The sequence below is a fragment of the Lepisma saccharinum genome, chromosome 30 (genome assembly GCF_977018435.1).
Source record: "Lepisma saccharinum chromosome 30, izLepSacc3.1, whole genome shotgun sequence".
Lineage (NCBI taxonomy): Eukaryota > Metazoa > Arthropoda > Insecta > Zygentoma > Lepismatidae > Lepisma > Lepisma saccharinum.
The window spans coordinates 22,044,410-22,163,326 of NC_139258.1; the positions used below are offsets into that span (position 1 = coordinate 22,044,410).

Here is a 118,917-nt window from a genome sequence, read left to right on the forward strand (position 1 = left end):
ATATGTTTTGAACATTTTGGTTTTTCCTCTGACAGGTGAGGAAGTTAAGCCCATGTTACTAAACATGTATGAAAACCAATGCCAGTACAGTGATGCAGTCATTTATGGATTTCTGTCAAAAACTGTGGCCCGGTGGAATTCAGTTCGAAAAAGTTGTTGTAGTTACTGACCAGGCTCCCTACATGCTTTCGGCATTTAACCAATTGAAGTCGTTGTTTCCTAAGTTAAAGCATGTAACCTGTTTGGCTCATGCTCTTCACAGGGTTTCTGAATCTATTAGGAACGAATACAACATTGTAAATGAGTTCATATCTGATCTGAAGAAAATACTCCTTAGGGACCCGAGTCACATTCTTGCCTACAGAGAAACTACCTGCCTGCCCCTGCCACATTTCCCCATCATTACTCGCTGGGGATCATGGATTGAGTGTGCTGCATTTCTGTTTGAAAATTTTGAAAAAATTAGAGAGTTTGTGCTTTCCCTGGATTCAACCGACGCAGGTGCAATTTCCAAGGCACAGCAACTTCTCCTCCCAGACAAGATAGATGATTTGCAAAAAGAACTATTTTGCGTACATTCCTACAAGTACCTGTCGACAGCCATCAAAAGCTTAGAAGAGCAAGGCGTCGAAAAGGGAAAACAATGGGATATCTTTACTACTGTGAGGGGGCAGTTAGATGGTTTTGCCAGAGACAACCTTGAGGCTAGTCTTGACAAGACTCCGCATGTTGTGGAATTTGCCACTCCACAGAGTTGCCATACGGAGTGAATACTAAGTTTGCCCCACTTGTTTCTGTGGATGTAGAGAGAAGCTTCAGCTTATATAAAGATATTTTATCTCCGAAAAGAAACAAACTCACTTTTAAAAATTTAGAAATGCTTAATGTTGTAAGGTCCAACAACTTTGTGTTTTTACCCGACTCTGGTGAATAACTGTAACACAACTTATGTGTGTGATGTGTACACAGCTTTGAGTGAATAGCTTAGACTAATAAAATAGGAGGGAAAGTTTTAATAAGTAGTATAATTATCAGCACCCTTTTTTGCCCCAATCAGCACCTTTTTTTGTCCCTTTTTGGGTCTTATTTTAGCACCTTTTCCCTTCCTTTTTCCCAATGAAATTTTCCCCTAAAAATCCTAACTCTGGCTATAACTATTTAAAAAGCGGGACTTGCAACTGAAGCACCCAGTAGTTAGTCATTGATTCTTGAATGCAGATCTCTAGGGCCTTATTTAATATTCTTATTATTACTCAACATTTAAAAAATAATGAAGAAACATAATGAAATTGTTACGTTAGGACAAAAATGATACAACATAAAGAAGAAAATAAAATATACATTGTTTTTGACCGCCTCTTCACTTTATTCCAGTATCGATTGTGTTCTGTTCGTATGTGGGCATCCACTTGAACATTAGAACATAAACACAATTGTTTTGGCCTTCTTCTTTTAGTAAACTTAACTCTGAGCGCAAAACTTGATCGATTTTCCTCAGAACCAAGTCTGTTCAGTTATCGAACGGACGTTGCTTTCCAAAGTTGCCCAGCGTTCTTGCAAGAGTGCAACAAGTTTCTACCATCCCTTGTCCCTCTCTTTCCCTGCGCCGGCTCTTCACAACCGATCAAAAGATTACGGTGTCTGTTGCTTAGAGGTGAGTACAATAATGCTCTTGCCTGCTTCCTAGAGCACTTGTTGATTTCTTTGTACGGAACTTTCGCGAAAACCTGTTGCGTCCTACAGAGTTACTTTTTTTTTAAACGTAAGAAGACTTGTAGTAACTTTGTCCAGAAACAGGTACGCATCTAGTAATATATTTCGCGGGGTGTCCGAAGCAAGTCTTAGAAATAATAATATAAATGTTACAAGTAATAATATGCGCGCGCGTTAATATAATTTATAGGTCTATTCATAATATTATGTGGGCCTCCCCGATGGCGCAGTGATAGCGTCGTCGCCTTACAATCAAGGGGTCCCGGGTTCGATACCCGGTGGAGGCACAAGTTGTTCGGGTCCCATTTTTAGGTCCAGTCCCGATTAGCCTTACTGTGGACTTAAAACACCAAATCAAATCAAAATCATAATAATGTATGAGTTAATTATTATTGTATTATTACATGAATATTTATTTGAGAAAATTCCAGGTACAGCACAAATGGCCATTTTACACTGAAATTGTCAACAATGAAATTCAGCAAAAACAAAATTAACAAAACAATTAACAAGTTAACAAAAAATAAAGAAAATATGTCACTGTTTGATATTATTATAATAAATTGATCACTATATTGTGTGGGAAGTCTGTAGAAAATATATATTTTTTAATTTCTAGTCTAGTTTTTTTGTGTGTAAAATAGGTTTGTAGGTGCTCAAAAGTGGAGTTCCTGAAGGAATATGTTGTAGCAGATTTTGCCATTAACATTTTTTTTAGATTAAATAGAGATTCTGCAAACGGCGCTGATATGCAGTCTGTAAGATGCGGAGATGAAAAGTTGAGTAATGAAAGAACCCTAACGAACTAGGTATAGCTAGGAAAAATTGAAAGATTGAATCGATTCTAGGGAGCTGAGTGGAACACGCCATGGACCACGGTGGGGAGCAAAATACGATATAAGAATAATGGAGAACAGAACGTATTCATTATCTAGCTTACGTGTAGTTAAGATCGCGAAAATTTGTATAAAAACAACTGTCATGGCAAGAAAATTAATATCAAAACGATATAGAATTGGATATTTATTGAATAGCATAAAAAAGGATGTTAATCCAGTTGACGAAAAGTAAAGGTCCTGATTAATATTTTATGCATATTTTTGTAAGTAATAGTGTGTATAAATCTTCTTAGGTACTGTCATTCAAAGCCGTATGATCCCAATTTAATCCTTGCCTACCAGCAAGTTTGTCGGAAATAAGTAATCCTCATTATACATCTTTGTTTCTTAGTTTGAAGCACAGGTGTCCTATATAATCATACAAAACATTAGTATAATTAACGTATTGAAGGTTAAAACCAAGAATTTGGGGACCTAATGAAAGTTTCTAAATTAGCTATTCTTTTCATTTCAAATGTGCCACTGATGCGACATTCATTATATTGAATTACAAAACTTGATGTGTTCAACATGAAATTATTATTTTTGTTACCAATGTGGGGAATTGTAATCATATCGAATAACATTTTTCAACATAATTCCCTTTTGTATAATTTTCATTGAATTTTGACGCTGTATGGAATTTACATTTTTTCATATAAAAATACGTGTTTTTTTCTGTCCCTTGTGCGCCTGTCGGCGGCCCTCTTGGCGCCCGGCCAGACAGCAACTCCCGTCAAATCGCGTGTGATATCTCCGCTATCGAAATGACTTCAAAGTCTCAGAATTACAGTTACAATTACATTCAAAATAAGCACGTACCTTGTCACAGGGGATGTTGGAAATGTTGTCCTCGTGCATCTACACATTTCTGGCTTTTTTTTTTAAATTTCGCGTGGCTTTGGTAACAAGACACGCTAAAAGAGCACCTAAGTTTCCTAACAGCGCGCGGCGCCAGACCGGCAACTGAAATACGTGGCTTTGCGCATAACTTGTGAATTTCTTAACCCCATTCCATTTCAGTAACTTCGCGATTTCATTCCAGTTATTTTTTAAAAGTGTTTACGTGTTACAAGTGTTCTTGTGATTTTCTATTGTTTTATAAAGCGTTTCGTGTTCCAAGAGTTTTGTGTGTTCTACTATAGTTTTAATAATGGCACATACGTACACATTACAACAACATACAGTCTATGCAACAAGCCCCCACACCTTAGAAGAACTGAAGAAGAATTTCAGGAGAGAAACTGAAGCCATTTCAGAATCTGGACTGTTGCGTGTAAACGGAAATTTCCTAAAAACGTGCCAGAAATGTGTGGAAGCACGAGGACATCCCCTGTGACAAGGTACGTGCTTTTTTAAAATGTGATTGTAACTATAATTCTGAGAACTTGAAGTCATTTCGAAGCCAACTGTTTCCATAACGGAGATATCACACGCGATTTGACGAGAGTTGCCGGGCGCCAAGCGTGATTTCATTCTATAATTAAACAAGTAGTGTATATTAACTATCATCAATGGTCAAATCTCTCATAACAAATAAAAATTCTAAGATCATTTGAGAGTTAGGCATAAAAAACTATATTTTCTTCCGAGAATCGCTGAGGTAAGCGAACAAAAACAAGTCCTTCGGTATAGGCCCATTGACATCCCAAAAGATCGTTAGCACCACTTTCCCAGCGGATGCCTGTGTCTTGATTTTTTCTTGACCGGAGACGAAGCACTGTTTTGTGCCCCCCCCCCCATTTTTTTTGTTATTACAGGGTGAAAGGGGAAGGACCCGGGAAGATAACCTGACGGTAACGTAACCTGGTTGGAGAATTCCCCCTGAATGAATGCAGCGTTGGTTTCCGAAGTTGTTTTCCAGTTCATGGAGACCTCCTTGAAGAACTCTCATGCTCTACATGAGCGTCGCCCCCTCCCCCCTTTTCGATATTGGGATCCAGAAAGGAAAAACCCCGCCCATTTCGACAATAGGATCAAAACTTCATTTTTCGAGAGACAATTAATTAAATATGGCTGCCGAGCATTCTCAGGACGTTATGTAAATGATAACGTACAGTCCCGCGGAATTAACTTGAGACATATGGCTGCTGGCGCCGCTGCAGGAGTACCAACCTACAGCGAACGCTTGACACTCACGCGAATCACGGGCAATCAGCTGACAACGGGAGATTTGAAAAATAATTACATCATGTAACGGAAATATCACTGTATTAAGAGGACATGCTAAGAAAATTATAAGCATTATATCTTACACAATAAATGGATAAACAGTTTATTCTTTACCTTCAATCCGTAATTTGAAAATACCCAAGGTTCACCAGTCACTGCACGTGAGTCCTTTCAACAGTTGGCAACATTTCGCGCGCCCGAGCATTAGAGTTTCCATTGGCCCGTTACAGCGGGAAGTCCCCCGCTCTAGCCAATCCGAGCGCAGTTGCATCACTCACAGAGCGGCCATTTCTTTCAAGTTAATTCAGCAGGACTGTAAATGTCTTATCTTCAACTTATATTGAAACCTTATTCACACACAGTTTTACAACAATCTCAATATAATGGTGTTTAACATCACTTCATTTCTTAAGGCACCTTTGGCCGTCACCAGCGAAGCCTTTGAGGGGGGGGGGGGAAGTTGCTATTTCAAAATCTAATAAAATACATCTGCTTAGAATTTCTAATAGAGCTTCACTTGAATCTTCTTGTGGTCTGCTATTGCTGTTGTTAGGATATTCGCAATAGTTTAATAGATTTACGTAACCACAAAACTATTGCAATTGTCTAGACAATGCGAAAGCGAATATCACAGCGGTTTTTGGAAGGGAGAGGAAACTTCTAAAGGACTTCGCTACCATCGGCCAAACATCCAGCGGACCTATCTGAAAATTGTCGCGACATTTCATTCCTGATTTTGTCATGTTGTTAAGTGATTTTGGTCTAATATTCAATGGATTTTAATACGGTTTTATCTAATGATGCTAATAATTTATGTCTAACCCGTACAGGCAAGAACCCTGAATCGAATCTCCGAGTGAATACAGTATATATGCGTTTTCATCCATTCAACTTGACATTCAAGTTTTAACCTAGAAGCGTAGAACGCGGCATAAAACAAAATACCAGAAAATCAATAAAATAAATAATTCAAAATGTTTCTATGTGTAAGCTTTGTATGTAGGTACACAAACATTCTGGTGAAATGCTCAATTATAAGAAAGAAAAAAATCACCATTTTACGATGACAAATTACGGTTGCAAGATAGCGAACCTATCAACAGGGAAGTGTGTTAGCGATAGATGTCAGGTCGCGATGACGTCAGTGACTCGCTTGCTGATTGGACGCTTCGGGAGTGGTTGACTCGTTTCCAAGCTGCAAGTGAAAAACAGTCACAAATGTTACGAAAATATCACTCTGCCTCTAAATACTAGATTTTCTTCCCACGTGGCCTAATCTTAATTTTGTCCTATGTAATGGTATTTTATTAAAAATGAAGCTTCCATGTTGTCCTTGAGTTAGTTATACCTGTAAGCAGGCATGTATCTAGAATATATTTCGTGGGGGAGGGTCCAACCAATAATAACATAATTAAAATTAAATAATATTAATTATATATGTAAATTAATATTGTTGTTATTACATGAATATGTAGAAATATGGTAAAAGAATAGATATAATACACGTATTCATTATTAGCTTATCAAAATTTCAATAAAAACAACTGCCCTGGCAAGGAAATTAATGTCAAATAGATAAAAAATTGAAAAATTATTGAATAATAAAAAAGGAGTTAGATCCAATTGACGAAAAGTATAGTTCCTGATTAATATGTTATTCATATTATTATAAGTAGTAGTGTGTATAAATCTTCGGAACTATCCATCAAAGTCGTGTGATCCCAATGCAATCCTTGCCTTCCAATAAGTTCGGCGAATATAAATAACCATCGATTATACAACAGGACCCCCTGGATCCCTCTCTAAATACGTCTCAGAAGTGTGGTTGGCGAACCACCACGGATGCTTAGGCGCAGTCAGAACGGAAATTCTGGAGGATGCGCGCAGCACAAATTCACTAACATCCGAATACGCACAACCGCGACCGAGGCCATACGAAACGTTCTGAACCGTTCGGCCCACACAAAACTAATCAGTTTTTAGCCAGTTGAATGCGTTGTCTGAGATTTTTGGGTTTATAAGTCCACTCCATGCACAGAAAGGCTAATCGGGACTGGACCTACAGTTTGAAGTGGGATCCAAGATTCTGTATTCCTCTACATGATATCGACTACAAAGCGACGACATTGAATGCATTGTCGAGGATACTTGTTCGGTATACTCCGTGTATATGACGGAACATTTCTGGTTGAGAATGCTCGGTATGTCTGTGTATTAGCGGCGGCCCTGGGTTAATTTGGGCCGATAACATGTATAGGTGCGTTTCACCTGCGTCACAAACTGTTGCATTGTGGCTTCGAGCAGCCATAATTGAGGCCAATTCTTGTAAGCATACGCGGACAGGCGGGAGATACTAACACAAACATTGGTGATTAAAACAAGGTGCAGATGTAACGAACGCAGCGTGGTGGATATTTCCTTGCAAGACAAATAAATCTGGTCGCAAACATAGCTGCTGTGCGCATCCTGACGTCACATGAAACCCACTTATACAAAAATGCGAATTTGCTGTGTATTCTGCCTATCCTGCAAGGGGTTTGGTGTGTTTCCTAACACTATGAGTACGTCTTTCCCCAAATGGACGATATTGAGGCGGAAAAGGTGCTTGTGTTTTTCCAACAAGATGGCGCCCCACCTCATTACAGTAAACAGGTGTGTGCGGTTCTTAACACTCGCTTTCCAGGAAGGTGGATAGGCAGGGCTGCCCAATACCTTGGCCACCACGAAGCCCAGACTTAACCCCACTGGACTTTTTCTTTTGGGGCCACATAAAAAATGTTGCGTACAGTGCTAGGATCAGAGACATCAATCATTTACGGGAAAGAATCGTCGCTGCGGTTGGGACAGTTACACCTGAAATGTTGGTGAATACGTGGCGAGAAGTGGAATATCGTCTCGACGTGTGCAGGGCAACAAATGGATCCCACGTTGAGGTGTACTAACATTGAACAAAACTTGAAGGAATCCTCTTTCATGATATGTACTCATTGATGTAAGTTTTCATTACTTTCCCTATTAAATGTATACTTAAAACTAGGGAGTTCTTTTTCAAACACCCTGTATATATGTGTGTGTGTGTGTGTGTGTAAGAACTACGAAGTATGAATGCAAATTATCTGATGCTAATGTAGGAACGTTGAGGATTTTTTCCTCAAAATTCCTCTCGGACACCGACGATTAAAACGGACAGTGAAAAGTGGACGTCGGGCAATCATAGTCACGTGACGTAAGTATTCCTCAAGGACTCTTCCTTCAACGGGCGCTGATTTCCTAAATGTTAGAAGAGCGCTCGGTAACATGTTTACCAAAGGGCACCAAATTGCCACGTTGACCTGATTGGATGTATAAATCATGCTTCTTGGTTTCAACCCACTCCGTGAATAATTCACCGAGATCGTTTATCGTCATTTTTCGCTACACAAATGGTCGCGTCCATTTTCAGGTCATGCGTTGTAGGAAATAGCATTCAGAAACCGGAAGGGGGCGGGGAGAGAGTCAGAGAGTCAGGTCTGCTTTAGACGGAAGCATGCTTTCAAAAGCTTATAGCCAGTGCTCGAAAAAATTTCTTCAAAGCTAGGCGCCAGCTCTGAAAATCAGGAGCCAGGAAACCAGTATGTTTCAAAAGTCGCGCAATCCATACTTTGAAAATGTATATCATGAAAATTGTAAGAGATATTTACACCGGGTTTTATGCACTAAACTAATCCTGTAGGCTATCACTGAGTTCCTAAATTTATGTTAGCATCTATCTAAGTAAAAGCAATTACAAGGGTTGGATAAAAAGTAATGGCAACACTGCTGTCCCGTGAAAGGGGTGAGTCACAGCGCCACAAGCGTTTCGTGGCTGATAAAGGAATGTCAGACGAGGAAGTATAGTGAGTGGGAGCGATTGTATGTTTTTCAGTCAAAAACAGCAGTGCTCTGAAGCAGAGGACGAGAGTGCAAGCGCCCTAACAATATGTTTAGGCAAGAAGAACAACGTCTCTCAGGCAGACGGTCAACGCAGCCTACTTCTGCACCTTCTTGCAACACCACCTTCGTCTCGCATTAAGAAGGAAGCGACGGCACGGTGTCCCATCATCCTGCTTGACAATGCAAGGTGTCACACTGCGAACAATGTAACGGCGCTCCTGCATAACTGGTAGTGGGAGGTACCGGAACATCCGCCGTATTCACCGATATGAGACCGTGTGATTACGACCGTTTTGTCAAAATGAAGGAACCACTGGGCGGGAAGCACTACGACACGCGCGAAGCCATCATACGTGCTATAGGGCGGTCACTGCGGGACATCGACAGAGATGGACGCGCTGACGGTGTACGACGCCTTCCATACGTGTGACAGAAGGTCGTAGAGATGAGGGGCGATTACTTTGAAGGAATGTAACACGTGCTCCTCTGCCAATACAGTCAGGTACCAATTATACCAGTGTTGCCATTACTTTTTATCCAACCCTTGTACATTATTTTCAAATACATTGTTATTTTGCTGAAAACACCTGCGAACTGATTTTCAACAATAAATACTACCACTTAAACAACTTGTGTGATCATTTGTTGGTGTTTGACTGGTTGTAAAACAGTTGCTTTGTGAGGCACAGCAGAAGCAGGGCATTTTTATTGGAACACCTCTTGCACATGAGTGTAAGAATGAGTAGTAATATACTCTTCAGCAATGCACACGCATTGCTCCAATGGATACACCATGCTGAATCAATTAAAAAAAACAGGCACAGTAGCGGCGAAAGTGAACGAAGAGAATTCAATGTAAGCAGGGGCTGCCTAGGATTCTCTCAAAGAATTCAATTTCTGCACAAAATCTTGATTTTTCAATTAAATGTATAGCCAATACTTAGGCACATGTGGCTTGCGTCTGTTGACAATATTTCGACCTGCTAGTGTTGCCATATACGGAGATATGTCCCAAAAATGACACTTTTCACTCAACCCATAAAATCGCCACTTAAAAATTCATGAAATGTTGCACATGACCAATATTGGTCGCAAAATACAGACTGACATGGCATCAGTCATCAAATGTCTAAGTATGACCCTTCGATAATTTCTTACATATTTTTCTTACTCAGAAGTTCATTTCTGGAAAAAATTGAATGCTGTGTTCCGTCAGTTATTAATTTATATAATTCTCTGTACGGAGTGAACTGATAACTTTAAGCATTGAAAAATGGATGAGGCTTTATAATGCAGAAAACCCGGTGTAAATATCTCTTACGGTTTTCATTATATACATTTCCAAAGTTTGTGTTGTGCGACTTTTGAAACACTGTATAAGATGCTGAGCATCACGGAATTCAAAACATCGCTAAATTATTTGAGAAAGCAGGAAATGGGGTGTTGGGGGACAAAGGGTAAGAAATTGTTACTGACTCTATGGAATGTTCGCAACGGTGATTAAAAAAAAAAGCTAACTTACGCTGTACTGCAATTTCAACTTAGAATCATCAAAATTTCGCTACAGCATAAGATCACAGTCGCCAGGCTTAAATTTTTAGTCGCCATGGCGACCTGTCGACCGGGATTTTTCGAGCCCTGCTTATAGCATTTTAAAACCGGCAGTATTTTACACGGAAACATTTCATATAACATTCTGGTTAGCATTTGCGTTTGCGATGCGAAGCGTGCAGAAGAGGCTCGTATCCAAGGGGGGCATGGGGACCATGGCCCCTCCTTCGAACTTAAAAATAACTAAGAAAATATTTTTTCAGATTTTACAAGAATTTTCGTTTTCTCCTTGCATATACGTTGTTTTTGCATATAAGGTTGTTTTTGGAAAGAGGTAGACTTCAGAAGTCTGCAATATTTAGTGAATTTAGATCTACAACCGTTGATGTAAGGCTATCAGACTTCCGATGTAGTCGGGATAGTTCATTCTTCTTGATCCCTGTCCCATCATTTTCCCGTTAACTCACATTCAGACATGTTCTTCATTATAAGAATCGTTGCTAATACGTATAATTTAATCTTCTGAACACAGAATTGCCATGGCTGTTCAATGGTGCCGGTATAATACAATTGAAGGAAATTTGGAAACATTGGTAATTTGCGGAACACACTACTATTCGAATCAGTGGCGACGATTAGGGAGCCCCCCCCCCCCACTTTTTGCCACTTTTGTCCTCGCAGTATGCTAAGCCTTGGGCCCGTTCCGAAAGTCGCACGAGTTTAACGCGTTAAACGAGTTATGGTAACTGGCTGATCCCTTAAGTGCTTCCGTGCGTTTCGTGAGTTTCATTATGCTGTCCCAAAAGTCGCATTCCGTGAGTTTCGTGCAAGAACGAGATTCACCAAACCAGGAGGCTGGTTTGTTCGGTGAGAATCGTCTGCTGCCTGCAGACAACGCGCGCGCTGATGGATTCAAACTGCACTAGTTCGGAATATGTATTATAATTTTAACAGAGACCGATATGAAGCAACGTGCACAAGATGAGTATGCCTTAACTGTTCTTAGAATGTGATTAAAATGAGTAACAGTGTCCACAGTAGAGTTTATTTTTGCCATAAGGACATTCCTTCCGCTGACGCCATGCGGAAACTTTCTCAAAACAAAACGCTGCGCCTGCGCTTTCGCCTACAGTGTCCCATAAGCCTGTAAAATAACTGGTTTCACCAGATTCACGAGCCCAGTTATTTGCGTTGAATGCGTTCGTTTCGTTAAGACTTTCGGACGCACCTTATCTACCAAGAGAAAGTAAACTATCTTTCCCCCTCCTTCCCCAGTTTTGGCATCCATTCGCCGCTACTGATTTGATCATTGAGATCAGTCAACCCATGTTCCCCATATCCAGTGTTACTAATCATTGGCCATCCTCCGAGTCTGCCAATAATAATAATAGAAATGTCTATAATATTTCCATTAAAACCATGATATCTTCCCGACTTCTTGTCGTCCATAAGTAATGTTTTCTGAGAAGCACAGTCCTTTCTTTTGTACTGTGTTCGAGGTAAAATTGTAACGTTTCCTTACCTTTTTAATATGTTGGGTATGTCCTTTACAACCTTTAACCTTTTTTTCGAGGGGCTTTTTACACCCTTTTTCTAACTTTCAGGTAGGAATTTTATATAAGGGAATTTTTCTTGTGTAATCTGAAGGGTAGAAAATGGCCACATGTGCCTAAGGACCCCAAAATTGTAATTAATTCATTCATATTAATATTTCAAGTACACATGTTTTTGAGTTTTCTTTTCTTTTAAGTCCACTTTATGCACAGATAGGCTAATCGGAACTGGTCTTATAGTTTTAAAGTTGAATCAGAATCACCATGTGACTCCACCGAGTATCGAACCGGGACCCCTTGATTACAAGGCGACGACGTTAACACTACGCCATCGGAGAGGTCCCAGAATGTGTTTTTTGGAATCTCACAAATTGTTCAAGTAACTGTCGTTTGTGATGTACAGTCAGTGGCGGCGATGAGGGGGGGGTTAGTTTTCGCCATTTTTGCCCTCGCACTGTGCTAAACCTTATCTACAAAGGGAAATAAACTGTCCTCCCCCCTCCTTCCCCAGTTTTGGCACGTTGCCTCCCCGGTTTGGAACCCAATCGCCGCCACTGTGTACAATCAATACAGGTTGCCTTCGAAACAAAGAAATACAATAAATAACACTTCAGATGTTCTCATATCAACTTGCTTTTAAGGATTAAAATTGTTGTTTACTGCTGAGTTTTACGCGTGAGCAGTGCCATTTTAGAAGTGGGAAAAGAAACAAAAGGAAGAATATCTGGACTGGGTCGATAGCATAATGTATGCAAGCTCCAATAACATGGTCTGCGAGTGATTGCTCGCTGCGTATGTGTGTGTGCGTGGGACTGCGTACCTGGGTGAACATTAACTTGTGTTCAAGGACTCAAAACAATGCTCGAGACTTCGGATTGATCTTTTCTTCTGTTACCAACTCCAAAGAAGGCGGCATTGCTAAAGAAAATACTTAGTTGTGCAGTGGGATCCAAGAGTATTACCGTGCAAATTGTCCATCACTATTTCCATTAAATTTTTTCTTATATCCTATGTGTTTTAAAGCAATGGATTTTTATGTATGCTGGTTCAGAAGTTGTCAACAGCTTGTTTTGAGTTTTATTTTAATTCTTGAAGCTCTTATTGGGTCAAATAACGTGCACGAACATGGTGATGGACAATTTGCACGATAATACCCATGGATCCCACTGTACAGGGTTTCCCGAAATGATTGCTCTTATTCAAGTGGCCACAACTTTGTACTGAACATGGGCCAGAGTTCAGGGGCGGTTCCAGGGTCGAGTTTCGATGTAGTCCTATTTGCGAACACTTCTACCTGAACAGGAATATCACTGCTTTATTTGGAAGCGCTGTGTTCTAATTGCGAGCGATTTTTTTTTTTACCTTGGGACCTACAACTCCCTCTCACACAAAATTTTAAGTGGACTCAGTTCTAGCCTTCAGACTGGTCAGTCCCTTATGGGTCAGCGATGGTTTAAAAGTTGCAGTTTAAATTGGAGCATGTGCGTTAGAACATAAAGAAAATTCGGCACGATTAAAGTCGTTGAATAATAAAAGTATGGCCTGTTTTTTATACTACTACATACTGAATAATTCTTAATTGTGTAATGATCGGATTGACAATTGCTGGTTTTTGTATATTGTAATAATTAATTGCTGGCCAGCTACAAGGTGTAGGGTTAAGTAATATGTTTCCATGAGTGTACTTTTATGTTATTATTGCATGTAAGTGCATGTGATTTACTGGATATTAGATTCCCCTGTTTTTTATCTCCCCGGTTGGGGGAGCTAGCTGTCTTACAAAAGACCGTTGGCAGTGGAATTTTTTTAACGCTACGGGGTACACGTCCACGGACGGTTTTTTTAACGAAATTTTAAATGGACGTTTAGCCCGACTATAAAAAAGGCCAGTCAGTGGGCTTTAGCAAAAAAACAGTGTTTCCCCATTGTTCGACGGCGAGGAACGTCTCCTCAAGTTTAGTCCACTTTTGGTGGCTAGACTGGATATAATAATGTAGCATTTGGTGTAAGCCAACCCCTGTTGCTGTCCCAAGTCCCCTTTTAGGAAAAGCTTTGAATATGTGGATATTTCCGTATTGAATAATTGATGCCCATAAGAAAGAGTAAAGGCGTAAGGAAACGCATTTGTAATGAACGGAATATCATTTAAGCTGAGGGTAATTACGCTAACTCTGCGGTAAAGGAAGTGCCGATGGTGTAAGCCATAGGTGCGTAATTATGTTGATTTACAGATTTGTTAATTTGGTCTATGCAAGACACACATGGAAACGCTATGTAAATATGTATATATATAACAACGTATAATAAACCAATATATCCTACTAGAAATGTTATGATTCCAAGAACTACGGTACTATCCATTTTAAACCAGTTGTATATTCACTTGCTGTCCATGTGTAAACGAACCAGGGACTAAAAAAATATAAATTGTTATGTGAAACCCCCTTTTGTAATTCCGGTGCAAATATAATCTGCTCGCTTGGCACCCAGGGTGAGGTGAAAGGAGAGATTTCAAGGATTAAGGCAGGAAGTAATCCAGAGGGCCGGATTAAAACGAGGGACTGGGGGGGGGGGGCGACACTTTCACATATGGGGATATATCTTGTTGTATAAATTGTCGTCAGGTCTATAGGTTTGAAAGATAGACGGACTGACGGACGGATAGATTTTTTAATTTTTACAACGAAGATCGTACAGAAGTGAATGTTATTACGAAGTGGAAAAAGTAAAGCCGAAAAAATGGCAGTACAAATTGATAGAGATTTGCTTGGATAGCTATTGGGTAATCAGGATATAAGCGATAAATCTCAGGAGGAAATTATTAGGGAGTTAAATAATCTTGCTTTATCGCGCATTAAACAGCAGTGTGCTAAGGAAGAAGGAAAAAAGTTCCGAATATTCTCGATAAGTCAAATTTACCGATTCCAGTCTTCACAGGGAGCGACGATAAGATTTCGCCGCATGATTATTTGCAGGAGTTGCGGAATTATAAAGATGTCATGGAAATTTCGGAGAAGTCATTGTTTAACAAGATTCTTCCGTTTTCGCTAAGGAGGGCTGCAGGGGATTGGTTTAGATTTTCACGCCTGTTTGAAGATTTCAAGAGCTTTGAAAATGCGTTTTTAGAAGAATATTATTCTGCAGATTATAAGAATGAAATTGAGAGATTGATCCAGAATCGATTCCAGATGATGGAGGGGCCTCTAGTATTGTATATTCGTAGAATGAGAAAGCTGTTTTCTATGAAAAGAGACAGACGAAGGTGAAGTCATCGAACATATTCTATCTCATGCACACCCTAGTTTCCGAAGGCATTTGTATGGAATGCAATTTCATACTTTGAAGGAATTCGAATCTGAAGCAGCCATTGTTCAGGGGAGGTTGTATTCAGAAAGGCTTTATTTTTCACCGGTCGCCGGTGAGACGGAATTATCATTTTCGGAAGTTTGCAACACTAAAGAGGACACCTCACAAAGAACAGGGGTAAAACATTTGGCCTTGTCCAGGGAAAATGACCAGCTACCGTTAACTTCCCTGAATCCAGGTTTACTAAGAAGGGTCATTGGCTGTGATGCGACCGTAGGGCAAAAAAGACCCCCTTTTGACGCAACCTTTTTACAAGCAAGGAGCAATAAAAATTCGGCAAAAGTAATTTGTTGGGGATGTCATTCTCAGGGGCACAAGTTAGAAGAATGTAAACAGAGCAATAAAACAAGCCAATCCCCTGGAAAGGGAGGTCAGCAGCGCCCCCAAATAAACCTTCTGTCGCCCGCCGGGAAAAAACGCAGAAACAAAGGCCGTTTTTTTGAATGAAGAAGGCTGTTTGCAGCAAAACCTAGAACCTCTCATTCAATGTAGGATTAACAACAAACGCTTTGTATTATTTGCAGATACGGGAGCTTCAGCCTCTACGCTAAGTTTGGAAACTGCCAAGTTATTAGAGAGGGATGGAAATAAATTCATGAAGAGGAGGAAATGGAACATTTCATTAGCTGTGGGCAGCGTTACATCAGTTGGCGAGATGTATGCTACTGTTTGTATTAATAACATGAAATTTAATCATAAATTTATCACCCTTGAAAATTGTTTCCGTGACATAATCGTTGGAAGGGACATTTTAAGGCAGAGTGGGATTATTTTGCATATTGAAGAGAACGGTTGGTCGTTCAAAGATAGCGACGTGATTTACACGTTCTCGAAGCGTGCATATAAACGAGAATTCACTGTTACTGTTATGCAGAGAAATAACGAGGTACAGGAAAGGAATAACTCGTCAGATCACTCGCGCCTGGAAGAATGCAACACGCATGCAAAAGAGAATAGCGGGAAGTCTATGATGGATTCCAAAAGACTCGAAGTTCAGGAGACTGCAAACGCTGGTGCATTATGCTCTTTGAAAATCTCGAATGAGGTAAAGTGGAAACGGAGGAAGGGAATAGTAAGGGAAAACAAATTTCCTCGAAAAAATTCCATTTCTACGGAAGAGAAGAACCATTCATTATCATTGTTGCCTTTTGCTTTATGGGACAATGAAAAGGATGAATTACTGGATTCTGAGAGGCTACAAAAAACTTCATGGCTTGTTTCAGAGCAAATGAGAGACAGTTTGTTATCTCATATAATGAAGCAACTGAAGGGAAAGCATTTCTCTGGGAGTAGGAAATATAAGGAGAAAGTTGCTTTTGGATGATGAGGGAGTTTTGTGCAGGAGGATAGACTGCAAGCAAGATTCTAAGGGAACAGCCAAGATATGGGTCCCGTTGAGTTTGAAATCTCAAATATTGATGTCACATCACGATTCTGAATTTGCAGGACACAATGGGAAGCAGAAAACTTTGTCGAAAGTCAGGGAGAAATATTCGTGGCTTGGAATAACACGAGATATCGCTCGCTACGTCAGAAGTTGCGTTCCCTCTACAGTTTCCAGCGAAATGAAGAAAGAAGTGAGACTGAAATATAAGAAAACGAGCCCAGCCTTACTTCAGGTGTTCCAGGATGAAGAGAACGAGATCAAACGTAAGCCATGTAAATTTCGCATTGGAGACAAGGTGTGGCTGAAAGATCACACTATATCTGGCAGCTTGCATGGCGTTTATGGTGGACTTGCAACGAAATATTCAGATCCTTATTTAGCGTCTGAAAGGTTTGGGAAAAATACCTATGGAACAAATAATGGGAAGGATTGTCCGATTGTGGAATGTGAACCAGGCCAGTTGTCCAGCCATGAACCACCAGCTTTTGCTGTGAGGTGGAGGGGCAGCAAACGGTTGAGGGGAGCCACGCGACAAGCTCCTAAATGAGGGTTAGGAAGACTACTGTTTGGCCGCCTAGCCAGCTATCCCAGAGATCATAATAGGCACCGACCGCCGATCTTCTTTTTATTTGTTATTTTTTAAAATTTAGTTTTCATTTGTATATAACTTACCCCCATTTTCTTCATTCACACAACACAGTTTATTTATTTGCGTGTCTCCAAGTTGTAAACAGAAAGACAGATTGCGGATTTAGGTTCGAGAGTCGAACCAGGACTCGGTTGAGAGTCGAAGCCAAGAACTCGGTGAAGAGTCGAACCATGAACTCAGTCGGGAGTCAAACCAGGGACTCAGTTGGGAGTCAAACCAAGGACTCAGTCGGGAGTCAAACCAAGGACTCGGTGGAGAGTCAAACCAGGAATCAGATGACACCTACTTCTGGGAAGATCCTAGAGAGGATACTTCAGTGGCGGACTTCACAAGGAAGAGGAAGCTTGGTGAATCTGTGAACATTGTGGACAATGTGATAAAGTGAATGAACTAGTGACTATTTCATTTTTTAGATACTCTGAGAACAGTTGAATATCTTTAGTGTGTGTTGTGTAATTGTGTTGGATAATTTTGTAAATATGGTGATCTTGTTTTTGAGTGTATTGTTTTTTCTTGTTCCTCTTGAAGGGGGGAACTATGTAATGGTCGGATTGACCATTACTGGTTTTTGTATATTGTAATAATTAATTACTGGCCAGCTACAAGGTGTAGGGTTAAGTAATATGTTTCCATGAGTGTACTTTTATGTTATTATTGCATGTAAGTGTATGTGCTTATTGGATTGTGCTTTGCTGGATATTTGATTCCCCTGTTTTTTATCTCCCCGGTTGGGGGAGCTAGCTGTCTTACAAAAGACCGTTGGCATTGGAATTTTTCCAACGTTACGGGGTCCACGTCCACGGACGTTTACCCCGACTATAAAAAAGGCCAGTGGGCTTTAGCAAAAAAACAGCGTTTCCCCATTGATCGACGGCTAGGAACGTCTCCTCAAGTTTAGTCCACTTTTGGTTGCTAGACTGGATATAATGATGTACCATTTGGTGTAAGCCAACCCCTGTTGCTGTCCCAAGTCCCCTTTTAGAAAAAACTTTGAATATGTGGATATTTCCGTATTGAATAATTGTTGCCCATAAGAAAGAGTAAAGGCGTAAGGAAACGCGTTTGTAGTGAACGGAATATCATTTAAGCTGAGGGTAGGCCCGCAGAGATAGTTATGCTAACTCAGCAGCAAAGGAAGTGCCGATGGTGTAAGCCATAGGTGCACAATTATGTTGAATTAAGGACATTTGTTGATTATGTAAATACACACATGGAAGCAGTATGTAAATATGTATATATATACAACAACGTATAATAAACCAATATATCCTACTAGAAATGTTATGACTCCAAGAAATACGGTACTGTCCATTTTAAACCAGTTGTATATTCAATTGCTGTACATGTGTAAATGAACCATGGACTAAAAAAATATAAATTGTTATGTGAAACCCCCTTTTGTAATTCCGGTGCAAATATAATCTGCTCGCTTGGCACCCAGGGTGAAGTGAAGGGAGAGATTTGAAGGATTAAGGCAGGAAGTAATCCAGAGGGTCGGATTAAAACGAGGGACTGGGTGGCCGACTCTTTCACAACTGAAAAGAGCTTCGTCAATAAATAACACAAGTTACTTATTGATTGATTTGTTTAATTTTACTTCGCATTTCTGCCACTTTTGGCTAATCACGAAGATGAGGATGAGTGATGATATGATGAAGGTGCATGCATGGAACACCCATGCGCAGGCCGCGATTTGAACCTGGGACCCCTAGCGTCGTAGCGCTGAAATTAGAAAAACTTACAATTTTACTCTTTGGAATGATGTACTTTGTCACTTTATAATGATACTTGTTTGGCTACAATAATTTTTTTAAAGTGTTCCCGGAGTTTTGTTACACGCTGTATAACATGCTATGGAAACGATATCATGAAAACAGTCAGTGTTAAAACTTAACTTTCTCTTTATAAAATGGATATCATAACACACACCTATGTTGCTTACATGGGCATCCGGAAGGGGGGGCCGTACCCCCCTGGAAAATGAAAGTCAACAAAAAATTATATATTTTTCACATATAATTTCATTCCAGCCACAATAATATGTGTTAATTATTGCATGAATTGCAATTTTTGAGGCTACAACACTATTACTGGGCAAAATGTGGCTTGTTTGCCCCCCTGAAAAAAAGATACCTTCCTTGCCCCTCCCTGGAAAAAATCCCGCGGACGTCCATGGTTGCTTATCATATTTGATGCGTTTGCATAGACAAATGATTCATAAGATTTGAAATTGATATTTACACTCCATAAGATGCTTAGTGTAACCCGTATCAAACTACAAATTTTATCGCTTTCTAACCGAAATAATAAATGTGAAACACTATCACATTTTCATTGTGTTTTTGAAAATAATTTGAGCCAGTAAGCTGTCCTACATCTTTCACTAGCCGACCTCCATGGTGGGATGGTTACATAACACACTATGAAGCCAGGGGTTCCAGGTTCGAGCCTGGGCATGAGTGTTCTTTGTGAGCAGAGGCGAAACCACAAATTTTTATCTCGAGAGGGGGGGTCAAGTACCAGGACAAACGTGCCAAAAATAATAATAGTAATATAGTGGTGGTAGTGGTAGTAGAATAATAGTAGCATTAAAGGACGCTACTATCGTCGTAAATCATACAAAACGGGACAGAAGTTGGTGCTAAAGCATTTGTGTTTGAACAAATGATTTGAAATATATTTTAAACACGTTCAATTTCATATTAGCTAATAATGGAAAACAAGCACACAAACTGTATTTTTGAAAGACAGAATATGCATGACGAACATTATTCTTTTTGTACATATGATACGTATCATGTATCATATATTTTACACATATGCAACATGGAGCGACGTAAAATAAGAAAATACATATGCAACATGTTAACACTAAATTGTGTTTGTGTACGTATTCAAAGTTTCTTTAAAAAATATATATTATTTAAATACATTACATGATCACTTCATCCGCCAAATTGTCTCTCAAATGTTCATGCATTTAAGCAGCAACAATCTGAAGTATACATCTGGCCTTACTTCTCTCTCGGGTAATTTAAAATGCATCACAGAAAAGAATCATATAGAAGGGAGCAGGAAAATCTTTAGATCCAAATATTTGCAAACTGAAAACAATATTGATTTAATAGAGTGCAAATAATTCCAGGGTGCCATGGCATTTTCTTTAACATTATTTTTTTCATTTAGATCGTTTTGGTTCCCAGTGCTGACTCCTGTCCCCTAGCTATGGCTCTGAACTTGGACTATAAGAATAGCAAATATTGAGGTAGCGAGCGAAGCGAGCAAGAAAATTTTACGAAATGTACTTTTATTTGTATAAAATTTGAGTGTGTCTTCAACAATTTCACGTCATAACTCATTGTCACGATTAGCTAGATGTGGCAGAAAAGCAAAGCTAAGTAACAAAAATCAAATATCCACTCCCCCTCTGTCACATGAATTGCTATTACCAAAAGGTAGACTTGGGAAACAAAAATTTATGCAGTTCAAACTTCATAGCTACACATCCAAGAAAAACATCCAAATATATTAGGCACCTTTAATACAAGACTACTCAAAATGTCACAACTGTTCTAGATACTGAAAATTGTGAAAACATTTCCCGAAGTCTGAATCTGGAAGGGAATTTTTTCCCCCATCCTGATACGACATTATACGGAATCCCACACACATTCATAAATCACAAAATCAATAAATGTCTTTGTTATGTTACTAGAGTAATACAGGATATAATTGTAAAGATTAGTGAGAATTCCAGGTAGGAATGTGTTCTGAATTTTTCACAGGGGGGGCAAAGCAGGCCTGCCCCCCTGCCCCCTATACCTATGGGCCTGTCACAGAGAAACAAACTACAGAGACAAGAGACATTTCACGGCACACAACTGACAATTGCAAACTGTCAGCAATAGGAAAGAATTTTCCTCCTAGAGGCTTATCTTCCCGCTTCTGGGAAATCCACCACTCTTCGGAGGTGTGTTTATTGCTTTGGATTTCAGGTCTAACTAACGAAAGATGAAACGTACGATAAACCTTGAAATTCCTGGCACCTGGCTGGAGCCTACCGACTGACCACCGCCAGGAGACAAATTTACTACAACCACTTTCTCTTTTCCTCTTCATCTATTGTTTGCAAGAATTAATGTATCAAAGATGGGCTTTTATATCACAGCAGAAACTAAATTCCGGCTCACTTCGAGTCCTAAATCGCCAATAATTTATGACACTTACATAGCAATTTAAGTGTCGCAAAGTAACTGTGGAAGTAACTGTTAAAATCTTACTTTTATCGTAAAAAAGTAACTCAGTTACAGTTACTCACTTTTAAAAGTAACTTGTTACAGTTACAATTCCTAAAAGAAGTAACTGTTACTTGTAACTAGTTACTTCCGAACACTGTTTTTATCAAATTATTTAACTACTCTCTTGCAATTTAAGAAAAAATCAAGCTTTCATTTTCAAAGTGAAAACTAATTTTAGGTAATTTTTAAATAATTTTTGGTCATATACTTCCAAACCCTATTCATAAATGATTCATGCATTCATATAGTTACATTTCCTTTGTTAAAATAAAACATTATTAGTTTTTATTGTCACCTATAAGGTGCCTGTACGGCTTAATTTTGTGCACTGACATTTTGCGAGAGCTCCACCAATGAACTTGTGAGAGTCAAAGAGCCTCCTGGATGGCACAGTGCATCGTCACCTTCTAATCAAGGGATCCCGGGTTCGATACCCGGTGGAGGCACATATAGTGGTTCGCATCCCACTTTAAACTGTAGGTCCAGTCCCGATTAGCCTTACTGTGCAACAAAAGACAGCTATAGAAGAGCAGAAAGTGATATCATCACCTGGTCCTGAGAAACTTACAATTATATCCTAGAGTGAGTGCCACGCTCACACGTATACCAACTGTGAGCAATAAAAACAAGTCACTGTGGTATCAGCCGATACCATCACATGAAAGACTTGCACAAAAGGGAAGAAATTGAATCGACAACCCTCCCTTCCAAAAAACGATTTCAACATTCGCAACCTTCTTCTGTTTGAATAACTCTGTCATCATCTGGTCTGATAATCCTGGTTTTTATAAACGTACACCTTTCTTACCTCACGAGTTTGCGAGCAGGAATTGAAAATGGCTGATTTCTTTTATGTCTACAGGGGGAGGCTCATGAGTTATCAGAGGGCTATGTAGATCAAGTCCATTTTCGAAAGTTTAACAGTGTGTGTGTGGGGGGGAGGGGTTGTCATCAAGTTAATGTAAAACATAAAATTTAGAAATATAATGCAAATACTACAGTTTTTTCTATATCTTCTAAAACATCCCTTGAAGTGTTAATTGACTTCTACTGGCATCATCCCTTACTACACACTCCATACTACTTTTGATGATACAGATATTTATATCATACAAGAAAAATACACAATATTCAATCATAGTGCCTGCAGTCCATTCCACCCCTGCCCGAAGCAATAAAACTCTTCGTTCCCAAAAAATTGGGAGCTGTTGACGTTTGACGAAGATGTGGAAGGGGCAGCGTAGTCTAGAGAATCTTCTAGCTAGACTTCAGCTCATAAACAAGATGAATAGATGTGATAGCTGCTGTCTGCATTTTCACTGCAAACAAATTATACAAAAAAAAAAGTTTGATCTAATGTCAGAGCCCCCCCCTGACCCCTACCTGGCTATGGGCCTGCTTTATCCATGCCTTCAATCTTGTCGATCATCTGCTTCCCAGGAGGGTGTAGTTTGTCCAGCATTTTTTGGATAATCTATATGCATAACTGTGCTGGCCTTTCAACCTGGTGAAGGGTGAAGGAATCTTTGAAAAGGAACAAATGTTGCCCTTGGTCGCACATCAATAACTCAACTCAATAACAAAGATATCAGATGGTATCGGTGCAAAAAATTTAACCGATACATCGGTATCGGTATTGGCTCAGCCCTACCTATTAGCTCTATTTTCCTATCCATAATGGCATTCAAAATGCTTTTTCAGCAGTTGAATGCATGATTCAATTTTACATGTTCATTTGATAAAGAAGTTTCTGTGTTTTTTTTGCTAATGCATGTTACATCTTTTACAGGACTTTGGAATTTAGGGAGTGAACATGGCCTTGTATTCATCACGTGTGCGTCTACCATCACTCCCAGGACAGCCACCACGCCCTATAACAGCTGAGCCACCCTACACTCCAGATGACGACATCATAGTTCAGCAACCAATGCCTACCAATGGTATCTTTTAACATTTCAGAATTTATTTATGTTTTAAATAAAATGTTGCACATGATATAAAGCAATAAATTTAAGATTGAGGGGTACTTTCGAGTGGGTGAAACAAAGCAGTGCACACTGTTGGATATGGTTGCTAGCTGCACCCCCTCCATGCAACATACTTTTCCTTGCAAGTGTTTAATTGGTCGAGCCCTCTCGAGTCAGCACTTGGACAGAGGTCTTTTTTCCGTACCTTTGCTATACAGACTCCTGGGATGTAGTATGATGACAAGTATCGCATATTCTGTTTATTTATTAGCTTCCCCGTGAACATAAACAATACCTTCGTCACTGTGAACGACTTTTCATTCCAATGGAAGCGCCACGCTGTAATTGTTCAAGACAACCATTCATAATGCTCAACTCTTTGTGGATGTATCCAATTAAAATCATGTGCAATGGCTCATGAACTTCTCACCCTAGATGTCAGTGTGATTTTGATGTGATACTGATGAAAGAAGCATTTTAATAAAAATGAAGAAAAGGTACAAGCATTCATTAATAACTTTTTACTGGTTAAAGATGCATCAAAAAACCTTCACAACTGTATTTACTCATGAAATTCTAACCTGATTTGATACATCACATCACCCCCTTCTGATTTAAAAATTTTGAATTGAATTCAATATGGTGGATTGAAACACACCAGTGGCATATGCTGGGTTCATAACCTCTTCATATCATAATGTTCAAATGGGAGGCTCTTTTTTGTTAAATTTCTTGGATTTTAAGGTGATGTGACATTCCGATTAAAAATACATACATTACAATTTACTAATAATTATAAAAATATCACTGTTTCATTAATATAGAAACAGTAAGGAAAACATCTAAAATATTTCATGGTTACTTATAAAATATACGCGTATAATAAACTTCTTACCTTGAATATTTAATTTGAACAGGAACTCCATTCTTCTCTTGGCGACCTCTGTGGTAAAATGGTTATTACCACAGCACACTATGATGCCAGGGGTCCCGGGCTCAAATCCAGGGATGGACATGGGTATTCTTTATGAATGTCCCTTCATGAATTTCATCGTATGGTCACTCATCCTCATCGTCGCGATTAGCTAAAGTGGCAGAAAAGCAACGCAAAATAAGAAATCAAATCAATTCTTCTCTTCTTTGCGATGCCAGGTGCCTGCATATCTTCACAATTTGAAGCTTATCCTCATGCAAAAGCAGAGTAAATTGTTTCTTCAATAGTTTGTTAATTATGTCACTCATTTTCGTTCACTACACAACGCAGCACAGATCATTCAGAACATATATACGTAATTCACTCACTCAATATTCTTAAGAAAATCCATGCAGTAAGAAACCTAATTTTCTCCCTTCAATGTGATTTCCACTCGCAAAATGCATTTTGTCATCTCCGGCCAGTCAGTCTACCCCAGCCAGTCATAAACAAAGCAGCAGAGGTGTTGAAAACATCGTAAAGCGTGGTTGGTTGAAGGTCAGCGGCCTGTGAGTTCTGCATGTGTTCAATGGGATACTGTTGTTTTTACCTAGAGGACAAATTCCCTATCGCATGCCAGCCACTCTTTTCGCATTCCTGTAATAGTAGTTTCGTTTCAAAATTTCTCTTACCTGGGAAAAATCCCATGCTGGTTAGCGAATTGGAATCACTGTAAGGTTTTACCGCACTTCCCTGTCCACGCTTGGGTTTGGAAGCTACTACAAATACATCACCGATCGCCTCCAGGCACTGGCAGGGAAAGAATTTAATCGATGAAGCCTGGTGGTAGCTTTAAAGGAAAGGAGTCCATCCCCATGTACTTCCGTTTTCTCCTGCAGTCGTTATTTGAGAGTGAAGCATCAGTCACATTTGCTAGTCAATTATTTCCTGTATTTAATCTGGGCTTCGGAGATAGCCAAGCCAACCTACTATATACGCACCTGGAACACACCAATATGGTTCCCCCTAGGCCTCACCTGTTTCTTGACCATTTGTACCCAACCAAACTCCTTACATTTTATATGGGGTGTTAAGGGACTCTTGAATCACCCTCCATATTATATGATTTCATTATCATGCCGTTTTACATATTTCTAACATGCTACCAAATACATTCAAAGACAAATTCATTAACAAGTGCTGTGTGGCTTTTATGCACACAGCTGCAAAAAGGGAAATATTTATGTAAAAGTGTATTTTGGTGTACATGCTCTGTCTAGGTTGCTTTTTGCTCGTTAGTCCAGGAAGCCACGGTTGGGTTTTCTAAATGGCTTCTCCGTTTTGAAAGGTAACAATAGGACCTTGCGTAAGTGGTTGGGGGTGGGTCATTTGTCGGAGGTATAAATACCGGTTCCGACTTGTTACGGTCTCTCATATCTCAGAATCCCAGGCTCGCAGAGACTTCGATACAAGACCCGATGGGTCTCTCCGATGGTGCAGTGGTAGCATCGCTGGCTTGCAATCAAGGGGTCCCAGGTTCAATACCCGGTAGAGGCACATAGTGGTTCTGATCCCACTTTAAAACTGTAGGTCCAGTCTCGATTAGCCTTACTGTGCATAAAGTGGACTTAAAACATCAAATCAATCAATCAATCAACAAGGCCCGATGGAGTGAGGCTGTTTTTATGGATGCATAGAAATACACACAGAGTGACCACCGTAGTTTAGGGACCTCTGTGTGATAAACTGCGGGGGCAGGTTAGTGCTATGGTAAATAGTGCACTTGTAGCTCTAATAAGTTGTACTGCACTTAATACGAGGACGGCGTAGGGACCTCTGTGTGATAAACTGCGGGGGTGGGTTAGCGCTATAAATAGTGCGCTTGTAGAGTGAAGTCCTGAGAAGTGCAATCCTCTCTGTTATGGGGCAAAAGGCAACCGGGAGCTGTTGATAATGGATTTGTTATGAAAATATGTATATACGGCGAAGGGTAGAAGTGTAAATAAATGTTGTACATAAAGAGATAAATATGTGAGACACCATTTCTTTACAACACAAGTTACATCTAAAAAGATTCCTAAGGGAACATTGTTTTTACACAGTACAAGAGTACATCGACACTGTAAGTGGCAGAAATAACAATAATGTAACATAATGAAACTCTTACTAGGTATTTATTTTCCTTCGTATATTTGATTGAAGTTTGATTACGCTTATCTAAACATAAATACACTTGACTCCACATATTAATTTAATATCATAGCACTGTGGTTCCCAAAGTGTGCACCGCAGCACCCTTGGGCACCATTGTTCCAATATTTTCACTGAAATGAAATGGTTGTTCGAAATATGTGGTTATTTAGTACTTTTTACATATAAAATGTTTCTGAATTTCAAATATGTATTTTTTTTAATTTAAAGCAAGTAACCTAACCACACTGAATGAGAATTGCACAAGTGTTAGATAGGCCTACATTCTGACCTGGGCACTGCAGAAAAATTTTGAAACACTAAGGGCACCATGAAACAAAAACGTTTGGGAACCCCTGTCATAGCAGATGACGCACATACTGTCTATAGAATCTAATTTTTTTTTAGCCAAATTGTCTCTCAAAGTAAATAACATTGAGCATACATTTATGTTATGTCTTGTATATACGAGGCGTATTCGTAAAGTAAGTACCGTTCGCAAATATTGCCGCTGTAGAGATGCAGTCGCGACCGTGTGAGTTCTCGCTGACGTCCTTCATTCGTTAGTTAGCCACAGGCACGCGTGGGAGCAGGTCATGTTTTTTCTTCGTAGTTTTCTGAAGGTTTGAAATGTTCAAGAAAATCAATCGGCCCGCCGACTGTGAAGTCCGGTTTGTGATTTCTTTTCTCAATGCAAGAATGGTAGAATTCTTGCCTAGAGGACAGACCACCAACAAAGATGCCTGCTGTGACACATTAATCCGGTTGCGTCGTGCAATTCAAAACAAACGACGTGGAATGCTTAGCGAAGGCATTGTGTTGCTTCACGACAATGCTCGTCCGCATACGGCCCAACAAACTCAAAATGTCATCACGTCATTCAGCTGGGAACAATTTGTGCATCTGCCAACAGCCCTGACTTGGCACCAAGTGACTACCAACTCTTCCTTCATCTGAAGAAGAAGTTTCTTGCTGGTCAGCGTTTCGACGAGGATGACGACATCGAAGCAGCAGTGCATGGATGGCTTTCGTCACAGGCGGGAACATTCTATGATGATGGGATACAAAAACTAGTGCCACGCTACGACAAATGCTTGAACAATGGTGGAAACTACGTAGAAAAGTAGTTTAAGGTCTGTAGAATGCAATGCAAATGAAATAAGGTACGAAACTATTTTACTTTATTTTTTACACCCTTTCGGTACTTACTTTCTGAATATGCCTCACATATTATGCCTGTAGTTTTATATACTTATTCTACTTGTGCATGTAGTGACAATTTCAAACTTTTGTAAAAGTTGAACAATGCCAATAAACCAATCAAAATTTTAACACTTACATGTATCTGAATCACATTACATGTTAATCCTGTACTGAATTATTTTTATAATTTTCATTTAAGGTTCATTATGGATGGAAAAGCCTCAAATCCATGTTCATAATTGCCCACCTGGTTTGGAGTATCTAGCTCACATTGATCAACTTCTAATGCACCATAAGTACCAGCTTGTGGAAGGTAAGCTTTGCAATACACAGTCTGTCAAAAATCAAAACAAACTTTTTCAAAATTATTTTATTTACTTGTTGTACAGCTTAATCTCTTTCCCAGTGGTGTTTTCTGAAATTTTGACCTGGTGCGTCGCAACAATTCTTATTTATTCTATAATTTATTATACACTCCCATCTAGAATAATCAAATATAATAGAAATATAACCTATGCATGCATGCAAGTAAAAGCAAATTAGAGGTCTGAAAACTTCATAGTTTCCGTCAGTTTTGATATTGTCCCCCCATGTTGCAACACTGCCTCTGTACAGAAACAGGAAAGAACAAGTAGTGATCTCACACGAACATTGTTTGTACTGTTGGAACTGAGCACGTAGGTCGCATGTTTTTAAATAGCCGCTTGCCGAATTTATCTTTGGCTCCCTCACTTTCCACATGTACAACCAGGGAGGAAACCGAGTCAGAAGCAGTCTGTGTTGGACAATGGATCAGTGGTGTACATAACCAGTCTTTTAGTTCTTAAAATAGCTTACTTAAATTCTGGGTTAACCCTGCACATGGTCGGGTGTGTGGTTTTAACGTCGTTATTTATCAATGATTGTTTTGTCAACCACCTTCCTCTGTCTAGCTGAGCTTCTAACCTTCCTCTTTTACACCACATTTCTGTTTTCAGTGTTGGTAAGATATTTAAGCCATTAGGGGGTCGTTGAAGTCCCTTGCTGTCTGAGTCCATGCGCAACTAGTTTTTAATGAAAATCCGGTATGTCGTTCCGTGGCTGATTAACGAATTATAATATTACAGAATTTCAATTTTTATAATTTGATACAGAGCATTCCCTGACATTCGCTACGAGACTCGGCGGTCAAGCGGCCCGGCATCAGTGCTTGTATTTCACGGTGAACGGGGTCCACGACAGTCGAAAGAGTCAGCTATTAAAATTACAGTTTATATATTGTGTACTAACCTTGACTACAGAAGGTGTTGAAAATAATGTCCCTCTGCTGCAACACATTCCTGGCATCTCCGAAGGAAATTGGCATTTACACATGCAAGTTCATCTACTGTAATTCTCCCGATTTCTTGTACAATACTCTCTTTTAACTCACGGCTGGTGTGCGGATTGTTTTTGTATCCTTTATTTTTTAGATTTCCCCATTTTTCTTTCCACTTTTATTCAGAACTGACCCTGTTACTCTAAACTTTTTTACGACATTTAATATAGTGGTCCTATGTGGAACAGAACACCATGAAATTTCATTGCAAAACGTCGTCACACTTCTCCACAATTCCTCTTTCCAAAGTAACACTCGACAAGATAAGTTCTTTGTTGTAATGTAAACTTTTGTGGTGCCATATTAAGCCTCAATCTACAACACACGGACACAACACAACATCCGAGGGAGGATTATACTGGCGTCAGTCTGCAACGTCAACAGAAAGGGAAAGAGAGTGAAGGCAGGGAGAGCGAAAAACACAACAGACTGTAGCATGCGACTGTCGCAGACCCGTTCACCGGGAAAGACAAGTGCTGACGCCAGGCCACTTGCCGCCGAGTCTCGTAGCGAATGTCAGGGAATGCTCTGTAGAATCTCAATTGTTGAAAGAAAACAATAATAACAATAATAATAATTGAATATTTGGCGTTTTTAGACCATTAATTGAGCATAAAAATTTAAAAACTCAGTCTCTGGCACCGTGCATGATCATTGACGTAATGTTTCTCATCCAACTCACTAAGGGTTAAAAGCTGGTTTTAATAATTTGCATAATACATAATGAGCAATTTTGCATACATTAAAGCTGATTGATTGAGTTGGTGTTTTAAGTCCACTTTATGCACAGTAAAGCTAGTCAGGACTGGACCTACAGTTTAAAGTGGGATCCGAACCACTATGTGCCTCCACCAGGTATCGAACCCGGGACCCCTTGATTACAAGGCAATGATGCTACCACTGCGCCATTGGGGGGGGGGGGCACATATAATAAAGCTAAATGCACAAAAAATATTATAAAAAGTTGGTTTACTGCCGGTAAGCATGATAACATGGAGACTCTGCCTCTGGCTGTTGTAATGCAAATTTATTTAGCGAAACGGAAAACTTCCTTAAACCCATTGTCTACATTTCCATCTATCAAAAATGCCACCGGGATTTTTTCCACCTGTTCAAGCGGCTCTGCTGTTCACATCACCCCACCTTCGTCCGTGATCAAGAAAGTGTGGGGTCCTAATTCCACACACCCCTATATGCCTTCATGGAATGGTTCAAAGCACAGGGGAGCACTTTACTTTACTTTACTTGTACTTGGGACATGCAAATTACTAATTTAACTCAAAAGTTAAGCAGGCTCTGCTACATGATGAGAATTTTGAGAAATGTTTTAACTTTGAATGATTTAAGGACAGTATATTTTGGACAGATTCAACCTGTACTTACATATGGTATCTCTTTCTGGGGCAGCTCACCCAAAATGCAGAAAATTTTTATTTGGCAAAAACGCATATTAAAAATTATGAAGAATGTATCCCTCTCAAACCCAACAAAACAAATTTTCAATGAATTTCAAATATTACCTCTTCCATGTTTGTACATATTAGAAACATTGTGCTTTATTCATACAAATTCTAAAATCTTCTCAAAAAATCTGGACATACACAAGTACAGCACTCGTATGCATAACTCCCTCCATCTTTCTACTGTCCGCACATCCAAAACACATAGTGGTCTAGGATTTCAAGGTGTAAAACTCTATAACAAGCTGCCAGAGGAATTCAAGAATCATAATCCAACCAAATTTAAAATAACAGTAAAAAGCTTGCTTATGAAGTATTTGTTTTATAGCACAGAGGAGTACTTAAATCATATTTTCATTAATAGACATAACCTTTGATTTTCTTCCATTTTTATGTTCACTAATAGCCATAACCTTTGATTTTTCTTCTATTTTTTAAGTTATTCTATACTCTTTTATACTTTTTTATATGCATAAGTATGTGTTAATTCCTTTGTACTCAAAATCATACATGTAATTAACCTATCCCATATCATAGTGCTATTTGTACTTATAAGATCAAGTGGACGGAAATAAATCATATCATATCATATCATATCAGACTGTCTCGTGACTGTTAAACTAATGTAGTAGCAGTGTCATATTGTTTAATTGATTGAAATGAAAATTTTGTACATTTTGGGGAAGGGGACCAACATACATTCGAGGGTATGTGTTAATTCCTTTGTACTCAAAATTATACATGTAATTTTATGTAATTTTATGTAATTTTATTTTATTTTTATTTTATACTATACTCTTTATACTTTTGATATGCTTAAGTATGTGTTAATTCCTTTGTACTCAAAATTACACATGTAATTGACCTATCTCATATCATAGTGCTATTTGTACTCATATGATCAAGTGGATGGAAATAAATCTTATCTTATCTTATCTTGCATCCATGTAACTGACCCAGCATGTGATGACACAAGAAAGAGCGTTTCCTATCATAGTGGTTTTGGAAAAGGTTTTATTGGGGATATGTACTTCCTATTTTGTATCATATTGGCGTAGATATGCAAGGCATGTCATCATCTCAAAATCAAATTGAAACTTGTGGATGTGCTGATCTCCATGGTGGAGTGGTTCATAACATGCTACAATGCCAAGAGTCGTCTTCGAATCCCATCCTGGATATGGGAGTTCTTCGTCAGTGTCCCTTCATCAATTTCACATCATCACTCATCATCATCGCCATTAACCAAAAGTGGCAGAAAATAATTCAAACAAACAAACTTTTGACGACTCCCTTCTCCTCCTCCCACACACTTGGAAGAAAGAAAAGTAATGCAATTTTTAAATGTTTTAATCCATTAATGCATAAAGTTTACAAACCCCTTTCATGAATTTTTTTTCATGGTTTTGGTATCAGTACAATTCAAATAAGACACTATATACGATACATTTTTATTTTTACAATGTATGTTAGAGATACAGTGCGTCCGATAAATCAGACACTGTGCACTATGATCACTTCCGTGTGTCCATTAAATCAGACACTGTGCACAATGACCACTTTCATGTTTTGTCTATTAATAGCTGTCCCAAGGAAAAAGTATTGCTGTGGAAAATATGTAACCAAAAGCAGTCATGTGCAGTGGCAGATATTGGGTTCCAAAATGGGGGGGGGGGGGGCAAGGTGCCAATGCCAAATGTAGGGGGCAAAGACAGTATATTTCCCTTCGTAGATAAGGTCTATAATAGTGCGGGTGCAAAAGTGACGAAAAATGGGGATGGCAACTGACCCCCTAATCGCTGCCACTGGTCATGTGTATGTTTACATACATACATAAATACATACACATATTTTAGAAGAAACAATACGAAAGGAAACATTTGGAATAGAAATCAACTAATATACACAAAATTATTATTATTACAGTACAGAACACAGTCATCCGTTATCAGTTTGTATCTGTGAGCAACTGGAAATCTATCATGTAACCACTGCTAGAGCTTTTTTGCCCAGTTCTTGAACCCAAAACGGATCAGATTTACTCTAATGAACTGTTTTGCGTAGTGCCTCGTGTAGTAAGGAATCGTACTCTTGTCGATGGAAAGCATTTCGCTCACACCCCCATGCTGTTTGAAAGATGAGGAAAGTTTCTCCAAATATGGCCGTATCCTGTACAGACTATCGGACTCATATGAATATTAGGCAGACCACAACGAATGCTTTCAGAAAGTATCGAAGTAGTATCTTTTTCTTTTGACCAAAACATACGTTTGTTTGAATATTTTGCATAACCTGACAACAAGAGACCTCCAAGAACAACAAGAAGTTCTTCTTTCGTCAAATCAAGATTTTTTTGCGAAGCATACAATTTGGATTCATTTGGTATAACATTTAGCATGTCCTCATCAAAAAATAATTTATAAAAGTCTAATTGCGATTCACAGTTTCGTGCTTCTTCAGATGGTTCAATACGGCAGCACTCAGTTTGTAATTAGAATGAAGGTAGACTTTTCTTCCACAAGGGTCTTGATTTTGTCTGAAGACGTATTCTTCTTTTTTGAAGCACCAGTGTCATGTGTAGTGGTAGATGTAGACTCTACATTACTGGATGAACCTTCACAATCAATACAACTTCGTATCTTAGTTTGCACCTCACAAACGCTCATTAGCGTATTTTGCCAAAAATTGTTTAGATTGGCCGCATGCTCATCGTCAGATTTATCACTGTCTTCGTCTGTATCCTTGCCATCCACTGGTGGTGTAACATAAATGAGTTGTTCCTCCTTCTCCTCCACATCTTCATTCTCCAAAATAGTCAAAATTTGATCACACACATACACGCACGCACAGATACACACACATATGCACACATACAAACACTAATGCATAAACACACACACATTCACACACTAATGCATAAACATGCACACATTTGCACACTAATGCATAAACATTTACACATTCACACACTATTGCATAAACACTCACACATTCACACACTATTGCATAAAGATGCACACATACACGCATATATGCATACACACGCACACATACATACACTAATGCACACACACATAGGCACGCACACATACAAACATATATGCACACATACATACACATATATACATTGACAATGTCTAAACATCAAAGGTATCGAAAATTTTACAGGAAATGGAAAATCTGCATAAAGTGCTCAATGTGCATAGTGTTCGATATATCGGACACTATATTTTCTCTCGCAATAGCAGCTCAGGGATGAAACTAATGCACAAATTATTGTTACATATTTGATTACTAATGTTTCTTACACATATTTGTCAAAACACATCTCGGATAAATGTCAACTACTATATATGAATTGAAATTAGCTTTCCCGTTACGCAGAAACGCAGTACAGCTCCCTCTCCATGTTTCACTCCCTTACAATTTGGCGGGAAATTTACAATGTTGCCAAGCCTGTGGGGTGACCTATGCATCACAGAGGTACCAAAGAACTAGATTTGATAAATATAACCAATTAAAGTAAAACAGTGTTACAGAAAGTGCAATTATGTCAATGTCCGATTAATCGGACACCATGCATTAATGGGTTAAAATTACAAAACTTTCAACAATATTATTATTAAGATCAAAATGAGAAAAAACATTTCAAAGAGTACATTTATTATTATTATGAAATGACGATGCTTGGATGCAGTTTATTCCTCCTTCACTCTCAGTTATTTATTATTTATGATTAGACCAGATTTTAAAGGGAAAAATTTTACTCTAAAAAGGACTAAAGAATGGGAAATTATTGCCAAAAAAAGGACATGAAAAAGGACTATGGTTTATTATTTTAAATGAAAACACAATATATATCATTCATATATATAAAAAGGATACATTGAATTTAATGCATTTTTACTTTACTTCATAAGGTAAAGTAAAAAAAAATGCAAGGTATTTAATGTATCCCTTTCTTATGTGTGTTCATTTCGATCTTCAGCCGAAAGATCGGGAGAAGCGTGGCACGCGGCGCTGACGGAGTAGCCGACATTTGCGGCCTGTAATGCCCGCATATTTTTATGGACGTATGCAGACATTTATATAAATATTGCAAAACGAGCACTAACCTGTGTTATAAGAGTACAGTTTTAATTTTAGTAGCTTAGTGGCTGTATGTGCTGGTGTTTTTGACACGCCCATCTCCTGTGAAACATGGCATAGAGGTTTGTTTGGAGAACATTCTAACGTGGCACCAATTTCATCGATTTTTTCTTCGCTTAGAATCCGTCATTTTTGCTTAGGTGTTTTAAAATTTAACGATCCAGTTTCTCGTAATTTAAGGACAAGATGTCTAACCGTATCTTTATGTGGAGGTGAAACGCCTGGGAATTTCTGTACAAATTGCGTACACACGTCTCGACACGAGTCTATTTTCACGTAAGTGTCATACATAAAAGTTCTTTGTTCTAACGTGAACCTTGCGGCTGGCATTCCAATCGTCTCTCTGACACAACACACATACACAATGCAATAACACAAAAAAGTAACGGCAAGTAACCAAGAATAACACTCTTGCGCACAGTATGAAATTAACACGCTCTTGGTTTACATCTGCTCGCCACTATATTCACAGCTCTGTCTTCATCTGTCGCAAAGGAACAAAAAAGTTGAGCTAGGAGATTTCGGATTACAAGGAAGCTCACGAAAACCATTGACTTTTAACGGTTTCGTCTGCAGCGTAATCTTGATACAGTGTTGCACATTCGAAACCTCCAAACGATCCCCATCGACACAAAACTCTTTCAAGGATATAAACTTAAGCAGGACATTACTGGTCAAAACTAAGATTAAAATGTTTTATTATATGTGGCTCTTAACATCGTTTCTAAAGCGTATTTATTTGTGTATATAAGGGCAGAACTTGGATGAATTACAGAAGAACTTTTGTGTGTTATAACACAGGTTAGTGCTCGTTTTGCAATATTTATATAAATGTCTGCATATGTTCATAAAAATAAGCGGGCATTACAGGCTGCAAATGTCGGCATCTCTGTCAGTGCCGCCCACCATTCTTCTCCCGATCTCTCGGCTGAAATGAACGCACGGTATATATGAATGGTATATATTGTGTTTTCATTTAAAATACTACTTTTAGTGGAGTGGAAATCTTCCTTGAAACAGCTTACTGCATTTACTGTCACACAGTAAAGTTAACACTATTCTAAAAAACTTCACAATAAAAGTCTAAATCTAGCGAAAGTACACTATCAATTCAACAGGCGTACCACTTACAACACATTTGTTACTGCTTAAGCACAGATTGCATTGTTGCAACAATCGCTGCAAATGTAATCTCAACACTCTTGGAGGGAAGGTATGGTAGAAGGTGCTTGTTCTTTCCATTCTCTAAGCTGTACGAAATAGACAATTGTTCAATGTTTTGTTTCTGGAAAATACAGCCGTACAAAGTTTTTGATATCTTGTCAGTAAAGGGACCAATGAAATGTTTCTAAAAAAAGGGGAAAAAGTAAATATGGCCTGATAAAATTGTCAATAAAGGGACAGGAAAGGAAAACGTTTCATAAAAAGGGAAAAAATGGGAATGTGGGCTGAAAGAAGGAAAAATACGGGAAGTCAAAACTATGTAATTTTGTTGGTTGAAGATAATTTTCAACACTGTTGTTACTTATCCCATGATCCATGTTGAACAATAAAAAAGGACTTCCCTTTAAAATCCGGTGTCAATTTATAATTATTCTCATCATCACCATCATGAGAATGCAGCATTAATCTTAATATGACAGAAGCATCCAAATGTACAATAGGCAATAAAATGCATAAGTAAAAAATATTGCAGAATAACCGGTATTCAATGAAGTATTTATAATTCATGTAATTTCTTTACCAGTGTTTGGCGGATGTCAAACGAAATCCATGTTCTATATAAAAAATATCCATGGTGAGAAAGTTTTCCAAACGGAAGAAGACACCGACTGCTGGACTCGGAATTGTTGTGGCAAGACACGACCGTATGAGATGAAGATACTTGACAGCAAAGAGAACGAGGTGATGCGCTTTCACAGACCTCTAGCTGGACAATTGTGCTGCTGTCTTTGCTGTATGCAGGTATGAACTCTTGTTTCCTATTGGAAATAGTGAATAAATATGTCTTGAAGCTTTCTCGTTGATGAAAATATTCGCTTGGAATATTGACAATCTTTGGAAAGTTTTTTCATAGGCATAACTTGGCAGGGGCAATTTTCAAGTTGTTGGTACTTTTGTTAAACCTCCTGGGACCTGAGAAGCAAATTGATGAGTACTTTTTATGATTTCGCAAATGTAACGGTTATTTATCAAAGTAGATCTGGACACTATTTTTATGGGATGGAAAACTTTTTGATTCTGGTGCCTAAAAGTTAGGTTGCAAGTTACGCCCATGAGTTACTTTGTGTCGGTCCCCATGGTGAAGTGGTTAGCGCATCGTGCTACGATGCCAAGGGTCTCAGGTTTGAATTCTGACCTGGGCATGGATATTTGTGAGGGTCCATTCATCAATTTTATCATGTCATCACTCATCCCCATTTTCACAAATTAGACAAAAAGTGGCACAAAAAGCGAAGTAAAATAAAGCAGATCATTCAATTAAATCAATCAATGAGTTACTTTATAAAAGTTACTCATTTCGATAGCGCAGTTACAAAACCATTTACTTAAATAAAAATAACTGTAAGTTACTTTCTAGAGAAGAGATTCAGAGTGTGGTGCAGTACACATGGTGAATATATTGCATGGTAAAGTTCCATATTTGCACACTGCTTTTTTTGTTGTATAATTAATGTTGAGGAATATCTGCCTCCTTTTACACAGCCTGTGGTAGACGTTCTGGTAGATGGTGATGCAGAGCATCTACCAGAGGAAATCCAGCATCTTCGCATGGTTATTATACAGAACGGGAACTCAGAACACAAAATCAACAGAACTTTAAACTGAGTATTGTCTAAGAAGACCACCACAGCAGAAAACCCGGACACATAAAATTCAGACACACCAGGGAATCCGGACAAAACAGAAGGGCCAGAAGATAGCTATCCTGCATTAACTGAAAGCAACTAAGACTGAGTTCTTTCACAACTACTGACCGATGGAAAATGCGAAACAACTAAGAATGAGATTTTCTCATGCGACCTATTTACGTGAAATTCGAACTATCGGCCGTTACGACGGTTGCTTCGATCGCGTCCTTTGGCAACGACAATTCTAAGGAAAAACGCTGATTCCTGATTTCATTTTCTAATGCAATGTCAGCGGAATTTTCCCAACTCCGCTGAAGGTCGCTGTCGCGATGACCTTTTGAGAAGCTCTTTTTCAATGCTTCAGCGGGACCCTTTTTATAATGTGATTAGCTTATTTATTTATGATGCCCGGGTCCTAGGTTCGATTCACGTCTGCGGCGTGATACGATACATCAGAAACCTCTCCGGAATTATAAGCTGTATTCATATCAAAACCATACACAAACCATCGTCGAAAATCAGGAGCCTGCTGTGCAACCCAAAGGACAATTTAGGACTCAAAACACATGGAGTTTACTGGATTGCTTTCAACTGTGGGAAAGCATACGTTGGGGAAACAGGCAGAACAATTGAACAACGCTGCACAGAACATCAGAGTTACATCAAGAATTTCCATCCGGAGAAGTCAGGACTAGCCGAACATTCGATCAACGAAGGCCATAGAATGGATTTTAACATCACACTATTGGGACAGAATTATCAAAGAAGCCGGTGGAGGCACACAGTGGTTCGGATTCCACTTTAAACTGTAGGTCCAGTTCCGATTAGCTTTACTGTGCACAAAGTTGACTTAAAACACCAATTCAATCAATTATCAAAGAAGCAATAGCCATCCATGGGGAAAAGCAGAATCTGAATCGCGACACAGGGCTCGAACTGGATCCAGCCTGTCTAGCGATAGTCAGCAGGTAGCGGGAGCGCAGCAGACATGGCTCCCGATTGGTCATTGACACTGGAAACAGTCACATGCAGATACATATAAACCGTGTTGACGCTCATCACTGCACTTCTATCCTGAAGATGAGAGTGACATTAGGTCTCAAAAGCTTGGATAGTTATCCAGAATTGACCTGGTCAATAGCCCGAGAGAATTTATTATTCAAAAAAATATACACTTAACTCCCCTCCCTTTTGAAAATCTGAGATTAAACATAATTTTTAAATTATGTCAGCCTTGGCTAACTCTATATGGTGGATCCTTGGCCACTGCAAAACAAAATCCTCCCTAGCACTCTGTTTTCTCCAGTAATTTCAGTGGTAACACTATGAAGCTTTGTTTAAATGTTTCCATTTATGTAAAAGTGAGTTACACTTTTATATCAATGAAAATAATGACAAAATGTCACAATTTTACATAGGCTATTTATTGAAATACAGAATTGGTGAAATTATTAAAAATTTTATCAATAAATTGATACTTATGATACCAGGTGGTTATAATTAAAGTGACGGTGTTCAGAGTGGTACAGCACGGGCTGTAATGAGAGTAGCAGTTACGATATGCTAATGAAGCAATGCGCTCGCGAATTATGCAAAAAAAAAAAAGTTCCAATTCTCGCCACCGGAGTAAAAAATGGCACTGTAAGCAGTCAAAACGTGGAAGTTTCCGTAACTCTGACGTCAAAGTCGGTGACATTGCCTAACCATTGTGTGAGCTCCCTGGTTGTTGTTGGTGACGCTTGTTGTTTTTTTCTTCTTTAGTGATGTGAATGTTCGCCGAACATTAAAAGTTTGAATTTTTCCGTGTAAAAAGCAATGGCTATTGCGAAGAAAGACCGTGCACTGCTAGTGAAGTTGTTTTACCAGAATGGGAGTAATAGCAACGCTGCACTGCAGAAATATTGCCAACAGAAAGGGCTGAGAAGAGAGTTCAGTTCGCTGCTTGCAATAAGCTATTTGATATCGGGATGGGGAGCATCTAAAGCTTAGAGCATTCAGATATTGGATCCTGATGGATTTGGATTATGGATTCAGATCTAGGATCTGGGATTCAGTATTCAGATATAAAATCCAGTATTATATATTTGGATATCAGATACAAGATTCAGGCCATGGATCTAGGATCCAGGATTAAGATATTGGATCAAAGATTCAGGATTTAGATATCGGATCTAGGATTTGGGCATCAGAATCTGGAATGCAGGATTTAAGATTCAGGTATCAGATCCAGGATTCGGAATTCAGATATAAGATCTAGGATCTGTAATTCAGATAGGAGCTTTTGGATTCAAATTCTGCAGTATTCGTACTCCCGTTCCTAATTTCATATAGCAATTGAAGATAATAATGTATTAATTTTGTTATTATTTTCCATCAACCTTCCCTTACACATACACAAAGTAATTAATATCTTTCAAAAATTTAGTAAGTACATGCATTTATTGTTTTACAAGAGGACATGTATACATGTTTATTATATATTTTTTACATCTCTGACATTTTCTTTTCACAGAACATGGAAATATCTGCTCCACCCGGCCGAGTAATAGGATCAGTGAAACAGGAATGGGGCATTCTCCACACACAGTACAAGGTGCGGGATGCATCAGGCAACATTGTTTACAGAGTCCGAGGACCTTTTGCCACTGCTGGCTGCTTTGGAGAACATGATTTTAAGGTAAGCCCTCACGTAGCTTTTCTTACAATTGCATAAAACCCAAGCAATTATAATAAAAATGAATAATGCTTAGATGAAGGAACATTCACTAAGGAACACTCATGCCCAGGTCAGGACTCAAATCTAGGACCTTCATTTAATCATCATTGTTGTAGTTAGCTTAAAGAGGCAGAAAAGCAACATAAGATAAGAAAAGTGCAAACAAGAAAAAATATTGTGACCAATGAAAGTGAGTTTGAGAAGTAGCTTGTGAGCTTATGTATGACTCATTAGTAGACAAACCACAGTGGTGGATCCAGAATTAATCACCTAGGGGTGTTGAGGGGGTACAGAATGGAGGGTGCAATGTTGAAAATAAAGAAAAACCACATGTTTTGTAATTTGAAATTCACAAAACTTGTTCAAGGCAGGCCAATGACATAGACTCCAACATATTAACACAAATTATAATTGTATTGAGCTACCTATGTAGTGAAATGCAAAAATTAAGATCATCATCTTTGCTTTTATCAATAATGCTCAAGAAAGAAATCATAAAACAACTCACACTAAACTGTAGGTAATTATCGAAAATCACAAACTGAGAATATAAAAAAGAAGACAATTCTTAACAACAGTGCTTACAAAATAAAGACAATGGCCGCTGATCTTTGTAGACTACCTCCAGTACAGGAAAGTAAATGCAGCTTCTTTTTCAAGTTAGGTTCAGTGGCTTGTTTGTTGCATACAATAATAGATGTGTCACTTCAGGTTTTCGTGGTTAGCTCATCGCGCTGCAACGCTAGGGGTCTCGGGTTCGAATCCCGCTCGGGCTTGGTTGTTTGTGAATGTCCATTCATCAATTTCATCATTTCATAACTCATCCCCATCTTCGCAAATTAGCCAAGAGGCACAAAACGTGAAGTAAAATAAACTAAATCAATCAATCAATCACTTCAGGTTTTAATAACTCATCAGGTATTATGGCACTGCAAGGATTAATAGTGGTTTTGGTTGAAACTAGGTTTTGTAGAATAAAATTAAGAGGTGCACAAGCAAGCCTTTACATTGTCCTGGTGCTGCCTGTGACAAACCAGGACATATTTGTTATTGTAGGTGCACCATAGTGGCATATCCAGAAGTTACAGTTGGGGGGATTTCGTCTGGGTACCTCACTTCACTGACAATCCATTCTAAGCTACACGTGCACTGTTTTATGTAAACAGATATGGTACTGTAAGCAGGAACCAAGCTGACTTCCATGTTTTAGAGATTAGAGCAGGGTGTGAAATCATTTACGACTGGTGGGGGAGAAAGATCTTAATCTACAACCCCCCTCCCTACAAACATACATATAAATTATACAATATACATATTTATAATGTTATTAAAAGTAAAAATTAATTACTAAATTAAAAATATATTATTATTATTAATTACCCAAAAATAAATAAATTTGTTACTTTTATATATATTAGATATTACAAAGTAGCAAACTACGTCCTTTACTAACAGGTTAAAGATGTTAATAAATTATGAAATAGTTGAAGTGGTTTTATTATGTGTAAGTTTTTGCTTTATGTTAATATAAATCAATTAGATTTCATAGTAATTATTGTTTTGCATTCTTGTTTTACTTTTATTGTGCATATTGATGTAGATTTGTTAATGATCTTTTGAGAGAGAAAAAGCATTGAACACTACCAACTACACTAATTTGTGTATGTCATCGATATTATTCTTACAGTCCCGTGCGAATTAATCAATTAATTAACTGTAGACCTCATTTCTGATTGGCCTACTTTTTTTAAAAAAATATTTTCTCAACATCCATACATTTATTAGTTGGCGAATTCACACACATGTACAGTCCCGTGCAAATTAATTGATATACGACAATAACTACACACTTTATGTATTGTTTTGTACTTATGCCCTAATTCATCAATTACACTATTCAGAAACAATAAACTACATATTCGTAATATTTCTTAATAGCTAATATGTTCTTCTTTCTGTATATAATTTGTATTACACGATTTGTCATAGATTCATCATCATGAAACCATAGTCAAGTTTGAGACTCTATCATGCATAAAAATATCTTGTTCCGATTAATTTGCATGGGACTGTAGTACAGTATATTTGAAATTAAAAGTAATTGTTTATCTTTTGTTTGTTGTAACAAAAACTCTCCCCCTCGAATTTTTTTGATGGGGGCATTTTTGAGGCCAAGATTGTTGGGTGGAATCCCCCCCCCCCCCCCAGGATTCTGCACCTGGATTAGAATTGGAGTCCAGGGCTGGAATAAATGGTTATCATTGTATGGCGTTATCATAATTCCTCCCATTGCCACAATAAACTGAACGATCAATCAAGGAGTCTTGGGTTCAATGTCTTTGGAGGCATATTGCACAGTGGTTCGAATTCAAATTTAAACTGTACTCTAGTTTCAATTAGCCTACCATCAGCATCAAACTTCCAATCAAAAGTATTCTCAAGGCTGTTAACCTAGTTGATAAAAGGCAGAACATTTGAGTATTCAAAAATATTAGCCATATTCAAAACATGGCCGTTGGAAGGGGGGATCACCCCCTATTGCCCTCCCCATGAATCCACACCTGATGCACCAAGAAAGTTTTTAAAGAGGAGTCATCTGCTTAAAAACATTTTGACTGTCATTATGGGTAGGTTGAGTTTGTTTTGATGTCTATGTGCAGAAAGGCTAATCGGGACCAGACCTATAGTTTAAAGTGGGATTCGAACCACTATGTGCCTCCAACAGGTATCGTAACTGGGACCCCTTGATTTCGAGGCAACAATGTTACCGCTACACCATTAGGATGGCCCAGTGGCGGCAAGGTGCCAAAACTGGGGGGCAAAGACAGTATATTTCCCCCCTTTGTAGATAAGGTTTAGCATAGTGCGGGTGCAAAGTGGTGAAAAGTGGGGGGGAGGTAGGCTTACCATACTTTTTTGGGTCCAACGACATATTCGCGATCAACTCGTTACTGCTGAATTTCAGTTTTTTTACAAAAATAAATTGAAATTACTTAAAAGCCTTACTATTTTATTGGAATATTAAACTATAAATTGTACAAGAAAAAAATATTAACATTATTTCTTAAAATCAATGAATTAATTTTCAAATCTTTAATTGAATAATACATTTTCTGATATTTAGGAAACCTCTCTGTTAGTTGACTCACTTGTACTTTTCACTAGATATGACTAGTTTCAGAAATGGCTTGTTTGTTTTAATAACATCATAAAATTCACATGAAAGTTCTGAATTCATTTTGACATTCAACAGATGTTTAACAGTGGATAACAGAAGTCTACCTCTTTCTGCAGACCAAATATTCCCTATAATTGAAAATAATCTCTCAAATGGAGCAGATGTTACTTGTATCAAAAACGTGTGGACGAGTTACTTCACATGCTTGCAAGACCACCAAGGTGCTCACGGAAGTACGGAAACGGAACCGCTCGGAAGTCGATATCTCGAAGAAAGAAAAGGTATAATCGATCCCTATAATCCATCGATCCTTGCCGGTCATGAATATTCAATACTGGTAGCTATTTTCACGTTCAGATTCTCAAAACCCCGGACATTTTGCAATCCCGGACATCACCCCGGACAGTACTAAAAAAACAATACTGTCCAGGCTAAACCCGGACGTATGGTAAGTCTAGGGAGAGGGCAACCGCCCCCTATTTGCCGCCACTCGGAAGGCCCCATGTCACATGTCCACAGTCAGAATACTGGCATCTCAGTGTTGTTTCTGGGCTTGAATGTCAGCTCAACTATGATAATATATATGTGTGTGTGTGTGTGTTTGTTTGTTTGTTTTGCTTTGTTTGTTTTCATTAATTTCATATAATTATTTTCCTCTAATCTCTCCACCATCTACATTTTGTTCATTTCTAGTGTTGGGCGATATATCATCCAGATGATATATTGTGATATTAAAAAAAATATTGTCCAGCTGATATCAACTAGATGATATATCGTCATGATATTTTGGTGATATAAATTATGTTGGTGGAACATCGTCACAATATTTTAGCATTATACCATGGAGACGATATATCGCTGATATCACGAAGTGGAAAAAATATTGTATCGTATGTGGCGATATTTTCTTGACGATATATCACGATATCGAATTTCGGATATCGTTCATCCCTATTCATTTCAAATACAGATGAGTCTCGCAATTGCTTCATGAAAAATATTTTTTAAATATTGTTTCAGAATGTATTGTGCAGTCCTGATTATTGTGTTGGTTGTTATGTTGCAGATTCTGACACCTGATAAGGAAACTGAGATTGGGAGAATATCGCGAGAATATGCAGAATTCATGAAGGAGGCATTCTCAGATGAAGATAGCTTTGGAATGTGTTTCCCAAAGGACCTGGATGTAACCTCAAAGGCGCTCTTGATAGGAGCATGTTTTTTAATTGTAAGTACCCAAATATATGGCAGTTTATTCCTTTGTATAATAGGGATAAAGTTAAATTAATAGTATATACCATATGTGACGGCTCTTGTACACATTTTTGAGGAAAAATCTTTATCACCGAGTTCATAATTAATTTACAGTATTTCAAATATAAAGTAAGAATCAGGGCTACTTTCAATCCGTGCTCCAGCTACGGGTCACGTGAAGGTAACAACCTTTCTCCTGAGATTTCGGACTGTGTATGGGACTGGTGGCCAACCTACCATCATGAGGAAATTGCTGAGCTACGAGTGAGTACCGTAACCCAGTCATAGAAAACCTTCAATAACTGGGGGATCGTTGTGCTGACCACACATCACCCTGTAACTGGTAGGATGATCTCCCATCTGGGCAGGTGGGAGTAAGGCCCTCACTGGCTGTGGTTATTTTTTAATCTAACTAGGAAAGAATATATTTAATCTTCTTCGTCACACATCGCAAGGAAGCAAGAAAGAAATCGTAAAACTCAGAACACCAGAGAACATTTCCAGAAATGAAGGTAATAAAGAACTGAGTATCTGCATATTTAAGATGCTCCCTGTTTTTTAGATCTATTTTAAAGTAAAAAAGTGGATCTTATACACCGGCAAATACGGTCATTTACTGAAATCAACTAATAATGAACTGGTTAGACATTAAATTGCAAATAGCCAACTTCTGTGGTGAAGTGGTTAGCACGACATGCTATGATGCCAGGGGTCCTGGGTTAAAATTCCAGCTTGTGCAGGTTTTCTTTGTGAGCATCCATCATCATATCATTACCAGTGCTCGAAAAATTTTCTTCAGAGCTAGGCGCCAGGTCTAAAAATCAGGTGCTAGGAAACCACCTACTAGTAATTGTGGAGTCTATAAGAAGCTGAGCCAGCCTCTGTGACAGAGTGGTTAGCACATTGCGCTACGATGCCAGGGGTCCCGGTTTCGAATCCCGGACTGGGCTTGGATGTTTGTACGTGTCCATTCATCAATTTCATCATATCATCATTCATCACCATCTTTGCAAATTAGCCAGAAGTGACACAAAGAGCGAAGTAAAATAAAGCAAATCAATCAGTCTATAAGCTGAGCATCACCGTATTCAAAACATCGCTAAATTATGTGAGAAAGCTGGAAATGGGGGGTTGGGGGACAAAGAGTAAGAAATTGTTACTGATTCTATAGAATGTTCACAACGTTGATAAAAAAATAATTTGCTAACTTACGCTGTACTGCAATTTGAACTTAGAATCTTGAAAGTTTCGTACACTAAAACTTAAAAAAACTGCATTATTACAGCAAAAGATCACACTCGCCAAGCTGAAACTTTTAGTCACCATGGCGACTTGGCGACCGGGATTTTTCGAGCCCTGATCATTACTCTTTCTCATTGTCGTGATTAGTCAAAACTGGCAGAAAAGCAACAAAAATAACAAAAAAAATCAAATCAAATGGCAAGTATTTAGTTCAAAACCTGTATGATGCAGTTAACCTAGAAGACACCAGACCACTCCATAATTTTCCGTATACATGCGAAGTGTGGCTAGAAAAAACGGGATTGATAATGCTGTTGTGAACAGCAAGCGCATGAAGGTCGAGTGGTGCATGAGTGTATACCGTGATATCCTGCCTATTGACTGTGTGATTGCCCAGGGTGCATAGCACTCAGTTCTGCTGTAGCTTGTGGATGAAGTGAACCATACATTTGTGCTCTGTCAGAAAAATGTTAAGTGTGAAAGTGGAACAACGTATCAATGTGAAGTTTCTTATGAAAATCCACCACAGAAACTTATGGTTTGTTGAAGGAAGTGTACAAGATGAGTTTTTATCACAAACGCAGGTGTTTGAGAGGTTACGAAGGTTTAAGGAGGGATGAGAAATGATCGTGGACAACTCACGTCCTGAACGGCCTTGCACGTCAAAAACGGAATCAAACATTGCAAATGTTGGTAAATTGATTCGAAAAGATCGTCGCTTCAGTATTCGAGCTATTGCTGAATTCACAGGAATTGACAAAGAAAGTTTCAACATGAACAAAGTGTGTTTGAAATTGGTGCCACAAAACTTGACAGTGGAACAAAAGGTCACTCGAGTGATCATTTCTGGTGACATTTTAACAAACATTGAATCAGATCTTACATTCTTAGAGAGAGTGATAACCTGTGACGAATCGTGGTTTTTCACCTGAAACCAAGTGCCAATCAATGCATTGGAAGAGAGAGAGCCCAAGTTCGCCATGACAAAAGACCGTGGGATTGTGTACGTTAATTGGGTACCCGAAGGTGAAACTGTCAACCAACATTATTACATTACGGTGCTGACGACCCTTCATGAGCGAGTAAGAAGACAACGACCTGATTTGTGGAAAAGCAAATCATGGATTCACCTCACAGCATTGTCAGTCAAGGCTTTTTATGGCCAAGCATGGGCTCCCAGTGTTAGAACATCCACTCTATTTGCCAGATCTTGCTCTGTGCGACTTCCCCCCCCCCCCCCAAAGGTCAAATCAGCACTGAAAGAGCATGCTTCTCCTGGGTATACCACTGGTATGACACATTTTATATATGTACCATTGATTTTCTGCCACTTTTAGTGAATTTTAATGATGAGTATGAATGATGAAGGAACATTCACAAAGAATACTCATGCCCAGAAAAGGACTCGAATCTGGGAACTTTGGTGGTGAGATCGAAAACATACACTATATCAAGCTGGTGTTATGATGTATGAGTAACAAGACATAGAGAGCCATTGTAATGTACAAGCAAAGTTTTCTAAATGTATACAGTATTTGCTGTGCCGGTGTTTGTTTTCCTTTGAAAATAGGTCTGAAAAACAGGGTGCATTTTGTATGCCAATATTCAGGTTACACCAATAGGAAGAAGGGACAGGGATAGCATTTCACAACTTTGTGAACGGGTCAAAGCTTCATGGGATGCTGTGTAAAGTAAAACAGTGGTTAAATCATTTAAGAAGTGTGGCATTAGCAATGCACTGGATAATACAGAGGACAGTTTGTTGTATGACTCAGATTCTGATTAAGAAGAGGTTTGAAGTGATTCTTCATTTAGCTCTGGAGACGAATGTGTGAGTTTTGACGAAGATGATAAAATGTATTCTTTCCTAGTTAGTTTAGGTAACTTATTTGTTGAAAGTAGACCTACATTTTACTTTATACTTGAAATACTGTCAATTATTTAAAATATTCCATGATAAAGCTCCTTCCTCAAAAATGATGCCGGTCCATACATACCGGTAAATATAGTAATTTGTAGTTGTAAAATTTTCTCAAATGCATGGAAAGTTTGGTGGTGCTACCCATCAGCCTAGACATATCCGTTAAAATCCATGAAAAGCTTTTCACCAACTACAATAATTTCCATAACCATGCTTGCCCACCATACAAGCATCTCCCCACCTAATGCCAAACTGGAAAAGGCATCTCCCACCTAAAAATTTCCACTTCAAGCACTGCTTACTAAATAAGAAAATAACACCAATAATAATTGATTGATTAAATTGGTGTTTTAAGTCCACTTTATGCACAGTAAGGCTAATTGGGACTGGACGTACAGTTTAAAGTGGGATACAAACCACTATGTGCCTCCTGCAGGTATCGGACCTGGGATCCCTTGATTACAAGGTGACGATGTTACCACTGCACCAACGGGAAGGCCCTACACCAATATTGAGGAAAGTCATCAACATGGACATAGAAACATCAGTGCTGGAGTGGTTAGCACATCACGCTATGACGCCAGAGATACGTTTGAATTCCAACCTGGGCATTGATGTTTGTGAGTGTCCATTCATCAATTTCATCACTCATCCCCATTTTCGCAAATTAGCCAAAAGTGGCACAAATAGCAAAATAAAATAAATAAAAGTAAATTATTTACAGTTTTTTGCATTTTATATGTCTCGCCCATAGCATATGTGATAAATGTAATACATATGTCTGTTTTGTAGCTTATTACAAACTTGTAGATTACATAAATTACTTGTAATAATTATTTCAATATACATATTTATTTTACATAGGACACTATGTATTTTGAACCTGTTCAGAAGTGGAAGTAATTACCTATTCATTGTGAGATCCATGTAGGAAAAAGGTAAGTTCATATCTTCTTTCACATAAAGTAATAACTAAGACACACATGACTAAATCAATCAATCAAATATGCATTCTAAATATACATACAACATGCACAACATTGTACATTTTGAACACATAATAATAATGTCAAAATATGAATAATATATAATTATATATTATTATATAATTATAACATAATAATTTTTCTTTGAATATCTCCCTCCTCCCCCAAATAAAAGCTTTATGCTAAATAAATGTCCAAAACCCTTTCTGTGTCTCATGTTAGATTATGAACCCTAACCCTCTGTAACCCACGTGGTAAAAATTTTGAATTTTTTCGTTACCAGCGCAATAATGGTCGGGAAAGCACTAGGTAACCTATCCTCACTATTCCTACAAAAACATAGAGGCGTTCGCTCATTTTTTCTAGCTTTCTTTCAGTTTCTTACATGGTTCTGAAGTGACAGGTTCCCTTTTGGCAGCACTCAGTACCGTGCACAGAAACGTTCCCTATGTTAAACCATAGCATGCCAGCCAGTAGCGAAGCGTAGTCTTACGAAGGAGGCAAGCAATGTTTCAGTACAACAAAACATGTAGTACAACGACATGCCGAGGGGAAAGATTCAAGGTTTATAGCCTCATTTACCCAGTCGCTGGATTTGTCAAAATATCGTAATAAAGTGACTGTACTAAAAATAAACCATATGATCCGCAAACGTCACATTTACTTTTTTAAAAAAATCCAGGTAACGTTATTCATATGATATTAAACGTTTTGCATATGCGAACTTTCCGCATACGACTAAAGGGAGACGGAATTTCTTACTTACTTATTAGTACCTTTATTTGTTCATTATTATTTAATATGGTCAAACGGTGACCAAACCGATTTAGATAAAAAAAAATGGGAATCATTTGTTTATTTTACGCTGCATGATGTAATTTAGTATTTTTGGGCACCCTAAAACCGCATTGGAGTAACTTAAACACTAAATAAAAAGTTAAACACAAACAATAAAAAATTCATTTCAAAGCAAAGAAACACATGCATAGACGATGTACTCACCACAATAAATTTCAAACTCTTGGTGTTGGTCGACACCCTTCCACGATTTTCATTTTAACACTTATCTCTCTCGAGCTAAATGAAGCAATTTTCAATTGCTCAATAATACACCCGCACTTCACATCAACCGTTCCTAAATACGCGTTCATTCCGATAAATTCACAGCACAAAACACGAAGCAACAAACACTCACACTATCCCACGCGCTTTCCACAACTGCAAATACAAGCATCCACACAAGATCAAATTGAAAATCTCTGAAACAACAGAAAGTGATACCAACCTATTTCCTTAATTTTATCCGTCACAAAGGAAAGATATATCAGTTTGGAGATAAAAATTACGCGGAGGAATCAGAATCATTTCAGCAGAACGAGTATGTACATTAATATTTAAGTAATAAAGTGTCATTCAATGGCGTGCCCGGGGTGAAGGGGGGGGGGTGGATGGTAGACATAACCCCCTTTTGGCCCAGTATATCTAAGAAAAAACGTCAAAGGAAGGAAAAGATGACAAAATGTGGACCGTAAAAAGACCCTGGGAACACCACTTGCGTCATAATAATAGAACTTAAAACATATTCGGGCCTCCCCGATGGCGCAGTGGTAGTGTCGTCGCCTTGTAATCAAGGGGTTCTGGGTTCGATACCCGGTGGAGGCACAAGTGTTTCAGATCCCATTTTAAACTGTAGGTCCAGTCCCGATTAGCCTTACTGTGCATAAAGTGGACTTAAAACAACAAATCAATCAATCAATCATTAAAATATATTCTTGTGCTCATAAAATGCAGAATGTATACGATTTACTTCTATGCCATGTACAAATATCAGTAGATAGTTCTTTCTCAGATAGCTTTATTTTCACCCCAAGTTTTATTCAAAAACAGTCAATTTATTGATTGTAAAATTTGTGAAAGAGCTCACTTGAATTACTGCGTAAATAATTTGGCAGTTGCAAACACTGGTAGTGGTCATCACTTCTGGCGTAATTTGAGCTGGACCGACCAGGAAGCAGGGTGCGGGACCAAGGTCCGTCCAATCTTCCCTCCCTCCCTGAGAAAACTCTTCACGGGGGTGCAGAAATTCCACTGCCCCAACTCCCAATGTCAACTTTTTTTACGCGTTTTATATTTCGCGAAATCTAAAATAATTTGTAATATAATATGATATATATGGAATTTAGAACAGTGATAATAACTTCTTTTAGTTATTTTATGACTAACAATTATTATTATATTTGCGATCTTGTTTACGTGTTCATGAAGACAAATATTCGTTACTAGTTTTTTGCTGGCAACGTACCCATAGATGAATCCTTCTGCTTTCGGTTGAACTCGGCTATTTTCGGGAATCACGCAAGCTCGGAAAGCACAGCTTTTTGTAGAAGCTTTGTGGACGGGTTCCACCAAAATTTCACGCTTCGCCATGTGACTCCTTCGGAGGCCTTATTTTCCCGCAGAACGGCTGCAAGCATTGAGGCTGGTGCTTGCTACAGAGCTGCTGGGGGAGTTTGCGGCCGCATTTTTTCGCGAAATCGAGTGCGATGGAAACTAAATACGGTTAGAACATTAAGTACATTAAATGATATTCGAATTATGCAAGCAGTGCTTGCATTGCTTGTACTATATCTTCGCCTCTGATGCCAGCCATGAATTTGGCAGAAATAAGAAGAATAAAACAATGGTACGTTGTTCGGAATGTAAATTATTTGTATGTAGAAACCATTGCAATACCCATACAAAATGTCCAAATTGTCAAAATAACGATATTCAAAAGTGACAACATTCTGTTCCTTTTATATGAGTCAGAATGTCTTTTCTTACGTATATCTCATAAGAGTAGGAGAACCATTTTGAGATTTGAACGGTTTAAAAATATTTTGTACGAGGCGTATTCGTAAAGTAAGTACCGTTTGCAAATATTGCCGCTGTAGAGATGCAGTCGCAACCGTGTGAGTTCTCGCTGACGTCCTTCATTTGTTAGTTAGCCACAGGCACGCGTGGGAACAGGTCATGATTTTTCTTCGTAGTCTTCTGAAGGTTTGAAATGTTCAAGAAATTGACTGAGAATTTTGGAACAGATGGTTCCTTTCTAAGCCCATAAAAATTGTAGATATAATTTCAGTTATTTTTGAAAAATACGTTGAAAAGTTTTGGAAAATATGTTGAAAATCTTTTGAATGGAGTGTTAATTTTTTAGTTCCTTCATTATATAGCACAATTTGAATATTTTTAGAATATTATTTTGGTGCATTTGCTTCAAGAGTATAAGTTTGTAATTCTAGAAGACACTTTCATCTTTGTTAATTTATTTATTTTAATAGCTAATAACAAAATACGAAATTGACACGTTTGTGTTCATGTATATTTCGCCTTATTTACAGTAAGTGCTAGTGTAATTCAACATCGATTTGCATCAATAATTCATGTAACGGTTTTGATGGGGCGGCAATGAGTGCCGTGCACGGGACATTTGTGCTACTATGATGACGGAGGGTTAAATAAGTTAATCTATACAAATTATTGTCAAAACATGTCATTTCTACTTGTGTCCTTTCGGGATTCTGTTCCAATTTATGTTCCCTAGACATATATCTGAAGAATGGGGCACTGTACAGTGGTACATGAGGTGACCAACTTTCGTCCATGATTTTAAGATATTTTCAACTTTCAACATTGAATTCACAGATTTAGTCGTGACAAACTGCAGCACGGCATCACTCCAGCAAATGTTTTATAGAATGGATAATGCTAACAAAAAATTTGATTTATAAAAATTTACGAAGTTGTATGCTTCTGAGTCCTAACCCATATGTATTTGTTCACTGCATGATCTTGGGTGCTAATGAAAACTACGGGAGAAATAGAATGCCAATAAGGGAGGCAGAAGGATTAAAAGCAAAGAAAATAAATAAATATAATTTTAAAAAATAGCTCTAATATGGGATATTTCGGGAAATAAGTGGAAGTTATCGCACTCCCCTAATGGCGGCCCTGATATAAATCCCCATCAGCTTCTCCCTGCATCAAGGATGTTGCAAGTAATAATTATAAGACCATTGATCATGCCATTAATTTTTGCATATGCTTCTTTTCAACTTGTTTAGAAAAGTAAGCATTTTCAATTAAACATGTCGTTACATCACTTTCTTCAATAAGAAAGTAGTGACTTTAAACAGTACGGTAAAAATACTTAATTTGACATCTTTGATATTTTCAGGTTATCATTAATGTTATGGTACAGAATTTGGAAAACCAAAGTGTTTACTTAATGGAATTTGTCCACGTTGTGCATCAAGATTTACATTTTTGTGTATTTTATGACCCACATTTTAATTTTGAGGTACATTGTTTTTGCATTTTGTCAAAAAGATGTTGCACTAATTGCAAGTGGAACACTATGTTAATGTGTCAGTCTTACAACAGTAAGATTTAAGATGATGCAAGTAATGATTATAACTTATGTAATGTCAATTAAGCAGTTTTCCTCGGATTTGTTTACTTGAATAATTTTGGATATATTTGTTGTGGAACTGTATGAACAATTCTAGAAATATTTATGTAAGTACAAACCTTTTTAGCATGCAGAAATGAATATACTGATACCGTTCATACTGCAATTTAACTATGAATAGGTGTTCAAATCCAAATTATCTGAATGTGAATCTCAAATACTGGTTTCAATATTTGAACTCTGAATTCTATATCAAATATCCAAATCCTATAACTCATATCTGAATGCCAAATTTTGAATATGATACCCAGATCTCAGAACTGTAAATTGTGGATCTGATAACTGAATTCCCTAATCCTTGATCTGATATCTGAATCACAAATTGTGGATCCAAAGTCTGAAGTCTAAATCCAAAATTCTGGATCATGTACAAATCTTTATTATCCCTGTATTAGCAGGGACAGTCCCCCCTTTTTTTTGTTTTGTTTTTGAGTCCTTGTCCGGAATTTTTAAAACACAAAACAGGATGCCAAAATGTCTCTGTATTGTGATTGACTTATCGGCATAGAATTCGGCAACAATATGCTTTTTCTACTATTACTATTAATTATGGCCTATGTTAATTAATAAGTTGAATTTTAATCACATGTGTGCAACTTTTACAAAATGTTATTAGAAAACAAGGATGTACCGGAGAGGATCCATTCATCAGTAAAATATCAATGAATGATGTAATTCTAAAGGGCTGCTTGGTTGGAATGAAGTGCATATTACTAAGTATATCATGTAAGTTATTATTCGGAATTTACTTATTTAGTTAATTTTCAAACAAGTTTTTATATGAAAATGTGTACATTTTGCTCTCGTTTTGCCCCGTATTTCCCTCAGGAAAATATGAAAAATTGATGTTTTAAAAATGTAGTCACATTATTATCAAAACCATTGAATTCTGATATTAAAATCTTCAAAAATTCATATTTGTTCATACCTAGTTTTAATGAGCCTTTGCAGTCAATATTCATGCATCAGAAATGAGCTCAACTACTATATGCAATTTCAATTCATAGTTCACAAATAGCATAAGTACAGTCATTGTTTCCACCAATGATTTTGAACATGTAAAGGAATACAATGTCCCGTGGATGTTATTTCCCCCATTCTTGAGATATCCTTGAAAACAAAAATGCTGGATAGGTAAAAATTTAAAAATATAGCTCATATTTTCCCTTCGGTCACAAAAATTCTAGGCATGCTCAGAGTACTGCTACCTCTCATTTATTAAATATTTCTGCTCAACAACTGTTGTACAAACAATTGATTTAATTCTGTATATATATATATATATATAGTGTATCTGTAGTTTTAGATATGTGTACTTTATGTACCAATTTGTGATGTTATTGTATGTGTATAAACAGAGTTGGTGCACAATTCATTATTTACTGTGTCACACAAGTATGTTATTTCTACGTTCAGATAAACTTAACATGTAATGTACAACTATTGTAAATGTATGATTTCATAAATAGTAAGTTAAAATAATATTCTGCAGGTGAACATAAATTATATCACTCTCTAACACTGTTTCTGTAAAATTCCTCAGGTAAATAAACGTAAAGGTTTTCAAGGACATGTAAAAAAATTTTTAAAAAATACTTCATGCAATTTATACTTATGCACATTTGTAAACACACACTGCCATGAAATTTGTATCTGCGAGTAATAAACATAATGTATAATTTGATTTGTTCATTAAAAAGTATGTATTATATTTCATTAATGTATTATTTCTTTCAGGAGCGCCAACTTTTGAAAAAAACATACACTTGAATTATAAGTTCACAAAAAAAAGACAAATACAGTATCATGATATTAATGCATGCCAAAAATGAATCCACTTAAAAAATATGTTATTTACTGATTTCAATAAGCACTCCACCATGAATCACGATAACAAATATATAATAATGAAAAATTATTGGGTGGGCTCAAGCCCATATAATTTGGCACACGTGGTCTATTACATTCCCTTCCCCATTATTTCCTTCTGTTTCCTCTACCTTCTTTTTCCAATCATCCCCTCTTTTTTTTTAACTTCCATTTTATTTTCTTTCACCTTCCCTTTGCATTTTTTGCTTTCTTTTACTTTCCTCTTCTTTTCTCCCCTTCCATGCATTTACTTTGTTTTTCTTTATTGCAAAAACAACATTTTAGTAAATATATTTTCAGTTTTTAAATGAAGGAACCGACTGCATTTTGTATATTTGTACATTTTATTTGGATAGTAAACACATGTTCAAAATTTAACTTTAACATTTCAAGTCTTGTGAAAAAAACACAATTTCGTAGAACATTAAAATAGGAACATTATTTTTTGATCATGTTGCACTATTAAAGATGTGATGGAGTTTACAGTATATCTGAAACAATGGTCAAACTATTCGCAAAAAAATCAAATATTTGAACGAACTTCACTAATCAAGTTTCTTTGACTTCGTAAAAAGTCATATTGATTGTTTCACACCATGCACCAAGTTGTATTTCTCAGTTTTCTTGGTGCATGGTATGAAACAATCAATATGACTTTTCTCGGTTTTCTTGTAATAATTCCAAATTTCATTATCATCTTGCATATATATTAAGTGCTTCTATATCTCTTCAGATATGTATTATTACAGAAAGTCAATTTTTTATAACGTTTGTATGCTGTAAATTCAATCATTTCTATGAATCCTATCATCATCAGCATCTGTTTCATAACATCACTGTCCACTATTATTATTATTTGAAATACATGTTTTTATTATTATTTGGATCTTTATAAACAATGTACACTAATACTAAAGTTTTACAATAACATTTACACACAATTATGACAAAAATGAATTAAACTATGGAACTCTGCACCAATCTGCGAGTCTGAATACTTTTAAAGGCACATTTACAGTAATATTTCAAAGTACATAATTAACACCATTAGAAGACATGCATTTAAAAGTAGCATCGGTTATAAACAGGCAACGGACTTATATGTAAATACATATTTATGTATGAAGCTGAAATGAGTTATATTTTGTATTATATTTGTGCATCATGGCATGTAGACTCGAAAAATTCAGTTTTTATTTTCCATATTTGTACATAAAAACTCCCAGCCAACAGAATGATGTCAATCCGTTCTTCCTTTGTTAGTGGCATCTCTTTTTCATTGGTTCACCTGTGAAAATAAACATTAGTCACTGTTTTCACCATTTGTATGGAGACTTATGACTCACCCTGTATACATATAATAAATACCTAAAATAAATACAAATTGCTATGGTAAAGTAGGTGAAATTTTCAGAATATGCCACTGAACTGCAATTACAAATTCCATTACAGACTTGACAAAATACATCTATGATTTTCTATTATTGTACTATTCATTCTGTGTGTATATTGAGAAACAGAAAATTACAGAGAAATTATTTAACTCTAAAGGGAATTTATTACACTACTATAGCTTTAGCATAATCTACATGAAAATGGTACTTGCAGGAATAACAGAAGGAGAAAAAAAACTCATTGGCAGACTCAGGATGGAGTAATCAAACAAATTGTTCAAGATGTGAATTTCGGAAACTACAGAGAAAAATACATTGGTGGAAAACAGAAAAAATAAAGAACTGCAACAAGGTCAGAACATATATATAGTTGTTTATATGCATGACAAATGAACATCTAGAGTGGATTTTATTGAGACAGACACAGGTAGAAAGTATTACTGGTGGTACACTAACAAATATAACTTAATAAATAGGAGAGACATACGTTTACGATGGCATTGCACTATTCTTGGATATCAGGAGGAATCCAACACAACGGGATATGTATTGAATACTGTCACGAAAAGGTGAAACATTGGTGAATGTTGTAAAGGTTGGCAAGTGCATGGCTCAGTCGGTAACGTGTGTGACTACCATGCTAAAGGTCCCGGGTTCGATCCCCGGCCGGTTCAAATCCGGGAACTTTCCTAACAGAAGTGGCCCTGGTGGCCACCCAGCATCGAAAGACATGGGTACCTGGGGGGGGGGGGGGTAAAGGCAGTGAGGGGCATGCTGCTGATCACATCACCCCCACTCATGACTGGATCAAGAAAGTGTGGGCGTTACCCCCACACCCCCTATACACTTTCATGGCATGGTGCTAAGCACAGGGGAGCACTTTACCTTTTTTTTTTCTGAGTAAAGTTAATGTCTTGTTTTGTCTTGCGTAGTAGTTGTGCTGTCTAATTTGTTTGTGTTTGTCTTGTGTAGTAGTTGTGGTGTGTAGTTTGTTTATGTTTATATTGTGTAGTAGTTGTGATGTGTTTGTGTGTGTCTTGTGTAGTAGTTGTGCTGTCTAATGTGTTTGTGTTTGTTTTGTGTAGTAATTATGCTGTCTAATGTGTTGTCTTGTGTAGTCTGCACTGTAAAAAACAAAAATGTCAAGAAACAGCAATATAAGGCCATGGATGTTCCCAAGGTAAAATATTCCGGAGGTAAAATAGTCCCCCATTCGGATCTCCGGGTGGGGACTACTTTCGGAGGTCCCTGGACTAAGGATAAGGTCTACGTTAAGAATAAGGATATTAAATTAGGCACCTGGAATGTTCTGAGCCTTTACCGGCCTGGGGCATTTCAGTGTACAGTTAATGAGATAGTGAAGTATAAATTAGATGTAGTAGCTGTCCAGGAAGTTAGGTGGCCAGGAGAAGGGAATTGTAAAACTAAAAATTATACTTTTTCTATGGTGGTACTGAAAACCATAATTTTGGAACAGGCTTTTTCATAAATAATAGAATTATCTCGGCTCTTAAAACAGTAGAATTTATTAATGATAGGATAGCATATGCAGTTTTACAGGGTAGGTGGTGTAAAATTATTTTAATAAACATACATGCACCAACGGAAGATAAAGATGATAATACTAAAGATGATTTTTATACAGAGTTAGAACAGGTCTTTGATAAATTTTCTCAGTATGATATGAAAATTCTGTTAGGTGACTGTAATGCACAGATTGGCAAAGAAGAGACATTTAAACCCACGATTGGTAAAGAAAGTCTTCATGAATTAAGTAATGATAATGGTATAAGATTGATTACTTTTGCAACCTCAAAGAATTTAATTGTGAAAAGTACCACTTTTAAACATAAAGATATCCATAAATATACCTGGTCTTCTCCAGATGGTAAAACTCATAATCAGATAGATCATATTCTCATTGATAAGAGAAGGCATACTAGTATAATTGACGTTCGTACACATAGAGGTGCTGACTGTGCCAGTGACCATTATTTAGTAATTGCTAAATTAAGAGAAAGACTCTCAGTGATAAATCATAAGCAACAAAATCTAAAAGTTCTAAAATTTGATACAGGAAAGTTTACTGATGAAAGAATTAAGAAAGATTACCAAATTAAACTGTCAAATAGATTTGATGTTTTGCAGGATTTAAATGATGATGAAAATATAAATGAAACAGACGTAAATAAGAATTGGGAGCACATACGTAATGCAATAGAATCAGCAGCTAAAGAAAGTATAGGATACCATAAACCGAGAAAAAGTAAGCCTTGGTTTGATAATGAATGTCATAATCTAATAGAAATAAGAATTCAGGCTAGACTTAGGTGGTTAAATAACTCTGATGATACAAATCTAAACAATTATAATAGAATAAAGTGAGAAGTTAACCGCACGTTTAGAAGTAAAAAAAGAGATTACTTGAAAAGCAAAATTAACGAAATTGAAACAAACAGCAAAAATAAAAATATCAGAGATTTATATAAAGGTGTAAATGAGTTTAGAAAGGGGTGGCAACCTACAGTAAACTTGATAAAAGATAAAGACGGTGATTTTCTAGCTGACCCAAGGGATATTCTAAATAGATGGAAGAACTACTTTTAATGACCTTTTAAATGTTCATGTAGGAGATAAATCAGAAGTAAATGAAGTCCACACAGCAGAACCTAACTTGACTGAAGTTAAAGATGCTATTAAAAGGCTAAAGAATAACAAAGCACCTGGCATTGATTTAATACCAGCTGAGTTAATTAAATATGGTGGAAATTCATTAATATGTCAAATTCATAAATTAATTTGTTTAATATGGAATAAAGAAGAAATCCCTCAACAGTGGAAAGAATCCATAATTGTTCCTGTGTTTAAAAAAGGTGATAAAATGAACTGCAATAATTACCATGGAATTTCTCTACTCTCAACAACACAAAATATTGTCTAACATTCTTTTAACAAGACTAACCCCATATGCTAATGAAATTATAGGTGATTATCAATGTGGATTTCAACGTAACAGATCAACTACAGATCAAATTTTTCACATCAGACAGACACTTGAAAAAAAGTGGGAATATAATCAAAATGTCCATCAGCTATTCATTGATTTAAAAAAAGCGTATGATTCGGTCAAAAGAGATAAATTATATAATATATTAGTAGAGTTTGGAATAGCTAAGAAGCTTGTTAGTATGATAAAAATATGCACCAGTGAAACAGAAAGTAAAATTCGTGTGGGTATTAATATGTCTGACAAATTTACAATTCATGATGGGTTAAAACAAGGAGATGCATTATCTCCATTGCTCTTTAATTTTGCCTTAGAATATGCTGTTAGGAAGGTAAAAGAAACTAAAGAAGGACTAAAATTAAATGGTATGACTCAGTTGTTAGCATATGCAGATGATGTAGACTTACTGGGGGATGATGTGAATACAATTAAGAATAATGCTAAAATATTTTTCAAAACTGCTAAAGAGATAGGTTTGGAAGTTAACAAAGAGAAAACTAAATATATGCTTACAGCCCGAAAGCAAGTGTTAGGTAATAATCAAAATCTAATTATTGATAACAACTCGCTTGAACCAGTTTCCAAATGCAAATAATTAGGAGTAATATTAACAAATGAAAATTATATTAAAGAGGAAATAAAAAGTAGGCTTAATTCAGGAAATGCATGTTACTTCTCTCTTCATAAACTTTTGTCTTCTCGTTTAATATCTAAGAAACTAAAAGTTAAAATATACAAAACAGTAATTTTGCCTGTAGTATTATATGGATGTGAAACTTGGTCCCTTACATTGAAAGAGGAACATAAATTGAGAGTATTTGAAAATAAGATCCTTAGGAAAATCTTTGGACCTAAAAGGGATGAGGAGACAGGTGAGTGGAGAAGGTTACATAATTTAGAACTACATAATTTGTATTCATGTCCAGATATTATCAGAATAATTAAATCAGAAGACTTAGGTGGGCAGGCATGTGGCACGAATGGGAGAGGAAAGAGGAGTTTACAGGATATTTGTTGGGAAACCTGATGGTAAGAGACCTGTAGGAAGGCCAAGACGAAGATGGAGGGACAACGTTGAGATAGGCCTAAAGTAAATTGGTAGGGATGGAAAAGAGTATATAGATCTTGCTCAAGATAGGGAAAGATGGAAGGCCTGTGTTGCTGCAGCCATGAACCTTCAGGTTTAAGAAGGCTAGGGAGTTAGTTAGTTAGTTAGTTAGTTAACAAGGTCAGAACGTTCCACAGCTCCTTTCTGTAAATTCAAAGCAGGGAAAACAGAAAGGTCGAAGAAAGAAGATGGGGAAAAAAGATCTGGAGAAAAGCAACCTCAGAGACATAGGCATCTCATAGATTCTATGAAAGGTTTGGTATTGGTTCGGTACAAATCCAAAGATTTTAGCTGTTCAAAGTTATACACTATATTTTTACGCAAGCTGAAATATTGAGAAGTGGTTCCAGTGATTTATCCACCCCCCAACAATCCCCTCTAAAATTTTTCACAAAAACCCACATTTTAGTCATTTTAGCTTGAAATATACCTTTGCAGCCCCTAAATATGCAAATTGACCCCACCCTGGAAAAACAACCATACTTATGTTACTGATTATAATTTTGAACTGTTTTCGAACTGAAAATGTGTCAATCTCACATTGTGATGCAAAATCATACATTTTGGAACAGTGGCCTGATATCTCAAGAGAAGAGAATGTCAGTTTCAAACAAAGAAACTAAAAAATGGAAAAATGGAACTTCATATTGCATAAACATGTTGTAATTAATCTGTGCATAACTTCCACATCACATGTATGGCAAAAAATATAGACACTGTCAGTGCTAATTTATCTTGAATAACAATTAATCCATTCCTGAAATAAATTAAGGAAACAAGTGATAATATGTTTCCAGGCTTAGGAGACAAATACATGAACTCTCTCAGAATTATAAACTATTTATGGTCTCATTAAAACTATGTACAGTAGAATCGTGATTTTAAGTTCCCAGATTATATAATCAATTCTTGAAGTCCTAATACAGTATAAAATATTCCTGAATTTTACATTTTCATGTCTTGGAACCTTGAAAAACGTAACATCAAGATTTCACTGTGGTGGCAAATAACATAAAAGGTGCATTCAATACATAACTCGAAAAGTAGTATAAAAAATCTATAATACGACCGTGATTGTTATATGTTTGTTATTTTGTGAAGGCATCTGTAAGCTATTCATAGCTGGGGCTGGCATGCCTGTCTCGTGCATGGGATGCTGGGAAACAGTTACACAAGATGACGGCACCCTTATAAAAGTGCTTCAAACTGGATCAGCGAAGTGTAGTGAGATTTTTGTTGAGTGAAGACGTGAAACCGATAGAAATTCATTGCCGCATGACAGTTCAAACAGGACATACCCAGTGTTGAAGATTCTCTGTGTGCAGGCCGCTTTGTCACTGCAGTCACGGAAAGCAACATTGCTCAAGTGGAGGACTTGATACGTGAGAAACGGCGTATTACTGTCAGTGAAATTACTTCCCAGATGGAAATAAGTGTAGGATCAGCCCACCATATCAGTCATGACATACTGAAGTTCAGGAAAGTGTGTGCGAGGTGGGTTCTGAAACGTTTGACACCGGAAATGTAGGAGAGACGTGTTGATGTGTGCAGGGAGCTTTTGCGCCATTATGAAGCTGATGGTGAGGCATTTCTTCATCATATTGTCACTGGAGATGAAAGTTGGGTTCATTTGTAAGAAGACAACAATGGAATGGCGACATCCTTCGTCGCCAAGACTGAAGAAGGTGCGTGCTCAACAAACTGCCGGAAAGGTCATGTTAACTTTGTTTCGGGACCACAAGGGGCCAATTCTTGAACATTACATGCCCAGTGGTCATAATGTAAACAGTACCACCTACTCCAATCTTTTGTGCGAAAAACTGAAACCAACCATTCTGCAGAGACGGCGTGGTCTGGTGGTCACTGATGTGCTCTTGCTCCATGACAATACGAGACCACACACTGCCAGTGCCACATTGTCTACCATCGAGGACCTAAAGTTTGAGTGCTTACCTCACCCTCCATATTTGCCCAATCTTGCACCTTCCAATTTCCACACCTTTGGCCCACTGAAAGATGGACTAAGTGGACCGAGGTTCCAGAATGAAGACGAAGTCCAGTCATCAGTGCATAAGTGGTTACGCATGCATCCAGAATATTTTTTTTCCTGTGGAATCAGTGCCTTTATCAAGTGCTGGCGTACGTGCATTGAATTAGGGGGGGGGGGGCACTATGTTGAAACATATTTCCGGTTATATATTGAATGAGCGTTGTATATTAGTAATTATTAGGGTAACTATCTTATAATTTAGTGCAAAATTCTGCCATTTTATTATGATTTTTATGGATAATCTCCATGCCCTACTTGTTAAAAGAGTAAATGTCAAAATATGCAACTTCTTTTGCACTGCAGTCACCTTGAAACACATTTATTAAGGAGGTCAATGATACATTCAGGTTCTTCAAGGCCTATTTGGAATTTAATATCGAATCAGTAGAATATTGGTTATTGGAATCAGTAAATTTTATATCGGTACTTTATCGGAATCAGCACACCCCTAGTAATCATTAAAGTGTGTTAAAATTGGAAAGTACTTAGGTACTCTTAGGCAGGCATGTATCTAGAAATATATTTTGGGGAGGAGGGGGGTGTGAACCAAGTGTCTCAGAAATGATGATAATATAATAATAATAATATAAATGTTTAAATTAAAATAATTAAATTATACATAAAAGGTAAAGTTTTCCGTGCATATAGCACTGTGCCATAAAGGCACATTTAGGGGATACAGGGGTAGGGCCCCACACATTCTTGAGCTCAGCCATTTTCGAGGTGAAGTGATCAGCACCATGCTCCGGCCACCTTTATCCTGCAGGATTGCCCCCAGGTATCCTTTGATTTGAGGCTGGTTAAGCCCCAGAGCTGCTTTATGCAGGGACAAGGCCGGAAAAATCCCTACCTTAGAGCACCCACTCCGAGAATCGAACCTGGGTCCATAGGCGTAGCTACGGGGTGTGCCGGGTGTGCCTAGGCACACCCTAATGGGCTGCTTTATCAAAGAGAATTAAAGACAGATATTTCAATGAGAGAGAAAATAAGCGGCAGTTTGTAAGAAGTTGAAAATGTCATTATTTGGTACAAACATGTGCATTATTGCTGAGGAAACGGGTGTCTATAGATTTTCGATGTCATTGGAGAAAGAAGATCTTTACTGCATTCTACTCTGTACTGCAGCACTTTTCTTCTATACCTGTCACAAGCTGCACGTGTGAGAGAGCTTTCTCCAAGCTTACCCAAGTTAAAACTAAATTAATATCAACTCGGAAGCAGGATAGATTGGAAGCCCTGCTCTTGCTATTTGTGGAACAGGAAAAAGCTTAGTCTATGGATGTAAATGAAGTTATTGATGGGTTTAAGAACATTGTACCTTTTGACAGACGTCTCGTTATAGATGACATGTATTTTGATGTATTTGTTCGTAACATTTATGAACATTTTGTGTGTGTGTAATTTCTATGCAATTTGATTTTTTCTACTACATATATTCAGAAATTTTCAACACTATCATTTAGTGAATTTATATTCCTTTACAAACATCAGTGCAGTTAAAGAGCCAAGTAATTGTGTTGCAAAATATGCTATTAAAAAGGTCCAAGACCTCATATTTTTCTTTGTGCACACCCAAATATAAAGCTCTAGCTACGCCTATGCCTGGGTCTCCTGCGTGGCAGTCAGATATCCCAGTGTTCTGCAACCTTTTTTTACTCACGGCACACCCCAGACGGGCCTAGACTCAACACGGCACACCAAAATGTCTGTCCCCCTCAAAATCATATGAATCTTAATATAATTACGAAATATTACGTCGTTGTGTAATCAATTATCATTGTTGTTGTTGTTATTATTATTATAAAACAAATAGACTTATGCATTTATTAAAAATTTATTAACTTTAATTCACTATAGAAAATACACATTTCTAATACGAATTTTAAAGTAAATAACTCTACTCATACCTTCAATGTGATACTTGAGCCTACTTAGCTGCACACAGACGGCTGATTCGTGGCGGAATCGTTGACAAAGCAAGCCTCATTTCTTCATCGATGGATTTGAGTCTCTCTCTCTTTGATGTTTTAATTGCAGTCAACGTCGAGAAGCCCAGTTCACACAAATAAGTAGTTGAAAATGGCAATAACACATTAACTGCCATCTCGGAGATGGCCGGGTATTCACTGCTTATTGACAACCAAAATGTATCCAAAGGCACTTCGAAAAATTTTAATTTCAATGTTCTGTCTGCTTTCAAATCTGCCAGTTCCTCTTGTAAGAGATATTTCGAATCCACACTGAATAGATCACGAACTCAGTCAAAATCTTCAACGCTCGCTCCAAAATATTTTTTTGAAAGTCTGCTGCAAGAGTACTAAATGTTCTTGAATTAAGTCCATCAACACCTTGTTATCGTCAGCAAGGAGGCATACAGTTTGGAACATCTCACACGATCCATTTTCAATTGTCTGTATCCACAAGTTCAACTTATTAATAAATCCTTGAATCTTATCCATACTAGTCAGAATATTTTCGTTTCTACCTTGCATTTTTCTGTTTAGTTCATTCAAGTGTACGAAAATATCGGAAAGATATGCCAACTTAGATACCCATTCGTCATCTGCAAATAAATCCGCATACTCATGCCCCTCAAGAGTCAAAAATGAAAGTACCTCCTCTGTAAGTTCAAACATTCGCGTTAACACTTTACCTCGAGATAACCATCGTAATTCTGTATGTAGCAGAAGTGTAGTGTGCTCTGATCCCATTTCTTGACACAAAACGTTAAAAAGCCGCGATTTGATGAAGTTCACGACTTTTACTACTTCGTCCATCACAATTTTCAGAGGAGATGGCAAAGACTTAGCATCAATGGCTTCGCGGTGAATGAGACAATGGTCGATTTGTAAGTTAGGATTTACTTCGAGTACTTTACCCAAAAATCATTTTACTCGGTTTGTCATGTCTGTACAAACACTAACGCAGTCCTCCCATGTTAATTCATTACGCACCACATATTCATTAGTCGTACGAAATATTTCTTCACCGGTTGCTCGCTCAGGTAGTTCTTTGCAAAAAAAAGAAATTACTTGCAATTACATCCCCATCAACATACCTTATGTAGGAAAGAAGTTGTGCGTGACCGCCAATATTGGTGGACTCGTCGATCTGAAGTGAGAACTTTCGACTGCTCTTTATTTTCTCCTTCATAATGTCTTTGATGTCACTGGACATGTCACTAACTCGGCGGCTGATTGTGTCAGCAGAGAGAGGAATTTTTGAAATTTCAGTAGCAGCTTCTGAACCCAGGATTATTTTTACCATTTCTTCACACGCGGGCATTAACAACGTTTCTGCTATTGTGTGTGGTTTTTTGGTCTTTACGATAAGTTCGGCTACCTTACATGTGCTTTTTGCGAAACACGTACCGACGTAGTCATGAGCGTCACTTGTTTTTTTTTTATTTTGTTCCAACAACCGACGAAAATAATTCACATCTTTACTTAACAGAGAGGAATGTTGTTGACAAATGTCGTTTTAATTTACTGGGAACCATAGCAGCATTACTGAGTTTTTCACCACACATAACACACTCAGGGATTGGGCATGTTTTGTCACCACACCAAAAATCCCGCAAGTTATCACTATATTGCCGGTGATCTACTTTCTGTTTCTTTTTTTCGGGCTCGATGGTTTCACTACTTGCACTCGAGGACGGACCACTCCGTACAAGGAACTTATCCATATCGAAAAAAAGAAAATAGTAAGACTGGTGTAGCAATCCAATATTCGCACTACTGCAGAGCACAGCTGTGATAGAACTGAATTGAAATACTGTAATTGTTGTCTGACAATGTGTGGGTCCTTCGGCGAAGGAAAAGAGCAATACATTTTAAGAAACGCCGACAAACAGACACAAAACAGCCAGCCTTACACAAAAGATGCAGTGTTACAAAGAACTCGCTTGAATAGCTCTATTGTATGATTGGTGCGGGCCGCTAAAAGGCTTCCTAAAAGTCTTACGTGGCTTTCTTTGCGGTGAACACAAAGCTTACCGCCTGTAACCCATCAAACCGGCCCAATATTACAGGCGAGAATACATATAAGATGAGCAAACTATAACAATATTGAGTAAATAAATTACATTTAATTTCTATGAAAATATAACAGTTATCAGCAAGAATAAACAAGCACCTTCTTACTTAAAATCGACAATTAATTTCTTACAATATTACAATAGTAGGTAAAAGTTCGCGTCACACCTTTCACCTTGTGACGGCACACTAGTGTGCCGCGGCACACCGGTTGCGAAACACTGAGATATCCTACCAACTAGAACACCATGCAAATTATAATTATGTGAAATTAATGAAAATATTAATAAAATATGTAAATTAATTAATATTGTATTGTTATTATTACATGGATAGGTAAAAAGATGGTATAAGAATAGAGATATAATAGCACGTATTCATTATTTAGCTTGTTTAGTTAAGATCATCAAAATTTGTCAAATTGAATATTCATTAAATAACAAAAAAGGATGTTATAACCAGTTGACAAAAGTAAAGTTCCTGATTAATATTTTCTGCATTTTATCATTACTAGTAGTGTGCATAAATCTTCTTTGGTATTGTTATTCAAAGCCATATTTTCCCAATATAATCCTTGCATTCAGAGGAAATAACCACTGATTATACAAGAAGTACATTTTCATCATTTAATTTATGTACCTAGTCTTACCATAAGTACTGTCACAAAGTTTTAAGTAAATTGACACAAAATTCTGAGAGATATTTTAATATCCTAATAACATTACTGAAATGGATGCATGACAAATCAAAATCACAAATCATTATTCAAAATGGCCACGCTTAGCACGCACACATTCTGTAAGTCTTTGTGGCCACGCATCAATTAAATTACGCAACACATCGACTGGAAGATGAGCAACTGCCTTCAGAAGAGACCGCTTTAAACTTTCAATATTGGGATGTCTCTTCTTGCAAGCCATCTCCTGAAGCTTGGACCACAATTTGTAGTCCAAAGGGTATAGGTCCGGACTTGCAGAAGGTCAATCTGAAGTGGAAATGAAGTCTGGAACATTTGCTATGAGGGCACGCTCCATTTCTGTGAAAAGGGGTAAAAACATCACCCAAAGTGTACCAGCAGACAGTGCTTGAGAGACTAGTCAAGAATGTCAACAACACTCTCTTCCATGGTCAGAACTGGAGCTTCTAGCAGGATTCAGCCCCAACATATGGGGCCCGAACAACACAGCAGTGGCTGGAGGCAAATGTACCAGACTTAATTTACACTTCGGATTGGCCTTCTGCAAGTCCGGACCTATACCCTTTGGACTACAAATTGTGGTCAAAGCTTCAGGAGATGGCTTGCAAGAAGAGACATCCCAATATTGAAAGTTTAAAGCGGTCGGTCTCTTCTGAAGGCAGTTGCTCATTTTCCAGTCGATGTGTTGCGTAATTCAATTGATGCGTGGCCACAAAGACTTACAGAATGTGTGTGTGCTAAGCGTGGCCATTTTGAATAATGATTTGTGATTTTGATTTGTCATGCATCCATTTCAGCAATGCTATTAGGATATTACAATATCTCTCAGCATTTTGTGTCAATTTACTTAAAACTTTGTGACAGTATTTATGGTAGGACTAGGTATACTTGGTAAGTCTTTCCGGAAGGGGGGGGGGGGCATTTCGACCCCCTAATATGTTCTTGATTTAGGGATAAATCTACCAGTGGTAAAACATTTCATAAATTTATTATTCATAACCACTGATATCCAGCATTTCTTCTTGTAATACAAACATAACATATTTACAAGTAAAATGAAAATTTCACTTCTCAATTTTTTTTTTGCAATTACTCAAGAGCATGAAATTCTTGTTTCTTTGTATCTGGGAGAATAAATGTTTTTCATATTAGTCCTGCTTAGGAAAAGAGATTAACTGACAAAGAAATAGATTTACAAAATGAATTAACGAAAATATATTAAAATATGTTCTAGTTACCTTCCAACTAGTGTGTATTGAGTCACCTCAAACTTGTCTTCAGCAGTTATTGTCCTTGTGTTCAAAGAACATGTAATCCTATTGAAAAAGGAAGAAAATTTAAAATTTTACTGTAACTATTTATTTGTTTTTAAATGCATACATATGTAATGAACAAGGAACGAATTTATAAGTAGTAAAAATACATATTTAGTTATTTTCACCAAAAAATATGGAGTTAAATATGGACTTATACAGCATGTCCATAAATATACTGTCATACTTTAAAGTGGTATTACGTCGCTTTGAATAATCGTATTTAAATGAAATTGGTAACATTTGAAAGAAAAACTCAAATATTTTAATTTACAACTCATAGACATTGAATGTGGCCCCCACGAGCGGCCCTGCAGACATCAAGGCGATATTCCCATTCATGCCACACACGCTCCAACGTATCCACAGGGATGGACTGGATTGCAGAAGTGATGCGAATTTGCAGTTCTTGCAGGTTTTGAGGCAATGGGGGTAAATAGACACAATCTTTTATGTAAACCCATAAAAAAAAGTCACAGACCGTCAAGTCAGGTGACCTCGGCGGCCAATTGTGGAAGACATTATCATCATTTCCGGCACGTCCAATCCATCTTCCTGGAAGCCGCTCATTCAGATGTTTCCGAACATGTAAATGCCAGTGAGGAGGTGCTCCATCTTGTACAGACTTCTTAGGACTACGAACAAATGCCTCCCGCACTTGTTCCACAATTCCCGCATTGACAGATGGTCTCCCTGAATGGCCTTTCCTTTGATGACATATGCAGCCATGATCCACAAAATCCCGGTACCACTTCAAAATTGACGTGTGTGAAGGAGCCTGATTTTGAAACCTTCGCCTATAAGCACGCTGAACCTTCACCAAACTCTGCGTGGAATGATAAAACACACCAACACGTTCACCAAACTCTGCGTGTAATGATATTCTAAAACACACCAACTATGTTCTTAAATCTTCTGTAATAACAACACAATTTTAAAGGAAAACATTCACATGTAACCTGCCTGCCTGCTAAATATCCAACAATGAACCCGCATCGTCCATTGTTGTCAGGAGTGAATTTATTTCAGTTTCTATGTTTGATCTTGTTCATTGTTGTCCATTGCTGATATTGGTGTCCATTGTTGACATGCACAAAAATATTTAAGTTTTTCTTTCAAATGTCACCAATTTAATTTAAATACGATTATCCAAAGCGATGTAATACCACTTTAAAGTATGACAGTATATTTATGGACACGCTGTATTATTAAAAAGGTGATTTTTTATAATTTTAAGACACTACATGAGATACATAAAATACAGTCTCAGCATTGTAACTATTACCGTCACTGTCTTGAAGAGAAACCAGAAGTGAATCCCGTATGTGTGCCACAAAAATGTTGATTCTGGTACTGCTGTCGGGCGCACAACTATGAGTAGTAGCGAGGGTCGGCTTAGCAATGGGCTGCTCGACTTGTGACTAACCAGGAGCCGATGCTTGAGCCCTTATTCTCTATTGTTGACAACAATTGTAAATAAACAGGAATTTCAACAGAAAACTTGTAATTAATGCAATTGGAGGGTAAAAAAGGTTATAAACTTTCGTTTGTTTAACGTTGTTTCAGACTTTGTCAGTTATTCCCAAGATACAACTCTTTTGGTCACACGGGGACATGTAGTTATTGTGTGAATATGGAATATACAGGGTGTCCACAAAGTCCTGCTACCGTTACAATGAAACTTAACTTCTAAACTATATGAGATAAATACATGCAGTTTCTTGCAACGTATTCTACAGCTCTCAAAGTACGAAGTGTGACAAGATCTGGAACAGGGGTTTCGTAAACATGATCCTTGACGTACCCCCAAAGGAAAAAATCCAAGGGAGTGATATCAGGGGAGCGCAGTGGCCAGGAGATTGGTCCATTGTGGCCAATCCATCTCCCAGGGAAATGTCTATCCAAAAGGTCCCTCACATCTATAGACCAATGAGGAGAAGAAACACGGATTGCAGAAGTTCTCGAACAGGTTGAAGTGTTGTAATTGTAAATAAAACTTTGAGAGCTGTAGAACACGTTGCAAAAAACTGCATGTATTTATCTCATATAGTTTAGAAGTTGTTTCATTGTAACGGTAGCAGGACTTTGTGGACACCCTGTATGTTGAGAAATGTTCTCAAATATCAATAACATGTAAATAAACAAATATGGAAAATAAAAACAGAATTTTTTGAGTCTACATGCCATGATGAGAAAAGATACTACAAAATACAACTGATTTCAGCTTCATACTTAAATATGTATTTACATATAAATCCGTTCCCTGATAATAAAGATGAAGACCAGAACTATTTTAATGTCTAGATATGTAAAATACTTCTATTTTGGAATTTATAGACTGGTAGATAGCCAAGGTTTGCTCTTAAGTTCATTCTGTGCTAAAAACGGCTAATCAGGACTAAGGCTTCAACTTAAAATGGGATCCAAACCACTGAGGGATCAAACCTGCAAAAAAGTAACAGCATTTCCAGATAGCACAGTAAGTTTGCTTCAAGCTTGAATCAAGTAAACTAATTATTATGTCTCAAAATTGCAGCAAAGTTTGTCAGAGAAAGCTACCACAAGTTTGTCAGAGAAAGCTACCACAAGTTTTCCACAAGCTTTTGTTCTATCTGGGTTGCCATTAAGTGGGATTTGGCGATTTTGTGTGACATCACGTGCCACTTGAATGAACTTAACGTAAAGCTGCAAGGTAAAAGTAAATTGATCTCGGGTGTATATGCAGACATCAAGGCTTTTGAAACAATTATTCGTACAACAAAGTGAAAAAAAAAATCAATTTCTGCACTTTCCGACGTGCACAACATTGCTTCAGGAACAGCCTGATGTTGCCTTTTCGAAGACAAGAATAATCTGACTTTTGAAGCTGTTGCAAGAAAACTTTAACAAACGTTTTTCCGATTTTCGTGACCTGGGTGATGAAGTATGTTATTTTCAAAATCCCTTTTCGGCAGATCCATCAACTGCACCCGCCACACTGAAACTAGAACTCATTGAACTACAATGTCAGGCATCTCTACACGACAAGTTTCGCGAAGAACAATTAAGAGTTTTATGCTCAACTCTCACCTGAAGATTTTCCAAACCTCAGGAAGCAAGCGCTGGAAATGGTTTCAGTGTTTGCTAGCATGTACGTATGTGAACAAACATTTTCTGTTAAAACAAGAGTGAAACCATTACTCCGAAATCGTATTACAGACGAGAATCTTGATTCTGTGTTGCGGATTGGTGTGTCAAGTTTTGAACCAGACATTGAAAAGTTACTTTCTGCAAAGCAACCACAAACATCGCACTAAGAAATTTTAAGTACCAAAAAACTATTTTAATTCTTTGATTTTGACTTTTTGCTATTTTTACAAATATTAATTGTCTGTATGTGTGAAGGATTTTCTTACGTTTGCAATATTAGCATTTAAAAGCTGCAATTAAACGACGCCGTACGATTTGTATGCTATTTATGTCAGAAGATGTTCTGGCCCGCGAAGATCATGCTAAATCTTAATGTGGCCCAAGGGCAAAAAAAGGTTGGGCATCACTGGCTTATATTATATAGTGAGTGACACGCACAATATGCAAATACAGTAAACCCTTGTTAACACAGACTCGCTTAAGACGAAAACTCGGTTAACATGAACAAAATGTTGGTCCTGGTAGGGATTTATTATATCTTATAGAAAGTTTTATTGGTTAATGCAAATTTCGGTTAACACGAATTACGAACTGTTCTTTAGTCCATTGCGTTATTCGATCTCATTTAACACAAACTTTGAAAGTTTATCCTTTTTTTTCCTGATATTCCTCGGTCGCTTTTCTGCTAGGTATGTAAGAAATCGCTCAACAATCTCTATCATCTTGTCAACAATCAACTTATACAGTATTGTAACCAACAGATTCAGATCAACAATGTGTTCAAAGGTGTTTTTCTATTCTTTAAAACATAGCCAGTAGGAGTTTGATTAGAATTGACAGCTAGTTTTACGGAAGCTATGAGTACAGTTGTCCGTGAAGTTACCAGGCATTTGCGTTCCCATCTGCGACAGCGCAATACAGGAATTTTTCCAAAAAATGATCTGAGAGTACTTTTTTAAAAAGTTAATTACTGTAGTAGTGTTTTCTATGATGACATACATATTGTAAATGGTTAATGTGTGGAAAGAACTGTATTGCAACAATAGAATGTGAGTCCCCGGTTAGCACGAATTTTTTTAACATGAACTCTTGATTTTTCGGTCCCTTGGGATTCGTGTTAACGAGGGTTTACTGTATGTTACTATTAAACATTCTACTTGAATCGCAATAAGTTTCCTTTTGATTACAATCATTACACCCCGTCCCAGGTTTTTGTTAGTTAGTTAGTAAGTTGTTAGTTAATAAAAGAAGTGTTTACTTGTTTGTGACCACTGTATATTAAATGAGCAAATCTACATTGTAAAATATGAGACACGTTTGGAATCCTCTGTTATCTATATAGTAGATGTCTGTCATAAAATATGGCCTCATGGTGCTGCAAAAATGTGGACAACAATGAATGCAATATGTACCAGTCTCCAAATTAGCAGTTGCAAGTAACAAAATGTGACTAATTTTATTAGGGTTGTTATTGAGATCCAGGAACCCACAAATTCTAATGGGTTCCGGTGCAGGACCGGAACCCATTTTCTCGCACAACTTAAATTAGGTCCAAGTGGCATATAGTTTCATTGAAAAAAAAAAAGGTTCCTGGACTGTATTTAAATTCATCCAAAAAAAGGGCTCCTGGATCGAATTGAAACACTTTACAGATAGAAAGGTTCTTTATGGTCCAGAACCCATTTAAGTTTGCTGATTTTCTCTCCTGGGCCGGAATTGAATTTATTTACAATTCCTGGACCTTCAACAACCTTGAATTTTATAATTACTCACAGAACGTAGGTGTTAATAAATATGGTGCAAAGAAATAGAGATTTTGTTAATAATAAAAAAAGAGACCAAACTTACAATTAAGAACAAAGCTCCAAGCATAACAGCCTTTGCTTTCACATCGAGATCCATTGGAAAGGTTATTCCAAAGTTATCTGCGTCCGTGAAGGCTTCTCTGATCAACCCTGTCCACTGCTTGGATATCTTCCCAACCTCGGTGGTGCCATCTGGCAGCAAAACCTGGGAATTGCATCAGAAAATTCCAGGAATTAGGACATAGCGTATCATCGAACCAACCACTCCCAATAGCTTAATGGAGAATGTAGCTAATCACCATTCATCCCAGTTATGATGAGACCACTTGTCCTCATGACAAGTTGGATGCTTGGCTGCGAAAGGTACAACTGAAATAAAATATCTAACTATACAATTAGAAAAGGCAAATAGTCCTTCCTTTGATTTTGTGAACCTTCGAACCTACATGTTATGGTTACCTGTCTACACTTAGAAGAATGATAATGAAATTGGTAACGGTAAAATAAAACTAGGCTCTCTCTAGCCATGTCTGCAACATGTGAAGGTAGGAAAGTCCGTTTACAGTGTCCTCCTCGAAGAACATAGGGCCATACACCTATACATACATACGTACAGGCTCAACTGTTTCATCACTAACTCCTTGGCTGGCCTGTTGATTTCCTCTTGCAGATACACCCACTTTCTTTAAATTGTCTGTACCACTTCCGAATTGAGTGCCCGCTTGGTGGATCTAACCCTAACTTCATCCTAAAACTTCGTTGGACACAAATAACTGACCGTTGTACATGAAATTCCGGGACACAAAATGCTCTCCTGTCTTTGTTTCCAGCCATCTTGATTTACTGTCGCCCTAGCAGTGGAATGCGTAACTAAACATCAGCTTTGCCAGACACTAAAACTTTTTGAGTTTTTCTTTCATTTAATATAAGTTGCATGTCATTGTGAATAAATAAACGTGAGTTATTAAACTTTGAAATCGGGAAGATCATTTACAATAGCCCTACTTTCACAAAAAAAGATTCTGATATCTACAAAATCCTTATGTACATTATACTATAAATTATATTTAAAGTGTTTTTATAAATCTTGATTTAATTCGCGATTTCAATCAACCTGATTAAAATCAATCCACCTTCAGTTGAATTTACTTCGACGGACATTGGGCATTTTCGTGTCGCAAGAGATCGAAAGTTGCCGGCAGGACAAAACAAATGAGGATCGAATACACAGCATATTGCCAAACATGCTGTAAAATGGGAGTGGGTGGGAGGAGTTTATTTGCACCGTTACTGGATAAAAGTTGTACAATAGTACACAAAACACAGAAAATTAGTATACAAAATTTCCAAGCACTGTACAAGCAAGCTAATAGAAACAACTGACAAAAGCAGACGTACGCTTGGCAATGTTGTAACGGGAGAGCGATGTTACCCCTACATCTTTTACTTCGCAACTGAGGTTGTTGACACTCATCGAGCCACACACCCCCAAAGACGATTAGTGGACAGACAGAACTACGTAGGTCAGCTGCCGGGCTCACAATCAGTATAGTGTGTTGAGAAATTCTATTATTGTTTGTGAAAAAATGATTACAAATGTGAACATTGAGAAATTATAGCAATTAGGTAAACATAATAGTGACCATGGACTATTTATATGGATTTAGCTTTAGCCAAAGAGTGAAAGTGTAAAAATTAAAGCCAAAACCTGATCGGGAGAAGTAGTACTGTTAAACATTTAATAAGCTATTTATGAAAAACCACTTTCTTGAAAGTTCTCATAACCACTGCTTCACAATAATAAAAAATATGCGAAGTATTTACAAGAAGTTCGGTTTCTGATACACAATGTTTCAGCCCAGTGCTCAAACGAAATTCCACACATGTCGGAAAATACTTGTTGAGTAACTGGGAGGGGGGGGGGGGGGGAGGGGGGATTCTATGTAACATTTTCTTATTTGAGGGGATAGTATCCCACCCATGTTTCCCAGACTTCAAATGCTGTTTCAGTACCATTTCATAGACCTTAAGTTTTCCATGATGTTTGAAACATTAACAAAACTCGAAACTTTAGTCAAAAGATAAAAAAATTAAAAGGTTAATATTGGTAGGTGGAAGGGTCACTAAACTAAGAAATACTCTCTCCCACACATAGGTGTGCGCACGGGAGGGGCAGTCGCTCCCCTAATCATGGACATCCGCAGATTTTTTTAACGGAGGGACAAGAAGGTATTTTTCCATCGGGTACATGACCCTGATAATAGTGTTGCCCCATAAGAAACAACACTTGAAATTATCGCATTAATGTAAATTACTATCACTGAAATAAAATTATATGTGTGAAATATATACTTTTAGCTTGACATTCGATTTCTAAGGGGCAGGTGTGGTCATCCTTGCTCCCCCTTCCAGACCCCCATGTCCCTACATTATTATACTTTCACCTAGAAATTTAATGTAGAGGAATCTTACCGCTGCTATTAAACGATATTTTCAAGCTGATTACAGTTCAAAGGTAAGGTAAGGTTGAGGTAAACGAAAGCAAAACTAGTAGAATCTAAGAGTAGCAGGAAAAAAGGATACTCAAGATGGAATTAGTTTTCACGTCTTTCTTGCATTATTTCCTTCAGGCATCCAAGAGCACCTGCAGGATGGCACAAAGGGAAATTGCCACCTCAAATCAAATAAAAATACATTTCGTAAAAATTTCTAGCTCGCTTTGCTCGCAGTATCTGCTTTTCTTATAGTCTTGTCAACTTCAGAGCTGTAGCCAGGGATCAGCAAGAGTTGGCCCTGGGTGCCAAATGATCTAAATGAAGAAAATTGTAAAGAGAATGCCATGGCGACCCATGAAATTTTCTGTGCCATATTAAATGAATATTGTTTTACATTTGCAAAAATTTGGATCTAAAAATTTTCTTGTTCGCTTCGCTTGCATTTTTTCTTGTTTTCTGTAATGCATTGTAAATTACCAAAGAGAGTTCTTGCTGCTAAACAGTTTTGTCTTAAATGAATGAACACAATTGTTTGGAGGAATAGAAGCATGGCACATTTCAGAGACAATTTATTTATTCGTTATGGTGCCTCTATGTTTCTGCATTAGCATTATACATATATATGCATGCACCCATTAATGCAATGAAAGTAAAACATTGAGATAAAATGAGGTTTTACTTACCCGACTGAACTTTCATCAAGGCTTCCCCCCCCCCCTAATCAGAGCGTCTGCGCATGCCTATGCTCCCACACAAGGCCATGGGTAGAACTTCCTTGTAGGAGTGTATTATCCCATCTGAACAACACAGGGCCAGCATGTCTTGTACATGATCTCTGTTATGTTTCCTTCCTTAGCATAGATACTGTGTAGGCAACTGATCAACTCTCTCACCCTTAGTGTGAGTAGGGTTACCAGATCGCTATAAGGGAAATGTAGGACATGCTGTCCCAAAATGTAGGACATTAAGTCAAAATGTAGGACACAAAACATTCTCAATAAATAATACATATTTCTATCGAACACGTTAGAAAGTAGTTGAAAATGACACTTTTCACATATAAAAAAATGAATTTTTAAATGCAAAATTTCAAAACTTGCAATCATACTAATCAATGCACCTCTTACTACATGATTTAAGTGGTACCTCTCAGAGGAGACAATTTTTTTGAACATTTCTCAGGTTTAGTCAAACTACATTTATGTTAGAATTTACAGTCAAACTCATTGAAATTGTAGGGACCAGTACCAAACATTTTACAGACTTTATGAAAAAATAATTTCTCTCGTGAAATGTTGTGTGTTGTGCTGATGGTAATGAAAAAGTACTCTCTCAACATTTGAATTATGACCTGTAATGTTAAACAAATATTCAGCAATTACCGACATTTCAAATTCGAGAAGTTTCATCTTGGGTAGTCTTTAGTTCAATAACAGGGTGTCTATACCAAAATAACACATCCAGAATTCTGGACTTTTCTAGACGTTTTTCCCGTCTTTCTTAACGTTTATTTATCCGACCCCTACTTAGGTAAAATTGGAAATTAGTAATTAAGAAAATAAATATTTATTTATTGAAAACCCCTACCAAAGATGAAAACTGAAGCTGAATTTAACAAGAGAATTAGATCTGCTTTCTCGTATTAATGCATCCTGAACTGTGTTTGGCAGACGAGCAAAGCTTTGGCGTCTGAACTCAAGCCATGGGGCTTGTGTCGGTTGTCCCTATATGTTTGTGACTGTCCCTTCATCCATCTTACCTTACCTCCATTTATTATCATTTTCGCGATTAACCAAAGGGACAGAAAAAAGTTAAGTAAAATAAACTAAATCAACCAATCAGTCATTATGATAGCAAAAATTCTTGACCACAAGAATAATGTAATGCCTTTGTATTGACTTCTTGACCTATTCGTTGATTACTTTTTCTTGACTACTACTAACTTTCTTGACTGGTAGACATCCTGAATAACTTTGTTCTCTATATCCCTGCTTTACAATCAAATTATATTGAATAAGAATGGCAACACCTTGTTCCATCAAGCAGGACAATTTTTTTTCTTTTCGTGTAATGACTGAATCAAAATAAATTTCACCATTGAGTTTGGAAGCGCAGTCCATAGACTTGTAACTTGCATGATTTTCTTAGGTTACCTAATTTCCTAATTAATATTATGCGACGCTCAAAATGTAGGACATTTATGATATTTTTCAAATTCCTGCCGGACGCCGGACATAAGGCTAAAATGTAGGACATGTCCGGAAAAATCCGGACGTCTGGTAACCCTAAGTGTGAGCGGTACTGGGTTCGATTCCGGGGGGAGGGAGTTAACAAGATTTCAGTGCTGACCCAGCATCGTGAGGGCAATTGGGGAGCTACTTTAAAGAAGAATTAGTGGGTTCTGGTCTCAAGTGAGTGAGTGAGTTGTTGTTTTAAGTCCACTTTATGCACAGAAAGGAAAAGGCTATCGGGACTGGACCTACAGTTTAAAGTGGAATCCGAACCAGTATGTGCCTCCACCGGGAATCGAACCTGGGACCCTTTGATTACAAGGTGACTGTGCCATCGGGAAGGCCCACCCGTTAGTATGATGGTATAGGCTGAATGCATGAAAAGCATTAACGAAAGTCTCGAAGCCAGACAACAGCGGCAATGGGACTTAATGCATTGACCATGTGTTACCCACTGAAAATCTGCTTGGTAGGCCCTGGCACTTATTGAGCTGTTGCGCCATGTCGTTTCCTTCCTTTCCTTACATACATATACGCCTGAATTAATTAAAATATTTTTCTAAATACAAGACTAAATTTCCAACATTTTCTGTTGAGATCGAGGCAACAAATTAATTTTGTTTGTCCGATGGGGAGGAGGAAAAAAGGGTAGGAAAGAAACCTAACAAACACTCATGCACAAACAAGCAGGCCCATTGTTGTTCAGATGATGTAACACACATCTAGAAGAAAGTTCTACCCATAGCCTTGTATAACAGAGCATGCCTAGTTTGCCACCATCTTTCCTATTTTATCCTTTTAAGCTCTTACCTTTTCACTAAAGTTGCGAGTTTCTTAATGTTGTAAATTCATCAAAAACCTGAAGACCTAGTAAAGAGGGTAAAAAAAGGTGTATCGGAAACAGAACCACTTGTAAATACTTTACATTTTACCTCACTGGCAGGCTTGCCAAACCTCCGAGAATAGCCGGGAGTATACTGGAATCAAAGTTACTCTCCCAGCCTCCTGAACAAACTTTGTTGTATTCCGGAATGACGAGAATGTTGAGACTTCTTTATTTCCCACCACTCAATTTTGTTTCATTATACAGGGTTGGGCAAAACAATGTTACCACTTGTCGGCGTGGTCCACTACCATGGGCGGCAAGATCACCAGATCTCAGACCGTGTGATTTCTGGTTATGGGGGATGGTAAAGGAGCATGTTTACGCAACAAAACCACGGGACATACAATACCTTAAACAAAGAATTTCGACAGTGATACACTCTATACCGCAAGACATGTGTTCAAGGGTCATGGACTCAGTGGTTGACAGAATGCTCAAATGTATTCACATTTCTGGTTCACAGGCTGAAGGGGTATATTAAATGTGTATGTTTCCCTTTCGGTGGTAACATTTTTTTGACCCACTGCAACACCATATAAGTGGTAACATTATTTTGCCCCATCCTGTATAGATTTAGTTCGTAGCATGGTACAGTGAGATTACATAGAGAAGCGTAGTGGCTGCTATTGGGGGGAGGCAGTTGCCCCCCCCCCCACTTTTACCCCTGCACTAAAACCTCTTAATGTTAAGCCTTGTGTATCAAGATAAAGTAAACTGTTCTTACCCCCTCAAGGAACGCATGCACTGTGTTGTTAATTCACCATGTAAAAAACCAGTTAAAAGATTAGAATTTCCCTAGTTTTAATGTTGCAGCCTTATGCCCATTAACTTTACCTCACGATTCACTTAATTTGTTTGTACTCATGTTGACTTACCTTGAAATTCACATCTCTACAGCAACCAATCGTAAGGCATGGACCTTGAATCTTGAGGACTACATCCCCTGCTTCATTTATCACACTGAATTTTTGATACCAAATGCTCCATTCTTGTTCGACCCTTCCTATCACTTGTCCTGGAGGTGAAGAAACCTCAAGTACCTAGTTAAAAGAAGTGCATATATAAATTACAGAACAAAAATTATGTCTTTTAAAATTTTGTGTTTACAGTTGAAATAACTACGAACTAGTGACAAGCCATTAGTGATGCATACATAAATATACATACAGTGGTAACCGAATCAAACTCACTGAGTCTGATTTTAGTGCATCTAAATATCCTGGAAATTATGCAAAATGAATTTTTTAAAATTAGAGATGGATCTGGTTACTGCAATGCAAAACAGGGGCATATTCAGAATTTACTTTTTAAAAAAGTAGGGCATGGAGATAATCCATAAAAACTATAACAAAATGGTACAATATTACACTTAATTGTAAGATATTTATAGATACATCAGAACAGCCAAATTATTGGTAATTTTACCAATAAACAGATATGCCTATATCGGGTGATACGGAGAGGGTAGCGATTAATCGGTTCCATCCCTTCTTTTAATTATTTTTTCAACATCATTGTGAGGAGAAATGGATTTTGCAATTAAATGATTATCTCATGTGCCAGAGATTTATTCACATACCTCAACACCCCCTAATATCCCCCAAAATTTGCCTCAACATGCCTTAAATCTTTTTACAAACACTCAATTTATGGTCATTTCGGCTCTAAAATTAACCCCCAAAATACAAACTTACATCCACCAGATTAAAAATCTGGTATCGAACTCGGGACCCCTTGATTACAAGGCAATGACATTACCACTATATTGGTATAGGTGGAATTGTTAACATCATCGGAAGTGGTATTGAATCAGCCTTACTATGAACAATAAGTTTAGGGTTGAGTTAGTACAGTGGGAATATTCAGTGGCGTGCCCAAGGGAGGGGGGGTTATAACCCCCCACCCTTTGGCCCAGTATTCCAAAAAAAAAAAGAACATCAAAGGTAGAAAAGATGGCAAAATGAGAGCTGACTACCAGAAAAAGTGTACATAACCCCTCCCTTTCGAAAATCCTGGGCACGCCACTGAGTGGGATGCACGACTATTGTCCGGCAATTTGTCCAAGATTGTTTTCTTTAATTTTTCTAGTTCCCTGCGTGTTTTTAAGGAATGGATTTTTACGTGTACCAGTGCAGACATTGTCAGCAGCTTGTTGATGGTTTGTTTCAATTCTTGATGCTCTCATTACGTAAAACACAGAGAATAAACACAGTGACGGACTATTTGCTTGGTAATATTTATGCATCTCACTGTACCAATATCACAGTTACCAGTGTTGCAAGCTTCATTCACAATTTATGTCACAAGCTCGCACTTTTTACATAATGTACTTTCTGTGCAAGAACAAAGTACTAATGCTAGTTTGGTATCAGTAAAGCACACAAAGATACTTTGAACTCCTGCTCTTTTGTCAATGTAAAAATGAAGAAATTTTAAGAATTTGGAATTTCAAAAAACTAAGCCATTGTTATAATTTTTGACTGATTTTTTCCTTTTTGCATAAATTATGTTACGTTCTTTAACTAAACAATAATAATTGGAAAATGCTTTATGATTGTCTTCTATAACCATGTCAAGTCACATTAACCTTAGAACACTACTGTGTCCCCATATTACATTGTAACTAGCACTACATAAATTTTACCTACATGAAGAAATTGATTTTCAAAAGAACCTCTACATCATGAAAACAAAATGGCTATTCTTTTTTTAACATTATTTTGTCTGTTTTTCTTATATTGGTGTTTTATCCTTCATTTAAAAATGTATAAACATGGTCTTATTAAACATACAATATTTTAATAGAATGTGTTGATTGACAAGCCTGTACGTACATTAAGAATGAAGGCGAAAAGTTCAAACAATGAAAAACAATAATAATATTTATAATGCTAAATAAGGAATGAATGTAAATTTAAAGTTTTATGAGAAATAGTGCATGCCTATAAACTTTTGTTTTTCAGAATCTAACTATTAAAATCGAATTTACGAATGTCAAAATTACGTGAAAGATTTTCTCGTTTTACTAGAACCATGTAAAATTGACTTACAGTGCACAACATAACATACAAAATCAAGACTTCAGCATTGAACTTTCCTTACCATAGTACTGCCTCTCATCTGACAGAATGCCTGAGGCACTGCTAGGTGAGGTGGGAGGTAGGGGAGGAATTTGCACGCAAAGCATACGTAAATTTTACGTACGGTAGTGTTCTAGGGTTTAAAGGCATCAGAAATTGAAAATAGCAAAACAGTGCAAAATCAAAACAGAGGTCTGACAGACCCCTCCATAGTACTAGTATGATTATCAATGTCCCTAAAGTTCAAATCACCAACCCTGAGACCTTCTGTAAACAAAACCACGTGCATGCAGAAAGCATTGCAAACTCATAGAAGTAAAATAATCCACACGAAAATCCAGCGTTGTTACGGGATTCATTACGTAAGGTAAAACAACGGGCAATTTGTAGTATGGGATACGTGCAAATGACGTCTCACTTTAAACCCAATGCTCTGTCTTTTATACTTATTGCTTCACCTTTATGGTTAACTCTTTGCACCAGTAATCATTTCCCATAACTTTGATTTCTTTTTTGCATGCAAATTGAATATATTTTACTTGCATTTTTTAGACAAAATGATATAACATGGTAATGTATATTTCTAAGGTTTGATATAGATAGGAGTGTATTTGAAATTTGTTTCTAGATTTTATGTAAATTGTATCTTATGTAAATAAAATATATAATGGGCATAAACAGCCATATGCAACGCTGTAAGTTCAATAAATATATTGATGATGATGATCAAAACAAGACAAAGAAAGTTCATAAATTTATTGTGCTTGGAAACTTTGACAAGCATCCTAATAACGATTTTTGTTCCACCAAATATAGTGCACTTCATAAAATAATTTGGTGACATGGCAAGGTAAGATAAGTGAGAACATTTTGTAGGAATATGCATTGTAACTTTCAATGAGCTTAGAGATTTGTGTACATAATGATATTTTATAACATTGGTTATTTTCTAAAAACAATCATGTGAACAGCAAGGAAGTAGTGCCACTTTCAACATGGCAAGTTCTATGCGTGCGGGAAGGTCTCCGTGTTCAGTGATACATCGGTGAGATGGTTTGTTTACAGGTCTCAGGGTTGGTGATTTACACTTTAGTACTTAAGGATTAACAAGAACTAAAATGATACTCTCTCCGAGGACTTAAATAGCCTTATCTAAGTTAAAAACTAATACTGTAAAGAGGACCTCAGCGCACAGATTGACAAACACAGGACAACACAATCCCACAAAGGATTATCGTGGACATGGGTCCAGGCGCCAGAGCAGTTACCAGGATATACTACAGTGTGTTTCAAAAGTTGCGCAACCCAAACTTTGAAAATTTGTATCATGAAAACCGTAAGAGATATGAACACCAGGTTTTCTACATTATAAAGCCTCATCCATTGAGATATTTTTCAATGCTTAACATTATTACTTTACTCCATACAGAAAATCAGCATTAAATTCTTTTCCAGAAATGCACTTTTGAGGGAGAAAAAGATATAAGAAATTATCAAAGGGCCGTAATTAGATGTCTGATGACTGATGCCATGTTAATTTGTCATTTGCGACCAAATTGATCATGTCCAGCATTTGATGAATTTATGACTGGCGATTTTATGGGTTGAGTGAAAAAGTGCCATTTTCTAGTTAAATCTCCGTAGCTGGCAACACTAGCAGGTCGAAATTTTGTCAACAGACGCACACAACATGTTCTTAAATATTGACCCTACATTTATGTGAAAAATCATAAATCATGTATTTTTACCGAAATTGGACTCTTGACAGAATCGATTGTAGGCTCCTCCTGGCTCCCCTGAATTCTCTTCCCTCGGCATTTATGAATCACACTTGCCATTTCATAACAAGCTCCATCAGCTTGTGTTGGAATGGAAGGGTTACCAGGTGCATAGAAATTTACACTTAAAAGTCAAATTTCGGTGCAAAATTATGATTTTTATTTTTAATGCAAATGTAGGTCCAATATTTAAACATACAAGGTTTGTTCAAAAAAAGACCGAACTTTTTTAATAGTTCACCAATGGTTGCAGATGGCATGATCCGGCTACCGTGCGCACCTAGCGGCATATCTTGGTAAGAGATTGCCTTTTACTGGGTTCTGAGCTATGTGTTAGTTGTCACGTAGCAGCCGATTGAGTGAGGTCGTGCACAAGCTGCTCGTCAGATTAGTGACAAAGCAACAATGAAAGAGTTGGAGGAACAGCGTGTGTGTGACATTTGCATCAAACTTCGGAAAACTTTTACGGAAACATTCCAAATGCTTCACCAAGCATTCAGGGATGACTGCATGAACCGAACAAAGTGCAATGATTGCTTTAAGCACTTTAAGGAGAGCAGGAGTTCGATTTCCGAAGATCCAAGGGCTGGATGAACTTCCACATCAACAGACGACCAAAATGTTGAGATTGTTCACGCTGTGTTTCGTGAAAGTCGTCGTTCAACTGTCCATGAGATTGCTGAAGAAGTTGGCATAAGTGTAGGATCCTGCCATAAAATCCTGACTGAAAAACTCGACATGCATTGCGTCAGTGCAAAATTCGTTCTGTGTTTGCTGACAGATGACCAGAAGTAGAATACAGTTCAAATCTGTCAGGAACTCCTTGCAAATGCAAATGCGGTTTAAAACTTTTGCAAGAACCTCGTAACAGGAGATGAGACATGGATTTACGTGTATGATGTGGAAGCAAAGAGGCAGTCTTCGGAATGGGTTGGGAAAGGGTCTCCTTGACCAAAGAAAGCGCGGATGAGTCGGTCAAAAATCAAGGTGGTGATGGTTGGGTGTTTTGATTGGAAAGGTGTTGTGCACCATGAATTTGTACCACCTGGTCAGACAGTAAAAAGGAAGTCTACCAGAGAATTCTAATATGATTGAGAGATGCTGTGCGTAGGAAGAGGCCTGAACTGTTGGGGAATCAGTCGTTGGATGTTGCATCATGACAACGCTCCACCTCACACATCGCTTCTTGTCACAAGTTATCTGGTAAAAAATCGCACTTCTGTTGTGCCCCATGCACCCTATTCTCCGGACTTGGCCCCTGCAGATTTCTTTCTCTTTCCCAAACTGAAAACCACTTTGAAAGGATGGCGTTTCCAGACCATCGAGGAAATTCAGAAAAATGCGACGAGAGCAGTGGCGTCTCGTCCCTTGGGGCTTCCGGGGCTTAGCCCCTAAAGAAAAACGGACATATTCATGTAATTATCAATCACCATAACGCATAACTATCACACAGTCTTTTAAAAGGCGATTTTTACTCACGTATATTCATCGTTTGTTGCAATGGATACGACAGCGCTCCTAGCGGCATTGATGTCAATTATCGCTTTCCGGGGCATGTCGCAAAGGAAGGCGTGGCCTACATCCACCTACGCTACAGTGAAGGTCACATGCTAGCAGAGAAAGGAGGGGAGAGTGCAATGGATTTGAGTTGTGATTCGGGGCTACTTCCGTTGTGTCGCGTTCGATCTCGCGTGTTGTTCTGTAGTGTTTTGGTGGCTTTCATTCGCTATGTTTGAGTGAGTTTGGCAGGGTTGATGTTCGAACACAAATTGATGAAGGACATAGGCTGTCAATTACAAGACACAATGAATTTGTCCGGAAAAATAGGCATATATTAAATAGAATTATCGATTGCTTAAAATTCTGTGGTCGACATGAACGTGCTCTACGAGGACATAATGAAAGAGAACAATCTTTAAACAGAGGCATCTTCCCAGATTTATTATCCCTTCATAGAAGAGGGAACTTCGTGTTCTTTATTGTAGTGAAGAGTTGAAAAACATAAACTCTATCAGTAGATTGCATTCATTTTTTATTGAAAATTATTTAGAGGGTACCTTTTCAAAAACACTAAAAATGACAAACATAGTTTTAATAACTCCAGTGGCAACAGCTGAATCTGAACGATGTTTCAGCACATTGAAGCGAATTAAAACCTGCTTAAGAAATGCAATGGGACAAGACAGACCAAATGCCTTAGCACTTGCTTACAATAGACAAAGAATACATTTCAAACATAGAGGGCTTCAACGAAAAAATAATAATAACAAAATTTGCTGAGCAGAAGAACAGGAGTCAACGTTCGTAGAAAGGTATGTTTCACAACAATACCTGTTTATTTTGTAATCATGTGAATTGTCATTATATTTTAAATTCTTTAAAAAAAATAAGTCCAGTTTTGTAGTTTAGAAGATAAATACCCGTTTTTTGTAATTCATGTAATTTGTCATTACATTTTAAATTCTTGCAAAAAAGTAAGTCCAGTTTTGTAGTCTAGAAGAAAAATTACCTATTTTTTGTAATTCATGTGAATTGTCATTATATTTTAAATTCTTTAAAAAATAAGCCCCGACCAAATTTGAGGCCACGACATGCCACTGGATGAGAGTACTGCACGCCATCAAAGAAAGTGTGTTCCAAAATTGGAAGAAACAATGGCAATGGTGTATTGACGCTGGGGGGAAGTGATTGAAAGTGTGTATCATGAGCAATAAAGCAAGAATGGCAAAAGTTCGGTCTTTTTTTGAACACACCTCGTATGTTGCACGCGTCTATTGACAAAATTTCGACCTGCTAGTGTTGCTAGCTATGGATATATATCTAAAAATGGCACTTTTTCACTCAACCCATAAACACGCAAGTCATAAATTCATCAAATGCTGCACATGATCAATATTGGTCGCAAATGACAGATTGACATGGCATCAGTCATCAGACATCTAATTATGGCCCTTTGATAATTTCTTATATATTTTTCTCCCTCAAAAGTGCATTTCTGGAAAAAAATTTATGCTGCCTTACGCCAGTTATTAATTTATCTGATTTTCTGTAAGGAGTAAAGTGATAATGTTAAGCATTGAAAAATATCTCAATGGATGAGGCTTTATAATGTAGAAAACCCGGTGTAAATATCTCTTACGGTTTTCATGATATAAATTTTTAAAGTTTGGGTTGCGCAACTTTTGAAACACACTGTATGTGGAAGTGAGGTTGGAGCATTTACTGGGGTGTACTACATGGATGTTGGCATTTGGGTTCCATACCAGAAGGTCATCCCTTAGCAGCCTATTCCATGTGCACTAGAAAATTACTATACCTGTAAACAGCAGGGCCAACAGCATGCCTGGCACCTTAAAGGCCTATTGAGATGGATAATTTCATTTCCAAAATTATCAGTAATCTTCATTTCAAATGGGCGAACTGGACCACAGCACTGTCGAGCAAGGCAATCAGATTTTTCTTTAGCCATGTATACTTGCTGACCTATGGTGTTTTTTATCACATACTTATTTTTTGTTTCGAAGCCCACGACAACTGAAAGAAGAGTTATTTCAATAATTCACATAAATTATTTATTGAAGATTAGGCACACACAGGAGAGGCCAGGCTGGCTCGGTAGCTCAGTCGTTAGAGCAATGTCAAGGTATGCCAGAGACCCGGGTTCGAGTCCTGGTCGAGCCTACATTTTTCGCTGGAAATTTATGCATAATAAATTATTTAGTACACTAAAACAAGGGAAATGAATTAATTATTACATGCATAATTTAGTATATTTATTCCAATTCCGGGTCTGATGTATTCTAGAATTCTAGAGTATGCAAAAACCCTACCTAGAGGGCAAAACATGACTTCCAAATTAAGACAAGTGGAATCTAGATTTTTTACATACTTCAATGTTACATTTTTCTGAGTGTAATATGTTTTGAATTAATATGAGTACAATTCGTGTGAGCTACAACTAATTTCCACATTCTTCACTATCTTAGATACAAGAATTTAAAAAATGAAATACAGGGTTCCACTCATTTTGACAAGTCAAATTCTCCAATATTTATGCATTTTCAATTTACATGTAAAGTATCAAGGCCACTTTGAAATACTATAATATTCTAGCTTTCCCATTTATGCAGCATTGTTGAAAATAAATGTTATATTTTTACACATAATATCTACAATCAAGAAGAGTTTTATTTACTGGCTAGCATGAAAACTATCTAATTTCCTGAAGTCTTCCAGCCTTTTAAATGTTTTAGAGAATTCCATGAACTTTCCGGATTTTCCAGGTAAGTGTGACTCTTGAACTCTTAAATGAATATAACAATGTCATGGGCGTCCGGAAGGGGGGGCAAGGTGGGGCCGCGCCCCCCCCCCCTGGAAAATGAAAGTCAACCAAAAAATATGTATTTCACACATATAATTTCATTTTAGCCACAATAATATGTATTAATTATTGCATGAACACCATAAATTCAAATTTAAGCTATGTTTTTTAGGGAACAACACTATTTTTGGGGAAAATTTGTCTTCGTTGGCCCCCCCCTGGGAAAAAACACCTTCCTTGCCCCTCCCTGGAAAAAATCCTGCGGACGCTCATGAACAATGTACTTGGTCAATGACCCAGCTATCCATAGCTTGCATCTTTAAACAGAACATATTAAAAAATGCAAGGTTTCTTCTGATTGGTTCATCCTAGCATTTACTATAGAAAGTGCAGGTTTTCCACATGTTGCCAAAAAAGTGCCTGTGAAACTGTGCGGTACTTGTGACTTTTCCATGCTGTCCACTCACACACTGACAGCTGTGCAGGAAATGCACCATGGCGCAAGGCAATCAACAGTGTAATTTATCAATGTATGACATATCTGAGTACAAAAAAATATGAACCAGCACTAATTTTGTGGTAGCCACAGTGCCTGATGTGGAAAATATGAGCTGGGGGTATGTTTGGTCAAGCCTTGCGACTAGCTCAGAGATGCTTCTATGGTTTAACATAGTGACAATGAGACAACTCGAGGGGGGATGCTTTGGATAAAAATTTCTAGGTGAGGGGATACCACCCCACCACCTCGAGCACTCGTTAACCACAGGAAAGAGCTGGCCATTTCACAGGCGTGATGATTAGATTAACCTACTATGTCACTTTAATATGTTTTAACCTCTTAACTTGCCTTACATAAATTCTTAACACTGTTTTAACTTCTTATACCGCTTCCTGAACTTAATCTGCCATCCCTGAAGGATTGAGGTCGATCTAAAAATTATGACGATAAATTAAACAAAAATTTTGTGATACACCTGTTTTTCTGGTGTATTAATATTGTTAGTTGTGGATACACACGCGCGCATGCGCATACATACACACACACATTTTTTTACCTTCTAAAAGTTCAGTTTTCTGATGAACTAGCAGTTGATCAATCATTGCTAAGTACTCCAAACCTGGAGGGCAGTTGGTAATTCCCTGGGGTATGGGCATCACATTTGCACCTGAAAACAAATAATGCTTGTAAAGATCTTTTGCAGAGGCCTTCACTACCTCGATTTAGTAATTAATTATCTTGGGCCAAATTCTACTTCATATATATATATACACAAAGGCTGTCGCAGAGAAGGTGAGACTAATTCGTGTATAGGAAAACAGCGTCCTCCATTGCCTACCAAATGTACTAGGGTGAAAGTTTGGTTCATTAGCTGCCGATTGACACCAAAATGAGTGCAATAGGTCAAAAAGTCGTGACTGAGTAGCAGTTAAAAGACAAGCATGTACATGGACCCCTCCAAGAATCATTAAAATGAAACAAAAAAATTACAAAAAACAAAATTTTTATTCAGAATCAGCCATATCGAGTAGACAGGCACCATTGACAGCTAAGCAACCGTCCATACGCTCCTGCAACTTTGTGAATGTCTTTGAAAATTCGTCGTCAGGTAGCAAACTGAAGAAAACTTGCGCTACGGTGATCACTTCTTTGTTCGTCATGAAATGACGGCCACGTAAAGCGGCTTTGAAAAGTGGAGATAGCCAAAAGTTGCAGGGTGCAAGGTCCGGGCTGTATGCTGGATGTGGGAAAATTCTATTTTTCTCTTCTTTTTCTTGAAATTGCTGCAACAGTATTCACTAGCATCTCGTTAATCACGGACAGTCTTTGTCCAGGATGCGGAAGCAAAGCGCCTGATTCGCGCCCATCTTCGAACAACTTGTGCCATTGGTACACTGTGGCTCTACTCAGTCTGTCTTGATTGGCATATGCCTCTTGAAACATTGCATATGTTTCCGCAGCACTTTTCCCTAAATGCCAACAAAATTTTATGGCATGTCGCTGTTCATCTTGAATACTCATAGCGAAAAGCAATGTTATACACAGAAACCTGGAGAGGTAAACGAAACACGTTCCACGTAAATCAACACAGCTGCTCACTAATGTGGATTCGCAACATGTGTTTGACAACTTGCCACGGAAACAGAATGAACCATCCTACACGACGCGACTAGTGCAGAAACCATAGGCAGTGTTGCCAAGCCAGGAAAAAATCTGTCTCACCTTCTCTGCGACAGCCTTATATATACACACACACACAAATGAAGAAGGAGACAGTAAACACTTACACAAAAAGGAATACTTTGCTATTTTGCGGGGTTACAGCATTTTCAGTTCAAAAGAAAGAGGCGCACAGATTCACATAGTACAGGAGCACAGAATACTAACGGAAGCATCGATACAATGTTGTCAGAGGAAGTTAGTAGATAGGTAACAAAAGTAAAGTCATTTTACCAGTGTTTACTGCATGGTGGGTGGGTGGTTTCAGGAAGAGGGGAAAGGGTTATTGGTTGGCTAAGTTGAGTCTGGGGGTATAGTGGAGTGCATTCCTGATATACAGGCCCTTTCCCATCGGCTGCGAAAAGACGTGTCTGTGTGTGGGGGGGGGTAAAAGATGGATAATGGCAACTTGGAAACAGTTGTTGAAGGTGGTATTATGGCTGTTGGTGTGGATGGCAACTGTGAAATCAGAGGTTTGGGTGGAGGAACTGTGATTATTGACCTTAGGTTCAAGGGGGTGGAGGTTTCACCCAGGTTGTTCTTTTTATCTCATAAATATTATATTGCTAAGTAATTGGACACCAGATTGTTGAGGGAAGGCACGTACAGATTTTGGCAGTGGAGGAGAGCCACAACAGACAAAAGTTTGTAAACCCTTGGTGTAAACTTTGTTTTATTCTTTTACTACCTGAAGATGCATTGCTTGAATTTTGTTCATTGCAGTACAATGCTCTCTTTGCCCCTTACACTAAATCAACTGGTGCGCTTAATTGATTGATTGATTTGGTGTTTTAAGTCCACTTTATGCACAGTAAGGCTAATTGGGACTGGACCTACAGTTTAAAGTGCAATCCGAACCACTTGTGCCTTCGCCAAGCATCGAACCCGGGACCCCTTAATTACAAGGTGACGACGCTACCACTGAAATGGTGTGTAAATGTGCATACAAATGCATGTGAGTGTGCACATATGTATGAATATCACCGTGTCATAAAAGCATTGATATATCTATGAGAGGTCGCTAGATTGGCAACAATCATATGGAGATTAGATTAGATTAGAACTCCATATCTTTTTTACATCATATTTCAGAGGCATGTCTCACTAATCCATCAGTTTACGCTTCAGATCCCTGCTGTACAATGAATAAATTTTTTTTCTCTTAATTCCACAGTTAATTGCATAATACAGTAGCATATTCTTAAGTGAAAAGCTGTGTAGACATATAAGAAATAATGCAAATGCCAAAAATAATAAACCTGTTCGAGCTGAGGCATATTTCCATACAGCACATAAATGTTCAGAGGCATCTAACAGCTGTATTTTGGATATTTGTGCCAAGTACTAATATATCCAACAGATATCCAGGTATATCCATTAGGCAGCATTGGATATTTATATGTCAATCCAGAGGACATCCTTAGGATATCCAGGAAGATTTTTTCATGGATATTGTTTGGATCTCCTTTGGACATTAGTGCTACTTGATGTGAATGGAATGTTATCTGGACATTTTTGTTTGATTGTAGATAAGAAAAGGATATATTCTGACTTAGATTTGGACCTAATCTGACATTTATTAGACATCATTTGAAATTATCCTGATATTTTTACACATATTTTGGAAATGAAAAGAACATTCATATGCATACATATTTTTATACCATGTAACCCCCTCTCATTCACACACACACACATATGCGTGGATGCAGGTAGAGAATGTCTGCATTGCGAAAAATATTTTGTGTTCACGTGCTTATCTAAGATAAGCAGAGTTTGAGCTTATTCCTTTATCATGTGTAAGCACTGCAATTTTATCAATGCAAACTGACGTGGTGAGTGAGACAGGTAGACTCATGGCAAAGGAACTTTAAACTGATTTTGTATGCATGCCTGACAATGAGCCTATGCATGATGCTATGCCTTGAAGCAATGTTTGAGCTTTGATTTAAAGCTATAGTGAACCTTTGTTCTGCACCAGGCAGGCTATTTTTAAAAATCCTCTTCTTTCAATGAAACACTTGTTGAAAGTGGTATTATGGCTGTTGGTGTGAATGGCAACTGTGAAATCAGAGTTTTGGGTGGAGGAATGGAGTATATTGATCTTTAAGTTCAAGGGGGTGGAGGTTTCGCCCAGGTAGAAGTTGCCACAGATTTGGCAGATGAGGGTGCAGGATGGGGAGGAGGGAGTGGAGGGTATGTCTGATTTTCGTAATGTGGGGGTGGTATTGGGTGATCAGAGCTGGAGGGTTGGTTTTGGGTTGTCTGGTGTGGTTGTGGGAGGTGGCTCTAGTGATTTGTTTGTTGATGAGGGTCGAGGGGTAGCCACGGTTGGTTAGGGCTTGGTGCAGGCGTAGGTTGTAGTTCTGGTGGGATGAGGGGGATGAGTTGAGGCACTGGCCTCTGAGGGCAAGGGAAAATGGGATGGCTTTTTTGGTGTGGTAGGGGTGTGAGCTGGAGTAGTGGAGATACTGGAGGTGATTGGTCAGTTTGATGTGTATGGAAGTTTCCAAGTGGTCTCCAGCAATGTGGATGTCCACATCTAGGAAGGTCACTTGGTTTTTGGAGTGGAACCAGGTGAATTTGAGGGTAGTGAAGTTGTTCAGTTTGTTTAGGAATGTAGTGAGGGAGGGTTCGCCATGTGTCCAGAGGAGAAAAATGTCATCTATGAATCTGAGCCAGAAGAGTGGTTTCAGTTGCTGGGAGCCATGGAATTCCTGTTCCAGCCTGCCCATGAACAGGTTGGCATAAGAAGGGGGCCATACAGTAACCCATAGCTGTGCCACGTATCTGCAGGTAATGTTGGTCACCAAAGCAGAAGTTGTTGCAGGTAAGTACAAGGTTGGCTAGTTGTATCAGGAAGTGAGTGCTGGGATTGTGGGGTTTGGGTCGGCTGTTAAGGAATGATTCCGTGGCACAGAGGCCATGGGCATGGGGAATATTAGTGTAGAGGGATGTGACATCGACTGTTGTGAGGATGGTGTTTGGTGGTAGAGATGGTAAGTTGTGGATGATGTCAACGAAGTGGTTGGTGTCACAGAGGTAAGAGGGCAGGCCTTGGACAAGGGGTACGAGGTGAGAGTCTAGAAAGGGTGATATGCGTTCATTGGGTGAATTGTAGCTGGACACAATGGGTCTTCCGGGATTGTTCAGTTTGTGAATTTTTGGGAGGAGGTAGAAAGTGGGGGTGCGGGGGTTGTCAGGTATGAGTGAGAAGATGGCGGAGTTGGATAGGCCTTCAGGATCCTTCAGGGGGTCCTCGGGAGAGGACAAAATCACAGATTTTATCCAGGTGTGTGGTGCATGAATCAACCATGGTGGGCTTGTAGGTGGATGAATCGGAGAGTTGGAGGGTGGTTTCTGCCACATAGTCAGAGGAGTTCATGACTACTGTGGTGGGCCCTTTGTCAGCAGGTTGTTGCGGAGGGATCGGAGGGCTTGGTGCTGGGCTGGGTGTTGAAAACAGAGGTGATGTATCTTTCAAGGGGGTGGTTGTTGGGAAGGGCAGCCGAAATTGATGTCCTTTCTAAAGGTCTCACCTTCTACCCAGCCCCCACCTCAAACAATTTCTGGCTATTATTTGACATCCAAACTTTTGCCCACACACTCAGGTGGGCATACTTTTGGGTCAAGTATCCCCTCTCCAATGCTAATCCCTCAGACATACATCCCAGTTTCCTCCAATTCTGTCCCCTTCCCCAGCCCTTCCCAACAACCACCACCTCGAAAGATACATCACCTCTGTTGTCAACAACATTTCTGACATTTCATACATGCAAAACTCCTCTTCCCACCACAATCTAACCCCAGCCCAGTACCAAGCCCTCCGTGCCGGCAAAGGGTCCACCACAGTAGTCATGAACTCCTGTGACTATGTGGCAGAAGCCACCCTCCAACTCTCCGATTCATCCACCTACAAGCCCACCATGGTTGATTCATCCACCGCACACCTGGATAAAATCCGTGATTTTGTCCTCTCACGAGGACCCCCTGAAGTGGCCTGAAGGTCTATCCAAATCTACCATCTCCTCACTCTACCCTAACAACCCCCACACCACCACTTTCTACCTCCTCCCGGAAATTTACATATCTTTCACAATAACCTCACCAAACTCCATCATTCATTCTCAAAGACCCTGTATTTAAACTATGGAAACTAGTGAAAGAATTAACACTACTGACCTAACTGACTAAATACTTCCTGACTAATGATCAATTTAATTACAACGTACCAATACATGAACATTTTAAAAAACTAGAATGTCATATAAAAATATATTATCTAGTCTCTACATCACCATACACATTCTTATTACATTTAAAAAAATACAAAACCGATGCTTTTTAGATTAAAATATATCTCCTTTAGTCATATATGAGTGTGGATCAAATGGAACAGAACAGGAGCCACAGAATGAAATCAACAAGGTTTATTTCAAATGTAATCTACAAAGTTACACAAGCACTTGTCCCACTGTTTCACCAAGCGGTGAATACCCTGGTCGTAGAACTCATTTGGCTGAGATTGGGACCAGTTGCGAACATTTTCCATGACTTCATTGTCCGAGTGGAAGCGCCGACCCTTCAAGGCCTTTTTCAACGGACCAAAGATATGGAAGTCGCATGGCAATAAATCAGGGCTATACGGTGGGTGTTCCAACACTGTCCACCCAAACATCGCCAATGTGTTCTTTGTAACAGCTGACGTATGTTGCCATGCATTGTCATGCAGCAAAACCACTCCAGAGGACAACAGGCTGGGCTGTTTGGCCTTAATTACTGCTCTGACGATACTGCTGCCTGACTGCCTATGCATATCATGTGCGACTATCTAGGGCGAGTCCATTATGCAGTAGGGGTTTCCTTCCTTACCTTCCACTCTACCTGTACACAGGGTTGTCGCCACACACATACTTAAATGTAACCCAATACATCCACTGTTCTGTTTTCATTTGGTCCACCCTAATATATATATATTATACATACCAGTTGTCATTATGCAACATTCATATTGTACCTGGGGAAATGACAATACAAAGAAGATTTTTCTGACAGCCACAACATGAATGTTGCATAATGACAAATGAAATACACCAAAATACACCGTGTCCATAAATATACTGTCATACTTTAAAGTGGTATTACGTCGCTTTGGATAATCATATTTAAATTAAATTGGTGACATTTGAAAGAACAACTCAAATATTTTTGTGCATGTCAACAATGGACACCAATATCAGCAATGGACAACAATGAATGAGATCAAACATAGAAACTGAAATAAATTCACTCCTCACAACAATGGACGATGCGGGTTCATTGTTGGATATTTAGCAGGCAGGCAGGTTACATGTGAATGTTTTCCTTTAAAATTGTGTTGTAATTACAGAAGATTTAAGAACGTAGTTGGTGTGTTTTAGAATATCATTAAACGCAGAGTTTGGTGAACGTGTTGGTGTGTTTTATCATTCCACGCAGAGTTTGGTGAAGGTTCAGCATGCGGATTGAAGTCGAGGTCACCTAACTTGACGGTCTGTGACTTTTTTTTTATGGGGTTACATAAAAGATTGTGTCTATGTACCCCAATTGCCTCAAAACGTGCAAGAACTGCAAATTCGCATCACTTCTGCAATCCAGTCCATCCCTGTGGATATGTTGGAGCATGTGTGGCATGAATGGGAATATCGCCTTGATGTCTGCAGGGCCACTCGTGGGAGCCACATTCAATGTCTATGAGTTGCAAAATAAAATTTTTGAGTTTTTCTTTCAAATGTCACCAATTTCATTTAAATACGATTATCCAAAGCGACGTAATATCACTTTAAAGTATGACAGTATATTTATGGACATGCTGTATATTGTGCTTCTTTAACCCTTAACTGCCATGGGTCTTACTTTATTTCTCACATCCCTCCAAACAGAAGTGGACCCATCTCCATACCTTTTAGTTGGGGTTCCGGCTACAAGGTGTCAAGGTCATGCCTTTTTTTTTCAAATTTTATTGGAGTCTATTTGGGGAAAGTGGTCTGATGGATATACCATAGTAGTTATATGTGTTTCATTATATTTTCCTTCCAATGGCTCATTACTCATATTCAATTTCAATAAAAGATTACATATTACTTTGAACTGCTAGTTTTCTTGCAAGAAACTAGAAATTTTAAGAAAATTAAGAAGCCATTGTTGTAATTTTTGACCAATTTTCTTCCTCATTCCATAAATTACATTACATTTGTTTAACTAAACAATTCTTCAAAGCAAAAACAGATATATTTAGGTGTTTTTTCTTTCCATTTTGAAACTTTGAGCTTAACATTTACAAAGGACATAATACCTGCTCCACCAACTGGTTGTAAAACTATTGGCTGGCCTGATGCATGTTGTGGTTCCTTTCCATCCGGCCATGTTGACTGAGGGTGTCCTTGGGTATATTTGGTTGCAGGATTCGGATCAACAGCACCTAAAATTTAAATTGCATACATAGCTTAAAGGAAAGGAAAAGTAAGCGGAAAGTGAAGCATTGCATTTCATAGAGTAAAAATCCCAACTCTGCATTACAGTTAAAAAATACTGAAGTACCACAGCCAACTGTACTGTCTTAACATTTATCGAAGAGGATTTTGTGTGATGTAAACACATGTACTGTCAGGATAAAGTACATCTATTCCAAACTCATGTAGTATGTAAAACTTTACATATTAATGAAACTGGATTCCAACTTTTGTTTACACAGGCCATTGTAGCAACTAACGATGGACAGAAAATCCGAATAACGGATATCCGGTTTCCAATTATCCGATATCCGTTTCAGATGCAATGGATTGTCTAACTAACTAACTAACTCTCTAGCCTTCTTAAACCCGAAGGTTCATGGGTGCAGCAACATAGGCCTTCCATCTGTTCCTATCTTGAGCAAGATCTATATACTCTTTCCCATCCCTACCGATTTCCTTTAGGTCCATCTCAACGTTGTCCCTCCATCTTCGTCTTGGCCTTCCTACAGGTCTCTTACCATCGGGTTTCCCAACAAGAATTCTGTAAACTCCTCTTTCCTCTCCCATTCGTGCCACATGGCCTGCCCATCTAAGTCTTCTTGATTTAATTTTTCTAATAATATCTGGACATGAATACAAATTATGTAGTTCTAAATTATGTAACCTTCTCCACTCACCTGTCTCCTCATCCCTTTTAGGTCCAAAGATTTTCCTAAGGATCTTATTTTCAAATACTCTCAATTTATGTTCTTCTTTCAATGTAAGGGACCAAGTTTCACATCCATATAATACTACAGGCAAAATTACGGTTTTGTATATTTTAACTTTTAGTTTCTTAGATATTAAACGAGAAGAAGAAAGAAGTAACATGCATTTCCTGAATTAAGCCTACTTTTTATTTCCTCTTTAATATAATTTTCATTTGTTAATATTACTCCTAAGTATTTGAATTTGGAAACTGGTTCAAAAGAGTTGTTATCAATAATTAGATTTTGATTATTACCTAACACTTGGTTTCGGCCTGTAAGCATATATTTAGTTTTCTCTTTGTTAACTTCCAAACCTATCTCTTTAGCAGTTTTGAAAAATATTTTAGCATTATTCTTAATTGTATTCACATCATCCCCCAGTAAGTCTACATCATCTGCATATGCTAACAACTGAGTCACACCATTTAATTTTAGTCCTTCTTTAGTTTCTCTTACCTTCCTTACAGCATATTCTAAGGCAAAATTAAAGAGCAATGGAGATAATGCATCTCCTTGTTTTAACCCATCATGAATTGTAAATTTGTCAGACATATTATTACCCACACGAATTTTACTTTCTGTTTCACTGGTGCATATTTTTATCATACTAACAAGCTTCTTAGCTATTCCAAACTCCACTAATATATTATATAATTTATCTCTTTTGACCGAATCATATGCTTTTTTGAAATCAATGAATAGCTGATGGACATTTTGATTATATTCCCACTTTTTTTCAAGTGTCTGTCTGATGTGAAAAATTTGATCTGTAGTTGATCTGTTACGTTTAAATCCACATTGATAATCACCTATAATTTCATTAGCAAATGGGGTTAGTCTTGTTAAAAGAATGTTAGACAATATTTTGTATGTTGTTGAGAGTAGAGAAATTCCACAGTAATTACTGCAGTTCATTTTATCACCTTTTTTAAACACAGGAACAATTATGGATTCTTTCCACTGTTGAGGGATTTCTTCTTTATTCCATATTAAACAAATTAATTTATGAATTTGACATATTAATGAATTTCCACCATATTTAATTAACTCAGCTGGTATTAAATCAATGCCAGGTGCTTTGTTATTCTTTAGCATTTTAATAGCATCTTTAACTTCAGTCAAGTTAGGTTCTGGAACTAAAGGTTCTGCTGTGTGTACTTCATTTACTTCTGATTTATCTCCTACATGGACATTTAAAAGGTCATTAAAGTAGTTCTTCCATCTATTTAGAATATCGCTTGGGTCAGCTAGAAAATCACCATCTTTATCTCTTATCAAGTTTCCTTTAGGTTGCCACCCCTTTCTAAATTCATTTACACCTTTATATAAATCTCTGATATTTTTATTTTTGCTGTTTGTTTCAATTTCGTTAATTTTGCTTTTGAAGTAAGCTCTTTTTTTTACTTCTAAACGTGTGGTTAACTTCTCGCTTTATTCTATTATAATTGCTTAGATATGTATCATCAGAGTTATTTAACCACCTAAGTCTAGCCTGATTTCTTATTTCTATTAGATTATGACATTCATTATCAAACCATGGCTTACTTTTTCTTGGTTTATGGTATCCTATACTTTCTTTAGCTGCTGATTCTATTGCATTACGTATGTGCTCCCAATTCTTATTTACGTCTGTTTCATTTATATTTTCATCATCATTTAAATCCTGCAAAACATCAAATCTATTTGACAGTTTAATTTGGTAATCTTTCTTAATTCTTTCATCAGCAAACTTTCCTGTATCAAATTTTATAACTTTTAGATTTTGTTGCTTATGATTTATCACTGAGAGTCTTTCTCTTAATTTAGCAATTACTAAATAATGGTCACTGGCACAGTCAGCACCTCTATGTGTACGAACGTCAATTATACTAGTATGCCTTCTCTTATCAATGAGAATATGATCTATCTGATTATGAGTTTTACCATCTGGAGAAGACCAGGTATATTTATGGATATCTTTATGTTTAAAAGTGGTACTTTTCACAATTAAATTCTTTGAGGTTGCAAAAGTAATCAATCTTATACCATTATCATTACTTAATTCATGAAGACTTTCTTTACCAATCGTGGGTTTAAATGTCTCTTCTTTGCCAATCTGTGCATTACAGTCACCTAACAGAATTTTCATATCATACTGGGAAAATTTATCAAAGATCTGTTCTAACTCTGCATAAAAATCATCTTTAGTATTATCATCTTTATCATCCGTTGGTGCATGTATGTTTATTAAAATAATTTTACACCACCTACCCTGTAAAACTGCATATGATATCCTGTCATTAATAAATTCTACTGTTTTAAGAGCCGAGATAATTCTATTATTTATGAAAAAGCCTGTTCCAAAATTATGATTTTCAGTACCACCATAGAAAAAAGTATAATTTTTAGTTTTACAATTCCCTTCTCCTGGCCACCTAACTTCCTGGACAGCTACTACATCTAATTTATACTTCACTATCTCATTAACTGTACACTGAAATGCCCCAGGCCGGTAAAGGCTCAGAACATTCCAGGTGCCTAATTTAATATCCTTATTCCTAATGTAGATCTTATCCTTAGTCCAGGGACCTCCCAAAGTAGTCCCCACCCGGAGATCTGAACGGGGGACTATTTTACCTCCGGAATATTTTACCTTGGGAACATCCATGGCCTTATATTTCTGTTTCTTGACATGTCTTTTTACAGTGCAGAGTTGTCAGCTCTACGCCTAACCCCCAATATGAATGGAGGAACTACTACACAAGACAAACACAAACATATTAGACAGCACAATTACTACACAAGACGAACACAAACACATTAGACAGCATAACTACTACACAAGACACACACAAACACATTAGACAGCATAACTACTACACAAGACACACACAAACACATCACAACTATAACACAATATAAACACAAACACACCACAACTACTACACAATATAAACACCACACACACACACACACACACACACAAATCATTATTAACACATAACATAATTAACACAAATTATTGGTTGTTAATATAGGTACCTATTAAGATTTCATATGGTTCTCTTTAACGATTATACCTAATCAGAATTTTTCAGGAATTTTGAAAAGTTCAGTTTTTTCTTGGAAGCTACTTTAGGATTTTTCGAACCTATTTTAGGATTTTTAGAACCTATTTTGGGATCTGTATGAATTATAACTTTGACAGCTATATAATGGATTGTCTGGATATCAGAATATCCAGATACTATAGATTTCATGAAGAATTTGCAGAAAATCCATACAGTGAAATACAAACACAATGAAGAAAAGAATATGTGCATTGCCTGTAAAACAGATAAACGATAAAACTGTCCAGATAATGCACACATTCAGATATCCAGACATTTCAGGTAATCTGTATATCAGAATATCTAATATCTGGACAGAAAATTATCCAATATCCAGAAAATTTTTAATCCGGAGTTGATTATCCCTAATAGCAACAGTAATTTGCTTCTCTTTCCTCTAGGAGGCAGCACCACAGTCCTCCCAGAGTTACAAAAAAAAATTAAAAAAATCAACTGACAAATATCTATCAGGGGATACTTTACTCGACCTCCTAGGTACATGAGGAGTCGAGGTGAATCTTGGTCAAAGAGCAGACGCTGCTCCTCTGGTTGTGGTGGGGTGGATTTGGGGCACGACTTTTGATCTTCGGCAGCACCTTCTAGCAGGGTTGGCATTTTGCCTGTTTTTTCCTGAAAAAACCCAACCTGGGTGGTTTTTTCAGTTTTTTCAGATAAAACTCAGGCAAAACTGGGTTTTATTGTTTTTTTCAGGTTATGTTAATAAATACATATATTTAAAAAATGATACAAATTTTTCCCTGATAGTAATATATTGGAACATTCAATTTGTATTGTTTTAGTTCACTGAATCAAAAACTATTTAATATTTTCTGTTAACATAGTTAAGAATTGACAATCAAGGTCTCTCACCTTGAAATGATTAAACCAAAAGCATACATAGCCCGTGCCGCAACAGACTATTTAGGACCCAGGCCTGCCTACCAACCGGTGGCCGCACTCCCACCTGATCCTACTCTTATGGGGTGACGTGTGGTCAGCACGACGAACCCCCAGTCATCGTTGTAGGTTTTCATAACTGGGTTATGCTTTTCATTCGTAGATCCCCAATTTAATCATGATGGTGAGTGCTCACCAGTCTCATACACAGGTAGTGTTGCCCACGAGACGAGACTTTGGCCTGTCTCGTCTCGTAGAGCCTCGTGGAAATGCTGTCTCGTCTTGAAAATATTTGTTTGTCTTATGACACATGGTCAATCTCGTCTCGTCTCGAATTTTTAAAAGCCTGTCCCGTCTCGTCCCGTTTGCAACACTATACACAGGCCGAAATCTCATGAAAAAAGCTGCTACATTTCCCCACGGAGACTCAAACCTGCATGCGTCCCATAGCTGGAGCCCAAAGTATTGCCTTACAGCCACAGTGCGGGACAAATGATTAAATTATCGAAAATACTATGTTCTGAAAAATTGACCAACAGTTTGATTCTACTCTTGCTGGATGGCATAACAGTTAAAAGATCTATGATCAGTTCCCAGGGTTGCGCATTGCAATACTATACTAATACTTGATAGCTGTGATAGTTTAGTCAACCTCCGTGGTGGAGTGATTAGCACAGCATGCTACAATGCCAAGGGTTCGAATCCTGGTTTGGACGTGGATGATTGTGTTGGTCCCAATGATAATACAGAGCCGGCCCCTGTGGCAGAATGGTAAGCACATCGTGCTACAACAGCAGGGGTCCCGGGTTCAAATCCTGGCCTGCATGTTTGTGAGTGTTCATTCATCAATTTCATCACTCATCCCCATCTTCGCAAATTAGCCAAAAGTGGCACAAGAAGCGAACTAAAATAAAGCAAATCAATCAATCAATAGATAATACAGAGAAAATAGAGTGAAGGGGGATACTACTGCTTAGGGATATTAATTTTATTACAAGTGTAAAAAAAAAAGTAGACAGGCTGGCTGACTGTCATGCAGAACACCCGGGTTCAAATTTTGGGGTGGGTGATCCAAGATCGGATTTTTCTGGTCTTGTCCCTGCATAAAGCAGCTCTGGAACTCACCCAGCCTCAAATCAATGGGTCCTGGGGGGTAAAGGCAGCCAGAGTTTGGTTTTGATCACATCAACTCCAAAGTCGCCGAGATCAAGAACATGTCGGGCCCTATCCCCATATCCCCTGAATGTGCCTTCACAGCATGGTGCTATATGCACGGGGAACTGTACCTTTACCTACTATACAACATATGGTATCTGCACACACACTTTTAAATCTGCTTCAATACAGTTTGTTCACAGTTGTGTTTTCTCATTATTTTTGTGGATGTTTGAAGTTTAAATATCTCCACCGTGTATTAACTATGCCAAAATTATAAGGCTGACATATTTGATTGTCTTCACCAATTTCATCCAAATGGAATACCATATCCATCCTCCAAAATATCTAGTTGCTATGAAATTAACAGTTCCCATGGACAAAACATTAGTGGCCCCCATTTGGATCCCAACATACATATGCACTATATTGTTAAAAAAAAATATTGTCAAGCCATAGATTAAGAAATGTCCTAAAATATTTGTCCCCATTCTTTATGTCCAAAAATGTAGTTTAGGCAGATATTTGAAAGTGGCATCAGAATTTGGAGGTAGTACCTCAGAATATGAAAAATCAATTTTTCATCCACCATCTAAAACATAGTTGCTTGAGAGAATAAAATCCCAATTTTTAAGCGCAATTTAGCTCTTTTCTGCTAATCCAAAGTGACAACACTGGCCTGTTACGCCAGACCTGAAACAGACATGGCCCCCGCAATAACCTCATAACACTCTTTGTCCTAAACCCAAAAAAAGTCTTCCTTTGCATTGTACTCTCATTGCTCGCCCTCTTCTCTTGTTATCCCTCCGCTTGTGTCTGCTGCATAAAAAAAATGTCTGCTTGTAATATCTATTCGACGACAGTGTTAACGCATTAAATAACGTTTCAACAAATTTTCATTTTCGTAACAGTTTACTATCCTTCGGACACCTATAACTTCTTAGTTTTGTCAATTTTTGACATTCGTACTTACCTATCTGCTTCGCGGAACATTCCGTGAATGGTTTTTGGGGCTATCCATCCCTGAATCGGTGGGAAATTTAAAGTAAAAATTATTTTCGTTTGGAATTTTTTGAGTCCAAATTTCCCACCGATTCCGGGCTCCGCCCCTGGGGTAATTGACCTACCGCCCCCAACCGCTGACGCGGCCCCGTCTCCGCTCCAGCTTTTACTAGACTCCCTGTTAAAGGCATGTTAGAAATTGGCCGGAGTCACCTGCCCCCAAATGAGCCCCAAACTTTTAAATTTGAAGAAATCCGTTTCCAGGATACGGAAAACTTACCTGAATTTCACACAAAACACCTTCCCGATGTTAGACAATACTACAGGAACTTATTACGGTAAGTAGTTTCTTCTGTAGAAATGAAGAAATCTGTCCGAAGGATAGTAAACTAGTACCATTCTTGTTATAAGAAGGTAAGACCAAAAGTGGGTCCTACCTTACCGATGATTACATCTTCACTCAATTAAGAACTCAATTGTTCTTGCATTGTAGTCCAGCTCTTTCTTGCATAAAATCGCTGCACACGACACGAATCACAAACAAAGCTCTACCATCACGAACCTCGCGCTCCGAGCCACGCTTCGTTGTAGCGTCCTGAGCAGGAGGCAAGTTTTCACAGAGAGAGAAGAAGCGAGGGAATCCCCGTTCACGATAAAAATAAATTTTTCTATTTCCAGTTAAAGTAAAACTACTTTGTAAATATGAGGCGTAACTAGCATTTTAATTTACATAATTTGGTATTTAGACTTACTTTACAAATAGAAGTTCTTTAGACTTTCTGTTTACGCTACGGTGTTGGGTGAATCGACAAGACCACCAGCACTCTGACCAGAAACAGAAGTCAGAACTACAGTACTCCGTAATTTTCAATTTACTTACACTTGTCGATGAATGGAAGGGAAACCTAAGTTTCGTACAAAATATGGAGAATGTACAATGAAATAGAAATCTCTCTGCACGAACACAGGCTAATGTTTATAAAAAAAGCTGGTACAACACAAATTTCCAACCCTGGCGGAAATGCAGTGTTGCTGATATTCTGTTCGTCCTAGTGGGTAACACCGCGAGGCCGGCGGTCACGAGCACGTTATAAGCATACATACAGTACTCGTAAGATTAGGCTTCCCGCATATACGACCGTAGAATGCAACACACATATCTTTGCCGTTGCGCACATACCAATTTTCGTTTCGTCTCCCTCTCTCTTTTAGCATCACGTGTTCTACGCTGCTGGCTAACCTTCGCCATTGTTGCCATATTGTCATTCCATTCCTGGATACACTCACGCAAACATCATTGAAAACAATTGAATAGCGCTCCAGCTCGCGGTTCACACCGTTCGGCAGGGACGGTAATGTGTCAATATAGCATGACGAAGTGGGTGCTTCTTTTATGCAGTGCATGCTCATTGGCTAGCTAGTAACTAGTGTTGCCAACTGTAATAATGAAGCACTATTTCTGTCATGGAAGGAGAAAGGCAGTTAAAGTGACGGTGAGTTTTGTTGGATTGGAAGCACCATATTTTTATTTTATACTAAGTATTAGACCGGTTTGACGTTGTGTGCCTGTATTGCGTGTGTGTGTTTGTTAATGTGTGACAGTCAGATTTACCGACGTCATTATTATTATTATTATTATTATTATTATTATTGTCCATAGCGGTAAAAAATGTGTTGATTCAAAGCGTTGAGAGTTTTAATTTGTAAGAATACATATTTGATTTTTGCCAAGCCGACGGGAGGAACGAGACGTTCGCGTGTCTTAAGGGTGAGCACCTGAAGGGTCACGTTATGCGTCTAAAGCTTAGGAAATTCGACCGTAGTGACAAACATTTAAATATCTCGGTTTCCAGCGGTCAGATTCGCGTGAAACTTATACCAGCGCAGCGGCATGTGTGCAAGGACGGATGTGTGGAGTTTCGTCGCGATCAAGCAACAATTACGGACGCCAGATCAAATCGGTTGTAATTGATCAGTTTGTGGACACCGGTTGCAATTGAGCTATGGGCGACAGCGAGGCTGAGGCTTAATCCGCAGAAACTCAACTTCGAGCACGGCTCGTCCCAGTTGGGAGACAATAGAGCAAAGTGGAATGACCCCTTCGGAAGCGTCACTTCAACGAACGCCTAGCGTTGTTTTTCAAAATCTAAATAAAACGAAGGACATGGTTTTTCGATACACAGTCTTACCGCGATCCTTGTAGCGAGAGCAGCTCCGTGCTACCTCTGCGTGTACAGTGGACTTTGTTGTGTTTTACGAACACCAGTGTGTGTGATAGACAGTAAGTCTACACGAGTGCGCCTACCTCAACCGCTGGGAGAAGTTAAAGCGAGACCGTGTTTTTGTGATTACCTTACGCCGTTTATAATTTTTTGAGAAACGAGGAACACCGGAAACTATGGCGGGCTAGAGGAAGAAGAGAGATGAGGGCGTTACGTCGATTCGCCCGATGTCAGAAGAGACTACGCCGATGATGCCTATCCGCCGCCATGGAGAGAGAGAGAAACATCGAACGCCGCCCTATTGATACGCCGATGATGCCTATCCGCCGCCATGGAGAGAGAGAGAAACGTCGAACGCCGCCCTATTGATACGCCGATGATGCCTATCCGCCGCCATGGAGAGAGAGAGAAACGTCGAACGCCGCCCTATTGATACGCCGATGATGCCTATCCGCCGCCATGGAGAGAGAGAGAAACGTCGAACGCCGCCCTATTGATACGCCGATGATGTTCACCGATCCCGAGGGGAAGAGAAACCGAGGAACCAGAAGTATGAACACTTTTCGCATCTTCATCGTCGCGACCAAGGAAACCTTTCGCGTGAATACTATGTGTTTTTCAATCGCCCATAACGACGCCAGGATGCACCTCGGAAGCTGAGAGTTGGTAATGTATTCATCTGTGTGATTGTCAGCACGTGACGGCCCGATTGATTTAGAGAACGCCCTTGAAATTCGTCAACATTTTGAAAACGCCCACACAACTCGAAACTTCATATCAAACTCCCGTCGCGCTTGTCATTTGTAATCTATTCGTCTCAGGTCAATTTTTCTTATTCCTTGTGATTTTTTTTAATGGTCTTAAATTTATTGTTGTTTGTGCTCCTTTGTATTTGTTTAAAGTGCGTACCATTAGAGTAAAGCGCCGCCCACTTAATTGTTTAATTTACTGGAGGTTTGTTCATTTTTTGTGTGTCAATGCACAGCTATGTCAGGCCGCATGTGTGATTATTTGGTAAAAGTATTTGCCTGGTAATATGAATTGCTCGTCGCGGCGAAGTGTTTAAGTCCCGCCTGCTAGAGAGTTTATGTTTGCGTCACTCAACGGAGGTTATTTGTTATGTTTGGAACCACGTGAGGTCTTGTAAAAGACCTCACGTGAATGTAATTGCCGTTGAGACGCCTTTGTTTATGCTGATCAAATAATGTATTGTCACCGCGCCGACTAGTTTCTTTTTAAAAAAAGGGTGAACTTAAGTAAGGGCTGGCTAGGATTTGAGTAGCACTGGAGCAAAATCACAAATGACCTGATTAGACAAAAAGTAAGGTAAAATTAATTGAGAATGCAATAATTAGGACTTATCGTCATAACACTTGTACATGTCATGTATCATTCTTTGTGTCGATAACCCCGTGAGGATTGATTCTGTGAGTGAAAGTGAGAGTGAAAGAGGGGGAGATGTAGTAAACTGATCTTTTGTTGGTTATGAATAGAATATAGCCTACTTTTTATTTTCATGTTAATTTTGGGCTATATCATTTTCGTACGCATGTCGCTACCCGTGATTTTCAGGTATGCAGCTAGCCGCTTCCCGGCTACAGGTAAAGAGGTGGTAATTTGAACGTATATATGTCTTTGTTTTTATTCGATATGGCTTATCACTATGCACTGTTGGTCACCGGTTCCTACACACGAACTTAACCTGGACCGTAACGCTATTTCGCTTGTCCGAGGGAGATTTTGTCGCCTCTATCTAGGTAGTGGTAGCATTTGTTTTTCCGGGCAAGGGAGGGCGTTTCACAAATGAACGTTAAATTCCATAATGCCTCCAGTTCTGTCAAAGTTGAAATCAAAAACCTTGCATAGCCAAGCTCAGGAAATTCACAAATTGTTCATATTTCATAATTTTGGAATTGTTCAAAGAAATAAATTATGTGGCTCCATGAGCATTTCAACTCCTGGCTCCGGCACGTGTTCTTGTAGAAATTGCATAGAGGAGGCTGTCATTTTTTGCTGCTTGATGCGATGCACATTGTTTTCTGTATTAAAATTGCCATGCTTTGATGGGTGACAAGTTCATAGCAAAAAAAAAACGCGCAGCTTATCGTCTAGTGGCAGTATATGTACTTGTTATTGTTGTGGAAGCCGGCATCGTTTGTAAATGTACAACAAAGGCAACCGACTGTCGCCGATCACAGAGAGGCAATAATACTGCTTGAAGAGGAGTGTTGTGGTCCAATTGTCGCTGTTTAACACGTTCGCATGTTATTAGTTCTCAAAGCAGTGGTAGTGTCGGTCGTGTATTATCTGTCGTTGCATTTTCGTACCGGTGTAGACGGGTTTTGGGAGTGAACAGTTAGAACGCCACCAGTGCATTAATGCAATGGAAAATAACAAAGTGTTTATTTTGTTTGAAATCACTCAAATAAGGAATCACTATGAAGAAGTCTTCTTTGCAGCATTTTTGGTAATTTTACGTATGTCTTAGACCATATTTTGCGAATTTTTAGTCCATATGTATGTATCTACATACAAGGCCACTTGTTAGTACATATTAATCCTAGTCCTGGTATAATTCATGACGTTAAAACTCAACGTTAGATAGACCTGAATTCTCTATTTTTTTTGTACTTAACAGCTATGCATCGGCGCACTGCAGCGACTTTTCTATCTGCTCCATTAGCAACACTGCTTCTTGAGTTGTGTTGCGCATCGCATGGCAGAAATATATGTGTTGTGCTCTACGACAGGATGTGAAGAGAAGAGGCCCCAGCAAATGTGCCTCACTCCGTGGAAGGTTCGTATACTGGACAGGGTTAGAATTTTTTTGTAATTATCATAAATTAAAATTCCAAACTTTTGCATTGCGTTACAAGAAATAAGTAAATGCACCTTTAAAAGAGTAATGACGCGGGTAGGCCCGGCCTCCAGGCCTCATAGGACGCTTCGCCACTGCATATTAATACATGATGTTCCGACTTCCACAGGTGTTTCCATTATTTTGTCCAATACCTATATATATATATATATCATGTATTTATTCTATTTGGGTGGACTGAGACTATTTTAGAGCCTCCCTCGCCCACCCAGTGGCGACGCCCCTGTTAAGGAGTGAGATGCATGCCATTGTAAGAAATAATTGATAATTACATAAGGTAATTTGGCTTATTTACTGTTCCCAAGTAGTTGCATGGTTAATTCAACAAATGGCGTTAGTATGTCATTTAGAGTGCGCGTCAAATCTCCTGCATATGGCCTTGAAAGGCTGAACAACACCAGCGAATCACAGACGTGCGGCGTTGCCTATTTCCGTGACAAGGCGTTTCGTTCAACCACGCTGTCTCTTTTCCGTGTGAGATTTCGATATGGCACCGCTGCAGTGCGCTGCTATTGGCTATCGCCATATGCAGGAGATTTGACGCGCACTTTAGACTGCCCTACTCGTAATGATGTGATTGAGCCTGTTGGCTGTACCTATACTGCAGTAGCTTGAAGACAAAGAAGCGAAATAGTTGAACCTCGTGATTGTGTTCTATGTGATGTACTATTGCATAGTCAAGTTATTACTTAATATATCATAATTTGTACTTTACAACAATGTACTAAATTGAGACTTTAATCTTAAGTACTGTTTATAACGAAGGGAAAAAAACACTGTGTAAGGTGTACTCAATATGGCATACATAGGAATATATCGTGAAAGACATGCGCAAATGTGGCATTTGTTACTCTTATGTTCATGTAGTAAGGTGGAACTCACTAAGGATGATAAAGAACCTTTCATTTGCCAAGCTTGTGATATGTAATCCATGGTCTTCTGGTAACAAATTGTGAAATGTCACTCCCTTGTTTATTGGTTTGTAAACAATGTTATTTCTTCGTGCAAATCTCATATGTCATTACGTAAATAAAATGTAAGTGTATCAATATCCCTAACCTACAAATACAAAACAATATAAAGGGTGTTTCATAAAGTGCGCAGATTTTGAAAATGCAGTAACTCACCCAAAATTGCATGAAAGTTGACATTTTTATTTTTATTATTTTACACATTCACTACGATTTAATAATTGAAAAGTGAAAAGTGTCCAGCATATGCCCGTATGCGATTTAAAAGTGAAAAATGATGTCTGGCATATGTCCATATGGCATATTTCTTAGTTTCGCATGATCGGTTGCTTTGATCTCTTGCGTCAAGTGAACCTTGTAAGGGTGCATATGAAGGTAAGGTGTTCTTTCAGTATTCGTTGCACTGAGGATACCGATATCCCCAATTGTTGTGAACGACAGCGAAGTGACTTCGCGGGGCTAACATTCACACTGTCTTGCACTACTGCAATGTTTTCAACTGTGCGACGACTACGTTCTCGCCCAGGCGAATTTATGGTTGCAACTGACCCGGATATCTCGAATTTCTTCACCAACCTCCTAACTGTTGTTGCAGTGAGGGCATAGTTACTTTTGAAGATCGCGCGACAATTACGAACTGTCTGTGCATAAGACTCCTCGTTTCTGTAATGTGTTTTCAAGATAACGACGCGTTGTTCGATAGTGAACCGCTCCATGGCAACTCAACTAAACAAATGCCAACAAATTGCTCAAGTAATAATCGGAGTGATCAGAGATTACGAAAATTATAAGAACAGTGTTGCCAACCTTCAAACAAAAAAGTGGCAAGCGATTTAAAAACTGCGCACTTTATGAAACACCCTTTAGTTGTACTTTCTTTACGATTTCTGTTGTATATTTTGATGTGAAAGAACAAAATATGTGACGAACATATTGGATACATACTTCAAATGTAAATACATATGTACAAATCATACATATGTACCCAATATACCCTAGACATAACTTTTTAATAAAATCTTCCCTGCAGCCATGTTATTATTTGGAATCGGCTCAAATTTTCAGCAAACGCCTAGAAATGTTCCCTTGCCACTAGTTTTATCTTTCTGACGTTGTACACCACTAGAAAACATCGCAAACCTTAGGTAGGCCATATTGGGTTCAGGTACCTTAGTTGAATAATGGTTGGTTCAAGAATAGTATTTTTTGATTGTTTCATTTGGTTTTCTGCCACTTTCGGCTCATTGCAAAGATGGGGATGAATTATGATATGAAACTGATGAAGCGACACTCACAAAGAACACCAAGGGAGGGTTGGTGGGGGTCATAACCCCCTCCTTTGGCCCAGTATTCCTAAAAAAAAAGAACGTCAAAGGTGCGAGAAGATGGCAAAATGAGGGCTGACTACCAGAAAAAGCGTACATAACCCCTCCCTTTTGAAAATCATAGACAGGGCACGCCACTGGGCATGAGCGATTATTGTGAATGTTCCTACAAATATAAAATTATTGAAGTTTGGTCCCCTCCCGAAAAAAAAATCTGGTTACGCACCTGGTTCTGACATCTGTGTAACTAGTTTCTTCAGCCTGAAAAAAAAAAAAGAATTGCTTATTTGTTTGCTGTGCCTAATGAGATTCATGGACTCGTTAAGGGGGGGAGGCACTCAGTGCCGGATTAACAACCTTTGGGGCCCTGAAGTAAGATAAGCAACGGGGTTCCCTCCGGCCCCTCTCTCCCTTGAGTTTGCCTTCCCATTTCTAATCTCAGATTGATGTGCGTGCACGCAAGCGACCAAAAATGGGTATGTGTGATGTATTTATATTTGTGCGCCTGCCTGAAGGTAGAGTTTAAACACTTAACACAACTAATTTTGTACTAATTTAGGATTCTTATAGTAAATATGCTTGAAGGCAAGAACACTCATTGATTAAACACATTAAACACGTTCATAGAAAATAAATGTATTTTATTTTTTATGTAGCCTATAGCCTATTTACAAAGTCGTTAGTCAACATAAAAACCAAAGCCATATCACAATTAATATTGAATTAACAAACCGGAAAATAAAACAAAAGTATATAAATGAAAAAATTGCATTGGGCCTGTATATCAAAGTAAATTATGATTTTTGCCTGAAGAAAGATTTTATATAAAAAAAATGTACTCGTACTTTGATTACTACTTTCTATAAGAACATGAAAAAAATTGACCAAAAACTTTGCTTGCTTACTCATCAACGTAAACCTTAAAAACTACAAACCCCACACGTGGTAATGGTAATGTAATACCATAGAATAGTTAACCTAACCTAACCTAACCTATTATATGGTAATACCTAAAATATCGGGGAGAGAAAAAAATAAAAATATGTTTACAACAAAGTTCAGTCGTTCAGTCAGTTCAGTCCACTTGTAAAAATGAGAGTCGTCAAATTTCACAATAACAGAAATGTGGTCGAGTATTACTTACAAATTTACTTTCCTGAGTTTCTTTGACACAAAACTACTTAGAACGTCTTCAAACTCTAACTTTTGCAGAACGTCATTTTCACTGGCCATAATAGCGAGTGATGCAAGTCTGTTTTGCACCATTGTAGACCTATGGCAGTTTTTAATAATCTTCAGTTTTGAGGATGATCTTTCCCCTGTACATTGGTGATCATCAGTGACAAATATAACTTCAATGCTGTTGTTACATTGGGAAAAGTAGATTGTAGTTTGTTTTCAAAAATTACATTGTATGACTGTAACGCTAAAATAACTTGCTTTCCATTGAAATCTTCAAGCTGGAACATGAAGTATTTGAAATGAACCATTTCGTTCCCAAATTCAGCTTCAACATCGTTTGCATAGTTTTGAAGATGTTTTGAAGCACCCTCTATTATTTGAGCGTCAGTAAATGCTGGAAAGACGCACAAATCACCAAACACTGAGTTCATTGTTTCATATGCTTTCAGACGATGACACAGCTCAGCACTTAGCATTCGACATTGCTATACCTCACCTCACTCTCTTACAATCAAACTTCGTCTTACGCAGCAAGTTCTAATCTTGTCTAACGAAAATAACGATTTTACATTAAGGACAACATTTAATAAGCAAACGTCCAAAGAAGAAGCTGTTATCGATATCAATCGTTTATTATATTCAACTTTTGTTTTTTTCTGTCCAAGATAGCTCTCACACAGGCCCCTCCCGGGGCCGCGAAAGCTTCGGGGCCCTAAAGCGGCTGCTTTCTTTGCTTTATGGTTAATCCGGCACTGGAGGCACTGCCCCCCCCCCCCAAATGTCGGAGATTTTTTTCTGTATTTTACTGCAAACTTTACTTTGATGACAAATATGGCAAAATAGATTTTCAGTCAATTTTGCGTAGATTCAAACATTTCTCTTGAATTTTCAGTACAAAGAACTGCAATCAAGACATGTACAGCTGACCGCTCAGGAGAAGATCCACGACGGAAGTGAAGTGTCGTAGCGACAGGCGATTCTTCTATTGGGGTTGGGGGAGTGCACCCCGAGTCCGAAACACATGCTGGCCTCGCTGTAACAGGTGAGGAGACGCAAGTCATTGCCGTATATACTTTTTGGACTTCTTTGAAATACAGGCTAAATAATGTACAGGATAGGCAATTCAAAACTATACTGGTTGGTTGGTTGATTTAGTGTTTTAAGTCCACTTTATGCACAGTAAGGCTAATCGGGACTGGACCTACAGTTAAAGTGGAATCCGAACCACTATGTGCCTCCACCGGGTATCGAATCGAACCCGGGACCCCTTGATTACAAGGTGACGACGCCAAAACTATACTGGACACTGGTAGAGGAGGGGGCAGCAACTTGTTGCCGCGGCGATGTGTATTTGACACAAATCAACTCCTACGCACTCCTAAAAGGACACTTGGCCGCAGCGGAAGACTTTCTGCTACCCCTAAAATCTGCAAATGGACCGGTCCTTCCCTTCACCCCGCTCCCCGTCACCCCTCGTTTGGGGATCTTCTCGTGAGCTGACTGCTGTATTTCTCTGCTCATTGAACAGAGAACAGATGGCCTGGCAGGTGTCACCAGTGGCGGCTATTAATGGGGCGTGGGGTGACGGTTGCGCCCCACCCTCCGATTTTTGCAACTTTTAACCCCGCACTATGGCCTCTTAATGCTAAGCCTTGTATACAAAGAAAAAGTAAACTATCCTATCCCCCTCCCCCTCCCACCACTCCAAAATTTGGCATCCAATCGCAGCTACTGAACAAAACTTGTTCGTTTTCATTTTCTCTGCACCCTGCTAAAGTTTAAGGGCAACATCCTGTATATCCTCCTTTCGCGTGCGACCAAAAGAGTTAGTTGCCATGGCAACAAATTTCAAATCATTGTTGTTTGTAAAAGTGGAGCGCGTGGGTGGGCAATATCACGATTACAGGAAGTGAAATGTTCAGAGAAAAGAATAAATTTCGAAAATATGATTCAGGGTGACAAAAGGCTACAAGAGGGTGAAAAAGGAATACGTCGTTTGTTTTAATCATAGATGCTTATATATATAAAAATGTGCCGCCTGTAAATATTCGATAATGTGCGAATTGGACGACAGAATTAATCTCTGTCAGCATGTATTCAGTATCTTATCAGACGTAGCCTCCATGATAAAATATGTTTCTCCAGGGCATAGCTTGTAGCAACGAAACAAGTACAGTTTTTTGCCTTGTTGTTGTTCTGTGTCAAATTTTGTTGGTTGTTCACGGCGACCAGGATGTACGCATTACCAATAACCACGTCGTTTTAGTGCGAGAAGTTGAAGTTGTCTCTATTTTTCTCGTTAATATGCATATATCCTAACGGCTGCCTGCGTGTAGCTACGTTAACAAACTTTAAAAAATCTGATTTTTCGTGAAGAATCCTTGCTTGCCACCCATAAACACACAAAAATCGGAGAAAATCGCAAAATAAATTATTTCGTGAAGGACGAGGTGTCAACATTGAAAAGATACCCGATGAGTATAAAACTGTTTAGCCACATATATATTAATTCCTTCATGCTGTTAGCTTGCTGAAGCAACTACGTTACGTATGTAGTGGCGTGCTCATAATTTTCGCAAGGGGGACGGTATGTGTACTTTTGTTTAGTAGTTTGTCCTCATTTTGCCATCTTTTCATGCCTTTGACGTTCATTTGTTTGGAATTCTGGCCCAAAATTTGGGGTATGACTAACACCAACCCCCCCCCCCTCCCCTGTGCACGTCACTGGTGTAAAGTACAGTATTATTGCAGCCTGCAATCTACCAGTGCCTATACCTTCGGCAGGTGCAACTCGGGCACTATTTATAAAATGAAATTATGACGTGAAATATTATTTTTGTATGAAACAACGTACATTCACTACAGCGTCAAAATTCAATAAAAAGTAAACAAAAGAGGATTATGAGAACATTAGTGGATATGATTAAATATTGTTACTTTGGTAGGTAAAATAATAGGATTATTATTATTGAACACGTTCGGTTTTGTAATTTAAAATAATGAACGCCGCACTAGCCCTCCATAATTCTTGGTTTTCACTTTCAACACGTATTTTACACTATTTACTATTAAACAATTGTAATTATGTTTGTATTATGATTATATAGGACACCTGTACTTCAGAGTAAGGATCAAAAACTTTTTTTTTGATCTCTGAAAAAGTCTTGGTTGAATATATTGTATACTGCAAACCAGTGGCGTCTCCTGACCCTGAACTTAGGGCGTTGTCAAAGAAGGAATGTTAACCCCTCCCCCTCTCATTTCTGTGACCTAATATTACTCATTTTCTACGAAAATTTTTGGTGTAAATTTAGAAATATTTAGAAAAACATTAAATTACATAAATTATTTAAAATGAAGTAAATACTTCATTTAAAATATTAATATTTTTGAAGGGTAAGGACAAGCAAGGACTGTTTAAACGAGAAAATTAATGTTCAGTACTTCGCCATACAATTAATTTTTAAAGCAGCAGTTTGCAACCAGAGGGGTTCGTGGAACTCCCATCACCCCTACAAAAAACACCCTGGACATAAGAATGACCCGTTCATTGAAAAATAGCTAAAATGTACATTCCCCTTACCCTTCATTTATCCTTCCAAAAAGTAAATTGTGAAAAATCAACTGCTCATTACTTACAGTTACTTGAATTCCAGCTCTATTCTTTCTTTAAAGAGAAATGCCCTGATCACCGCCTCATAAAATTTGGATTTATCTATCCCCTTCTCTCAGCTTATAAAGTAATTCTTTCTCGATGGAGATAATTCAACTGACCACTCATTACAGAAGATCCATTGTATGTCTGAGCAATTAATTTATCCCCACACTTATATTTATCCATTATTTCAGTCACGTGACTAAAAAGAGCTCCTGCAGTTTTATCGGCGCTCATGTCATGAAACCCAAGAAATCTTTCAATGACTTTTTTCTGTGAGTCCGAAAAAAACCGTAACATCGTTGACACCTGAGATTTATTGCTAATGTCTGATGTTTCATCGACAATGATAGCCACAAAGTCTGTGTTTTGAATTTCATTGTAGATTTCATCTCTCAGAACATCGAAACTGAATTTATTAAATAATTTTGAATGCCTGCCGAAGTACCGCGAAAAACTGTAGAATTTAATAAATGTTCTTTTAATGAGGGATCAAACTCGACACTTGCAATAAGGAATTCCATGTAATTGCCCTTATTTAGAGATGCTGCATTTTCCTCATGGCCTCGGAATGGCAGTTCTTGCTTTGTTAAATAGTAGACGGCGTTAATCAACCTCTTTAATATTTCCCTGTTCTTTTTTACTTTTTCATTGTGTAGCTCTGTTTCAGATTTTCGTTGAGTATCCAAAAGACCGTCAATTCTAGTAGGAGTGGCAACAAAACTACTAAATTTAAAGAAACTAGAAAGATGCAATTCAGACTCACTGTGTTTCTTCACTACAGTATTGAGATGATTCAAATCCGCATACCCTTGATAATTTCAAACACCTTTTTTAGTCGAAAGTCGGGACGGGATATTTTTTAAATCCCGACATTCGGGACGGGAAATGTTCGAAATTTTCCGAAGCTCTTGAAAAATCGAATTCTACACGTCATTTTCACCTTAATTGATTGTTTTTGCATTTCTGATACAAAAACTAAGAATTCCGATAAGTTCCAGACATTTGCAATGCCGAAAACATCGAGAATTAACAACTTTTTACAATGACCATTCGGTATTTCCCGACTGCTCGGGATCCCGAAAAAGTCGGGAAATCATTTCCCGAAGTCGGGATCGGGATCGGAAATTTTTTCCCGATCCCGGTGCCGACTTTTCGAGATCCCGCACTCCCCTAAGAATAATAAACATGTTCAACAGTATAATTTATTCACCACATCACACCCGCAAAGCCAGTCTGAAATTCCATAGAGTTCTTTTCGAAAATGTGTCTCAAAACCTTTTCCAGCACCACTTTTTCCTTTAACATATGTTGACATCGTGAGATTCGGACATGGTCGACCATTGTCAATCACTTGTTTCTTCTCTGAATACGAAAGCGAAGGAAAGGAATCATTTAAATAGTTTTGCACAACAGTTTCACTATTCTCCATCTTAAAATAATCACATCACTTCACACCACACGTTTAAAAAATAATGCACAACAATCACGAGCAAAACAACGCGGAACGCGGGGTGAATGAAAGCCAAACCGTTGGGAACAAATACAACGCCTTGAGAAGCTAACCATGGTGGTGGGTGGCAGGATGCGCATGCGCGGTCATCCTATGTTTTGGCAGTGGTAAGACGTTGTATTTCCTCTCCAACGTCCTGGCAGTCTGGGACCGATCTGCCTGCCTGACAACCACTGCGCGCTGCGCCGCGTTCGTAAACTACCGGGCGCTCGAAACTGACAATTAAAGAAAAACGCTCAAAATCGTAATTTATAAAAGTACAGATACTTTCTTCTTTATTTCATTTTCCTTTGGCCGTTGACACACGACTTACACACCCAGAGAAATCGCCACTGCTGCAAACACATCTAGCGCGGTCCTGGAATTTACATGTTGCAACTTCGGTCCCAGCTCTCGACCAATGAATGACAAGAAAACTCTCAAGACTAAATATAATGTTTGAATAAATGTCAAACTTACCTTTGAGATTTAACTATTCACAAGTCCAGTGAGTAAGTAGTATGCATGTATATATATAGATATCTATTTGGTTGCAAGCTCGATTGAAACTTGACAGATACCTTCCTGCATCACAAGAATCATTATCAGTTGCAGTGTTGCCAGTACAATCAGTTTTTATATCAGATAAAGAAAATACACAGCCGATATATATTGTTTTTCACGCTAAGCAATGTAAATTATTGGATTTAATAAAACAATCTACATACGATTAACGAAGTAAAATTACACAGCTCGAAAATAGAAGGGGGTTGCTCCCCTCCCCTCTATTTCACCCTTGTTCTTCGTTTTCTTTGTGCTTGTACCAACATTTCATCAGAAGAAAGGCAGGGCCCCAGGGTCGACTCAAGATAAAATTTTCACCCGGGCAAGGTGGATTTTTGGCGCCTCCTAACTATCTACCCTGGTCTTCTTATTTTTTACCTTCCTTCCTCCAATAATAAAAAGAACATGACTATTTTATATATTTACAGTTTTAATGACAAAAAA

The 118,917-nt window shown here is 38.1% G+C and overlaps 2 protein-coding genes across 3 annotated transcripts; one reads left to right on the forward strand and one right to left on the reverse strand.

Moving 5' to 3' along the window:
* Positions 1-23,292: 23,292 nt before the first annotated feature.
* LOC145981904 (phospholipid scramblase 1-like) lies at positions 23,293-55,039 on the forward strand. The gene is made up of 7 exons (XM_083115399.1): positions 23,293-23,419; positions 27,952-28,065; positions 36,466-36,683; positions 40,083-40,247; positions 44,531-44,692; positions 48,746-48,819; positions 53,087-55,039. The coding sequence occupies exons 1-6, from the start codon at positions 23,293-23,295 to the stop codon at positions 48,782-48,784; spliced, it is 825 nt and encodes a 274-aa protein (XP_082971525.1). The 3' UTR covers positions 48,785-48,819; positions 53,087-55,039.
* A 164-nt stretch (positions 55,040-55,203) lies between these two features.
* On the reverse strand, positions 55,204-118,510 carry LOC145981757 (phospholipid scramblase 1-like). Of its 2 annotated transcripts, none has more exons than XM_083115167.1 (9): positions 118,390-118,510; positions 111,807-111,841; positions 97,133-97,258; positions 89,636-89,746; positions 87,576-87,793; positions 80,277-80,441; positions 73,833-73,994; positions 68,781-68,858; positions 55,204-56,537 (listed from the first exon to the last, which is right to left on the reverse strand). In XM_083115167.1, the coding sequence occupies exons 2-8, from the start codon at positions 111,817-111,819 to the stop codon at positions 68,820-68,822; spliced, it is 834 nt and encodes a 277-aa protein (XP_082971293.1). In that variant the 5' UTR covers positions 111,820-111,841; positions 118,390-118,510; the 3' UTR covers positions 55,204-56,537; positions 68,781-68,819. The 2 variants fall into 2 exon arrangements, with proteins under 2 accessions (XP_082971293.1, XP_082971292.1); XM_083115166.1 differs by having other exon boundaries at positions 55,204-56,540; positions 68,780-68,858.
* Between the last annotated feature and the right edge of the window lie 407 nt (positions 118,511-118,917).

Bases quoted from the DNA above. Each gene is read 5' to 3' on its own strand.
- LOC145981904 (XM_083115399.1), top strand. From the start codon at position 23,293: ATGGCCTTGTATTCATCACGTGTGCGTCTACCATCACTCCCAGGACAG. The intron at 36,684-40,082 runs GTATGAACTCTT...TTCTTTTCACAG, and splicing joins GCTGTCTTTGCTGTATGCAG to AACATGGAAATATCTGCTCC. The intron at 40,248-44,530 runs GTAAGCCCTCAC...GTTATGTTGCAG, and splicing joins TTGGAGAACATGATTTTAAG to ATTCTGACACCTGATAAGGA.
- LOC145981757 (XM_083115167.1), bottom strand. The intron at 87,794-89,635 runs GTAAAAAAATGT...CTCTTCTTTCAG, and splicing joins GAAAACTGAACTTTTAGAAG to TTGTCGTGGGCTTCGAAACA. The intron at 80,442-87,575 runs GTATAGTAATTT...TCTTTTAACTAG, and splicing joins GTTGGCCCTGCTGTTTACAG to GTACTTGAGGTTTCTTCACC.